General features: G+C 46.1%; 1 protein-coding gene across 1 annotated transcript; it reads right to left on the bottom strand.

The window, feature by feature from the left end:
- Positions 1-15,332: 15,332 nt before the first annotated feature.
- LOC143962438 (uncharacterized) lies at positions 15,333-92,059 on the bottom strand. The gene is made up of 4 exons (XM_077471712.1): positions 90,442-92,059; positions 81,024-81,110; positions 18,549-18,702; positions 15,333-18,431 (listed from the first exon to the last, which is right to left on the bottom strand). Exons 1-4 carry the CDS (start codon positions 92,041-92,043, stop codon positions 16,801-16,803), a joined length of 3,474 nt encoding a protein of 1,157 aa, XP_077327838.1. The 5' UTR covers positions 92,044-92,059; the 3' UTR covers positions 15,333-16,800.
- Positions 92,060-119,763: the final 27,704 nt, after the last annotated feature.

The following is a 119,763-nucleotide window of genomic DNA, read 5'->3' as shown; positions in this document are numbered from 1 at the left end:
GTGGGAACATGTCAGCACGTGCAGTCTCTATTCCTGTCTGCAGGTTGGGCTAGGTTCTAGCAGCAATGCAGAAGTGGAAGGAAGCTGTAAGAAACGTAGTTACTCTGTGACTTCCTGCCATCATGGGGGGGGGGGGGGGGGGGGCAGCTGTCTAATTTGACACTGGTACACTAACTGACCAGCATGGCCATCTTGGGTGAGGGCGGTGTCTATTTAAGACACTGGCTCCTTGATTTGGCGTGCATTTCTGCAAATGGTCAGTGTAGGGACAGGTTCCTCGTCTGTCTGGGAGAGTGTTTAGAGGTAGGGAAAGGTTTCAGAAGAGTAGGAACAGTGCAGGGAGTACGTCAACCTCCATCCAGGAAGCCTCCCATGTGAATGTGGACCAGTCAGGCTGCATTCCTGCTCCACAATGCAAAAGCTGCCGGCAACATCCAAAGTAACTGATCACTGCTACAATTTTCCATAAGTGGCTCCAGATTGTTTACCCGCTGGGCATAGTTATACTATGTTGGAACTTTCTATAATACACAGTTCATGCTACGTCAGTCTTTGTGTGATCACTGCTTGCCAACACACAATGCTGCACCCTGTTCAGACTTGGCGGTAGTTGGCAGGATATGCCTCTTTTTGTAGCTGGTGCTGACGCAGGAGTGGGGCCACTATAGCACCACTAGGAGTATGTAGGCAGGTGCCTAGAAGAGGAATGTTATGTGTCAGTAAATTAGCTAATCTGCCCAGGTTGGGGAAGTGATAAGCTGTGGAATGGGGGTTCCCGGGCTTTTTCAGGTCCTGCCTTCTGTCCTGGTGCATATATAAACAGGGGGAAGGAAAGGCTCAGGGAGAGCCTGCTCATGGGACTGTTGAAGAAGGGCTCTGACTGCTTCTCCAGCTCCTGTTCCAGGACACCTCTCCATATTCGTGTCAGAAGAGTCTCCCTCCCAGCTCCCGAGCTCCTCCGCCGAGGCCTATAGGTGGGGGTGGGCCTCCTGCTGCAGTCTAACACTCCATTGTTCAATTCACCCAGCCAAAAACTCCCTTCCAGTGGGCTGGACCTGAGTTTATGTAGGAGACCTGCCCCCTGCCAATCCTAGTTGGGGATTGGTCAGGGCTCCTCACATGAGCTCCCTGTCACTCTAATTCCCAGCCCTGCCCCTTTTCCAACATTTTTAATGGAAGCAGGGGAGGCGCCCAAAAACTGAAAGACAGGTAGTCACACCCACTGCTACACTAACCACTCCCTGCCCTCCAGATCAAAACAAACAGGCCTAGCATGCAGCATAGGCCTGTTTGAATTTACCTGCCTGACAGCTATCACCCAAAACACCTTACCTCTAGCACCTACCTATGGTAGAGGGTGCTACATCAGGTATGGATGAGAGAGGAGGGGGAGCATTGGTGAGAGAGCTGGAGGGGGGCATTGCTGCAAAAGCTGGGGGGGCATTAGTAAGAGAGGGGGTATTGGGGAGAGAGCTGGAGGAGGTCATTGCTCAGAGAGCTGGAGGGCATAGGTGAGAGAGCTGGAGGAGATCATTGCTCAGAGAGCTGGGGGGGGGGGGCATTGGTGAGAGAGCTAGGGAGCATTGGTGAGAGAGCATGGGGGCATTGGTGAGAGCTGGGGGGCTGTCAGAAACCATGAAACCGAAGTACAATCACATCACACTTGTTTATTAATAAAAATAAAAAGGTAAATAGAAAAAAGCGTAGTCAAGCATAGCCAGAGTCCTGTAGCCAGATCGGGTAGTCAGCCAGTCCAAAGTTCATTAACCAGATCGCGTAATCAGCCAGGCCGGAAGTCAGGGATCCAGGGAGAGCAACCGCAAGCAGGATAAGAAGCCAGGTGGGATGTCAGCAAGCCAGTCTTGAAACAAACAGCAGGAGATGGTTCCTTGTGATGTGACCAACGCGAAGGCAAATGGAAAAGTGAGCAGGAAGGCTTTAAATAGGCTGGTCAGACGAGCATCATCGGGAACAGCTGGTACTGTGGAAAGAGAAGAGAGCTGGCAATTAGCCGACAGCTGAGCGCCCAGCCCAGAGGAGGAAGGGCTAAGCCAGCCCTGACAGTACCCCCCCCCCCCCCCCTTAATGACCCCTCTTGCTCGGAGAGCCACCGGGCTTGAGGGGAAATGGTCTATGGAACTTGCGGAGGAGGACGGGGGCATGTACGTCAGAGGATGAAACCCAGGAGCGTTCCTCCGGACCGTACTCCTTCCAATGCACCAGGTACTGTATGCTCCCACGGAATCTACGGGAGTCAACAATGGATTGTACCTCATACTCCTCGTGGTTCTCAACCAGAATAGGGTGAGGACGTGGCACCGAGGTGGTAAATCAGTTACAGACCAATGGTTTCAATAAGGAGACATGAAACACATTAGAGATGGGCATACTAGGAGGAAGGTCTAACGCGTAAGCTACTGGGTTAATCCTGCGAAGGATACGGAACGGCCCAATAAACCGAGGTGCAAACTTCAGTGAGGGAACATGAAGCTGGAGGTTGCAAGATGACAGCCAGAACCTGTCCCCAACCTGGTAGGAAAGTGCAGGCAGGCGTCTGCGGTCAGTATGGAGTCTGTACCTATTATTTGAATGATGCAAAACCTCCTGGACTTGTATCCAAGTGGAACGAAGACCACGGAGATGCTCCTCTAACGCAGGAATACCCTGCGGAAAAAACGAGTCAGGCAACATGGAAGGTTGGAAACCATAATTCGCCATAAATGGAGACAATTGGAAGGTAGAATTCAAGGTACTATTATGAGCAAACTCTGCCCAAGGTAATAGGTCAGACCAGTTGTTATGATGATCAGAAATATAGCAACGTAGGAATTGCTCCAAAGACTGATTGGCTCGTTCTGCGGCCCCATTAGACTGTGGGTGATACGCAGAAGAGAATGCAAGCTGGATTCCCAACTGTGCACAAAAGGCTCGCCAGAACCGGGAAACAAACTGACTGCCCCTATCCGAGACAATCACCTTGGGTAGCCCATGTAAGCGAAAGATCTCCCAAGCAAAAATGGAAGCCAGTTCCTTAGAGGTGGGCAACTTCTTAAGTGGAATACAATAACACATCTTTGAGAACCGGTCAACCACCATAAGGATAACAGTGTTGCCTTGGGAGTTGGGCAATTCCACAATGAAATCCATAGACAGGTGAGTCCAGGGCCTCTCTCCATTGGGTATGGTTTGTAGGAGGCCCACTGGAAGGTGTTGTGGAGTCTTACTCTGAGCACACACGGGACAGGCAGCTACAAAGGCAGTAACATCAGCCCATAGACTAGGCCACCAGAATTGTTGGGAGATGGCCCAAGTGAGTTGATTCTTCCCAGGATGGCCAGCTGCCTTGGGAGAATGGTAAGTCTGGAGCACTGCAGTATGGAGACTCTCTGGGACAAAGCAGCGGTCACAAGGTTTATCAGGAGGAGCATGGACCGGAGCAGCAAGAATTTTGTCACCCAAAGGAGAAGTAAGACTGGTGCGAACTGTAGCCAAGATACGATCAGGAGGAATCATAGGAACCGGAACCGACTGACTTGGAAGTAGAGGAAAATTGTCGTGACAAGGCATCAGCCCTTAAATTCTTAGTACCGGATAAGAATGAGACAATGTAATTAAAGCTCGACAAGAAAAGAGCCCATTGCGTCCTTCTGGGAGAGAGTCGCTTAGCCTCAGACAAGAATGTAAGATTCTTATGGTCAGTAAGAATAAGAAATAGCACAGTGGTACCTTCAAGGAGATGTCTCCATTCTTTCAGGGCTAAAATGATCGCCAACAGCTCTCTGTCACCAATCTCATAAGTGCATTCAGCAGGTAACAATTTCTTGGAAAAGTAGCCACACGGATGCATAGCGCTCTCAGAGTTAGGGCGTTGAGACAGAAGGGCACCAACTCCCGTCTCAGAGGCATCAACTTCTAGGATAAAAGGCAATGTAGGATCAGGATGTGCCAACACAGGAGCATAAACAAAGGCAGCCTTGAGAGTCTCAAAGACCTTAATGGACTCCGGAGACAAACTCTGTGGGTTACAATCCTTTCTGGTCATATGAGTCAGAGGCTTGACCAGAGATGAGAAGTTACAAATAAACTTCCGATAGTAGTTGGCAAAGCCCAGGAAACGCTGCAGAGGACGTAACCCCACGGGTCGAGGCCACTGTAGGACTGCCGAAAGTTGCTCTGGGTCCATTGAAAAACCAGCAGTGGAAATGACATAGCCCAGGAATGTAACCTGTTCAAGATGGAACTTGCACTTCTCCAGTTTACAATAGAGATTGTTCTCTCTTTGTTTCTGAAGCACACGACAGACATCTGTGTGGTGGCTCTCCAGGGACTTGGAAAATATGAGGATATCATCGAGATAAACCACCACACACAACTGCAACAAATCTCAGAGGACATCGTTAATAAATTCCTGGAAAACTGCCGGGGCATTACAAAGGCCAAAAGGCATTACCGGGTATTCATAATGGCCTGTTCTGGTATTAAACGCAGTTTTCCACTCGTCGCCCTCCTTAATGCTCACGAGATTGTATGCCCCTCTCAAGTCAAGCTTTGTGAAAACCGTTGCTCCCCTGAGGCGGTCAAATAACTCTGTAATCAATGAAATCGGGTAGGTATTCTTAATCGTGACACGATTGAGACCCCTATAATCTATACAAGGTCTTAGTTTACCGCTCTTCTTTTTCACAAAGAAGAAACCAGCACCAGCAGGAGAAGAGGATTTGCAGATAAAACCTCGAGAAAGTGCGTCAGCAACATACTCCTCCATGACCTTATCCTCCGAAACTGACAAAGGGTAAACCCAGCCATGAAGAGGTATGGCACCAGGTTGAAGGTCAATTGCGCAAAGACGGGTGTGGAGGCAAAATACCGGCTTGACCTTTATCAAAGACATCGCCAAAATCACGGTACTCCTCCGGCAGGGAGGGGAGTGAAGAGGTGCACAGGACCTTTGTCTCACTGCATTGGGGTGACCAGGAGAGAACCTCAGCATGGAGCCAATCAAAAGAGGGGTTGTGCCTCTGTAACCAAGGATAACCAATAACCAGTGGAAACCTGGGTAAGGAAATAACTTGGAATTGGATTATCTCATGGTGAAGAGCCCCTATGGCCATGGACAATGGAACCGTCTCATGAGACACATGGGCAAGCTGTAAAGGTCTCCCGTCGAGCCTCAATGACAAGTGGAGTGTCACGCAGCTGCAGCGGAATCGAGTGCTGCGAAACAAATGCAGCATTAATGAACAGGCCTGCAACCTGTATCTCGATGGACGACTGAGCCCAAGAAAGGGTGACCAAAACCAGGGGCTTATCCTTCTGGATAACTGGGGACGAAACAACGCCACCTAAGGTCTGTCCATGACAGGACCTCAAGGTTCAGGCATTCCCTGGACGGGTAGGACAAGACTTCAAAAAGTGACCTTCCTGGCCACAATAAAGGCACAATCTCTCCCTCCTCCTAAAGGCTCTTTCATTCGCAGAGAGAAGGGTGAAGCCCAGGTGCATGGGTTCATCTTCACTGACCAACTCGGTACCAGGAGGCATGGGAGGTGAGGGAGGCATGAGTGGGACTACAAAGCTCGGAGGCAAACGTACAGGAGGCTTCCGCAAGCGCTCCTCAAGAGAAAGTCTTTCTCTGAGTCTGGAGTCAATGAGGATGGCAAACGAGATCAAGCTCTCCAGCTCAGTGGGTATATCTCTGGCTGCTATCTCATGCTTGATGGAATCCAAGAGACCATGAGAAAAAACAGCCATGAGGGCCTCATTGTTCCAAGCAACCTCTGCTGCAGGAACATCAAAAACCCTTTTAAAGTAGGCCACAAACTGAGGGTAACTCAAGACAACAGGTTTTTGCGTCTCCCATAGAGGGTTAGCCCAGGCCAAGGCTCTCTCAGAAAGCAAAGATATCACGAAACCTACTTTGCTTCTGTCCGTGGGAAACGCCTGGGGCAGCATTTCGAAGTATATCCCAACCTGATTGAGAAACCCTCTGCATTGAACTGGATCACCCCCAAATTGCTGGGGAAGCGGAGCAGAACCAGACATACCTCTAATAGAGGTAATACCCAAGGCGGTGCCTGCACAGAGACTGGCGCAGCAGCAGGGATGGCCTGCGACTTAGGTTGTACCGGAGCAGCCACCGTGGGGGATTCCAGGTGAGCCGTGTGATTCAGGAGCTTTTGTAATGCCAAGGCAAACTGATCCATGCGGTGATCTTGCTCATCCAATCGGGAAAAAATATTACCAACAAGTGGATTGACTGTATCTTCTGAAATCATGGCCTTTGCGTACTGTCAGAAACCATGAATCAGACTGAGACAGAAGTACAATTAAATCACACTAGTTTATTAATAAAAATGTAAATAGAAAAAGCGTAGTCAAGCATAGCCAGAGTCCAGTAACCAGATCGGGTAGTCAGCCAGTTCAAAGTTCAATAACCGGATCGGGTAATCAGCCAGGCCTGACGTCAGGGATCCAAGTAGAGCAACTGCAAGCAGGATAAGGAGCCAGGAGGGATGCAGCAGGCCAGTCTTGAAACAAACCGCAGGAGATGGTTCCTTGTGATGTGACCAATGCGAAGGCAGAGATGAAATGAGCTGGGAGGCTTTAAGTAGGCAGGTCAGACGAGCATCATCGGAAACAGCTAGTAACTGTGGAGAGAGAAGAGAGCTGGCAATTAGCCGACAGCTGAGCGGCCAGCCCAGAGAAGGAAGGGCTAAGCCAGCCCTGACAGAGATCTAATGATGAAGGAAGTAATTTTTTAGTTTTAGGCCAATCCAGAAAACGAAGCATCTACTGTATCTATGTTTCACGTCTAGGGGTTCTCAGGGTTGCTACCCAACAACTTGAATGCTGACACAAATAAAGTCCTTTTGAAAGGTTTAATTTTGCAGTAATAACATCCAATAACACAGTCTCTCATGGGAACAGAGGGCACGGGTGAAGAACTCAGGCACCTTGAACTGCAGATCTAACAAAGTCTCTAATTCCACCCAGAGAGTAGCCACTCGCAGCTGGGTACTTCAAGGCTGAACAGATCTCTAGCCAGAGATCATGGCAGTCAGCATGTTGACTCAAAACTTGAAACAATCCTATGAAGGTGTACAAGTTGTAACAGGAACCTTTTTCTTCAGTACCTGGAATGTTCTCTGTCTCCTTAATAGTACTGGAAAAAGCATGGATTCAGCAATGTCCTTCCCAACTCAGTAACCAGGCACTTCTCAGGATGCCACTTGTCGGCCTTCCTCCGAAGAGTCCTCCCCCGGTCACTTCCACGAGCTGTGGTGCCCCTCCAAGCCGAGAGCACACCCGGACACTTTGAATCCTCCCTTAGTTACTGCGCCTTGGACCAGCCGGTTCCAAGACTCGGGAACAGACGGATCCCTGCCCCAGACCAGATGGGTCTATTAGGGGCATCTAACAGGAACATGTTGCAGGATGTCGGACACCCCGTGACCGGGACCCCTCGCGAGGCTACCCCAGTCCTGGAACAGACCACACAGGCCTCACAAACTCCTCTCCTGAACACGTGACCCACACATCTTAAGTACCCCTTCCAGGCTCCCCAGCGGGGCCCGGCACTCCCACTGATTGGTTCAGAGATGGTTGATACTCAAAACGTCCAACCAGGCCTGGTTCTGGCCTGCCATGTGCACCTCCCTGTTCACATGACCAGGCAGAACTTCTAACATAGCCCAGCCAGACTGATGTCAAGGCCTACCTACATAATTAACCCTCAGAACCCCTACCGTTCTGAGGCAAAAACTACATTTTCATCTGTATGACACTTTGTCCAAAATGTCATCCGCTACATTTAGAAGAGGAACAAGAGGAGGAAGATGGTATGGAGGACCCAAAAAAAGGAAAACTTAACGAATAACCTCAGTAAGTCCACCCTCTCAGCTAATGAGTTGTCATTGTTAAACAAAAGATTCAAATTTGATCCTCAAATAAAACAAAACAAGCTCCAGACATATATCGATATACATATGTTTATAAGACAGGTATCACTGACAGGTAATACTTCATTCATAATCCCATTATTAGGAATGTAAATACTCCAGTATATAAAAATTCTAACTTAAAGTTCTTGTTTTAACTTTGGATAATAAAACATTTTTTTTTCTGCCAGTAATTCCCTTATACAGCCTACTTCCTGTTTCTTGTCTGGTCATTAGCCTAGGCTTATGACATCATGCCCGGCTCTTTCTCTCTCACTCTGCCAGGAAGGAAAGGGGGGTGAGTCATAAGAGGTCCAATGAGAGCGGCAGAGCTGGAGGTGTGCCTCTGTGTAAATCCAGGAAGTGAACAGGCAGCAGCTGCAGCTGCGCACAGTTAAAATGGCTGCAACCAGACTCAGTGGAGGGAGATTTCTGCAGCATATTTGGCAAGTGCAGAATTGCATTATATATAAAATAATATGCAAAGTGGTTGGAGGGAAGCTTCAGGTAAAGATGTTTTTATTACAAATTGTGTGAGCAGACTGCAGTTCATCTTTAAGTGGAAAGAAAAAAAAACAGTCCCCTTTAAGTTCAGAGATCTTTTGTGTGCTTGAAATATAAAACACCATTGTTCTGTGTTCTCAAACGTGACCGTGACACCAACCTCTGAAGATCATCCACTCACCAGAGCCAAATGACTCCGATGGCCAACATGGGTCACAAAGGCTGTGCTGTCTATTATAGCAGGAATCTCCAAACTACGACTCTCCAGCTGATTGGGCGGACTACACATCCCATGAGGCATTGTAAAACTCTGACATTCACAGACATGACTAGGCATGATGGGAATTGTAGTTCCTGAACAACTGGAAGGCCGTAGTTTGACCCCTGTATTATAGGATTGTTTAACCGCTTCAGCCCCGGAAGAATTTACCCCCTTCCTGACCAGAGCACTTTTTGCGATTCGGCACTGCTTCGCTTTAACAATTGTGTGGTCTTGCGACATGGCTCCCAAACAAAACTGACGTCCTTTTTTTCCCCCACAAATAGAGCTTTCTTTTGGTGGTATTTGATCACCCCTGCGTTTTTTATTTTTTACGCTATAAAAAAAAAAAAAAAAAAAAAGAGCAACAATTTTGAAAAAAACACATAATTTTTTTACTTTTTGCTATAATAATTATCCCCCAAAAATATATAAGTTTAGGCCGATGCGTATTCTTCTACATATGTTTGTTAAAAAAATAATTGCAATAAGCAATTATTGATCGGTTTGCGCAAAAGTTTACAAAATAGGGGATAGTTGTATGGCATTTTTATGGATTTTTTTTAAATGGCGGTGATCAGCGATTTTTATCAAGACTGCGACATTATGGCGGACACATGGGACATTTTTGACACATTTTTGGGACCGTTGTCATTTATACAGCAATCAGTGCTATACAAATTCCTGTGTAAACGACACTGGCAGTGAAGGGGTTAACCACTAGGTGGCAGTTGTAAGGATTAAGGTATATGTTGAAACAAAATGGTTGACCTTATGTCTTACTAAATACATATATTTTTCTATCCTTCTCTGTAAAATAAGGACTCGTCATTTTTAGTCACGTACGCATAAGGAGAGGCCGCATCAGCCCTAAAAAGCAGTCTACGCCCAGAAGATTGTCTTATCAGCTGATAACACCCGGAGAATTGTCTTTTCTTTGTAAATGTTGTTTTTTTTACACTGCTGATGTTTGCTCTTTTCTGTCTATAAAAGATGTAATAAAGAAGCCTCAGAGCCAGAGTCAGTCAGAGACAGTCAGAGTTAACGACGGACTTCTGAGCAGAAATACTGAATAAAACCTCCGTGTCTCTTTGCTTGGATAAGAACTCTAACTAACAATTGGGAAACGGTAACATAACCTGACAAATAGGTGACTTGTTGAGGTCACACCTAACACAGTGTAGGGGTTAAGTGTGTCCTAGGGGCGTGTTTCTAACTGTGGGGGGGAGGGGCTGTGTGTGACACATCCCTGATCTCTGTTCCGATCACAGGGAGCAGAGATCAGTGACACTGTCACTAGGCAGAGCGAGGAGATGCTTGTTTACATTAGCATCTCCCCGTTCTTCCTCTCCATCAGGTGATTGAGGGTATCCCCACGGCGATCGAGTCTGCGGGACCTGCGACCCAACTCACGGAGCTTCCCAGGGGGCGCGCACCGCCGGCTGCCTCTTAAAGGGCAATGTACTGGTACGCGATTCTGCCTGTACAAGTCCTTCTGCTGCAGTATATCTGCGTGAGGCAGTCGGGAAGCAGCTATATAGGATTTGTCATTTTGAGGACAGCTGGTGGTTGCAATTGCAGTTCGGTTCCTCACAGGAATGAAACAGGAAGTCTTGCCTTTGTTAATAAAGTTTCTTATTCAACAACATAAAGTTTTTACCTCAGAAGCCATTTTAGTTCTGATGCAAACAAGTGAAGGTCTTCAAATGTTCCTCTAGATACACAAATGGCTGGAAGTCTATTTATTATTTCCCAGAGTTTATTTTACACTTGGACTGCACTGTTATGTGTTTGATATGTGACTGAAATATAAACCTTCTGTATAGTAATATTTAACGCTGTACTTATATGCAAAGTGTCACATGTAATACATATTGTAATTCTAAGGCTACTTTCACACTGGGGCGGTGTGGTCGTTAGCGGTAAAGCGCCGCTTTACCGCTGTTTAACCACTTCAATACACGGCACTTATACACCTTCCTGCACAGACCAATTATGAGGTTTCAGCGCTGTCGCACTTTGAATGACAATTGCGCGGTCATGCTACACTGTACCCAAACTAAATTTTTATCATTTTGTTCCCACAAATAGAGCTTTCTTTTGGTGGTATTTGATCGACTCTGCGATTTTTATTTTCTGCTAAACAAATAAAAAAAGACCGAAAATCTTGAGAAAAAAAAACATGTTTTTTTTTTGTTTCAGTTACAAAACTTTGTAAATAAGTAAGTTTTCTCCTTCACTGATGGGCACTGACGGGGCTGCAGTGATGGGCACCGATGAGGTGGCACCAATGAAGTGACACTGATATGCGACACAGATAGACACTGATAGGTGGCACAAATAGGCACTGATAGGTGGCACGGATTGTCATGGATAGGTGGCACGGATTGGCATGGATAGGTGGCACAAATGGGCATGGATAGGCGGCACGGATGGGAATGGATAGGCGGCACGGATGGGCAGCACGGATGGGCATGGATAGGCAGCTAGGATGGGCACTGATAGGCGGCTAGGATGGGCACTGATAGGCGGCATGGATGGGCACTGATTGGCATTCATTATGGGCACTGGCTGGCATCCCTGGTGGTCTAGGGGGGCATACCTGGTGCTCGGCATCCCCTGGTGGTCTGGTGGCGTCCCTGGTGGTCCAGTGTGGACATCCTCGGGGGGGCTGTGCTGATAATCGTTCAGCACAGACCCCCCCTGTCAGAGGAGCAGCCGATCGGCTCTCCTCTACTCGCGTCTGACAGACACGAGTGAGGAAAAGCCGATCACCGGCTCTTCCTATTTACAGTGTGATCAGCCGTGATTGGACACGGCTGATCACATGGTAAAGAGTCTCCATCGGAGACTCTTTACCAAGATCGTAGTTGTGGGGTGTCAGACTGAAACCCCGCAACAACGATCGCCGCGATGCGCGCCCCCGGGGGTGCGCAGCGGCTTAATATCCTGATCACATCATATGACGTCTGGTCAGGATATTAAAACCACTTTGCCACCATCATTTTGCTATATGGCGGGCGGCAAGTGGTTAAGCAACACTTTTCGGCTGGTAGCGGGGCATTTTTTACCCACAAGAAAGGGTTAAAAACGCCCGTGTTGTGGCGCCTCCGAAAATGGCTTTCGGGCACTTCGGCAGCACTGCCCATTCATCCCAATGGTCAGGGGTAAGGATGAGCTCCAGAGTGTTCGCATGCTGCATGTGCAGAGCCCACCAGGAAGTCGGCGCAGTGCTGCGATAATCACAGGCAGTGAGACATTGCCCCGATGCGCGGCTGCATAAATCAGGCAATGTCTCACTGCCTGTGATTAGTGCAGCGCTGCGCCGACTTCCTGGCGGGCTCTGCACGTGGAGCATGCGAACACGCCTGAGCTCATCCCTACTCAGGGGTGGTTTGGGAAAGCTGTATACACCGCTCCCAACCCGACCCAAAGAAGCTGCTTGCAGGACTTTTTTTTTTCCCGTCCTGCAAGTGCACCGCCCCAGTTGTGAAAGCACTCACCTCTCACACTGGGGGGGAGGGGGGGGGCACGAGAGGCAGTTTTCAGACGTTATTTATAAAATAGCGCCTAAAATGCCTGAAAACTGCCTCAGTGTGATAGGGTATCTAAATTTCTCTGATTATAGTGCAGTTTACATACAGAACTATTGATAGAAGTAAATTCAGTTTTGGAATAAAACACAACGCTATTTCTGTCTGAAGTGTTAACTGGCTGTCAGCTAAGGGATAGTAGGACGGCACAAAGACTTTAAGTGTGACCCTCTGATGTCTTCCATCTTGTACACGGGAACCATCATCCACCTGTAACTCCTCTCCAAGCCTCCAAATTGGAGGTCATCCACATCCGAGCATAAAAGAACCAAAAGATAATCTCATTGTGCAACCTCTTTATTTAAAAAAAAAAAAAAGCCATCTCCTTGTATTGAAATCCTTATATAGTACACTCACATCTATGGTGCCCGGGACCGGTGTTTCTTCAGATTAGATGGCCGTCAGAATTTGTAACGGAAGTGACAATCCATCACCACCATCTTGCTACACCCCGCACTCGTCCACAGTGAGAAGTCGGAAAGCGGACATCTTTGTACACACACCAAAGTGTTGCATTTCACACTTATTTTTAACAGTAAACTGAACTTGTATAGTGAAATACAGTATTTAAATATCCGTCAGACTGTTTAGATGTTGATTTTTCGAGGAATTGGTGAGCACCTTATCAACTATAAATATCATGTATTTTGCATCAAATTATATTTTAATTGTCAATGTGTATATGAAGTATGTACTGATATTGTTCTAATTAAATTTTTGCATATTTTATACATAATATAGATGAATATTATTGCTGAAATGCATAGCCCTGATGAAGCAGCCTCACGAAACATGTCAGCTAACATTGCATTCTGAAGCATTTGAGTTCTCAGTACTACTTGTTTTTTATGTATACTTTGGATATGGTTTTTACATAATATGAATTTAAGTATATTTTTTATGTAGTGCCGGTACTGCTAATGAGTACGCGCTATGTCTGTATTTAGTTTTTGCCCAAAACTATAGTCAGACACTATAGCTAGCTACTGTGTGCTTCACCTATAGCAGCCCCCTTTCCCTTAAGACAAGCAGGCCTACCGGTATTTGATTGCCCCCAGGACTTATACACAATGCTATAGTGTCTGGCCACCATTCCAAGGCAGATGCGTACTGAGCAAAGCAAACAGGTACTTGCAGTTTAGCAGACAGATAGCGTGGTTCTAAGACAGTTCGGGTAAAGGCAGGCTGAGTTCAGGGGATAGTCCAATATCCAATCCGGGTCATACACAGGGAAGTCTAACAGCAAAGCAGGGCAGACAAATGGGAGGCTTGATCAGAACAATGCAGGTCTCTGTCTCTATCACCAGTGAGCAATAAAGTGTTTGGTTTGCTTATATCAGGTGGCTGACCAGATCAATCAGCTAACAGGTGAACACAGACGGGGGAAGCAACAGCCAACTCCTGGATGCTGGAATGAGGAACAGGGGCACTATGTGATCATGACATACTGGCACTCAGTACATCCAACGTTCGTTTGCGAGGAGCACCGCTGGTCCGATGTCTGGAACCAGTGTGTGGTCTAAAGTGGTGCTTGTCTGTAGATGAATTGTGGTTTCCTCGGGAATACTCCTCCCAAAGGTGGTCTCTCCTTAATATTGGCCAGTGTTTCTTGATGCTTTTTATAAGTAGTTTATATTGACAATTAAGATACAGGCCATATCAAATGATTTTTTAACCATTTCTTCCAACAAGAGGGCGCTGTCTAAACTACCCACTCAATCTCACACTTGTTCTAACTCCTATTTTTGTTATCCCAATTAATACTTGAGATTGTGCCATATAGTCAAACATAAGGTCGTAATTTGGCTTGATGGCTATAAATTGGATGTTAGGTATGGCCTTTTTCCACTTAGGATTATAGCAGCTTAAAGTGCAAGTTCACCTTTACAGAAAAATCTGTAAGGTGAACTTACCCCGGACCCTCTCCTCACCCCACCCCCAGCCCTGCTGACCTGGAGTACGGCAATCTCCAGTTCTGAGCCCTGCTATAGCCCTGTCACGGGTCCAGGGCTTAGAAATCCCCTCTGCTTTCATTCTTCCCCTTCTGATGATAATATTTACTGTAGGAAGACATTCCCCTTTCCTGTCTCAGGAATTCGGGAGGAGAACACACAGAGTACATGGAGCTCCTGATGTTATATCTCAGCTCTTATACAGACACGAACACTGGAGGAACACCGGGGACCCCACACATTACAGGATGGAGACAAACCAAGTTATAATCCGGGCCGGTGGGGACAATGTACTACCGATGGTCTCTCTTCATCCAACAATGTCCTCCATATATGAATCAGACTTGGAGGGAATGTAACGTTGTTGTACAGATGTTCTTTGTTCAATTATAATGTTTAGGACTATAAATTATTGCTTTATAACATGTTTTTATTTCTTTTTATTTAGACCAATAAGAAATATTGTGATATGGTAACTATTTATATTTGCCCAGTGCAGCCAGCAGGTGGCATCGATGAGTCAATTCTCCAACTGCCCCATTTTCCTCTGTCATGTGAAGATTGTAATTTGATTTCCTGCTATTCAGACCACAGATGGAGGAGTCAGAGGAAGGACACCCCCCCTTTCACACTGGGTCAGGAGTTGCGTGGGTGGTAAAGCGCCGCTATTTTTAGTGGCGCTTTAACGTCGGAGTTGCGGCGCTATTCGGCTGCTAGCGGGCTGGTTTTACCACCCGCTAGCGGCTGCGAAAGGGTTAAAAACCACCACAAAATGTTGTGGTGCCCCATTGATTTCAATGGGCAGGAGCGGTATACACGCCGCTCCTAAGATGCTGCTAGCAGGACTTTTTTTACCATCCTGCTAGCGCACCGCTCCAGTGTGAAAGCCCTCAGGGACTTCACACTGGAAACACAGCAGCGGCTGTTTTAGGTCGCTTTGCAGGTGCTATTTTAGTGCAATAGCGCCTGCAAAACGACCCAGTGTGAAAGGGGTCTTAGAGGGAGACAGTCCACAAGTGACCAGCTAGTGCCGGGCTGTCTTATTGGAAAGCCCAGAATTCTCTGTAACACAACGTCATGGAAGAGATCTGTATTAAATGTTTATTTCTAATATGAAAATTTCATACAAGTAATAAGAAAAGTGACATAAAAGATCAGTTTATAAATTTGTAAATATTCCCCAAAAATTAATAAAACAACCAAAAGTCATTATAGATTATCATTTGGAATTTTGTATTCGGGTAAAATGAAAATAAACAAAGCAGCAAGAAATTCCCCGACTGTGACTTCCATTACACCTGTACTGAGGGGAATATGGAGGGGCCATTGCTGGATGTCTTCTGAAAATGCTATTCTCCTGGCTGCCTGGGGACTCAGTATTTGGGGACACTGACCTGGAACAATCATGCCGATCAGGAAATCAGAGTTAAGTCAGAACTCCGAGTCTGAATACTTGTTCCGGGTTACTGACATAGAAAGTACAGAAGCCATTGGATCAGAATGACAGCCAGGGAACTAGTATTCTTTAGAAGTAGTTATCAATGGCGGCCACCATACTTCCTCCATACAGATTCCTATAATACAATTGTGTAGGATGCAGACAGGTTAGTGTGTGATGATATATTAGCAGTATGTATCTCCTTTTTCTGTCCTGTACATCCTGGGGAAGGTGAGAGCTCTTATACCGCTCCTCTTCCTCTGCCCCTCCCCCAACCCTTCACCCCTCTCCCCTCCTCTGATCTCCATGAGTCCTCCCAGTACAGACGGAGCTCATCACCCCCCCACCATCTACCAAACCTCACTTCTGTCCTTCCCAGTCCCCTCCCCCCACATGGGGTCATGTGACCTCTCCCAGATGTAGAGGTGACCATATCCTATCCCATCACAATGACTGCACTGCATTCTCTGTACTGATGGATCCTCTCCACCCTCTTTGTCTGATCATGGCTGGACATAGCGCCACCATGAGGAGGAGGGGCAGAACATCTGGGAAAGGGGCGAGGAAGGGAAATTGCTGATATAATATGGGAACTTCCTGTTTGAAAAATTAAAGTAGAACTAAAGGCAAAACTTTTTGTTCATTTTGGAGAGAGTAAGGGGGAGGGTTATAACAACTATTAGTATTTGATTACTATCTGTTTTCCATTGGAGGGATTTCCCTTCACTTCCTCTTCAATAACCAAAACAAGAAGTGACAGGAAATCTCTCCAAAGTGAGGAAATCCCAGGTTGTCACCAGAACTAGTGTCCCCATTGGAAGATTTCCCCTCTATTCAAGTTCTGGTAACAACTCAGAATTTGGGATTTTCTTTCACTTTGGTTGATAACATTCAACAGGACAAATAGAGAGGGGTGCTCTCTCTAAATGGGATTCAGACAGCAATAAAAAATGGACAGAAGCTCTAATCCCTCTCCATGATAGATGGATCACATCCCCCTTGCTAGGGATGTACCAATGCCTTTTTTGTATTGGTGAGTACCGATACTTTTGGTCAAGTACTCGCTGATAACAAGAACCGATAATTTGTGGCGAGTGCTCAGGCTTCCTTCCCCTTCTCATTCCCCCCCACACATCTTTATATAACCTTTATATACATATATCCCTGCATGGAGGGGCTCAGTGAAGGTGGTGGTGAAGGTGTGGAGATGTCGGATCGGGTCACACAGACCATAAAAGGAGATCCGTCCGGCCTCATAATCCAGATATATCCTGACTCTGTTACTGAAGATATTGGGGGGTAAGGGGATCGTATCACTGTCATGTATCACCACATACTGGTCATTATACCTCCACAAACCCCAGGACTTGTTATTATATCCAATCCCTGAATGATCTCCTCTCCTGTCTATACTGGGGTAACACATCCCGACTCTCCACCAATCTGATCTCCTGACATCCACTTCCCAGTAATGTCTCCCTGAGGAGAAACTCCGACTGCTCAACACCTGAGAATAATCCTGAAATCTCTCTGGTGTTTCTGGACGATTCTGGTTTCTACCTGACCTGGATACAATTTTCTTGTCATCTGATATATGGAGATTATTATTAGCTGTATTTACATCCAGTAATATGTCTGCAGCTCCCTGTATATAGAAGTCTACATTTACCTCTGTTATTATATCAGATAATGTGTGTAATGTGAGGGATATCCCAGCCACATCCAGACCCCCTCCATCATGGAGGAGCTCCTCATGTCTCTCTCTGTCCTCATTATCTCCATCCTCAGTATCACACAAGTCACCTGTGTCTGATTCCTGTAAGACAGTCAGTGGATCCGTCATGGTACACAGCTCCTCAATGTGACGCAACTTCCTGGACAGCTCCTCCTTCTTTATTTCCAGATCCCGGGTGGAAATGGAGATCCGCTCTGCCCTCCCGGAGATTTCCCTCAGGAATCTCTTCTCCAGGTCTTCCAGACGTCTCCTGAGACCTCTAAACAGGGCAGTGACTTTCTCGGTGTCACCAGCTGCTTTTTCTTTTACTTTCCTCCTGTGTTCCTGTAGACTCTGGACTCTTTCCTCCATCTTCTCGCTCTTTTTTAGAAGTTTCTGCAGAACATTCCTCAGTGTCTCCTTCTTCTTCTCAGAAGCCTCATCCAGTGACTCCATCTCGTGTCTTTTATGTCCTCCAATCATACAACAAGACACACAGATACAGGTCTCATCCTCAATGCAGTAATACTCCAGGATCTTCTTATGGATGGAGCATTTCCTGCTCTCCATGGACAAGGTGGGGTCACATAAGACGTGTTCTGGAGACTTTTTGTGGACCCTCAGGTGTTTATCACACAGAGAAACCTCACAGAGCAGACAGGATCTAACAGCGGGTACAGGAGAGTCCACACAGTGAGTACAGAAGACCCCGGACTCCTCTTGATCTTGCTGAGCAGACAGGAAATTCTCCACTATGTTATGTAGTGTTATATTCCTTTGTAGTGCAGGCCAATCCTGGAACGTCTGTCTGCATTCGGGACAGGAATATCCTCCAGACCCCTCTTGTGTATCCAGCACACGATCAATACAGACCCGGCAGAAGTTGTGTCCACATCTCAGGTTTACAGGATCTGTATAAATGTTCAGACAGATGGAACATTCCAACTCAGCTCTCAGGTTAACAGACGCCATCGCTGACAGCAGAAGAGAGAAATGAAACTGAAAATCTCTGACACCGGAGAAGAATGCAGTTGGGAGGGGTCACATCCTCCCACACAGGGTGAGGCTGGGCTGTGATTTGTACTTTATTCATAGGATTCGTTATATGGAGGGACACAAATATTGGAAGAATCTCCTCCATAATAACGTACCTGTCTCTTTGGTCACTTTGGTGAAAATTAGGGCCGGTGTCAACAAACATTTGTTCAGAATTGATTTTCCCCATAGTGAATAGGAATGCAAAAACAGATTACAACTGTCAGAGATTAAAGCAATAAAACTGCTACTAAGCTGTTCCTTGTAGTCCTACAGACCAGCAAGTAAGCCGATATGTTACTTGTAGTTCCACAGTCATAACATGCAAAGCTGTTTTGTTTATTGCAGTTCCAGAAACAGGCGCTCTGTTCTGACCTTGTCCCTGCACAGGACTGAGTACTATAGATGTTGGCTGGCCTCACCTGCTGAATACTATAATCAGATCACAGCTAGTCCCTGCTAAGCTTGGCTACCCGTCATCCTAAAAATTGTGTATAAAGTGAGCGCTATAAACAAATGAGAACAATACAGCAGCTAGCTGTTATGGCTAATTTGCTTAGCTCACTTATATACTTACCTATACATTAAAATAAGTGAATAAAAACCTTTTATCTATATGAATCAAACCATGACATTAAGAACGAATGATACATGTGCGAAAAGGATAACAATCTAATTTATTTAAACATACTATAGTACGGAAAAGAAACGTTACAGAGTACCTCATATAATGTGGAGGATACAACCTTAAAAACAACGATGTTACCAAATATTGCTATAATGGTCATACACATCCTTTCACAAGATTAATATTATATTAAGGCAAAGTCCTATGGTAGACAGGGTTACAGAAAAGAAAATAGACATAATAATAATACAGAAAAAAGGTTACAAAGGATTAGTTCTGAGAAGTTTGCCAGTCTGGGTTTTCAAATGGGAGACAGGTGAAAAAAAACAGCTCTGTCTTCCATACAAGAAATCGCATTCACCCAAAACGTTAAATTTCCTCACACGGGGCACCATCTGTTATGTCTAATTTGCCTAGCTCACTTATATACTTACCTATACATAAAATAAGTGATTAAAAACCTTTTATCTATATGAATCAAACCATGACATTAAGAACGAATGATACATGTGCGAAAAGGATAACAATCTAATTTATTTAAACATACTATAGTACGTAAAAGAAACGTTACAGAGTACCCCATATAATGTGGAGGATACAACCTTAAAAACAACAATGTTACCAAATATTGCTATAATGGTCATACACATCCTTTCACAAGATTAATATTATATTAAGGCAAAGTCCCATGGTAGACAAGGTTACAGAAAAGAAAAGAGACATAATAATAATACAGACACAGTATCTAGTTTTTCCCTACGTTACCATTTTTGCAAAAGGGGGGCCCAGTGGGATGAAGAGAGATAAGTAAAATACGCTACACAGGAATCTTACGTGTCCAGTCCATCAGAGTTTAAGAGAGAGAGCGATTTAGCATCTCTAGGGACTAGATTTATGTGTTTAGAAAACCTCATGCCTACCAATCAGAACTCAGGGTCACCTCATTGGTTCAAAGTTGCCTCCAATTCTGATTGGTTATAATTTCATCCCAGTTAAGCATCAAACGTCCAATGCCTTTATGTCTATATAAGTTGAGCAACTTCCTTTGATCTCTGACCCTGCCAGTTCCGACATAAGACCTGTTTAATTACCTCTTGATTTACAACCGTCAGCCCTCTTTGATACAACATAAATTAGCATTTCAAGGACTTGTGGCACAGGAAGAGGCACTATATTTGAAATGGCCATCTCTTTGAACAATAGGGTAACTTAGTTACTATGCAGACAGCAGACCAACATGTTTGTGTGTTTGAGATACCAAGAATAGTAAATATTCTAGTATACATGTTACATATATATATATATATATATATATATATTGTAATGGACGCCGTGGCTGGGTCCTGGAAGGACTCTATATTTCCCCTCTGTTTGGGTTGTGCTCTCTTTAAGGGAATACAATTGATTAACCCACCTGTTAAGGCAGTGTCTTTAAAAAGCAAGACAGGAAGTTGTAGGAGGGTGGTGGTGGAGTGTGAGCAGCTTGCTGCTGGCTGAAGAGTGGTTTGCCCTGTGGGAGACTGTAGTCCGTGTAAGGGACTGGGAAAGGCTGACAACCTTGAGAGTCAGGAAGACTAAGGAAGTCGGTGAGTCCAGGGGGCTGGGAAGAGTTGACAAATCTGTTGGGAGCAAGCAGAGGAACTGTTGACAATTGAGAGCCAGGTGGCTTGGTATGTTCATTTGTGTGCTGAATGAATTTAAACCCCTGCATGGGATTACTGGATGAACTAAATATTTTGTTTTCTTATAATAAACGTGGGCTACCAGGCCCTTAACCATAAAACGCCTGCCTGATGTAGACTAAAACGTGCATCTACCAATTGTGCTTAATCACCCGAACATTACAAGTGGTGCTCGAATGCGGGCATGTAGAAGGTGGAATCCGGGTCCTTGCTCCATGGTGAGTCGCATCAGGAACTACTGCTAGCTGTGTGTGGCAGCCAGGCGAACAGCATTGCGTATACGTTTATTTGATGGACTGTGTTGCATGCGGGTTGTGTACCTGTGAAGGAAGAATCAAACCTCAGATTTTTTTTTTTTTCCTTTCTCTGCTGAGAACTGTTACAAGCTGCTGTGTGCATGTGATTGCAAGGATGGGACGGTCAAAGCAAAAAAAGGAAGCAATCCTTGCTAAAGCCAGGGAGCGGCTATTGTGGCTAGAGGGTATTTCACCACATGCCCCAGCCACACCAGAGAATTTGTCTGAGTCTGACATCGCTGTGATCTGGGGTAAATTGATCATGTCACCCCGAGTTAAAGGAGAAGTGAAAGAGGATGTTGTTCCTGGCAGCCTGAGCCCAAAGGTGCCACAGCATGACGCAAGGAGGCCTCTGCGCTGCATTAGTTGTAGTGAGTGGGGGCATGCTGTTGCCCATTGCCCCTTGTCACAGGAATGTTTGTGGAATAACCAAGCTGGATGGGAGGTTGATGAATTCTGGAGCTCATCTACTAATGATTGTGATCAGCTGTGTCCTCAGAAGTGGTATCCAATGGCAACGAGTGAGAGCCAGTCATGGAGGAGATGCCAAGAAGTGAGCTCAGCATGGTCTGAGAAGATGTCTCCACCTTGTAGGACCAGTAAAAAGGGGCCAGTGACATGTGAGACAGCGAATGAATGGTTCAAGCGGAATCGCAAAGAGTCGGGTGCACTGCAAGGGGCTGAGATCTTGGCCTCTGACTATATGCAACCCATGCTGCCTACAGAGGAGGTGGGAGACTTCCTTGTAAGATTTGAAAAAGTTGCTGTAAAGAGAAAATGGCCTAGGGACCGGTGGCCAAAACTGCTGCAAACCTTATTGCGGATAGAGTTCCGGTCGGTTTACCATTTGATGGATGGGGGCCAGGATGACTATCGCAAGTTTAAAGAGGAAATCCTTCTTAGAGGAGAGTTCCATCGTATCATGGGCCGCCAGCAATGCTCCAGGATGGGAGAAGTGTCGCCGGAAGTCCTAGGAATTGGAAATCCAGAGAAACGTAAGGTTTTCTGTCATGGCCACTTAGGCCAAGGGGTCAGTCCAGAAAGGAGAGTATATCAGCCTGAATCCTGCATGAGGTATAGCCAACCAGCTTTGGAGCGCAAGTCTGCAGTTACCCCTAGCAACAAGGATCTTGTGTTACCTACAGGGGGCGTCAGTGGGTCCAGAAAGGCTGCAGTTTTGCTCCCTGGCCACATGGGGGAGTCAGCCTGTGGAGACACCACACCAGTGAGACAACGCACTCAAGTGAAGGCTATGACACCAGCTGCAGGAACTGGTAAGACTGTTTCAGTTTATGATGCTGAATCCAGTGAAGTGGGAGTATGTCCAGTGAGGAGATCCGCAGTACAAATGGACATAGACTTTCTGCATTGTGCTACCCAGAGCAGTGGGGAGGCGCAGCATAAAGCCCAACTAGACGCAGGGCTAAAGACTGAAAAGGACATGGGGACTCTGCATATGCCTGCTATGATCCAGCAGATGGCTGGAAAAATTGAGCTAGGGGTGACCAAAACAGTGCTGGTACCATGTTCCCTAGTGACAGCTGCTGCAGGGTTGCCCAGGGAAACTTCCAAGGAGCTTGCAGTGTTGGAGCAGAGAGTTTCCCAGGTCAGCTATGGAGCTGCCCAAATAGGCAAAAGTGCCCCTTTACAGAGAGCAGGTGCTGTGAAGAGTCGCTCAGAGGTTATGGTGGCTCATAAACAAACCACAAAAACAGCAGTTGTGTCTACATGTAATGAGAATGCTAATGATCGTACTAACAAAAGTGATACTATTGCTAAACGTGATGAGTGTAATGACATTGAAACATGTATTTCTTGTAATGTCATATCTGAGAGTGAGGTTGGTAATGTGTTCACTACCAGTGATGAGAGTAGGAGATCTCCCATGACAGGCAGAGGCACAGGATTGTCCATGGAAGTCTCATGGGGTCTCCATGTGTTGGAGTCAGAGGCTGCCCAGGATGGCTCTGGTGCTATGCTGGTGGAACAAGGGGGGACTAATTCACACAGTGAGAGAGTGTGGGCGCAGCCCCACAACCCTACGTGTAGCCCAGTGGGCAAGGGGTTAATTCAGCCTGCAAAAGCTGAGTATACAAAGCTGGATGTGTCTGTAGTGCCACCAGAAAAAGGTGTTCAGAATGGTGTGCTGCACCAAGTTTTAGGTGACGAAGCATCACCCCAATGCAACGTTGATAAAAGTATGGTGTTACAAAATGATGTATATAGAAGTGAGGAATGTGCAGTTAAAGCTAATGAATCCCAGGTTTTTGTGCGGCCTTCTACAGCAGGTGATGCAATGCTGTGGAACACCCATGAGGGAACCACAATGGACTGGGACAGCTGGGCCAAACAATTGTTAGCCATGCTGGATAAGGCTAGCTTAAGTAACAAGGGTGTGGACACAACTGCTATGCCAGACAGGGGGATCGCCGACCCGCAGGTGGTTGAGGGCGTCTTGGTCCCTGCAAAGGTTGCTGCCCTCCACTTTGAAGAAACAGTTCAGGGCACTGGCATCGCAGATGTGTTGTCCACAGCCCCACAGCTAAATGATATTGAGTATCAAAGTGATAGTGTGACTTGTAATGACCTGCAGAGGCTCACCAACACTGGTGCAGAAGGGATAAGTGTGAGACATGTGTCTGACAGCTCTCCAGGGGAGAAACAAGCTGTGATGAGTACCTCCAAGGAGGATGAGGTCTCTTCAAATGTCTCACCCTCTCAACCTGCAGTCACTGAGCCCCTCCATGTCTTGGACAGGGTAGAAGACCCTAGAAAGTTCTGGTGTTTAGACATGGGATGTTTAGAGATGACAGAAACTTTACTAGAAATGCTAGAGTTGGTAAAGATGAACTTACTGTATACTTGGGTATCTCCGCCGCAGTTGGACCAGGTGGTGCTGCGTAGCACCAATGGGTGGAGCCAAGTGGTACAGGCAGTGCTGGGAAACCTTGACCAACAGTGGAATTGGTGGGACCAATGGTTACCCATTTGGCACAGGATCTCCAGATTCTCTGTGAGCGTACTTCGAGTTATTGATTGGTATGGAAGGCACGCGAGAGAACTGCTTGAGATATCAGAGGTCTCTCCGTCTGATGTGATGACTAGAAACATCTCTGCTGGTGTGGTCCGAGGTGCGGCGGAGCAGTGGTCAGTAGAGGGCGCAGATACTGCCTTACCCGCTAGGCCTCATGAGAAGGAACGGCCCAGAATGGACTTAGCAGTAGCAGAGATGCTTTCTGTCACTGGCCCAGGGGTACAAGTTAAGGTGCCCGGAGATACTATGGGAGAAAGTGTTAATGTTGGTTGCCATAACAATGTAATGTGTACACCTGGAAAAAATGGTTTATGCTTAGGTCAGGGTAGTTTGTTAGAACAGGTACCCATGGAGTGTTGGACAACGGGTGAGGTGGAGCTGTGCTATGGTTCCGTCGGATGTAGTCCCTCCTTGGGTCTTCTTCTAACAAACACTGATTTGGAAAGCACTGATGATACGGAAAGCTGTGATCTGTTAAGAGTTCGTTCTGCAAACAATGATTTGGTTGCCATGGGTAACAAGAGAAACTGTTTTGAACCTGAAATACAGATGGTGAAGGGTAAAATGGGTATTTGTAAGTTGAAAGGAGGGCTCAAGGAAGGCAGAGTTCCCCCAAGAAAAGTGAATAAGCCCAGGGACCCCAAAAGAAGAGGAAGGCTGAGTATAGGACAATATAGGAACCTGTTAAGATCCTGGGGGGAATGTTCCTGGAAGCGCACCCGGAAAAAAGGTTGGGCCTACGTGGCTGACAGCCAGCACAGAGGTGTCCCAACCATCATGATGGGTGCTGGTGTTCCTCCCTCCGGATCGAAACACAGGGGGGGGGATATGTAATGGACGCCGTGGCTGGGTCCTGGAAGGACTCTATATTTCCCCTCTGTTTGGGTTGTGCTCTCTTTAAGGGAATACAATTGATTAACCCACCTGTTAAGGCAGTGTCTTTAAAAAGCAAGACAGGAAGTTGTAGGAGGGTGGTGGTGGAGTGTGAGCAGCTTGCTGCTGGCTGAAGAGTGGTTTGCCCTGTGGGAGACTGTAGTCCGTGTAAGGGACTGGGAAAGGCTGACAACCTTGAGAGTCAGGAAGACTAAGGAAGTCGGTGAGTCCAGGGGGCTGGGAAGAGTTGACAAATCTGTTGGGAGCAAGCAGAGGAACTGTTGACAATTGAGAGCCAGGTGGCTTGGTATGTTCATTTGTGTGCTGAATGAATTTAAACCCCTGCGTGGGATTACTGGATGAACTAAATATTTTGTTTTCTTATAATAAACGTGGGCTACCAGGCCCTTAACCATAAAACGCCTGCCTGATGTAGACTAAAACGTGCATCTACCAATTGTGCTTAATCACCCGAACATTACAAGTGGTGCTCGAATGCGGGCATGTAGAAGGTGGAATCCGGGTCCTTGCTCCATGGTGAGTCGCATCAGGAACTACTGCTAGCTGTGTGTGGCAGCCAGGCGAACAGCATTGCGTATACATTTATTTGATGGACTGTGTTGCATGCGGGTTGTGTACCTGTGAAGGAAGAATCAAACCTCAGATTTTTTTTTTTTTCCTTTCTCTGCTGAGAACTGTTACAAGCTGCTGTGTGCATGTGATTGCAAGGATGGGACGGTCAAAGCAAAAAAAGGAAGCAATCCTTGCTAAAGCCAGGGAGCGGCTATTGTGGCTAGAGGGTATTTCACCACATGCCCCAGCCACACCAGAGAATTTGTCTGAGTCTGACATCGCTGTGATCTGGGGTAAATTGATCATGTCACCCCGAGTTAAAGGAGAAGTGAAAGAGGATGTTGTTCCTGGCAGCCTGAGCCCAAAGGTGCCACAGCATGACGCAAGGAGGCCTCTGCGCTGCATTAGTTGTAGTGAGTGGGGGCATGCTGTTGCCCATTGCCCCTTGTCACAGGAATGTTTGTGGAATAACCAAGCTGGATGGGAGGTTGATGAATTCTGGAGCTCATCTACTAATGATTGTGATCAGCTGTGTCCTCAGAAGTGGTATCCAATGGCAACGAGTGAGAGCCAGTCATGGAGGAGATGCCAAGAAGTGAGCTCAGCATGGTCTGAGAAGATGTCTCCACCTTGTAGGACCAGTAAAAAGGGGCCAGTGACATGTGAGACAGCGAATGAATGGTTCAAGCGGAATCGCAAAGAGTCGGGTGCACTGCAAGGGGCTGAGATCTTGGCCTCTGACTATATGCAACCCATGCTGCCTACAGAGGAGGTGGGAGACTTCCTTGTAAGATTTGAAAAAGTTGCTGTAAAGAGAAAATGGCCTAGGGACCGGTGGCCAAAACTGCTGCAAACCTTATTGCGGATAGAGTTCCGGTCGGTTTACCATTTGATGGATGGGGGCCAGGATGACTATCGCAAGTTTAAAGAGGAAATCCTTCTTAGAGGAGAGTTCCATCGTATCATGGGCCGCCAGCAATGCTCCAGGATGGGAGAAGTGTCGCCGGAAGTCCTAGGAATTGGAAATCCAGAGAAACGTAAGGTTTTCTGTCATGGCCACTTAGGCCAAGGGGTCAGTCCAGAAAGGAGAGTATATCAGCCTGAATCCTGCATGAGGTATAGCCAACCAGCTTTGGAGCGCAAGTCTGCAGTTACCCCTAGCAACAAGGATCTTGTGTTACCTACAGGGGGCGTCAGTGGGTCCAGAAAGGCTGCAGTTTTGCTCCCTGGCCACATGGGGGAGTCAGCCTGTGGAGACACCACACCAGTGAGACAACGCACTCAAGTGAAGGCTATGACACCAGCTGCAGGAACTGGTAAGACTGTTTCAGTTTATGATGCTGAATCCAGTGAAGTGGGAGTATGTCCAGTGAGGAGATCCGCAGTACAAATGGACATAGACTTTCTGCATTGTGCTACCCAGAGCAGTGGGGAGGCGCAGCATAAAGCCCAACTAGATGCAGGGCTAAAGACTGAAAAGGACATGGGGACTCTGCATATGCCTGCTATGATCCAGCAGATGGCTGGAAAAATTGAGCTAGGGGTGACCAAAACAGTGCTGGTACCATGTTCCCTAGTGACAGCTGCTGCAGGGTTGCCCAGGGAAACTTCCAAGGAGCTTGCAGTGTTGGAGCAGAGAGTTTCCCAGGTCAGCTATGGAGCTGCCCAAATAGGCAAAAGTGCCCCTTTACAGAGAGCAGGTGCTGTGAAGAGTCGCTCAGAGGTTATGGTGGCTCATAAACAAACCACAAAAACAGCAGTTGTGTCTACATGTAATGAGAATGCTAATGATCGTACTAACAAAAGTGATACTATTGCTAAACGTGATGAGTGTAATGACATTGAAACATGTATTTCTTGTAATGTCATATCTGAGAGTGAGGTTGGTAATGTGTTCACTACCAGTGATGAGAGTAGGAGATCTCCCATGACAGGCAGAGGCACAGGATTGTCCATGGAAGTCTCATGGGGTCTCCATGTGTTGGAGTCAGAGGCTGCACAGGATGGCTCTGGTGCTATGCTGGTGGAACAAGGGGGGACTAATTCACACAGTGAGAGAGTGTGGGCGTAGCCCAGTGGGCAAGGGGTTAATTCAGCCTGCAAAAGCTGAGTATACAAAGCTGGATGTGTCTGTAGTGCCACCAGAAAAAGGTGTTCAGAATGGTGTGCTGCACCAAGTTTTAGGTGACGAAGCATCACCCCAATGCAACGTTGATAAAAGTATGGTGTTACAAAATGATGTATATAGAAGTGAGGAATGTGCAGTTAAAGCTAATGAATCCCAGGTTTTTGTGCGGCCTTCTACAGCAGGTGATGCAATGCTGTGGAACACCCATGAGGGAACCACAATGGACTGGGACAGCTGGGCCAAACAATTGTTAGCCATGCTGGATAAGGCTAGCTTAAGTAACAAGGGTGTGGACACAACTGCTATGCCAGACAGGGGGATCGCCGACCCGCAGGTGGTTGAGGGCGTCTTGGTCCCTGCAAAGGTTGCTGCCCTCCACTTTGAAGAAACAGTTCAGGGCACTGGCATCGCAGATGTGTTGTCCACAGCCCCACAGCTAAATGATATTGAGTATCAAAGTGATAGTGTGACTTGTAATGACCTGCAGAGGCTCACCAACACTGGTGCAGAAGGGATAAGTGTGAGACATGTGTCTGACAGCTCTCCAGGGGAGAAACAAGCTGTGATGAGTACCTCCAAGGAGGATGAGGTCTCTTCAAATGTCTCACCCTCTCAACCTGCAGTCACTGAGCCCCTCCATGTCTTGGACAGGGTAGAAGACCCTAGAAAGTTCTGGTGTTTAGACATGGGATGTTTAGAGATGACAGAAACTTTACTAGAAATGCTAGAGTTGGTAAAGATGAACTTACTGTATACTTGGGTATCTCCGCCGCAGTTGGACCAGGTGGTGCTGCGTAGCACCAATGGGTGGAGCCAAGTGGTACAGGCAGTGCTGGGAAACCTTGACCAACAGTGGAATTGGTGGGACCAATGGTTACCCATTTGGCACAGGATCTCCAGATTCTCTGTGAGCGTACTTCGAGTTATTGATTGGTATGGAAGGCACGCGAGAGAACTGCTTGAGATATCAGAGGTCTCTCCGTCTGATGTGATGACTAGAAACATCTCTGCTGGTGTGGTCCGAGGTGCGGCGGAGCAGTGGTCAGTAGAGGGCGCAGATACTGCCTTACCCGCTAGGCCTCATGAGAAGGAACGGCCCAGAATGGACTTAGCAGTAGCAGAGATGCTTTCTGTCACTGGCCCAGGGGTACAAGTTAAGGTGCCCGGAGATACTATGGGAGAAAGTGTTAATGTTGGTTGCCATAACAATGTAATGTGTACACCTGGAAAAAATGGTTTATGCTTAGGTCAGGGTAGTTTGTTAGAACAGGTACCCATGGAGTGTTGGACAACGGGTGAGGTGGAGCTGTGCTATGGTTCCGTCGGATGTAGTCCCTCCTTGGGTCTTCTTCTAACAAACACTGATTTGGAAAGCACTGATGATACGGAAAGCTGTGATCTGTTAAGAGTTCGTTCTGCAAACAATGATTTGGTTGCCATGGGTAACAAGAGAAACTGTTTTGAACCTGAAATACAGATGGTGAAGGGTAAAATGGGTATTTGTAAGTTGAAAGGAGGGCTCAAGGAAGGCAGAGTTCCCCCAAGAAAAGTGAATAAGCCCAGGGACCCCAAAAGAAGAGGAAGGCTGAGTATAGGACAATATAGGAACCTGTTAAGATCCTGGGGGGAATGTTCCTGGAAGCGCACCCGGAAAAAAGGTTGGGCCTACGTGGCTGACAGCCAGCACAGAGGTGTCCCAACCATCATGATGGGTGCTGGTGTTCCTCCCTCCGGATCGAAACAAAGGGGGGGGATATGTAATGGACGCCGTGGCTGGGTCCTGGAAGGACTCTATATTTCCCCTCTGTTTGGGTTGTGCTCTCTTTAAGGGAATACAATTGATTAACCCACCTGTTAAGGCAGTGTCTTTAAAAAGCAAGACAGGAAGTTGTAGGAGGGTGGTGGAGTGTGAGCAGCTTGCTGCTGGCTGAAGAGTGGTTTGCCCTGTGGGAGACTGTAGTCCGTGTAAGGGACTGGGAAAGGCTGACAACCTTGAGAGTCAGGAAGACTAAGGAAGTCGGTGAGTCCAGGGGGCTGGGAAGAGTTGACAAATCTGTTGGGAGCAAGCAGAGGAACTGTTGACAATTGAGAGCCAGGTGGCTTGGTATGTTCATTTGTGTGCTGAATGAATTTAAACCCCTGCGTGGGATTACTGGATGAACTAAATATTTTGTTTTCTTATAATAAACGTGGGCTACCAGGCCCTTAACCATAAAACGCCTGCCTGATGTAGACTAAAACGTGCATCTACCAATTGTGCTTAATCACCCGAACATTACAATATATATATGCCCAGAACGGGGCATAGTAAGTTAATTAGAAAGTCCTCACAATGGCTCCATTGGAGCTCCTTGCTATAAATATTATATTTCAAAATCTCCACCACATAGCACATAAAGGCGAACATACAACTCCCATATAGCATATAAACTATATTGGTGTAGCGCTATATCATATATTAATTAATAAACAAAAATAGTGAAATAGTCCAAATAAATTAAAAAACAATATATAGTCCCAAAATAGATATATATAGGAAATAATGTCCAATATGTGCTCTGATTGTATAAATACAGCTCAATTATGCACTCACCAGAAGTGTGTGAATATAAAGCCTTAAGCCAAAATATCAATACCCCACTTAGTGTTGTAAAACCAGATCCACCATCCGTGAGATTTAAAGCAGAACTCCAGAATAAGGATGAGCCGAACACCCCCGGTTCGGTTCGCACCAGAACCTGCGAACAGACCTAAACTTCGTGTGAACTTTAGAACCCTATTAAAGTCTATGGGACTCGAACGTTCAAAATGTCCTAAAAAGTGTTTGGGGACCTGGATCCTTCCCCAGGTGACATGTATCAATGCAAAAAAAAGTTTTAAAAATGGCCGTTTTTCCGGGAGCAGTGATTTTAATAATGATTAAAGTGAAACAATAAAAGTGTAATATTCCTTTAAATTTCGTACCTGGGGGATGTCTATAGTATGCCTGTGAAGGGGCGCATGTTTCTCATCAACATGGGGACATGGTGCTTTGGGGGGGACCCCAAAGCATCCTCCCAATGTTGAGGGCATGTGGCCTGGTATGGTTCAGGAGGGGTGGCCGCTCTCTCGCCCCCCCTCTTTTCCTGTGGCCTTCTAGGTTGCGTGCTCAGATAAAGGGTCTGGTATGGATATTTAGGGGGAACCCCACGTCATTTTTTTTTATTTGACGCAGGGTTCCCCTTAATATCCATACCAGACCTGAAGGACCTGGTAATTGAATTTGGGGGAACCCTACGCTTTTTTAACTTTTTTATATCAATGACTTTCAATGAGTGTTCTCTGTATTACGGGAGCGACAATGCATTATAGCCGCCAGTGATTTTAAATGACTTTTTTTTTCCTGCAGAAATGACACTTTGTGCAGGGACAGTTCTAAGCATGGGAAACATGCACCCCTTCACAGGTATACTATACACACCCCCCAGGTACAAAATTTAAAGGAATATTACACTTTTATTGTTTCACTTTAAGCATTATTAAAATCCCTGCTCCCGAAAAAAACTGCAATTTTTAAAACTTTTTTTTGCATTGATCCATGTCCCCTGGGGCAGGACCCAGGTCCCCAAACACTTTTTAGCACAGTAACTTGCATATTAGCCTTTTAAATTAGCACTTTAGATTTCTCCCATAGACTTGTACAGGGTGTTCCGTGGCTTTTCGAATTTGCCGTGAACATCCCAAATTGTTTACTGTTCGCCGAACAGGCGAACAGGCAATGTTCGAGTCAAACATGAGTTCGACTCGAACATGGAGCTCATCCCTACTCCGGAATTTTTCAAAAATCCCCCCCCCCACACACACACACACAAAAAAAAACAGTTATTACATTTGTGAAATTTCTTACCATTTAAGAGAAATGTCTGATTGAATTTTCAGGAAGTCAGCTCTGTGATTCAAAAAATGCAGCCTGTATTCTGGCAGGGAGGATCTTTTAGAACAGAGATTATTATTATTATACAGGATTTATTTTGCGGCAACAGTTTGCGCAGCGCTTTACAACTATAGGGTAGACAGTAAAAATACAATACACTTTAATACAGTAGGAATCAGAGGGCCCTGCTCCTTAGAGCTTACAATCTAAGAGGGAAGGTCAAGAGATACAATAGGGAATAACTGTGGGCGATGTGCTGATTGAGAAGATAAATGTACAGTTGTTAGGTGGCGGCCAGATAAGCTTCTCTGAAGAGATGAGTTTTCAGGGATCGTCTGAAAGTGGATAAAGTAGGAGAAAATCTGACATATTGGGGTAGAGCATTCCAGAGGATGGGAGAGGCTCTGGAGAAGTCCTGAAGGAGAGCATGGGATGAGATGACAAGGGAGTTTGAGAGCAGGAGGTATTGGGTGGATCGAAGAGAACGATTAGGTTGGTATTTTGAGACTAGGTTAGTAATGTAGCTGGGGGCCAGGTTGTGGATGGCTTTGTAAGTTATAGTTAGTATCTTGAATTTAATTTGGTGGCTGAGTGGCAGCCAATGGAGGGATTGGCAGAGGGGTATAGCAGACGCTGATCGGTTTGTGAGGTGGATGAGTCTGACAGCAGCAATCGTGATGGACTGAAGTGAGGATAGCCTATTTAGAGGTAAGCCAATGAGGAGGGCGTTGCAGTAGTTGAGGCGGGAGATGACCAGGGGATGGATTAGAAGCTGTGTGTTGACATTGGTTAGGAAGGGGTGTATCTTGGAGATGTTGTGGAGGTTGAAGTGGCAAATTTTGGATAACGATAGGATTTGGGGCCGAAAGGTTAGTTCAGAGTCCAGGATTACACCTAGGACCTTGGTGTGGGGGGACAAGTTGATAGTTGAGCTGTTGATATTGACAGAGAAATCAGGGGAAGCTTCACCTGAAGGAGGAAATATCATGAGCTCGGTTTTGGATAGGTTGAGTTTGAGGAAGTGATGTGACATATGTCTGCTAGTAAGTTGGTAATGCGTGAGGAGACAGATGGAGAGAGCTGGGGGTGGAGAGATAGATTTAGGTGTCATCAGAATAGAGATGATATTTAAATCCATGGGAGGCAATCAACTGACCCAGGGAGGTGGTGTAGATTGAGAAAAGGAGAGGTCCAAGAACAGAACCTTGGGGGACCCCAACAGAGAAAGGAAGAGGAGAGGAGGAAGTAGAGTTGTAAGTGACACAGAAGGAGCGGTGGGATAGGTAGGATGAGAATCAGCGAAGAGTACAGTCGCGGAGACCAAGGAGTGGAGATTATTGAGGAGGAGGGGGTGGTCCCCTGTGTCAAAGGCAGCAGAGAGATCCAGGAGGAGTACAGAATAGTGTCCACTGGTTTTAGCCGTTAGTAGGTCATTTGAGAGTTTTAGGAGAGCAGTTTCTGTGGAGTGTTGAGGGTGAAATCCAGGCTGAAGGGGATCAAGAAGTTTATTCATTGTCAGGTGGTTGCTTAGTCGGTTGTAGACCAGTCTTTCAATAAGTGGTTAGATGAGTGTTAGATAAATGTTTAGCAACCTCATTAATAGTAACAGGGTTGAATGAGGGAAGTAATGATTGTATCTGTGGACATGAGGTGTTGCATGGGGGGAGGTTTTTGCGCATTGGAGATCTCCTCATGAATTATATTAATCTTAGTTTTGAAGTGATTGGCGATCTCCTGGGCAGTGAGTGAGTTAGAGGGTGGAGGCAGTGGAGGACAGAGTAGAGTGTTGAAAGTAGAGAAGAGTTGGACTGGATGAGAAGGTGTGAATGGTAGTGTGAAGGCAGGAATAGTATTTTAGGAGGGCAGATTTATATTGTGTGAAGTCTTCCTGGAACTCTTATGCCTGAATTAGAGTAGTTTTGAATGCCTTGCTTTTAAATGTAAATCGCCTTCCCCTGTGCTGTTTATTCTTGTCTATCGACCACCGAAATTGAATTAATCTTTTATTGCTGGGATGTCAAACCTTTTAACAACTTTTTGTACATCTTCTGCAAATGTTATCATTTTAGGTGATATGAATATTCATGTTGATACCCGTTTATGCCATCCCGCAGCTGAATTCCTTCAGCTGCTAGATTGTTTTAATCTAAAACAACTCGTTGATGTCCCCACACATATTAGGGGGCATACTTTGGATTTAGTCATTACAAATTCTGCTCCCCTTACTAACTTGCAGGTGGTATGACCTAGGTGTGCCAGACCATAAGGTTATTTCTATGGATCTAACATCTTCATCCAGCTTTTACAAGCCTAAGCGTTACATTTGTTTTAGAAATTTAAAAAATATAAATCCTGAACTTCTGGCAACAGACTTTCAGCATCTTTCTACGTATATTTACTCTGTTGATGATGCAGTGGCTTATTATAATAGCCAACTTAGCGTTCTGTTGGACCTTCATGCCCCACTTAAGACAAGAACTGTTACCTTCACTCGCTCAGCTCCGTGGTTTACAGATGAGCTTCGTAAGATGAAGGCAGTGGGGCGGGTCCTTGAGCGGCGCTTTCGAGCCCCTGGCCTCACTGTTCACAAGCAAATTTATTGGAATCATCAATATTTATATGCAAAGTTCCTTAGGGAGGCAAGGTCACAGTTTAATTCTAATGTTATACGAAATAGTCCAGGAATAGAGATGGACGAACTTCCGACGGGACATTTCGCGAACGCGACCGAAAGTTCGCGAACCACAAAGTTAGCGACAGGCCCCATTGACTTCAATGGCAGGCGAACTTTAAAAACCTACAGGTCATATTTCCAGCCACAAAATAATTACTAGCTGTGCACACATAGTCCCACCACATGGCCACTGACATAACACATGTATGAAGTGAGTCTGGGATCGACAACTACAAGCATTCTTTTTTTATATGTGAAATTTTGACAATTTAGGACTCAGGAGCGCATGGAGGCAATGGAGGAGAGGGAAGGTCAGGGTAGGCTATGACGAGGGTGCAGGAGATTATCACCAGCACTGTGATATAGAGCACTGACACCAGCACCGTGATAGAGTGCACTGACACCAGCACCGTGATATAGAGCAATGACACCAGCACCGTGATATAGAGCAATGACACCAGCACCGTGATAGAGTGCACTGACACCAGCACCGTGATATAGAGCACTGACACCAGCACCGTGATATAGAGCACTGACACCAGCACCGTGATATAGAGCACTGACACCAGCACCGTGATATAGAGCACTGACACCAGCACCGTGATATAGAGCACTGACACCAGCACCGTGATATAGAGCACTGACACCAGCACCGTGATAGAGTGCACTGACACCAGCACTGTGATATATAGAGCACTAACACCAGCACCGTGATATAGAGCACTGACACCAGCACCGTGATATAGAGTTGAGCCACTTTGGCTCAAGTCTGTTGCTCCTGCCCTACCCCTACCACCCCTGCGGAAGGGCCTGCCTCTTCCTCTGCCTGTCATTTTTTTAAATGACCCTGTGACAAAAGTCTCTAGAGAAGTGCAGTATGTATGTGGAAGAAGGTATATAACACCCCGCTTCAATCTGCTGTTTTTGGGGGCCACTGGTCTATCACACCAGTTATAATACTTTTTTTTTATTGCGTTTGTCGCTCTTTGTAGTATCACTGCAGAACCGCTCAGCAGTCACAATGCTGCACAGTGGAAATGCACTATACTATGCTTTCTATATGTGCAAGTATTTTATACGTGTATTACATACAGTATACTATATACTGCACACCAAATAGTACACCTATACCAGTCCTTACAAGGACCTTTGTGGACCAAGTAGCTAGTGATTTGCAGACTGTACCTCAGTCCCTACACTGATAAAGGACTGCTGCAGAATAGGGCAGCAATCTGCAGCAGTGCACCACAACCCTCCAAATAGTACACCTATACACCTATACCAGTCCTTACAAGGACCTTTGTGGACCAAGTAGCTAGTTATTTGCAGACTGTACCTCAGTCCCTACACTGATAAAGGACTGCTGCAGAATAGGACAGCAATCTGCAGCAGTGCACCACAACCCTATATATTTTACACCTATACCAGTCCTTACAAGGACCTTTGTGGACCAAGTAGCTAGTGATTTGCAGACTGTACCTCAGTCCCTATACTGGTAAAGGACTTCTGCAGAATAGGGCAATAATCTGCACCAGTGCACCACAACCCTATATATTTTACACCTATACCAGTCCTTACAAGGACCTTTGTGGACCAAGTAGCTAGTGATTTGCAGACTGTACCTCAGTCCCAACACTGATAAAGGACTGCTGCAGAATAGGGCAGTAGTCAAGTATAATATTCTTTCTATATTTGGAAGAAAGTATATTATACGTGTACAACCCTATATACTGTGCACCTATACCAGTCCTTAAAAGGACCTTTGTGGACCTAATAGTAATAGCTAGTGATTAAACTGACTGTCCCTGCTGCACACAGCGTCCTGTCCCTCCCTGTACTGACAAAAGACAGGCTGCTGCAATCATCAGCACAGCAGTGTACTCAACCCTATATACTGTACTACACCTATACCATACCAGTCCTTAAAAGGACTTTTGTGGACCTAATAGCTAGCGATTTGTGTCACTACAGTCTCTCCCTGCTCCACACAGCGTCCTGTCCCTACACTGAAATAAGACAGAATGTAAAATGGCCGCCAGACCAGGTCTATTTATAAGGTAGGGGGAATGTCCAATTGTCCATGTGCTGAAATGTCTCAATTGGCTGTCCTGTACCCCGTGATGGATGTGTCATCATGGGTCAAAGTTCTTTCACACTGTAAACACATATGTACACTGGGCGAACAGCGGCAATAGTCCGCCGATCGGGCAAATCGCGAACACGCAAAATTCACTGTGAAAACGACCGCCGGGCGACTAGTTCGGCCATCCCTATCCAGGAAATTCAAATCAGCTTTTTTCAACCATAAATCAACTGCTTAAGCCTAACTGTCTGCCACTCACTGTAAATTCAGAAGAGCGGTGCAATAAATTTATGGATTTCTTTAGATCCAAAATTGACCACATTCGTTCTACTTTGTCTGGTCCTCCCTTTCAAATTGTCCCTCCAATTTGCATTGTGTCCCAACCATTAAATTGTCTCCCAGGGGTGTCATTGGAAGAGGTGCAAATCATTGTTAGGAAGATGAAATCCTCCACCTGTTCCTTGGACCCTATTCCAACTCCACTGGTAAAAACTCATATTTCAGTTTTAAGTCCCCTGATTACTGCTATTATAAATCATTCTCTCCAAACTGGTCAGTTTTAAAAAGTGCTATTATTAGACCTCTGCTTAAAAAATCCACCCTTGATCCGGAAGTCCTTTCTAATTATAGGCCCATTTCTAACCTTCCCTTTATATCAAAAGTACTTGAGAAAGCCATTGCAAGTTATCTTCAGGATCATCTTAAGCGTAACAACCTTTTTGAAAAATTCCAATCAGGCTTTCGTTTTGCTCATAGTACGGAGACTGCTCTTGTTAGAGTTACAAATTACCTTCTTATGTCATCTGATGCCGGCTCTCCTTCTTTCCTTATCCTATTGGGTTTGTCGGCTGCTTTCGACACTGTCGATCATGGCATTCTTTTAAATCGGCTCCATTATAATGCTGGACTAAATGACTTGGCCCTTAGCTGGTTTGAATCATATCTTACAAATAGGACTGAACAAATTTCACTGGGTCACTTTAAATCCAAGCCGCATATGGTTACTTGCGGTGTCCCCCAGGGGTCAGTTCTTGGCCCAATTTTGTTCATTCTCTATCTAATTCCTCTGGGCCAAATTATCAGCCGTTATAACGTCTCATTTCACTGTTATGCTGATGATATACAGCTATACGTAAAAGCAGCAGCAGAAACACCGTCTGTGCAGTCACCCCTTTCAGTACTCACCGCCTGTCTAGAGGAGATAAAGGTATGGATGGAACAAAATGTTTTGCAATTGAATAGTTCCAAAACTGAAGTTATCATGATTGGTACGACTCATCAGATTAAATCATCATTGATAACCAGGTAGGTGGTGATAAGAGTGGGAGAGGATTGTTAGAAAGGTTACATGGAGTACACAGATAGGAGAAGACAAGGTCAAGGGTATTGCCGTTGGAGTGAGTAGGAGCCTGTATCCATCGCTTCAGGTCAATCGATGAGATTAGTCTGAGAAGTTTAGAAGTAATAGTAGTGTTAATGTTCACAGGGATGTTGAAGTCACCGAGAATAATTGTGGGGATTTCAGAAGAGAGAGAAGTAGGCTAGGCAGGAAGAGAAGTCTTCGAGGAAAGCTGATACTGGTCCAGGGGGCCGGTAGATGACAGCAATTCTTAGAGAAATGGGAGAGAATAGACTAATGCAATGCACCTCAAAAGAGGAGAGTGTCAGAAAGGGAGGTGGGTAAAGTACCTGATAGGTGCTGCATGAGGCTAGAAGAAGGAAAAATCTCGCCCTGGGACTTTACATGAGGTGGGCGCCACTAAGCCAATAAAATTAACAACAGTAATTACTGTATATATTTATTAGTAAAAGTAATACATGCATTAATATCATCAGAGAAAGCCAATTCATACAGAGTACATACAAATAGGTAGAATAAAAATAATAATAGTAATAATGGTACATTTGTGTATGAATAATCACATAGCATACAAACATCAGGTGTACCTGACACGTTTTGCGAGTCCCAGCTCGTTCTTCAGGGGTAGATGTGTATGAATTGTACCTAAGGTGATTGGGTATACGGCATGATATTGGTATTTTAAGGCAGAGGGTAAAAGGGGCCTAATACGTAAAGCCCCCATTCTTACCGCTACACACAGCTGAACCAATGGGTGTGCAGCCTCCAAACAGCGGTAGCAGGTGTCTTGCCAGGAAGCTGAGGAGGCAGAGCCAGAAGGAACCCCACACAAGGTAGATTGGAGGGAAAGCATTGCATGGATGGAAAATGTGTATCCCTATTGGTCTCATTATGTCCAAGGTAAGTATTGATTGTACATCACTTCCTGTCTATAGAGGTGGAATTGTTCTTCTTGTCAGAGAGCAGAGGATCTTGGATCCTGTAGTCAGGGCTGGACTGGGAAAAAAATTCATACTAGTACCATAGCATTATTATATCAGCCAGTCAGCATAACGTCATTATTTTCTTGTTTGTGAAAGTGAAAACCATGTATTTTAAAGCACATTCGAAGAGTATATTATAGAGAAGACAGATATGAAAGCATATAGGGATATATACATATACTGTGTATATATATATATATGTATTGATTGTAAACATAAAGGTGTATGTCAGATAATTTGGAGTAGTAGGTAAAATAAAAGAGTACTGACATAGACAAAGCTATATGTAAATATAGGACCTTATAGGATATAGCACCAGACATTTCTCTTTTTTTCTATATTGAATCCGGCTGGAAGACACCCATACAGCCCAAAACTGCTCTGCTGCACCAGACCTTTCTCTTTTTTCTATATTGAATCCGGGTGGAAGACACCCATACAGCCCAAAACTGCTCTGCTGCACCAGACCTTTCTCTTTTTTCTATATTGAATCCGGGTGGAAGACACCCATACAGCCCAAAACTGGTCTGCTGCACCAGACCTTTCTCTTTTTTTCTACATGAGGCTAGAAGGATTCCCATTCCACCTCCCTTCCATCCACTTGTTCTGGGGGAGTGAGTCCAGCGAAGGCCACCATGGGAGAGGGAAGCAGGAGACGTAGTATCTGATACATGAAGCCAGGTTTCAGTAATGGCAAGTAGGTTAAAGGAATTTGTGATAAAGAGGTTGTGGAGGTTGGTGAGCTTGTTACAGACAGAGTGTGCGTCCAAAGGGCGACAGGAGAAGGGGGGCTGGTTTGGGAAAGAAGAGGAATAGAGACCAGGTTCTGTGGGTTGTGGCTGCTGCAAGAGGGTGTAAGGGGATGGGAGCATTGGGCAAAGACAGATGATGGTGGCCCAGGGTTTGGGGATATGTCACCAGAGGTTAGGAGAAGCAGGAGGGTGAGGGAGGTAATGTGGGAATGTGATTTATATGAAGGGGCATGTCTCAGAGTACTGGAGGTTTTATCAGTATATGGATGTAGAATGAGCAAGAGTTGGTAGGGGTGGAAAAGAGGGGTGAAGGTAAGAGAGTTTGAGGAGAGAGGACACAAGTGTCAGAAGAAGTGGTTGAGAGTGCACGTTACAGAGTGGAAGGAGAGCTTAATAGAGAGACAGTCTGTTAGGTGCTTTCCAGTGCAATTTGCTATATATGTTGGCTTCGTGCAATCGCTAAAGTGCAGAGATTGAAGTGCATATTACTTGTAGAAAGAATCACTTAGCCCTTGTACACACGGTCGGAGATTCCGACGGAATGTGTCCTATCGGACCGTTTTGCCGGATAATCTGACTGTGTGTGGTCTCCATCGGACTGTTTCCTTCGGAGTATCCGACGGACCAAGTTTTCCAACTTGTCCGTAAAATTTTCCGACAACATGCTCCGATCGGACATACTCCGATCATGTGTAGCCTACTCCGACAAAGTGCCACGCGTGCTCAGATCAAATTCCTAGACCAAAGCTATTGGCTACTAGCCTAAACGTAGTCCCGTCGTAACAAAATAACGTCATCACGTTATGTACAATCGGATTTTCCGTCAACTTTTTCCGACCGTGTGTATGCAACAGTTTCGGACAAAATCCGTCGGACAAAATCCAACGGATTTGGTTGTCAGAATGTCCGACCGTGTGTACAAGGGCTTAGAGATAAAAGCCCCTGCAATGTGCTCCGCCAGAAATGTGCTGACCCCTTAAGTATACTCAAATTTATACTGTTATAAGGGTGGGGTGGAAGTTCGTTAATTAACCGCTTCAGCTCTGGAAGATTTTACCCCCTTCCTGACCAGAGCACTTTTTGCAATTGGGCACTGTGTCGCTTTAACTGACAATTGCGCGGTCGTGCGACATGGCTCCCAAACAAAATTGACGTCCTTTTTTTCCCACAAATAGAGCTTTTTGGTGGTATTTGATCACCCCTGCGGTTTTTATTTTTTGCGCTATAAACAAAAAAAGAGCGACAATTTTGAAAAAAAAACACATTATTTTTTACATTTTGCTATAATAAAAATCCCCCAAAAATATATAAAAAAAACGTTTTTTCCCCTCACTTTAAGCTTCACGGGGGTCCAGGCGCACATCCTGCCGGTGGCACGTACGCGATTGCACGGGGGCAAATTTAAAGGGACGTACTTGTACACCCATTTGCCTTTCTGTGCCATTCTGACAACGTACATTGGCATGCGCCGGTCGGGAACCGGTTAATCATGAGTGAATATAAGAATGCCTAAAAATCAAAGTGGACCTTTTGCTTCTAATGTCAGAATAGCAAGAGGCCAGGGGCCAAGATAAGATCAACACATAAAACTTAGGTAATACAGTCAGGCCCATAAATATTGGGACATTGACACAATTCTAATCTTTTTGGCTCTATACACCACCACAATGGATTTGAAATGAAACGAACAAGATGAGCTTTAATTGCAGAGTTTCAGCTTTGAGGGTATTTACATCCAAATCAGGTCAACAGTGTAGGAATTACAACAGTTTGTATATGTGCCTACCTTTTTTTAAGGAACCAATTGTAATGGGACAATTGGCTGCTCAGCTGTTCCATGGCCAGGTGTGTGTTATCCCCTCATTATCCCATTTACAAGGAGCAGATAACAGGTCCAGAGTTCATTTCAATGTGCATTTGGAATCTGTTGCTGTCAACTCTCAATATGAGATCCAAAGAGCTGTCACTATCAGTATAGCAAGCCATCATTAGGCTGAAAAAAACAAAAAAACTCATCAGAGAGATAGCAAAAACATTAGGTGTGGCAAAATCAACTGTTTAGAACATCTTTAAAAAGAAAAAATGCAGCGGTGAGCTCAGCAACACCAAAAGACCCAGAAGACCATGGAAAACAACTGTAGTGGATGACTGAAGAATTCTTTCCTTGGCGAAGAAAACAATCTTCGGGACAGTTGGCCAGATCAAGTACACTCTCCAGGAGGTAGGTGTATGTGTGTCAAAGTCAAGAATCAAGAGAAGACTTCACCAGAGTGAATACAGAGGGTTCACCACAAGATGTAAACCATTGGTGAGCCTCAAAAACAGGAAGGCCAGATTAGAGTTTGCCAAACAACATCTAAAAAAGCCTTCACAGTTCTGGAATAACATCCTATGGACAGATGAGACCAAGATCAGCTTGTACCAAAGTGATGGGAAGAGCAGAGTATGGAGAAGGAAAGGAACTGCTCATGATCCAAAGCATACCACCTCATCAGTGAAGCATGGTGGTGGTAGTGTCATGGCGTGGGCATGTATGGCTGCCAATGGAACTGGTTCTCTTGTATTTATTGATGATGTGACTACTGACAAAAGCAGCAGGATGAATTTTGAAGTGTTTCGGACAATATTATCTTCTCATATTCAGCAAAATGCTTCAGAACTCATTGGACGGCGCTTTACAGTGCAGATGGACAATGACCCGAACCATACTGCAGGCGATCCCTAAAAAACATATCTTATCAGGGAAGCCTATCACACCTCCACCTAATCTTTTATCACTTCCAGCATCTTATTCCTCACAGTTACAACCTTTTGTACCACCTGCCCCACCCTATTAGATTGTAAGCTCTTATGAGCAGGGCCCTCTTAATTCTCTTGTATTGTATTGTAACTGTATTGTCTCTCTTTTATAATGCAAAACTAATGAGCCTGAGATGTGACATACTGGATGTTGACAACATCTGTTTTACTTCTATCATATGTGTATGTAGTCCGGTGATAACTACTGTAGAATGAATAGAGGGCACAGTGCCAAAATAAACCACAGACTATTCGTTTCCTCCTAATGCCTGGGATCTGGACTGTTACTGTACATCACTTCCTGTCTATAGAGGTGGAATTGTTCTTCTTGTCAGAGAGCAGAGGATCTTGGATCCTGTAGTCAGGGCTGGACTGGGAATAAAAACCAGGCCTGGAAAAAAAATTCATACTAGTACCATAGCATTATTATATCAGCCAGTCAGCATAACGTCATTATTTTCTTGTTTGTGAAAGTGAAAACCATGTATTTTAAAGCACATTCGAAGAGTATATTATAGAGAAGACAGATATGAAAGCATATAGGGATATATACATATACTGTATATATATATATATATATATATATATATATATATATATATATATATGAATTCCAGTTAAAAGTGGTAAAAGTGTTCAATTATCAAGGGGGACACCAGGTACTCTGGAACGTGGGGGGGGGATGGACTCTGTTGACCAGAGACCACCTTCCGCAGAGTGAAAACACCAAAGTAAGGGGGGTAGGTTACTGATATAAGGAGGAAACCTTTATATCAGTGCCCCCTTACATTATTGTATTCACTCCCCCCCTTACATCAGTGACCCCCCTCAGACTGGCCTAGTGACGCTGTCACTGACATCCTCTTAGGTGCACCATGCAGGGCTCAGTCAGTCGGCTCCAGCTTGGTTGGCTCTGGTTTTATCCTATAGTCTCCTCTACACAGTCCACACACCTAACTGTAGTCTCTCTGCAAACCCTCCCTGTATTCTAGAGCCCCTTTTGAACTATGAATCCCAGAAGAGCTGAATCAACAAGGGAATGTGGGGAAGCCTATAAATTAGACTTTATCTGGAAGGCTCGTTCTCTTGGTCCAGGGACATCAGAGAGGACGGTTAGATGCTGTTGTTCTACACATACACTCGGCGACCCAGCCTGTGCTAGTGGCAGACTAAGTGCAAGGTAAGGGCAGAATCAGAGGACAAACATCATCCAGTGGCTCCTACGGGGATACGGGGTAGTGTTACATGTAGGAGAGAAATGTTTGTTGAAAAGTCAACCTACATATCGGGATTGTAAAAATATTTGCTGTAATAGAAAGCTTTTATTTGGACACTTACCTCCAGACTAGGGATGAGCCGAACACCCCCCCGGTTCAGTTCGCATCAGAACTTTCGAACGGACCGCAAATTCGTACGAACTTTAGAACCCCATTGAAGTCTATGGGTCTCGAACGCTTGAAATAAAAAGTGCTAATTTTAATAGCTAATATACAAGATACTGTCCTAAAAAGGGTTTGGGGACCTGGCTCCTGCCCCAGGGGACATGGGTCAATGACTAAAATGTTTTTAAAAATGGCCGTTTTGGTGGGAGCACTGATTTTAATGACGATTAAAGTGAAAAAAAAGTGAAATATTCCTTTAAATATCGTGCCTGGGGGGTGTCTATAGTATACCTGTGAAGTGCCACGTGTTTCCCGTGTTTAGAACAGTCCCTGCACAAAATGACATTTAACGGAAAAAAAGTCATTTAAAACTGCTTGCGTTTTTAATGTTATATCTGGTTCCGGCAATATGGATGAAAATCATTGGGAAAAATGGCATGGGTAGCCCCCCCTGCCCATTACCAGCCCATTTGGGTCTTGTACGGATATTAAGGGGAACACCGTACCCATATTAAAAAAAGGAAAGACGTGTGGCCCCCAGGCCCTATATACTCAGAACAGCAGTATACAGGCGGTGCAAACAAGACAGGGACTGTGTAGATTTGTTGTGTTAAGTTGAATCTGTTTATAATTTTGAACTGGTACATTTTTAAAGTGTAGCTCCAGTCAAAAAATCTATTTTTAAGCTTTTTGGAAAACATAGGGAAGGGTTATCACCCCTGTATAATTTGTTTTGCCGTCCGTCTTTTTTCATCTCACTTCCTGTTGTTTCCTTCCGTTTGCAAGTAGGAGACATTTGTAAGTTGGATGTTTGAAAGTAGGGGCCTGCCCTATATGCTTTGCAGAAATGGCGGAACAAGGTGTTGGTGTTGCCACAACATTGTAAGCCCTCAAAGTGACTCTTGGTGGGCGCTGGAGCGCCCTGCTGTGAAGGATTATATCAAGAATTATAATTACATGCCATTGTTGAACAGTGGTAGAAAAATTTTGCCTTTGGTGGTTGTGGTGCTGGTGCCACAACACTATAAGTCCTCACAGTTACTCTCGGTGGTCACAGGAACGGGCCCTGCTGTGAAATATTATATCAAGAATTGTAATTACATGCCCCTGTTAAACGGGGCCTGAAAAATTGGACCTTAGGCACTGGTGCTACGACACTGCAACCTCTCTCATATACTCTAGTTGTAGTGCAGGAATGAGCCCGGCTGCAAAGCATTGCATCAAAAATTGTAATTAAACGCCCCCGGTTAAATGGGGGCTGAAAAATTGGGCCTTAGGCACTGGTGCTGGTGCCACCACACTGCAACCTCTCCCATATACTCTAGTTGTAGTGCAGGAATGAGCCCTGCTGCAAAGCATTGCATCAAAAATTGTAATTAAATGCCCCTGTTAAACAGGGGCTGAAAAAATGGGCCTTAGGCACTGGTGCCACGACACTGCAACCTTTCCTATATACTCTAGTTGTGGTGCAGGAATGAGCCCTGCTGCAAAGCATTGCATCAAAAATTGTAATTAAACAGTGTATAGTGCGGTCAGGGCATGCAGACAACACGCACAATCTCCTACAACTGACTGAAAGCTCTATTACAGAAGAGCAATATAGCTAGCTATATAGGTGGATATAATGGTGAATACTGCGGTCAGGGCACGCAGACAACACCCACAAACTCCTGCAGATTGCTAAAAGCTCAATTACAGAAGAGCAAGAACACTAAATCGGTCGATAACGATCGGTGTATACTGTGTTGAAGGTACACAGAACACCCACTAACTCCTACAGACGCCAACACACTACACAAGGCCGCCGCGCTGGTGGCCTTATATAGTGTGGGGCTTGTACTACACAGCCTGAGCTATGATTGGCCACAGGCATCCTGCCTGTGGCCAATCATGGCTCTCCTCGCTGCCGGCACTGTGATTGGCCAAGCATGCGGGTCACAGTGCATGCTTGGCCAATCATGAGCCAGCAATGCACTGCGATGGCGCAGTGCATTGTGGGCCGTGAGCGCCACGTGAATTTGGCAAGAACGCCCCATAACGTTCGGTATTCGCCGAACGTGCGAACAGCCGATGTTCCAGTCGAATGTACGTTCGACTCAAACACGAACCTCATCCCTACTCCAGACCATCTCTCTTCATTTATGGATATCATCTGTAAAAATCGCAATCACTATATTACACTATTCTCATCCACATCCTTCCCTTAGAACGCCTCAGATAACTTTGTATCTTTCCCATGTACAATGATTACGCCATAAACCAAGTTGTAGGTCATACTGAGTTCTGTAGATGTATAGTAAAGTCTTATCCTCATATACAGAAGATACTCTTTATGGTGGTACTGTATACATGGATCCAGCTCTAATGGAAACTCATATTAATCAGGGATTCAATGGGGTTGATTTACTAAATCCGGCCATAGATGGTGCACTTTTCTTTCCTGTCACAGCCATCCTTGCCGGGAGAACACACAGGGGTTGGTTTACCAAACGGGAGAGTGCAAAATCTGGTGCAGCTGTGCATGGTAGCCAACCAGCTTCTAACTTCAACTTGTTTAATTAGGCCACTTTTACACTGAGGCCTTTTTCAGGCATTTTAGCACTATAAATATTGCCTGTAAAGCGCAGGAAAAAGTGCCTCTCATGCCACCCCAGTGTAAAAGCAACAGTACTTTCACACTGGGGGGGTGCACTGGCAGGATGGGAAAAAAAGTCCTGCAAGCAGCATCTTTGGGGCATTTTGGAAAATCTGTATACAGCGCTCCCAAACCACCCCTGACCATTGGAATTAATGGGCAGCGATTCCTAAGCCCCATAAAAAGTGTGTCGGAAACACAGGTGTTTTTAACCCCTTCTTGGGGGTTAAAAATGCCTCGCTAGCGTCCAAACATCACTGCTTAAACAAAGCACCGCTAACGAGCCACGCTTTACCGCTGACGTCCACACTGTCCCAGTGTGAAAGTTCCCTTAAGCCGCGTACACACGGGCGGACTGTATGGCCTACTTAGTCCGTCGAAACACATTTCAGCGGACAGTCCGCTCGTGTGTGGGCTTCAGCTGACTTTTTCAGCGTGCAGTCTGGCGTACTAAGTATTTCGGATTTTTCGAAATACTGTCCTTGTGAATTTGTCCTTTAGGGACCAGAATGTCAAAATAAAATGGTGTGTGACCTTTGGTGTTATGTCAGTATTTATCTTGCAATGTCAATATAACTTTTCTTTCATTAGATAACATTACCCAACCTTGGTTGGAGTCAGTCATTGCAAAACAGGCTCAGATCTGCTGCCAATGGATAGATCCCTCCTTGGTGTTAAGGATCGGTGACTGAAACACACTCACTTTTATTAATCTCCCTCCTGACCCGTGTGACAATGTACACCACTGGGGTCCCTCAGAAAGGACACCGGAGGACGGACATGACAGAACCTGGACTGGTGACTGGACCGGTGAGGTCAGACATGTCATATCTAAATGGAACAGGCTGAGCTGAGTGTACTAAATCTTCAGTGGGTCCATGTTACATCTACTGAGGACCACACCGACCTCATTCCAAAAATGAGAAGAGCACTTTGGCACTCTAATCTCTGTTAAATTATACTTGTAGCGCCGACTGAAGAGCACGCGCTATATGTTTTTTGAAAATGTAGTGTTACCCTTAAACTGCACTTTGGTTTGGGTTTGATTACTCAAAATTTTGACATCAGTCTGACTGGACTGAAGGGTGTTTTGCCTGGCCATAGGGGGCACTGTCACTTCTGGCAGGTATGGAAACACAGTCTAGTTGGGTGCTTTAAGGTTACTTTCTCTTGGAACCAGCCCAGTGGGAGTGTCACTCTTGCAGTGCCTTCTGGGAGGGGGTACTTAAGATGCGGAGGTCACGTGTTTCGGGGTTCCGGTCCAGAAGTATGTTCTGACTGCATGGTCCTGGTCCTTCTGACCACCCCCCGGGACTTCCATGGCCTGGGGTGCGGATCCACCTGAATTTACGTCTCGGGACTGGCTAGCCCGAGGCGAGGAAACTGAAAGAAGCATTCGGAGGTGGTCCAGTGCCATCTCAGTTAGTGGAGAGGCCCAGCAACTGTGAAGTTAACCAGGGGAGGACTCTTTGGGAGAAGGCCACACAAAGGTTGGCTTCTCAACAAGAGCCTGGACAAACTGAAGGACCCAAGTGAATCCAATCTCGTGTGGTATCGCCGGACCGGCTGCAAGATACTGGTACCACACGAGTGTTCTACAAGTTTTCAAGTTTCCTTTACATGTTCTATAACAAAGTCTGTGGCAGAGACTTGTTCCTAACTCAAGCACGCTGTTGGCTGCTAGGCCTGGTGAGAGAAGAACTATCCAATTAGGGTGAGGATTCAGCTGCGAATGGCTATTCTCCGGATTTATTCAAAGTAAGAGAGTTATTCTTCATACTGACTTTGATACTAAGAATACCTGGACTTTTCACCTAAACCCTCTGATCCTATGTTGAGAGACTGTATTACTAATGCTGCGTACACTAGATCAGACTATCCAGCGGACTTAGTCTGTTGGACAAACCGCCGGACTTTCCCAACGAGCAGACCAGCCCACACACGATCTGAATTTTCCAGCGGACTAGGGCGGGAGTCCGCCGTACTTTTGAAATGAACGGACTTGCCCACACACGGAGCAAAGTCCGTTCATTTTGAACATGGCTCCAGGTAGCCGGGACTAGCGAAGAAAGTCAATGTCGCTGCCTTTAGCGGTGAGATTGACACGTCGCTGGCCCTGTTACCTGGTATGAACTTAAAGGGGAAGCCCTACGCCGAAAAAACGACGTGGGGGTCCTCCCCTAAGTCCATATAAGAAACTTATCCGAGCACGCAGCCCGGCCGGTCAGGAAAGGGGGTGGGGACGAGTGAGCGCCCCCCCCTCCTGAGCTGTACCAGGCCGTGTGTCCTCAACATGGGGGGTGCTTTGTATCTTTTACCCATGTTGATGAGGACAAGGGCCTCTTCCCGACAACCCTGGCTGTTGGTTGTCAGGGTCTGCGGGCGGGGGGCTTATCGGAATTCCAGCCCTCTACCCTATGTGAATGAGTATGGGATATGATGTACCCCTACCCATTCACCTGGGGAAAAAGTGTACATAAAAAACCACAACACAGGTTTTTAAAGTACTTTATTAGACAGCTCCGGGGGTCTTTTTCCGTCTTCGGGGGTCTTCTCGCCAGGCTCCTCCTTTATCTTCTATTCTCTTACTAGTGGTGGAGCTTTCGTCACCGCCACCGTCCGGGGGGTCTTCTTCCAACTTCGGGGGTCTTCTTCCGACTTTGGGGGTCTTGTCCCGCTCTTCGGTTCTTCTTGCCGGGCCTCCACTTTCTTCTTCCAGCTCTTTTACTAGCGTTGGCCTGGTCTTCTGTCACTGTCGCCGCCTTCTTCTTCTTCTCTTCTTCCGATGTTGACACAACACTCTCTCCGGCCGTAATGCTGGGGACACTTTGCGCAGCGACTTATATAGGGATAAGGGGCGGGGTCACAGGGTGACCACGCCCTTTATGATGTCACAGCAGTCCCAGCATCCTCCAGGACTGTGACATCATAAAGGGTGGGGTCACTGAGCAACGTGTCCCCAGCATTACGGCCGGAGAGATCGTGGTGTCAACATTGGAAGAAGAGAAGAAGAAGAAGGAAGAAGAAGGTGGCGACAACGACAGTGACAGAAGACTGGGCCCTTATTAAAGGGGGCTCCTGGATTCTGATAAGCCCCCCGTCCGCAGACCCTGACAACCAACGGCCAGGGCTGTCGGGAAGAGGCCCTTGTCCTCATCAACATGGGGACAAGGTGCTTTGGGATGGGGGGGCTGCAGGGCCCCCCTCCCCCAAAGCACCCCTTCATGTTGAGGGCACGTGGTCTGGTACGGCTCAGGAGGGGGCCTGACCAGCCGGGCTGCGTGCTTAGATAAGGGCCTGCTATGGACTTTGGGGGGACCCCCGCTTTTTTTTTGGCGTAGGGGTTCCCCTTTAAATCCACACCAGGTGACAGGGCTAGCGAGGTGTCAATCTCGCTGATGGAGGCGGCTACATTGACTTCCTTCGCTAGTTCCGTCTACCTGGAGTCATGTTCAAAATTAACAGACTTTACTCTGTGTGTGGGCAAGTCCGTTCATTTGAAAAGTCTGGTCGTGTGTGGGCAGAAAGTCCGGTGGACCTCCGCTGCAAAGTCCGGCGGGTTGTCCACTGGATAGTCTGATCGTGTGTACGCGGCATTACTGATTGGGATTGTATAAAAATTTACTGCAATAGAAAGCTTTTATTTGGACACTTACCTCCAGACCATCTCACTTCATTTATGGATATCATCTGTAAAAATCACAATCCCTATTACACTGTCCTCATCTACATCCTTCCCTTAGAACGGCTCAGATAACTTTGTATCTTTCCCATGTACAATGATTACCCCATAGACCAAGTTGTAGGTCATACTGAGATCTGTAGATGTATAGTAAAGTCTTATCCTCATATACAGAAGATACTCTTTATGGTGGTACTGTATACATGGATCCAGCTCTAATGGAAACTCATATTAATCAGGGATTCAATGGGGTTGATTTACTAAATCCAGCCATAGATGGTGCAATTTTCTTTCCTGTCACAGCGATCGAGCTGTGCATGGCAGCCATCCAACCAGCTTCTAACTTTAATTAGACCACTTTTACAAGGAGGCAGTTTTCAGGTGTTTTAGCGCTATAAATAGCGCCTTTAAAGCGCCGGAAAACTGCCTCTCATGCTACCCCAGTGTAAAAGCCAGAGTACAACAAAATCCCACCAGACCTCGCAAAGATCTACAAGATTAATTTCCCCCCTCTACTGGCTAAAGTAAAGACGCTACTAGACACTTGGCATAAAGGTCTTCACTCGTGGTTCGGGAGATGTAATTTACTGAAAATGAGTATACTACCAACATTTTTATACCTCTTCCAGGCACTCCCGATTAGGTTTCCCCCCATATACTTTAAGCAAGTTCAGGCTATCTTTACTCGTTTTATTTGGGCGCATAAAAGACCACGCACCCCCAGATCACAACTCTCTTTGCCCAAACAATATGAAGGCCTTGCGTTGCCTGACATCAAAAAATATTACCAAGCAGCGCATTTGAGTAGGGTGATAGATTGGGTTCGGCATCAGGATCTGAAACTATGGGCACAAATTGAACAACAACAGACTGCCTTTCCTCTAGGGCAGTGATTCTCAACCAGGGTTCAGTGGAACCCTAGGGTTCCTCCAGCGGTTGCTAGGGGTTCCTTCAGCATTGAGCAATTTCTGCCTCTCAGATAAGTTCCCACTGTTCCCAAGATCCCATTGATCTTTTTAGCCACCTGTAAGGGGGTAATTCTTCCCAATGACAACAAGTGTAAGGACCAGTGGCGGCTGGTGAAGTTTTAGGATGGGGGGGCGCAAGACCCCGCCCATCCATGGTTGGCCCCTCCCACTTCTCATAAGCCACACCCAGAATTTGTAGAATGATATTGGCGTGTATCCAGAATTTCATTGTCCTGCAAATACAGTAGCTGTGTACATAGACATACTGTACTAACATTATCTATGTATCCAGAAATACAGGGTTATGTATAGGCATACCTGTGTATAACTGTGTATAGGCGTATCATTGCCCCAGAATTGCAGAGAGCTGTATAGAAACTGTATATATTAAAACAGTAGTGTAACACTGTAGCTGTGTATTCAGAATTACTGAGTTCTAAATGTATAGGTGTAACATTATTCAGGATTACAGACTTCTGGATAGACACATCTGTGTGTATATGTGTGTACCACTACCCAGGATTGCAGAGTGCTGTATAGATATATACTGTGTATTTATAGGTATACCATTATTCAGGATAGCAGACTTCTGTATAGCTATGTATAGATGTGATATTATCCAAGTTTTGCAGACTCACATGGATACTATAAATAGATATATATACAGCACTCTGCAATCCTGGATAATGGTACATATATATAACTCTGAAATATCGGATTATGTTACACCTATACATATAGATATCAATACAGCACTCTGCAATCCTGGATAATAGTACACCTATACATATAGATATCAATACAGCACTCTGCAATCCATGTGAGTCTGCACAGTCAGTGGGCTCCGCAGTTCGATGAAGGATGTGATGGCAGCCACCAGAAGCAGCAGCACATCATACTGTAGCCAGGAGCTATAAGAAATAGTGCTGGTAAAACTCATAGCTAGAGGGGAGAAGGTCACTTTGTTGGAAACAGCACAGCCGAGCAACCATGCTTATGTCAGCACAAACACAACACATGGAACAGCTGTAATGGATCCATGACTGAGCAGGGAAACCAATACAAAGTAAGCAGGTAAAGTAACACCAAACCACTCCAACACCTGCACAGGGAGAAGCCACATTTCAACAGTCTGCACTTCTCATCATCACAAAAACCAACTCGTGCACAAATAACGAATGTGCTTTGTAAAGCCTGACCCTGCTGAGAACACACACACACCAGTATTTTGCCCACAGGCCTATTTCAGAACTGCAGAGGAAAGATTTTCCCCTTCAGAGTTCCCAATCACACCCTAAAAAGTCTCCGCTGATACCCAGCTGTGGCTAGGATGAGCTCATGGTGAAGCCATATCAGGAGGTCCTGGTGCTGAAGATGCCATGAGATGTAAGAGGCTGGGGAGAATTCAAACAGTAGAATGAGCTATTGAATTACTGGCCAGATCAGTAAGACCCAAAACACAACTCTGCTATAGAGGACAAAGCTATCATAATCTAATACTCCAGGTAAAACACAGAAGCTGCCTTTGTGGACAAAGAAAAGTCCTAGCTGCAAGGGGGTCCCTTGTGAATACAGGCCTCGGAATAATACTCTGAGCCCTTGGGGATCCCGCACCACTTGTTCTCTCATGGGGCTATCCTCATACTTTGGCAAGTCCTGAGTTAAGTCCCAGGTCTTATCTGTTGCAGCACGATCCTGATTGCAGGTCCACATCAAGCATAATGCCCATCATGACTGTATTATGAACAATTACTACTTTACTTTTTTTTTTTAACCATTTCCTCCTTTCGTGAATCCCAGCACTCTTGATCGCCAGGCATTATATGAATGAAAGTTTTAAAAATAACACACACACACTCTCTCACACACCTTACCTGACTGTGTGCTCTCCGCAGCCGCTCCTCACACCGCTCTACTCCTCTTACTTCCTGTTTCCTCTCTCAGGTGAGATGGGAGAGAGAAGACAGGAAGTGACATCTGAGTCAACTCAGATGTCAATCAACCTGCCCGCCCGGCCGTAGTAACACATACTACAGCGCCGGGCGGAAGCTACTCAGCGCTTCAGAAAGCGCCCTGAGGCGGGCTAAACGCCCGCAAATGAAGCGCCACGCCTGCAATCTCATGATTGCATTGGCGTGGCGTTTCCCGGCGTGCAGTGTGACCGGCGCTCGAGCACTTCCTTAAAGAACTTTTTTTTTTTTTTAAAGGGCCAGTTTTAAAACTTTTTTTTTTTTTACATTTTTTTTTTTTTTTTTTTTTTTTTACCACACAGGGGGGGCGGCGCCCGGGCGCCCCCTATGGACGGGCCGCCACTGGTAAGGACCATTCTTCCCAATGACCAAAAGTGTAAGGACCATTCTTCCCAATGACCATCACACTAACGTATCATGAATTGTAGATTTCACATTTTTAGCAGGGGTTCCCCGAGACCGGAGAACTATTTCAAGGGTTCCTCTGTGTTGAAAAGGTTGAGAAAGGCTGCTCTAGGGAATGCACTCTGGTGTAGCGACTCCCTACACCAGGAAATTAAATCACACCCCCTGATAGGAAACACGGTACGACAGGCACATCAAGCTGTGCTACAGACACCCCTAACAACTAAAACGTGGCCCTTAACCCCAGTACTGGGCAATCCCAGATTCCCCCCGTGATCTCATTGGCGCGATTTCAATTGCTCATAAACTCTGGCTGCATGAGGGCCTCACAATTTGTAGTGCGGGATAGGTGGCCATCTATCTCGGAACGAATGGACCCTATGGGCTCTTTCTGTCTCTTGTTTTGGAATGCGGCACAGATCCATCATTACTTCCATACTATACCAAACCCCCAAACCTACAGTAGACCCCTGACTACGCTTGAGGAGTACTGCTCAGAGACTGAACCACTCCCACAAGTCCTCTCCAAAATGTATACACTCTTAAATACACCCCACCAGCAACCCACTTTGCCATGTATTGCAAAGTGGGAGAAAGACCTGTGCTGCACTTTCACTGAAACACAGAGGCAGAGCATGGTTAGCTTCTCCCTCAAGTCCTCGATATGTACTAAAATCCAAGAAACCAACTATAAAATCTTGACAAGGTGGTATCTAACGCCCAGTCGCTTACATATAATTTTCCCAGACACGTCAGAACTGTGTTGGCACTGTAGGGAGTACAGGGGGACTATGTTGCATGTGTTCTGGTCCTGTGACAAATTAAAAGACTTCTGGACAACAGTTTGTGTCATATCCCAAAAATTCACAGACTTCCAGATTCCAAATAACCCGGCCTTTTTTCTACTTCACGTATCATCTATACCTCCCAGGCACTATAAAAGGTCCATTCTTATGCCGCGTACACACGAGTGAATTGTCCGGCATACTTAGTCCGGCAAACAATCCGGCGGATAGTCCGGTCGGACTTTCTACCAAACGGACTTGGCCACACACGGACACACAGAAAGTCCGGCGTTTGCTAGCGCGATGACGTACAGCACGTACGACGGGACTAGAAAAAGGAAGTTCGATCAGAACAGAGAAGGGAGAAATCTCAACTCAGAATTCAGTGATTATAGATACTTTTAGATCATACTATGCAAAACTGTACAGATCGCAGGGGATGAGGGGAGACGAGGAGATGGAAAAGTTTTTTGGAAATATTAAAGTCCCTTCCCTTACCGAGGAGGAGAGAGAGACAATGGAAGCCCCATTAACATTAGAAGAAATTCAATCTGCAGTGACAGCAATGGCTAACCAGAAGTCTCCAGGACCAGACGGTCTTCCATTGGAAACCTATAAATACTATGGGAAAGTACTGCTTCCAGAGTTTCTCAGAGTGTTAAATAGGGTAAAGGAGGAAGGGAGATTGCCTACCTCGATGACGGAGGCAACGATAATCGTTCTGCACAAGGAGGGGAAGGATCCGTTGGAAACTAAATCTTACCGACCTATCTCACTTTTGTGCACGGACGCAAAAATACTAGCTAAGGTACTGGCGGCCAGACTGAATAAAATTATTTCTAGATTAATACATCCTGATCAGACAGGATTTATCCCCGGTAGATCAACTAGCATGAATATTAGAAGACTATACCTTAATTTACAGATACCAACGGAAAACATAGGGAAAAGGGCAATTATGGCTTTGGATGTAGTCAAAGCCTTTGATAGTCTTGAATGGAGATACATCTGGCGAGTTCTGAGAGAATTTGGCTTTGGCTCCTCATTCATTGAATGGATAAAAATCTTATACAATGGTCCTAGCGCTAGAATTAGGGTTAACAACGAGTATTCAGATAAGATATTATTAGAAAGAGGTACAAGACAGGGGTGCCCTTTGTCACCCCTGATCTTTGCCCTTGCAATGGAACCATTAGCCATTGCAATAAGATCTAATGCTGATATGGAAGGCTTTAAAAGAAAAGCGAGGGAAGAAAAGATCGCGCTATACGCCGATGATATTCTCCTCTATCTGGGGGACGTGGAGAAGTCAACCAGGCAGGGGATGAAAGTCCTCGGGGATTTTAGCAGCTTCTCGGGATTAACAATAAATTGGGAAAAATCATCTCTGATGCCTGTAGATACACTGGAGAGTCAAACTATATCGACAATCCCGCAGTTAGAAGTAGTGGAGAAAATAAAATATTTAGGAATATACATACAAAGTGATGCAAAAAGGTATATAAGTGATAATATCGCCCCCTTACTAGTTAAATTTAAAAATAAAATCGAAATCTGGAAGAAACTCCCTCTTTCGGTTGCAGGGAGATGCAATCTTATCAAAATGCTATGGATGCCACAGTTATTGTATCTGTTGCATAATGTGCCGTTATGGATAGATATAAAGTGGTTTAAAAAAATAGAAACACTATTTAGAGAACTCATATGGAGCGGAGGTACCTCAAGAATAGGCCTACAAATTCTGCAATTACCGACAAGGAAAGGAGGAATGGCAGTACCTCACCCAAGAAGCTACTTTTTAGCTGCACAATTGCAACATCTGGGGACGAGCAATGAGTTTAGTGGAGATATAAATAGGAAGTTAATGATTACTGGGACACCTCATAAAACCATAGTAGAGGCCTTGGAGGCAAACTCATTTCCCTATAGAACGCCCACAATAAAACTCGCTCTAAAAGTATGGAAGGCAGTAAAAGCGATAAAGGGTCTAGAAGGGATGACCAAAGAAACCCCATTATGGAATAATCTGAACCTACAGGAAATGGGAATGATAGAGAGGCAGAAAGATTGGGAAAGTAGGGGGATTGACAGACTGGCCCAGTTGTATGAAGGAAGTATAATAAAAACATTTAATACACTGAGAATGGAATATGATCTACCAAAACACTCATTTTATAAATATTTACAAATCAGACACGCATTATCGAAACAATTTGGTACATCGGGGCCAGTGTGGAGCAAATCCCCCATCTATAATAGATTAAAATCTGAAGATAGTGCAAAAGGGTTTATAGCAGAAATGTATCCATATATTTGTGAAGGGAGCATAGAAACTCCAGATAAACTTAAAAGTAAAATAAAATGGGAGGAGGAAGTAGGAACATTCTCAGATGAGCAGTGGATGAGGATACTGGAGGGAGGACACTTGATATCTGTCTCACCAGCCCAGAGGGTGTCACATCTAATGCTGCTACATAGAGCCTATTATACACCGAAGAGGCTATACAGGTTTAGGCGAAGGGAAGATGATGGCTGCCCGAGATGTCAGGCGACAGGGGATCTGATGCACATGTTCTGGAGGTGCCCTAAACTGTTCCGTTACTGGTCAGAAGTTATTGCTGACTTGAATGAAACATTTGGAGTGTCGGTTGATGGGAACCCCAGAATGTGCCTATTGGGCCTGAATGAAGGAATAGGAGGGCCGGCCTGTATAAATAAAGCAGTAATGAGATGTATGTTCCAGGCAAGGAAGCTAATAGCGCAAAGGTGGCAGGCAAAAAACCCCCCATCGGTAGCGGAGTGGAGACAACTAATAACAGAGACGATCTGGAAGGAAAAAGTAGTATATGTAAGGAGAGGGAATTTTAGGGAATTTAATAAAATGTGGAAACCATGGTTAGACAAGTTGGGTTACACAGTATAAAGAACTGGAGAGAATGACGTTTGGAGGGAAGAAGGAGAGAGAGAATATGTGGTATAGGTGATAAGAAGTTAGTGGTATAGAGAGTAACACGGTCATAGTTTGGGTATGAGGGGCCCACTGCTTCTTCCTGTTATGTACGTGAGGGGGGGGGGGGAGGGGGAGGGAAATGTTAATGTGGAAAACGGAGTGTTTAACTGTATAAAGTTTATGAATGGAAAAATTATTATGGAAAATAAATAAAGATTATATAAATTAAAAAAAAAAAGAAAAAGGAAGTTCAATAGCTAGTAGCCAATAGCTTCCTTTTCGTACTTGCTTCTGAGCATGCGTCATTCTTAGTCCGCCGGACTAGCATACTGACGAACGTATTGTCCGCTGAAACCCAAGTCCGGTGGAAAGATTGGACTGCAAAAATACTTTCTAAGTCCGCTGGACTTTACGCTGGAAAAGTCCGCTGAAGCCCACACGCGATCAAATTGTCCGGTGAAATGCGTTTCGGCGGACTAAGTACGACGGACAATTTGATCGTGTACACGGCATTAGACATCTGACGAACGCAGCTAAATCATGCATCCCCGTGATCTGGAGGAAAGAATGCCCAACGACCACAGTAATGTGGCTGCGAACAATAGAGGATATAAATAAAATGGAGGACCTAATAATGATTGCACAAGACAAACATGATAGATATGCTGAAACTTGGACTCTCTGGAATATGTTCATACACTCAGAGGAGGGTAAATCTCTTTTACGGGGAGACACGCCGTGACGATCTGCACTGCCCTTTCTTGGTTTATAGAGAAACAAGATTACACGCTGCTCCCCCTATCCCCCCTGCTTTACCACCCCCCATCTGCTCCCCTCCTTCTTTCTCTCTTTTTGCTCCTCCTCTCTCTTCCTCTCTCCTTCCTTCTATCCCTAGTTTTCTTTATCTTTTCTCGACATGTAGGCCGTTGCCCCCCCCCCCCCCCCCCGACTCATTCACACAACTTCTGAAGTGAATACACATGGGGAGACTGGAAATGTAAACTACCTGCTGTCTGAGGCCGCGTACACACGCGGACTGTTCGCCCAACTTTGTCCGTCAAACAGTTTCGGCAAACAGTCTGCTCAAACTTAGCATGGACGGACATGGCCACACACGACGGACGAACAGTTTGCTGAAACCGTGCACGATGACGTGAACGGCACGTACGACGGGACGAAAAATACGACGTCCTATACACTGCATTATAGCTTTCGGCGTGAAAATCCTTTCTGAGCATGCGCGCAACTTTGTTTGACGAACAAGCCTACACACGAGCGGACTGTTCGCTGAAACAAGGTTTCAGCGGACAGTTTTTCGGAAATTCCGAAAAACCTTGTCCGTCCAACTGTCCGCTGAAACTGTCCGCTGAAAGCCCACACACGAGCGGACTGTCCGCCCAAACACTGTTCAGCGGACAAAGTTGGGCGAACAGTCCGCCCGTGTGTACGCGGCCTTAGTCCTTGTACACACGGTTGGAGATTCCGACGGAATGTGTCCGATCGGACCGTTTTGTCGGATAATCCGACTGTGTGTGGTCTTCATCGGACTGATTCCGTCGGATACTCCGACGGACCAAGTTTTCCAACTTGTCGGTAAAATTTCCCGACAACATGATCCGATCGGACCTTGTCCAATCATGTGTAGAGAATTCCGATCGGACAAAGTGCCACGCATGCTCAGATCAAATTCCTACACCAAAGCTATTGGCTACTAGCCTGAACGTAGTCCCGTCATAATGAAATAACGTCATCACGTTCTGCACGATCGGATTTTCCGACAACTTTGTCCGACCGTGTGTATACAACAGTTTCGGACAAAATCCGACGGATTTGGTTGTCGGAATGTCCGAACGTGTGTACAAGGGCTTAGGCAACTAGAGGAGAGTAATAACACTTCAATATGACAGCAGGGGGATACCTGTATATGTTATGTATGAAACTCCCGAACAAATGTGAAATTGACTAGAAAGAAGTTACTTTTTATTATGTCTTATAGTTGGGAGGCTGCGACCTCCGCTATTCTCTGTTATTACTGTATCTACTATATTTATTTATTTATTGCAGGATGGGAAAAAAAGTCCTGCAAGCAGCATCTTTGGGTCAGTTTGGAAACGCTGTATACAGAGCACCCAAACTGCCCCTGCCCATTGGAATGAATGGGCAGCACTTTCGGAAGCAGATAAAAAGCATTTAGGAAGCGCCACAACATGGCCAAACATCACTGCTTAAACATCGGTAAAGCACTGCTAAAATGAGCGGCGCTCTACTGCTGATGCCTACACTGCCACAATGTGAAAGTACCCTAATCTATTTCTAAAGTCCGCCAGATTTTTAGACAGCAAAGGTCAGACGGAAAAAATCCGTCTGACAAATCAATCGTGTGTGGGCTCCATCGGACCTTTGCTGTCCAAAAATCTGACGGACTTTAGAAATAGAACATGTTTCAAATTTTTGGCCCAGAACTCCACCGGATCCAGTTTCTATTGAGAAATCCGTTCGTGTGTATGCTACTCCGACGGACAAAAACCGACGCTAGGGCAGCTATTGGCTACTGGCTATGAATTTCCTTATTCTAGTCCAGTCGTACGTCATCACGTTCGAATCTGTTGGACTTTGGTTTGATTGTGTGTGGCCAAGTCGGTTCATTCGGAAAGTCCATTGGAACTCAGCCGAAAGTCCGTGGGGAAGACCGTCGGACTTAATCCGTCGAAAAGTCCGGTCGTGTGTACGCGGCATTAGACTTTGACAAAAAAAACTGAAAGCTGATTGATTTCTATGCAGAGCTGCACCAGACTTTGCATGCTCCAGTTTTAATAAATCAACCTCACAATGATTATTGCTGCTGGCTTTAGCCACTGGCAAGAATTTCATGTAAAATCTGACAGGCTGGTTGTACCCAAGTCGATTGATCAACTTGGGTACAATCAGTCTGCCCATGCATGGTTTTAATTTTGGCCAGTGGCTGGTGAACTGGCTGAGATTTGAACCGTCTATGCCCGAATTAAAACTGGAGAGTGCAAAATCAGGTGCAGCTCTGCACAGCAACCAATCGGCTTACATTTTTTTTTGTCAAAGCTTAAAGTGTTCATAAACCCATAACAGTAAAATCAGCCTGTATATGCAGTAAAGCATGCTTGTTATACTCACTGTGGAACCTAAGGGGTTAATCCTCTGCATTGTGTAAAAAGGCTGCTTGATCCTGTATACACAGATCCTCCTCTTCTTCCACTGACTCCAGAACAGGTCCGGAAAAGACAGAGCCTTTGGAATCAGGCTGCACATGCTCAGTTTCGTGTGTATTGCTAGAGAGTTTTTTTTTTCTTGGGAGAGTGCATGTGATCAGCACAGAGCCAATCGGCACTGTCCAGACAGAGGGTCAGGGGTCCTGGAACCCGATAGGACAGCTCATTGCAGTATGAAAACTCCTCCTACAAACTTTACTAAGAACTGATAGAATTCACAAGACTGCTATATACTGCTGATGAGAAAGGGTGTTTAGCAGTTTATATTTACTAAAATAATTGCATCTCCATTTTCTGTGTACTGTGGGAGACCAGATATAGTGAATGTAGGGTTTCGTAAGGCCCCTATCACATTGGGGCAGTTTTCAGGCGCTACAGCGCTAAAAACAGCGCCTGTGTAGCGCCTGAAAAAAACGGCCCCTTTCACTCCAGTGTGAAAGCCGGGGGGGGGGGGGGGCTTTCACACTGGAGCGGTGCGCTAGCAGGACGTTGAAAAAAGTCCTGCTAGCCGCATCTTTGGAGCGGTGAAAGGAGCGGTGTATTCACCGCTCCTAAGCCGCTCCTACCCATTTAAATCAATGGGGCAGCGAGGCTATACCGCCGGCAAAGCGCCGCTGCAACGGCGCTTTGCGGGCGGTTTTAACCGTTTTTCGGCCGCTAGCGGGGGTTAAAACCACCCCACTAGCGGCCGCAGACCGCCGCTAAAAACGACGGTAAAGCGCTGCTAAAAATAGCAGTGCTATACTGCCGACGCCCCCCCCACCGCCCCAGTGTGAAAGGGGCCTAACACTTTACTGAACAAGCTGAAGTTAGAAGCTGATTGGCTACCATTCTCAACTGCACCAGATTTTGCACTCTTCAGTTTTAGTAAATCAACCCCATTACATCCCTTGTGAATTTGTCCTTTAGGGACCAGAATGTCAAAATAAAATGGTGTGTGACCTTTGGTGTTATGTCAGTATTTATCTTGCAATGTCAATATAACTTTTGTTTCATTAGATAACATTACCCAACCTTGGTTGGAGTCAGTCATTGCAAAACAGGCTCAGATCTCCTGCCAATGGATGGATCCCTCCTTGGTATTAGAGATCGGTGACTGAAACACACTCATTTTTATTAATCTCCCTCCTGATCCCTGTGACAATGTACACCACTGGGGTCCCTCAGAAAGGACACCGGAGGACGGACATGACAGAACCTGGACTGGTGACTGGAACGGTGAGGTCAGACATGTCATATCTAAATGGAACAGGCTGAGCTGAGTGGAATAAATCTTCAGTGGGTCCATGTTAGATCTACTGAGGGCCACACCGACCTCATTCCAGACAATGAGAAGAGCACTTTGGCACTCCAATCTCTGTTACCAGACCAGCTAGTGCTGGGCTGTCTAATTGGAAAGCCCAGAATTCTCTGTAACACAATGCCATGGAAGAGATCTGTATTAAATGTTTATTTTTAAAATGAAAAGTGAAAATTAGGTAAATGTGAGTACCCACAGCTAGCTGTAACAACTAAGTGATATAAGAAGAAAAAAAAAACAGTCCTTTAAATTTAATCACATCAACATGATACTCCTTAAAGCCGATCTTCAGTCATTTTTTAATCTTTCCATCTTCTGCCCTTCTTGTTGTTTTAACTTTGGATAATAAAGCATTTTTTTTCTGCCAGTAAATCCCTTATACAGCCCACTTCCTGTTTCTTGTCTGGTCATTAGCCTAGGCTTATGCCATCATGCCCAGCTCTCTCGGTTTCATGAGAGTTTGCCAGGAAGGGGGATGAGTCATAAGAGGTCCAATGAGAGCTGTAGGTGTGCCTCTGTGTGTCTGTGTAAATCCAGGAAGTGAACAGGCAGCAGCTTCAGCTGCCCACAGTTAAAATGGCTGCAGCCAGACTCAGTGGATGGAGATTTCTGCAGCATATTTGGCAAGTACAGATTATATACAGTATATATAAACTAATATGCAAAGTGGTTGGAGGGAAGCTTCAGGTAAATATGTTTTTATTACAAATTATGTGAGCAGACTGCAGTTCCTTTTTAAGTGGAAAGAAAAAAAAATAGTCCCCTTTAAGTTCAGAGATCTTCTGTGTGCTTGAAATATAAAACACCATTGTTCTGTGTTCTCAAACGTGACCGTGACACCAACCTCTGAAGATCATCCACTCACCAGAGCCAAATGACTCCGATGGCCAACATGGGTCACAAAGGCTGTGCTGTCTATTATAGCAGGAATCTCCAAACTACGGCTCTCCAGCTGATTGCGGGACTACACATCCCATGAGGCATTGTAACACTCTTACATTCACAGACATGACTAGGCATGATGGGAATTGTAGTTCCTGAACAACTGGAGGGCCGTAGTTTGAAGACCTCTGTATTATAGGATAGTCTATATAGAATTGTCATTTTGAGGACTCCTGGTGGTCGCCTGTTGCAATTGCAGTTCAGTTCCTCACAGAATAATAAATTTAAGTTGTTAATAAAGTTTATTTTTCAACAACATAAAGTTTTTACCTCAGAAACCATTTAGTTCTGATGCAGACAAGTGAAGGTCTTCAAAATGTTCCTCTAGATACACAAATGGCTGTAAGTCTATTTATTATTTCCCAAAGTTCATCTTACACTTGGACTGCACTGTTATGTGTTTGTTATGTGATTGAAATATAAACCTTCTGTATAGTAATATTTAACGCTGTACTTATTTGCAAAGTGTCACATGTAATACATATTGTAATTCTAAGCCTACTTTCACACTGGGGCGGTGTGGTCGTTAGCGGTAAAGCGCCGCTTAGCGACTAGAAAATTACTTAGAACCCCCAAATATATATGTGTGTGTGTATATATATATATATATATATATAAGAAAAATATTTTTTTTTTTCAGATAACCTAGAGAATAAAATGGCGGTCGTTGCAATACTTTTATGCCACACCGTATTTGCGCAGCGGTCAGACGACTTAGCGGCCTGACAAGTCGTGTTCCGTTCTGTACAATGGAACCGTTCCAATAGGAGCGACTCATGTTGCTCCGACTTAGAAAAAGGTTCCTCTACTACTTTGGGGGCGACTTGCATTGACTTCTGTACAGAAGTCGTTTTGCAAGTCACCGCTGCTGTCGTGTGCAGGTCGCCTGAGGCAGTTGCGCTGCAAGTCGTGCTGCCCCAGTGTGAACAGGCTCTTACATATGCGGGCGCAACTTAGTTCATAGTTAGTTAGTAAGGTTGAATAAAGACACCAGTCCATCCAGTTCAACCTGAGTGTCTACAATCCTGATCCCTGTACATTACACACTCACATTGGTCCCTACCCTCAAGGAGCCCACAATCCACGGTCCCCATTCATATACTAGGGCCAATTTACCTACCTGCATGTCTTTGGTATGTGGGAGGAAACCGGAGTCCCTGGTGTAAACCCACGCAGGCACAGGGAGAACATGCAAACTCCAGGCAGGTAGAGTCGTGGTTGGGATTCGAACCAGCGACCCTTCTTACTGCTAGGTGAGAGTGCTAACCACTATACCACTGTGCTGCCCTTAGGTATGCGTTTGCTTCTGCGTGCAAGCTCAGTAGGACGGGGCGCTTTAAATTATTTATTTTACTTTTTTTATTTTTATACTATCTATTTTTAACCACTTGCCTACCGGACACTTACACCCCCTTCCTGCCCAGGCCATTTTTCAGCTTTCAGCGCTGTCGCGCTTTGAATGACAATTGCGCGGTCATGCTACACTGTACCCAAACACATTTTTTTATCATTTGCTTGACACAAATAGAGCTTTCTTTTGGTGGTATTTAATCACTGCTTGTTTTTTTTGTTTTTGTTTTTTACAAAAAAAAAAAAATTTAGAATTTTTACTTTTTTCTGTCAGTAAATCTTGTAACTAAGTAATTGTTTGCCTTCACTGATGTGTGCTGATGAGGCGGCACTGGTGGGCATTGATGAGGCGGCACTGATGAGGAGGCACTAATATGCCGTTCTTATGGGCAATGATAGGTGACACTGATATGCGGCACTGATGGGCACTGTTAGGTGACACTGGGCACTGATGGGCGACACTGATGGGCATTGATGCGCAGCACTGATAGGCGGCAATGATTGCGAGCACTGACTGGCTTCACTAATGGACACTGATTGCTGGCATTTGTGGGCAGTATATGGTGACACTGTTTTACTATACTGTAATCAGTGCCCTGATTACATTTCTACTTGCCCCCCCTGTGTGGAGATGCTGCTTATCAGCTCTCCTTGCCACACACTCTGTCATTGTGAGATGAGGAGAGCCAATTACTGGCGCTTCCTTGTTTACATGTGACCGGCTGTGATTGGACACAGCAGATCACATGGTTAAATAACCATCTTTACAGAGACGTTTTGGGACGCGGTCATATGACATCGTCCCAGAATGAGAGCCGCCCCGCCGTCATTTGACTGTGAACGGGCGGCAACCCGTTAAAGCGGGAGTTAACCCAGTTTTTAAAAAAAAACACCTACATTCCTGGCATGCCGGAAATGCTAACGTTCACATTGGTTGTGCTCTCAACCAAACTTTCAAACCATCCAATGGCTAGTGTCAAACTGATCACATGTGCCGCATTATGGCAGTTGAAGAATTATTAGAGGCCAAGATGGCAGCTTCCTTGACCGAAAACGATAGAAGGGTTTACTTCCACTTTAACCACTTAACCACTTTCAGACCGGACCATTTTGCTGGTAAATGACCAGAGGTCTTTTTACACTTTGGCACTGCGCTGCTTTAACTGGTAATTGCGCGGTCATGCAATGTTGTACCCAAACAAAATTTGCGTCCTTTTCTTCCCACAAATAGAGCTTTCTTTTGATGGTATTTGATTGCCTCTGCGATTTTTATTTTTTGCGATATAAACGTAAAAAGACCGCAAATTTTGAAAAAAAATGATATTTTCTACTTTTTGTTATTAGAAAAATCCAATAAACTCAATTTTAGTCATACATTTAGGCCAAAATGTATTCAGCCACATGTCTTTGGTAAAAAAAAAGTCAATAATTGTATATTTATTGGTTTGCGCAAAAGTTGTCACATCTACAAACTAAGGTACGTTTTCTGGAATTTACGCAGCTTTTAGTTTACGACTGCCTATCTCATTTCTTGAGGTGCTAAAATGGCAGGGCAGTACAAAACCCCCCCAAATGACCCCATTTTGGAAAGTAGACCCCCTAAGGAAATTGATAAGAGGCATGTTGAGCCCATTGAATATTTTATTTTTTTGCCTCAAGCGATTGAATAATGACAAAAAAAAAAATTTTTTTTTTTTTTTTACACAAAGTTGTCACTAAATGATATATTGCTCATGCATGCCATGGGCATATGTGAAATGACACCCCAAAATAAATTCTGCTGCTTCTCCTGAGTACGGGGATACCACATATGTGGGACTTTTTGGGAGCCTAGCCGCGTACGGGGCCCCGAAAACCAAGCACCGCCTTCAGGCTTTCTAAGGGCGTAATTTTTTGATTTCACTCCTCACTACCTATTACAGTTTTGAAGGCCATAAAATGCCAAGATGGCACAAAACCCCCACAAATGACCCCATTTTAGAAAGTAGACACCCCAAGCTATTTGCTGAGAGGCATGTTGAGTCCATGGAATATTTTATATTTTGCCACAAGTTGCGGGAAAATTACAAACTTTTTTTTTTTTTTTCCACAAAGTTGTCACTAAATGATATATTGCTCACGCATGCCATGGGCATATGTGAAATGACACCCCAAAATAAATTCTGCTGCTTCTCCTGAGTATGGGGATACCACATATGTGGGACTTTTTGGGAGCCTAGCCGCGTACGGGGCCCCGAAAACCAAGCACCGCCTTCAGGCTTTCTAAGGGCGTTACAGTTTTGAAGGCCATAAAATGCCAAGATGGCACAAACCCCCCCCAAATGACCCCATTTTGGAAAGTAGACACCCCTAAATTTAGGGGTACACTAGTGAGACTAGGTAATAAATGGCGGGTGCCCTGAAACTATAAAAAAATAACTAACCAACCAGCGTCACCTGTAACAGTTATATGGTGATCACTGGTGAAAGGGTTAACTAGGGGGCAATTAGGGGGCTTTATGCGGTAGTATATGGGGGTCCCTGGCGCTATAAAAAGCTGCAGCGAACCTAAATACCTACCTGCCTAACTAGCGTCACCTGTGACACTAATACAGCGATCAGAAAAACGATCGCTTATTAGGCTGGGTTCACACTGGAGCGATGCGGGAACGCCACGAATGCGCGGCGGGTTCCCGCATCGCATGCCTCCCGGCGGCAGTTCACACTGCCCTATGCGAACTGCTGGGAGTGTCAGTGAAATGTTACTGACACCCCCAGATCAGTTCGCATATCGCAGTGCGATCTGCAAACTCGGATCGCATGGTGTGAACACCCATGCGATCCGATTCTGCTGCGGGCCAAAAAAAGGGTCCCGTGCGAATTTGCGGCGGGTGCGGCGAATGGCTGAACTCGAATCGCACAGAGATCGGATGTGATTTGCACTGCAGTGCGGTGCGAATCACATCCGTTCTCATAAACCGCTGCAATGTGAACCCAGCCTTAGTGACACTGGCGACGGGGGGTGATCACGGGGTTAAACCTTTATTGGGGGGGTTAGGGGGGTACCTTAGAACTAAAGGGGGCTAACCCTAACTGCCCTAACAGTTATTAGTCACAAATGACACCCGCCGGGTGATCAGGGGGTTAAACCTTTATTAGGTAATAAATGGCGGGTGCCCTGAAACTATAAAAAAATAACTAACCAACCAGCGTCACCTGTAACAGTTATATGGTGATCACTGGTGAAAGGGTTAACTAGGGGGCAATCAGGGGGCTTTATGCGGTAGTATATGGGGGTCCCTGGCGCTATAAAAAGCTGCGGCGAACCTAAATACCTACCTGCCTAACTAGCGTCACCTGTGACACTAATACGGCGATCAGAAAAATGATCGCTTATTAGGCTGGGTTCACACTGGAGCGATGCGGAAACGCCGCGAATCCGCGGCGGGTTCCCGCATCGCATGCCTCCCGGCGGCAGTTCACACTGCCCTATGCGAACTGCTGGGAGTGTCAGTGAAATGTTACTGACACCCCCAGATCAGTTCGCATATCGCAGTGCGATCTGCAAACTCGGATCGCATGGTGTGAACACCCATGCGATCCGATTCTGCTGCGGGCCAAAAAAAGGGTCCCGTGCGAATTTGCGGCGGGTGCGGCGGGTGCGGCGGGTGTGGCGGGTGCGGCGGGTGCGGCGAATGGCTGAACTCGAATCGCACAGAGATCGGATGTGATTTGCACTGCAGTGCGGTGCGAATCACATTCGTTCTCATAAACCGCTGCAATGTGAACCCAGCCTTAGTGACACTGGCGACGGGGGGTGATCACGGGGTTAAACCTTTATTGGGGGGGTTAGGGGGGTACATTAGAACTAAAGGGGGCTAACTCTAACTGCCCTAACAGTTATTACAGTCACAAATGACACCAATGCAAAAAAAAAAAAAAAAATGACATTGGTGTCACTGTGACTGGGGGGCAGGGGTAATTGGGGGGGTGATCGGGGGGTAAAGGGGGGGTGTGAGTGTGCCTGGCATGTTCTACTGTGTGTGTGAGTGTTGGTGCAACTTAGGCCGCGTACACACGGGCGGACTGTTCGCCCAACCTTGTCCGCTGAACAGTGTTTGGGCGGACAGTCCGCTCGTGTGTGGGCTTTCAGCGGACAGTTTCAGCGGACAGTTGGACGGACAAAGTCTTTCGGAAATTCCGAAAAACTGTCCGCTGAAACTGTGTTTGAGCGAACAGTCCGCCCGTGTGTGGGCTTGTCCGCTGTACTTTCGAAATGAGCGGACTGTTCCCGCTCGGAAAGTCCGCCCATTTCGAGCGCGTGTACAGGTAGGCGGGGCCCGCGAAGGAGACGTCGCGGGCTCCGCCGCCTGGAATGGGCTTAAAGGGGAACCCCAACGCCGAAAAAAATCGGCGTGGGGGTTCCCCCCAAGTCCACACCAGACCCTTGTCCGAGCACGCTACCCGGCCGGCCAGGAAAGGGGGGCGAGCGAGCGCGCCCCCCCTCCTGAGCCGTACCAGGCCGCGTGCCCTCAACATGGGGGGGTGCCTTGGGGAAGGGGGGGGCCGCGCGGCCCCCCCACCCCAAAGCACCTTGTCCCCATGTTGATGAGGACAAGGGCCTCTTCCCGACAACCCTGGCCGTTGGTTGTCGGGGTCTGCGGGCGGGGGGCTTATCGGAATCCGGGAGCTCCCTTTAAGAAGGGGGCCCCCGGATACCGGCCCCCCACCCTATGTGAATGAGTATGGGGTACAATGTACCCCTACCCATTCACCTGTGAAATAAAGTACAAATAAAAACACAACACATGGGAAAAAAATATTTTATTGCACAGCCGGGGGGCTTCCGTCTTCGGGGGTCTTCTCGCCGGACTCCTCCGCTATGTGTGTGTAGCTCTTTTGCTAGCGGAGGAGTCCGGCTTTCTTCCTCCCCGCCGCCGGCCTCTTCTCCCGACTTCGGGGGTCTTGTCCCCCTCTTCGGTTCTTCTGCCGGGCCACCGCGCCTTCTTGTAGCTCTTTTACAGGCGGTGGCCCGGTCTTCTGTCGCCGCTGTCGTCGCCGCCGCCGCCGCCGCCTTCCGTTCTTGTTCTTCTTCTTCTTCTTCTTCTTCTTCTTCTTCTTCTCCTGGAGATGTTGACTCGACGATCTCTCCGGCCGGAATGCCAGAGCCGCGCTGTGCGGTCACTTATATAGTGACAATGGGGCGGGGTCACATGGTATATGTCACATGGGTTGGTCACATGGTGACCCCGCCCCCTTACGATGTCATAGTCCCCATGTGACATCAACCCATGTGACCAACCCATGTGACATATACCATGTGACCCCGCCCCATTGTCACTATATAAGTGACAGCGCAGGGCGGCTCTGGCATTCCGGCCGGAGGGAGCGACGTGTCAACATCTCCTGGAGAAGAACAAGAACAAGAAGAACACGAACGGAAGTCGGCGGCGACAGAAGACCGGGCCACCGCCTGTAAAAGAGCTACAAGAAGGCGCGGTGGCCCGGCAGAAGAACCGAAGGCGGCGACAGAAGAACGGAAGGCGGCGACAGAAGACCGGGCCACCGGACCAGGCGCGGTGGCCCGGCAGAAGAACCGAAGAGGGGGACAAGACCCCCGAAGTCGGGAGAAGAGGCCGGCGGCGGGGAGGAAGAAAGCCGGACTCCTCCGCTAGCAAAAGAGCTACACACACATAGCGGAGGAGTCCGGCGAGAAGACCCCCGAAGACGGAAGACCCCCGGCTGTGCAATAAAATATTTTTTTCCCCTGTGTTGTGTTTTTATTTGTACTTTATTTCACAGGTGAATGGGTAGGGGTACATTGTACCCCATACTCATTCACATAGGGTGGGGGGCCGGTATCCGGGGGCCCCCTTCTTAAAGGGGGCTCCCGGATTCCGATAAGCCCCCCGCCCGCAGACCCCGACAACCAACGGCCAGGGTTGTCGGGAAGAGGCCCTTGTCCTCATCAACATGGGGACAAGGTGCTTTGGGGTGGGGGGGCCGCGCGGCCCCCCCCTTCCCCAAGGCACCCCCCCATGTTGAGGGCACGCGGCCTGGTACGGCTCAGGAGGGGGGGCGCGCTCGCTCGCCCCCCTTTCCTGGCCGGCCGGGTAGCGTGCTCGGACAAGGGTCTGGTGTGGACTTGGGGGGAACCCCCACGCCGATTTTTTTCGGCGTTGGGTTCCCCTTTAAGCCCATTCCAGGCGGCGGAGCCCGCGACGTCTCCTTCGCGGGCCCCGCCTACCTGTACACGCGCTCGAAATGGGCGGACTTGCCTCCGCCTTACGTGGGCGAGTCCGTTCATTTCAAAAGTTGAGCGAACTGTTTGCCCAACCTTGTTCGTCAAACAGTCCGCTCGTGTGTGGGCAAGTCCGCTCATGCAAATTTTGAGCGGACTGTTTGCCCAAACTGTTTGACGAACAAGGTTGGGCAAACAGTCCGCGCGTGTGTACGCGGCCTTAGGCCGCGTACACACGCGCGGACTGTTTGCCCAACCTTGTTCGTCAAACAGTTTGGGCAAACAGTCCGCTCAAAATTAGCATGAGCGGACTTGCCCACACACGAGCGGACTGTTTGACGAACAAGGTTGGGCAAACAGTTCGCTCAACTTTTGAAATGAACGGACTCGCCCACGTAAGGCGGAGACAAGTCCGCCCATTTCGAGCGCGTGTACAGGTAGGCGGGGCCCGCGAAGGAGACGTCGCGGGCTCCGCCGCCTGGAATGGGCTTAAAGGGGAACCCCAACGCCGAAAAAAATCGGCGTGGGGGTCCCCCCCAAGTCCACACCAGACCCTTGTCCGAGCACGCTACCCGGCCGGCCAGGAAAGGGGGGCGAGCGAGCGCGCCCCCCCTCCTGAGCCGTACCAGGCCGCGTGCCCTCAACATGGGGGGTGCCTTGGGGAAGGGGGGGCCGCGCGGCCCCCCCACCCCAAAGCACCTTGTCCCCATGTTGATGAGGACAAGGGCCTCTTCCCGACAACCCTGGCCGTTGGTTGTCGGGGTCTGCGGGCGGGGGGCTTATCGGAATCCGGGAGCCCCCTTTAAGAAGGGGGCCCCCGGATACCGGCCCCCCACCCTATGTGAATGAGTATGGGGTACAATGTACCCCTACCCATTCACCTGTGAAATAAAGTAAATAAAAACACAACACAGGGGAAAAAAATATTTTATTGCACAGCCGGGGGTCTTCCGTCTTCGGGGGTCTTCTCGCCGGACTCCTCCGCTATGTGTGTGTAGCTCTTTTGCCAGCGGAGGAGTCCGGCTTTCTTCCTCCCCGCCGCCGGCCTCTTCTCCCGACTTCGGGGGTCTTGTCCCCCTCTTCGGTTCTTCTGCCGGGCCACCGCGCCTGGTCCGGTGGCCCGGTCTTCTGTCGCCGTCTTCCGTTCTTCGGTCGCCGCCTTCGGTTCTTCTGCCGGGCCACCGCGCCTTCTTGTAGCTCTTTTACAGGCGGTGGCCCGGTCTTCTGTCGCCGCTGTCGCCGCTGGTGGCCCGGTCTTCCGTTCGTGTTCTTCTTCTTGTTCTTCTCCAGGAGATGTTGACACGTCGCTCCCTCCGGCCGGAATGCCAGAGCCGCCCTGCGCTGTCACTTTTATAGTGACAATGGGCGGGGTCACATGGTATATGTCACATGGGTTGGTCACATGGGTTGATGTCACATGGGGACTATGACATCGTAAGGGGGCGGGGTCACCATGTGACCAACCCATGTGACATATACCATGTGACCCCGCCCCATTGTCACTATAAAAGTGACAGCGCAGGGCGGCTCTGGCATTCCGGCCGGAGGGAGCGACGTGTCAACATCTCCTGGAGAAGAACAAGAAGAAGAACACGAACGGAAGACCGGGCCACCAGCGGCGACAGCGGCGACAGAAGACCGGGCCACCGCCTGTAAAAGAGCTACAAGAAGGCGCGGTGGCCCGGCAGAAGAACCGAAGGCGGCGACCGAAGAACGGAAGACGGCGACAGAAGACCGGGCCACCGGACCAGGCGCGGTGGCCCGGCAGAAGAACCGAAGAGGGGGACAAGACCCCCGAAGTCGGGAGAAGAGGCCGGCGGCGGGGAGGAAGAAAGCCGGACTCCTCCGCTGGCAAAAGAGCTACACACACATAGCGGAGGAGTCCGGCGAGAAGACCCCCGAAGACGGAAGACCCCCGGCTGTGCAATAAAATATTTTTTTCCCCTGTGTTGTGTTTTTATTTACTTTATTTCACAGGTGAATGGGTAGGGGTACATTGTACCCCATACTCATTCACATAGGGTGGGGGGCCGGTATCCGGGGGCCCCCTTCTTAAAGGGGGCTCCCGGATTCCGATAAGCCCCCCGCCCGCAGACCCCGACAACCAACGGCCAGGGTTGTCGGGAAGAGGCCCTTGTCCTCATCAACATGGGGACAAGGTGCTTTGGGGTGGGGGGGCCGCGCGGCCCCCCCTTCCCCAAGGCACCCCCCATGTTGAGGGCACGCGGCCTGGTACGGCTCAGGAGGGGGGGCGCGCTCGCTCGCCCCCCTTTCCTGGCCGGCCGGGTAGCGTGCTCGGACAAGGGTCTGGTGTGGACTTGGGGGGGACCCCCACGCCGATTTTTTTCGGCGTTGGGGTTCCCCTTTAAGCCCATTCCAGGCGGCGGAGCCCGCGACGTCTCCTTCGCGGGCCCCGCCTACCTGTACACGCGCTCGAAATGGGCGGACTTTCCGAGCGGGAACAGTCTGCTCATTTCGAAAGTACAGCGGACAGGCCCACACACGGGCGGACTGTTCGCTCAAACACAGTTTCAGCGGACAGTTTTTCGGAATTTCCGAAAGACTTTGTCCGTCCAACTGTCCGCTGAAACTGTCCGCTGAAAGCCCACACACGAGCGGACTGTCCGCCCAAACACTGTTCAGCGGACAAGGTTGGGCGAACAGTCCGCCCGTGTGTACGCGGCCTTACTGATCCGCTCTCCTCCGTGTCGGAACGAAAAATACCGACACGGAGGAGAGAATACATCACTTCCTCTCCTGTGTTTACATTACAGGAGAGGAAGTGATGTCACCGGGGATTTCTATTCGTCGGGAGCGATCGCGAGGGGGTGCCCATGAATGAATGGCCGTCCCCTCGTCCGGGATCGCTCCCGAACGAATACCGACCACCACAGGCACCGGGCGGGGGCCCGATCGGGCCCCCGACCCGCGGGAGGCAAGGGACGTACATGTATGTCCTTATGCCTGCCCGTGCCATTGTACCGACGTACATCGGCGTGCGGCGGTCGGCAACTGGTTAAGGACCGCCACATGGAGATGTACGTCGGCACAATGGCACTGACAGGCACAAGCACGTACATGTACGTGCTTGCCTTCCAGCGGGTGGGGGTCTGATAGGACCCCCTCTTGCTGGGTGCGGCGGTCCGTTTCGCTTCAGGAGTGATCCGGGATGAGGGGATGGCTGTTCGCCATCCCCTCTCGATCGCTCCTGGTGAATGAGAAGCTTCCCCCGCCTGTGTAGTGTAAACACAGGCAGGGAGGAAGTGATGTCACTTCTCGGGCGGTCTTTTTGACCGGACTGCGAGGAGAGCAGAGATATTAAGTGCACCAACACTACACTGACACGTAGGTACACATAGGCACACAAATCACCCCCCCCCCCCCCCCGATCGAACCCCCCCCCCCCCCAGTCACAGTGTCACTGATTGCAGTGATCATTTATTTACTGATCACTGCATTTAGTGTCAGTTGTGACAGTAAAAACTGTCAGGGCAGTTAGTGTTACGTCCGGGGTAGCCCCCTACCCCCCCAATAAAGGTTTAACCCCCTTGATTGCCCCTAGAGTTAACCCTTTCACCCCCTTTTGCCAGTGTCACTAAGCGATCGTTTTTCTTATCGCTGCATTAGTGTCACTGGTGCCGCTAGGTAGCTAGTTATTTTTTTAGGTTCACCACCAGGTTTTTATAGCATTAGGTACCCCCATATACTACCCAATAAAGGTTTTTACCCTCCTGATTGCCCCTAGAGTTAACCCTTTCACCAGCGATCACCGTATAAGTGTCACTGGTGATGCTGGATAGCCAGTTAGTTATTTCGTTATTTAGGTTCCCCATCAGGTTTTTATATAGCATCCATGACCCCCATATACTACCTAATAAAGGTTTTAACCCCCTGATTGCCCCCAGGTAACCCTTTCACCCCCTTTTGCCAGTGTCACTAAGCGATCGTTTTTCTGATCGCTGAATTGGTGTCACTGGTGCCGCTAGGTAGCTAGTTATTTTTTATGTTCACCACCAGGTTTTTATAGTGTTAGGTACCCCCATATACTACCCAATAAAGATTTTAACCCCCTGATTTCCCCTAGAGTTAACCCTTTCACCAGCGATCACCGTATAAGTGTCACTAGTGACGCTGGTTAGCCAGTTAGTTATTTAGGTTCCCTGTCAGGTTTTTATAGTGTCAGGAACCCCCATATACTACCTAATAAAGATTTTAACCCCCTGATAGCCTCTAGTTAATCCTTTCACCAGTGATCACCGTATAAGTGTTACGGGTGACTCTGGTTAGTTAGTTTGCTTTTTATAGCATCAGGGCACCCACCATTTATTACCCAATAAAGGTTTAACCCCCTGATCACCCGGCGGGTGATATCGATTAGGTTTTAGGATCAGATAGGGTCTGCGTCGCCCCAGGCAGCGCTAGGTTAGTGCCAGTACTGCTAACACCCACGTGCAAAGCATAAACCTCCCGTAGTGGTATCGAATCTGAACAGATCAATATCTGATCTGATCAGATCTATACTAGCGTCCCCAGCAGCTTAGGGTTCCAAAAAAACGAATTTTTAGCGGGATCAGCCCAGATACCTGCTAGCACCTGCGTTTTGCCCCTCCGCCCATGTGACGGACTGGGGTTTATATGGTCACAAAACAGACACCCCAAAGCAAAGTACATATTCATTTTTTTTTTTTATATTTCTAAACATCTCCCTTCTATTCTATTAATAACCAGTAGATGGCAGAGAAGGTACACAAACAGAGTCTATATAAGGCCACACACCATGTGACTGGAAATTAAACTACTTCCAGCCATAAAGTCAGTGGTCATATCTCATGCTGTTTGTGTGATTCTTTGCAGGTATGTACTCTAAATTGTTCCTAATCTGTATTAACCTGTGATAGAAAGATTCCTAAATATCTTGAGCAGATGCAGAAAAAGTCTCAGCAGATTTTATGCTATAGTTTTGCTGTAATTAGAAGTTTAGAACAGCATGTGGGAGAAACAAGTGAAAAGTGCATAAGAACATGAAAATACTGCATTAGTCAGAACAAATGTCTATGATAAACACTAAACCTTTCTAAATAGGTATATTTAAACCTGATTTATTGGAAATTGCATAGATTTATAAAAGCACATGTTTTCTGTTATTTAATATAGAAAAAAACCTATTGTATGTAAAGCTTATGTATTGCATCATACAGACATGCAATGTGCACCATCTAGTGGTTAAAAAAGAGTACTACCATGATAATATTTGTATTAAAGCAATACATTGCTAGTATGATTATTGCACACTTAAAGTGTACCAGAGAGATAAAGATAATTATCTATAACACTGAATAACAGGGATATATATGTTATTAAAATATAGTAATGTTCATTGTTGTAACTACGTTTTAAAATACTTTAGTTAAAATCTGTATTATATATATTGTTAATGGTTATAAACATGTGACTATAAAAATGTAAAAGATGTATTGTTATGTAAAAATTAAACTACTTCCAGCCATAAAGTCAGTGGTCATATCTCATGCTGTTTGTGTGATTCTTTGCAGTCCACGCCAAGCTGATCACCTTATCTCATCGCGTCTACAATCATCGGCTCTCTTAATTCACATTTTGAGGCCGGTAACACCCAGCCCACCCAAGTGCAGTATCGATCGATCACTGTCACTTACAAAACACTAAGGCCCCTTTCACACTGGAGTGAAAGGGGTCGGTTTTTTCAGGTACTACACAGGCGCTATTTTTAGCTATTTTTAGCGCTGTAACGCCTGAAACCACCCCAGTGTGAAAGGGGCCTAAACACATAACTGCAGCGTTCGCAGAGTCAGGCCTGATCCCTGCGATCGCTAACAGTTTTTTTTTGTAACGTTTTATATTTAAATCCTGAAGGCGGTGCTTGGTTTTCGGGGTCCCGTAGGCGACTAGGCTCCCAAAAAGTCCCCCACATGTGGTATCCCCGTACTCAGGAGAAGCAGCAGAATTTATTTTGGGGTGTAATTTCACTTATGCCCATAGCATGTGTGAGCAATATATCATTTAGTGACAACTTTGTGCAAAAAAAAAAAGTTTGTAATATTCCCGCAACTTGTGGCAAAATATAAAATATTTCATTGACTCAACATGCCTCTCAGTAAATAGCTTGGGGTGTCTACTTTCCAAAATGGGGTCATTTGGGGGGGGGGGTTGTGTTATGTTGGCATTTTATGGCCTTCGAAGCTGTGATAGGTAGTGAGGAGTGAAATCAAAAATTTGCACGCTTAGAAATCCTGAAGGCAGTGATTGGTTTTTGGGGTGCCGTACCCCCATACTCAGAAGAAGCAGCAGAATATATTTTGGGGTGCAATTCCACATATAACTATGGCATGTGTGACCAATATATCATTTAGTGACAACTTTTTGTAAACTTTTTTTTTTTTGTCATTATTCAATCACTTGAACAAAAAAAAATATTCAATGGGCTCAACATGCCCCTCAGCAATTTCCTTGGGGTGTCTACTTTCCAAAATGGGGTCATTTGGGGGGGGGGGGGTTGTACTGCCCTGCCATTTTAGCACCTCAAGAAATGAGATAGGCAGTCATACACTAAAAGCTGTGTAAATTCCAGAAAATGTACTCTAGTTTGTAGACGCTATAACTTTTGCGCAAACCAATAAATATACGCTTATTGACATTTTTTTTTACCAAAGACATGTGGCTGAATACATTTTGGCCTAAATGTATAACTAAAATTTAGTTTATTCGATTTTTCTTATAACAAAAAGTAGAAAATATCTTTTTTTTTCAAAATATTCGGACTTTTTCCTTTTATATCGTAAAAAATAAAAATCGCAGAGGCAATCAAATACCATCAAAAGAAAGCTCTATTTGTGGGAAGAAAAGGACGCAAATTTTGTTTGGGTACAACATTGCATGACCGCACAATTACCAGTTAAAGCAGTGCAGTGCGAAATTGTAAAAAGACCTCTGGTCCTTAGGCTGACAATTGGTCCGGGGCTTATGTGGTTAAGAACATTTTTTGGGTCACTTTTATTCCTATTACAAGGAATGTAAACATCTCTTGTAATAGAAAAAAGCATGACAGGACCTTCTAAATATGAGATCAAAAAGACCTCAGATCTCACATTTACACAAAAATGCAATAAAAAAATAAAAATAAACCGTTACCAGTGCATACTAGCACATTATGCTATTGTCTTGCATGGTTTATTTTTTTTTCAGTGGTTTACAACTGCTTTAAGGGGTTGGTGTCATGGTCGGGTTTGAGAGCACGGAATGGTGTTTTATATTTGAAGCTCGAGCACACAGACAATATCTGAACTTAAAGGGGAATCTTTTTTTCTTTCCACTTAAAATGATACTAAAGTCTCGTTTTATTTTATCTATAAAAATAACAAACATGTCATACTTACCTGCTCTGTGTAATGGTTTTGCACAGAGCAGCCCAAGTTCTCCTCCTTTCTCGGGTCCCTTGCCGGTGTCCTATCATATACGGTCCCCCATCGGATAGTGTCCGCTGTGTACTGCGCATGCGCAGTACACAGCACACACAGATTCCGAAAATAGCCGAAGATGAACGGCCGTGAGTCCAGGTTCTAGCTCCAGCATCCAAGTGGACATAGAGTTGAAATATAAAAGAGCCGAGCGCAGCGAGGCCGAGCCCGAAGAGTGGCAAGCGAAGCGAGCCCGCGAGGGCCCCTCTAATTTTCCCAGCCCTATGTCCGCTTGGATGATGGGGCTACCACCTCGACTCACAGAGCAGGCGCCGTTCATCTTCGGAGATTTTCGGAAGCTTCTTCTCCTCCGTACTGCGCAAGCACTGTGCATGCGCAGTACGGGGTAGACGCTATATGATGGCCGGACTGAATATGCCAGAACACCAGCATTCCTGGCTCCTCCCTCCTGCCGATTGCCCCCACATCAAGCAGCTTGCTATGGGGGCGCCTAAGCTGGGCCACAGCTTTGTGTCTCCATTCATACACAGAGCTGCTGTTTGGCCCTACCCCTCTCTCCTGATTGGCTAGCTTACTTTGTCTGACAGCAGCGGGAGCCAATGGCACTGCTGCTGTGTCTCAGCCAATGAGTAGGGAGAGTTCCATCAGCTCCTGGTTGGAACCACTTCTGTGGATTGCCCTCCACAGCATTGATATCCTGGTGTTAATATATATATTTGTTCATTGGCCTACATCGTATTGCCTATCCTCTATATCAGGGGTCTCCAAACCTTTTACGCTGAGGGCCACACTGTGTGTTTTACAGATATTCGAGGGCCTGAAAAAAAAAGTTTTTTATAAATGAATCCTTAGCCATAGAATAGAGTAGAAATTCAAAAAAGGCTGCCATCAACGGGGCTGGACTGTGAACCTGTATTCCTCCACCCACACCTAAATGCCAGAGTCTCGGGACTTACACTGCACACCCCTTCAATGCCTGTCAGAAGGCAGAGCAAGCCCCGCAACTCGAGCAGAGTCAGCGTCCCCGCAGTGAGTCTGATGACTAAAGCTGCGGGCCAGACAAAACGTCCCAGTGGGCCGGATGTGGCCCACGGCCCATACTTTGGAGAGCCCTGCTTCATATCATCATGATATCATCATCATATTCTCCATGTATTTCATCCTTTCCTCGCAAACTGTTGTATTCCCTTAATTTAAAACGCATGAACCTAGAATTATGCAATCAGTTGTGGCTATCTTATGGCATGGTTTTTCCACAGATATACACAAAAAATTTTAATCTGGGCTTTCTCCTGCAGAAGTGGGCATTGCCTCATGAAACGCGTAGAGAGTTTACAGCCTTCATGAATCGAAAATGAAATTTTCCTGTAAACATGGATGATATGTTATATATACCGTATATACTCGAGTATAGGCCGACCCGAGTATAAGCCGAGGCCCCCAATTTACCCCCAAAAAACTGGGAAACCTATTGACTCGTGTATAAGCCGAGGGTGAGATATGCCTGTCCATCCCTGTGTGTGTGTCCATCCATCCATCCATCCCTGTGTGTGTGTCCATCCATCCATCCATCCATCCCTGTGTGTGTGTGTCCATCCATCCATCCATCCCTGTGTGTGTGTCCGTCCATCCATCCATCCATCCCTGTGTGTGTGTCCGTCCATCCATCCATCCCTGTGTGTGTGTCCATCCATGTGTGTGTGTCCATCCATGTGTGTGTGTGTGTGTGTGTGTGTGTGTGTGTGTGTGTGTGTGTGTGAGGCCTCGTGTGTCCAGCCTACCTGTGTCCCCAGCCTCCGTCCGGTCCCGAGCCTCCGTCCGGTCCCGTCCCGTCCCGAGCCGAGCCTCCGTCCGGTCCGGTCCCGTCCCGTCCCGAGACTCCGTCTGGTCCCGTCCCGTCCCGAGCCGAGCCTCCGTCCGGTCCCGTCCCAGGATCACCGCTCTTCGTCGGCGCCCATTTTCCTGTTCAAATGCCGCGCCTCCCTGTCTGTGATAGGCGGAACACAATTTCCCAGCAGTCTGTGTTCCGCCTATCACGGCCATCCTTTCATCCTCGTCCGTAGTACGAGGATGAGCGGATGTCCGTGATAGGCGGAACACAGGCTGCTGGGAAATTCAGTGTTCCGCCTATCACAGGCGAAGGCGGAGCCGGAGGCGCGGCTTTTGAATTAGAATAGAATGGCCGCTGTCTGTCTGCTCGACACGCTGATCGAGCAGGCAGACAGCGATGACTCGAGTATAAGCCGAGGGGGGCACTTTCAGCCTCAAAAAAGAGGCTGAAAATCTCGGCTTATACTCGAGTATATACGGTACATGTCTAATTTGTGTACTGAAGATATTCCCTAAAATCAAATTATATGTGTTTTTTTATGTATTTTGTAAAACTTTTGATATCTTTTTAACATTTTGTTGGACCATTTTATCCAGAACCACTCCTAAAAGTCCCATGGGAACATCTTCTTTTGGCTTTTCCTGTATATTGGGGACTGAGTGCTGCTGTGGTTTGATTTAAATATTTTTTATTAGCAATTTTTCATACAAAACAATAATAGTTGTGCAGGACAGTGTGTATGTAAAATCACAGCAACAAAGTCTACTATATCTTCAACAGGTAGAGAAAATGAGAGAAGTGGATAAACTTTAACCTAACTGAAAGGCACTACGTGCAATCTTTTGGGTGAACAGGATTATCAAAGTGGTCTAGTATGGATCTCTATTGATGAGATCTGATGCAGATCTCATCAATAGAGCTAGAGCTAGTGGCTCTTGATCTAAAACCACCCTGTTTATGAATCACTAACTGGGGGCAATGAGTATCAACTGATGGATAGTCACTGGTCCTCCCCAGGAGTTCCACGCGTCCCACCCCTCTGGGTTCACACTGTGGAAGCGCGTGTCAACCCTAGGGCGCCCACGACCAAACTCTTCCTAGGTGAAGCTACCTGCCCTCTGATGAACTGTCAGGAGCCTCTGCCCACCAAATTAAGTGTGAGTTTGAAGGAGATTCAATTGTTATTGAGGGGATTTCACATGGTTTAGACCCTGATAGCCTGTCCACAACTTATTGCCATTTCCGCAACAAAGAAAACAGTGGATATGCCGTAATCGTAAAATATTAATGGGAGCAGAGTGTCACAGGTAGGAGGAAGGAAAAAGGTGTGAAAAAAGAAAGGGTGAGGAGTAGGAAAGGGAAAGAGTCAACATAGTGTAAGTGCTTTCATTGGTCCCTGTGGTACTCCGGGAAGAATAGAAGTATTACAGAACATTGCCCAAGGTTCACAAGTTTCGGTGAATTTTACTATTTGGTCATTAAGTTTCGCAACTATTTGTTCCTGTGCCATGATCCAAGAGACTTTTCTCCTGAACCCCCTGAAGAAGACTGTGGGTTTTTTCCAGGCTTTGGCAATAGTAATTTTGGCTCCCAATAAAATGAAGTAGACCTGAAGTGGAGTGTGTATGCGAGAATTTAGCTAGACCTGGGATACACCTATTTAGTAGTGAAATGTTAGGGTCAGGGGTTACTGTTACCTCAGTGATTGAGCTGATGGTACGGAACACTTTCTGCGAGGGCAGGACCACCATGTATGGATCATCGTACCCTTCAGCTTGCGTCCTCTGTATCAAAATGGAGATGATCCCGGAAAGATTACCGCCAGTCTTGCGGGGACATAGTACCACCTAGTCAAAACTTTGAGACTAGCTTCAATAAGGGAGATGTTGAGAATACCTTTGTGTTAAGTATCAGATAAGACCAGAACTGTGTGGACTGCAACAGAGGAAACCCAAACGTGTATAAGTGAAATATGATTTATTAAAGAAAGTGAATAATATAAATACAACCACACAGTGCAATAAACCAACCAACAAAGACCCCCAAACAACAACAGACAGATATGTACAATAAATGGGAAATGCTAGGACCGTAAACGATAGGCAGGCCAGGGTCATACACAGAGGATCAGCAAATAAACAAGGGCAGTCCAGAATCAGAGTCACAAGTCAGGCCAAGGTCATACACGGGGAGATCAGCAAATGGGGTAAGGAACACAGGACAGGGAGAGGATGGACGGATCAGACTGCAGGACAGGGATAATGGTAACAGGTGGGACAGGGTAGGGACCAGGACAGGGAAACAGGATCAGAACCACGGGTCACAGGTTCAGGGCACAGGAATAGGTACAGAATCAGGATCGCAAGCAGCAGGTCAGGGCACAAGGAACAATACCAAGGCGGGGTGTGTGTGCACCTGCCGGGTATTTATGATGGCTGCTGTCAGTCATGTGACGCCTGACTGCAGAAGGCAATACCTGCTCCATACTGCCAGGATCCCTCCGCTGGTGGACACCAGTACTGCGGACCAAAGATGACATAATTCCAGCAGGAGACACCTGCTGGTGGATCGCAGTACTGCATGCCAAATGATTGATATTACCAGCGGAGGGAACCTTTCCTGACACTTTGTATGCTCGTTTGGATGTGCAGAACGAATCCTGAGCAGTCCAAGAGCTGCCCGTCTCATCCACCCAGGCCCGAGCATAGGTAGGCTTGTCTGAGTCCGCCATCAATGCTGTATAGATCAAGGAGATCCCCCCCCCATCTTCCGTGTTATAACACCACTGTTCGTAGGGAGTTATTGTGGGGGATTCCTTTTTGTTGGACCAAAGTGTGTGAAGGAAATGGGAAATTTGGGAGAATCTAAATAATTCTGAGTCCGGCAAATCCAATTTCTTCTTACAATGTGATGGGGTAAGAGGGTCCCCCGGGGAGAGAAAGTGACTGATCCTGTAGAGGCCTTTAGCCATCCACCATTGGAACACTTTAAAGAGGAAGTAAACCCTTCCAAACAACTTGGACCTATAGGTAAGCCTAGATTAAGGCTTACCTGTAGGTCCAAGCAATATCTCCTAAACCTATATGGTTTAGGAGATATTTGCCCGAAAATGGGCACCGCTGTCTACGGCGCATGCGCCGTAGACAGCGGCGCGCAGGCGCACTAAATGCGGCAAATCCAAGGATGGATTTGCCTAATTTGTCGACTCCCGTGCGCATGCGCGGGAGTGACGTCATCGCGGCTTCGCCGTATGGCAGCGGCGGAGCTGCGAGACGCGACTCCCGTGCGCATGCGCGGGAGTGACGTCATCGCGGCAGCGCCGCTGTGATTCGTCGGAGCTGCGAGACGCCACCAGCAACATGGATGCGGCGGACTACAGGGGACAGCGCGACTTCGCTGGCTCCTGTGTCAGGTAAGTGACACATAATGAGCTACTATGCGATGCATAGTAGTCCATTATGCTTTACCTTTGCAGGGAAAAAAAGAGGAAGTAAACCCATCAGGGTTTACTTCCTCTTTAATATTCATCCCTGGTGAGAAATCAGCGTTATGGAACAAATGGGCTAATGGCTTCATTTGTGAAGTAAGGGTGTGCTGTGAATAAAGCTTGGAGCAAAGAGCCACCGAGTGGAAGAGAGTAGGGGATAGGATGGCTGGCCTAATTTTAGAGTTGCATCCAAGAAGAAAGTCTATGGTGTTCAAAGGAGCGGGTTGCCTTTCCATCGACAGCCATTCAGGCTTCGGACCCCTAGAATAAGTCACTGAAATTTGAGCGAGTTGTGCTGCCTGGAAATATCCCCAAAAATTTAGCAGACCTTGCCTTCCCTGAGATTTCAGGCGAAAAACAATCTTGGAAGGACACCTATATCCTTTGTTACCCCATACAAAGCAAACAATCAATGATTGAAATTTACTAAGGGTTTGTTTCTAGGAATTGGGAGAGAGCAAAATAAATATAAGAGACTGGGGAGAAGTGTCATCTTTACTGCGTGAATTCTGCCCAGCCAGGATAGACCACACTTTGCCCACCTCTCCATATCACCCCTGCATTTGTGTAATATAGGAGGGTGATTAGCTCTAAAAATGTTATTAATCTCAGGGGTTAGTTTAATCCCTAAGTATGTGTAGCGCCGGCTCCTGAAGAGCATGCGCTATGTGTTTTGTCATTTAACCTTACCCTTGAACCGCAGTTTGGTTTTGGGTTCAATTATTCTAAATTTAGACCTCAGCATCAGTCTAGCTGGTCTGCCTGGTGTTTTGCCTGATCATAGGTGGCGCTGTCATCATGGCAGGGTCTAGAACGCAGTCTAGCTGGGTGCATTAAGCTTATTCTCTCTCGGAACCAGCCCAGTGGGAGTGTCACTCTTGCTGTGCCTTCTGGGAGAGGGTACTTAAAGTGGGGTGCCCCCTAAAAAAAATTTTTTTAAAGTCAGCAGCTACAAATAGTGCAGCTGTTGACTTTTAATAATTGGACACTTACCTGTCCCAGGGTCCAGCGATGCGGGGGAACGAAGCCCCCCCTCATTCCCCGCTCCGCCTGCAGCGCCGGAATTCTTACTGTGGGCACACAGGCACACAGAAGCCACAGCCGGGTACCCACTGGTCCCAGATGACTGTGCGGTACGAGGGGAAGTGATGTCACCAGCCCAGGCATTGAAGAAGGCAGACTACGATGGACCCCCTAGCAACAGGCATTTAGAGGTAAGTAAAAACATTTTTTTTTGCAATTATTTTATTTTATTTCTTATGAATTTTGAGCTATTTTTTTTGGTGGCAACACCACTTTAAGGTGCGGATGTCACGTGTTTCGGGGTTCCGGTCCAGAAGTGTTGTCTGACTGTTTGTTTGGTCCTGGTCCTCCTGACCAGCCCGCAGGACTGCCATGGCCTGGGGTGCGGATCCACCCAACTTCAATCCTCGAGGTAAGGAAACTGAAGAAAGGATTCGGAGGGGGTCCGATGCCGTCTCGGTTGGTGGAGAGGCTCAGCAACTGTGAGGGTTTCCAGGAGAGGACTCTTCGGGAGAAGGCCACACAAGGGTTGGCTTCTCAACAAGAGCCTGGACAAGTTGGAAGACCCCAAGTGAATCCAATCTCGTGCGGTATCGCCGGACCCGCTGAAAGACACTGGTGCCATATGAGGGTTCTACGAGTTGTTTACAACCTTTCAGTTTTACTAGAGTATTCTACACCAAGTCTGTGGCAGAGACTTGCTGTGATTTAAAAACACCTGGTTGGCTGCTAGGCCTGGTGAGAGAAGGACTATCCAATAAGGGTGAGGATCCAGCTGTGAGTGGATATTCTCTGGATTTCCTGATATGAGAGATGTGTTTCTCCATACTGACTTAGCACTAAGAGTACCTGGACTTTTCCTACCTAAACCCTCTAACCCTACGTTGAGAGACTGTGTTCGTTAACTATTTCTTTTGCAAATAAAAATCCCTTTGAGAGGATCTGGTGTCAGTCTCTGCAGTTCTTGGGCCATCTACCTTGGGAAACCCCTAGACACGCACGAGGTGAAGAAGGTAACGGTAAGCCCAGTTAAATCAGCCGCTCCTTTGGGAGTCAGTGCTACATATGGAATAGCCGTGGCAGCCCATCAGAAGTCAAAGTTGTTAGCTAGTTGTTGGACCAAGTCTCGGGGGAGTGTTATATTTAATGCTATTGATTTAGTCATATTGACCCTCAGGCCCGAGACCTCACTAAAGATCCTTAATATCTTATGCAGCATAGGGGTAGAGGTAAGAGGGGAGGTGATGTAGCTGCTGTGGTTTGATCTTAGGCAGGCATTTTTTTTCTCATGCCTACAAATCCTGGTGGTCAAACACTAAGCCCAATTCTTGGCCTAACCTGCTCAAACCTATAAATCTGTAGATTAACAGTGTTATTGAAAATACTGTATATGCATTTGAGTCACATAGAATGCATTAAGCTTAAAAAAAACCTTCTGCCTTTAGAATCACTTAGCCCTTGTACACACGGTCGGAGATTCCGACGGAATGTGTCCTATCGGACCGTTTTGTTGGATATTTCGACTGTGTGTGGTCTCCATCGGACTGTTTCCGTCTGAATATCCGACGGACCAACTTTTCCAACTTGCCGGTAAAATTTTCTGACAAAATGCTCCGATCGGACATACTCCGATCATGTGTAGCCTACTCCGACGGACCAAGTGCCACGCATGCTCAGATCAAATTCCTAGACCTAAGCTATTGGCTACTAGCCTGAACGTAGTCCCGTCGTAACGAAATAACGTCATCACGTTATGTACAATCGGATTTTCCGACAACTTTGTCCAACCGTGTGTATGCAACAGTTTCGGCCAAAATCCATCGGACAAAATCCAACGGATTTGGTTGTCAGAATGTCTGACCGTGTGTACAAGGGCTTAGAGGAGTTTAATCTTGATGTGATCTCATTTAAAGGACTGCTTTATTTTCGATTTGCTTTGTGCTTAGTAACACAGGTTGGGTATTTTTGTCTTAAATTTAATAACATAATAATTTTATAAGGCTATAGTTGGTTTTGTGTATGCACTTTTATTGGTTTTACTGCAGCACGTTATACGTATATTTTTACATTTATTTATCAATTTTATGGAATTAGGATATTGCCATAGAGCTGTTTATTGTATGTTATAATATTCTAAACTCTGTCAATCGACCATTCATTTCAACAACACTATTCCCATAAGATTATATGTGCATTTAATATATTTTTATTCATGTTATCCACCAGTAAAATCCTCCCTTGTGTAGACATCCAAAAGTCATGAGACTGCTGCACGGTGCCGCCATTTTGGAAGTGATCTCGGCAGCTCCAACAGACTCAACTTGCAGTCTATAGTATTCCTCTTCTCTCCTCCCCCCGGTATCTACATAAAACATTTCCTGAAGTGTTCAGCTATAATAGGACATATGGAAGGTTAACAATATGGGGCCTCATACAATTGAAATCTTTTATGACACCAAAGGCCTCATAGAAGGAGCGAGAGGAATGTTTGTAGACCAAACTTACACCATTGGTCCAGTCTGCAGAACCAACAACCTGTTCATGTTTAAAACATTTTACAAATAGAAAACCCTTGTATCCTTGGAAGTTTTAGCATTGGGAGACTTCTGATGATATTTCCTGTAGGAAGACATTCCCCTTTCCCGTCTCAGGAATTCGGGAGGTGAACACACAGAGTACATGGAGCTCCTGATGTTATATCTCAGCTCTTATACAGACACTAACACTGGAAGAACACCAAGGACTCCACTTACAACAGGATGGAGACAAACCAAATTATAATCCGGGCCGGTGGGCACAATGTACTATCCATGGGCTCTATTCATCCAACAATGTCCTCCATATATATATATATATATCAGACTTGGATGGAATGTAGTGTTGTACAGATGTTCTTTCTTCAATTATAATGTTTAGGACTATAAATTATTGCTTTATAACATGTTTTTATTTCTTTTTATTTAAACCAATAAGAAATATTATGATATGGTAATTATTTATATTTGCCCAGTGCAGCCAGCAGGTGGCACTGATGAGTCAATTCTCCAACTAGTCCATTATTCTCTGTCCTGTGAAGATTGTAATTTGATTTTCTGCTATTCAGACCACAGATGGAGGAGTTGGAGGAAGGACACCCCCTCTACTGGTCTCTGTCCCCCCCTTGTCTCTGTATGGGGGGAACAATTAGAGGGAGACAGTCCACAAGTGACCAGCTAGTGCCGGGCTTCTTATTGGAAAGCCCAGAATTCTCTGTAACATAATGTCATGGAAGAGATCTGTATTAAATGTTTATTTCTAATATGAAAATTTCATACAAGTAATCAGAAAAGTTACATAAAATATCAGATTATAAATTTGTAAATATTCCACAAAAATGAATAAAACAACCAAAAGGCATTATGGATTATCATTCAGCAGTTTGTATTCGGGTAAAATGAAAATAAAGAATGCAACAAGAAATTCTCTGGCTGTGACTTCCATTACGCCTGTACTGAGGGGAATATGGAGGGGCCATTGCTGGATGCTTTCTGAAAATGCTATTTTCCTGGCTGTCTGGGGACACTGACCTGGAACAGTCATGCAGATCAGGAAATCTGAGTTAAGTCAGAACTCCGAGTCTGAATACTTGTTCCGGGTTACTGACATAGAAAGTACAGAAGCCACTGGATCAGAATGACAGCCAGGGAACTAGTATTCTTTAGAAGCAGTTATCAGTGGTGGCCACCATACTTCTTCCATACAGATTCCTATAATACAATTGTGTAGGATGCAGATAGGTTAGTGTGTGATGATATATCAGCAGTAAATGTCTCCTTTTTATGTCCTGTACATCCTCGGGAAAGTGAGAGCTCTGTGCTGCTCTGTACACACACAACGGGTTATACCGTCTTCTCCTCTTCCTCTGCTCCTCCCCCAACCTGCTCTATTGTCACCCTTCACCCCTCTCCTCTCCCCTGATCTCCATAAATCCTCCCAGTACAGACGGAGCTCATCACCCCCCACCATCTACCAGACCTCACTCTGTACTTCCCAGTCCCCTCCCCCCACATGGGATCATGTGACCTCTCCTAGACGTAGAGGTGACCACATCCTATCCCATCACAATGACCACACTGCATCTCTGTACTGATGAATCATCTCCACCCTCTGTGTCTGCTCATGGCTGGACATAGTGCCACCATGAGGAGGAGGGGCAGAATATCGGGGGAAGGGAAATTGCTGATAAAATATGGGAACTTCCTGATTGGAAAATTAAAGTAGAACTAAAGGCAACATTTTTTTGTTCATTTTGGAGAAAGTAGTATTTTATTACCATCGGTTTTCCACTGGGGAGACTTCCCTTCACTTCTCCAATAACCAAAACAGAAAGTGACCGGAAATCCCTCCAAAATGAGAAAATCCCTGGTTGTCTCCAGAACTAGTGTCCCCATTGGAAGATTTCCCCTCTATTCCAGTTCTGGTAACAACTCGGAATTTGGGATTTTATTTCACTTTGGGTGATAACATTTACCAGGACAAATAGAGAGGGGGGCTCTCTCTAAATGGGATGGAGACAGCAATAAAAAACCTGACAGAGGCTCTATTCCCTCTCCACGATAGATAGGTAGATAGATCACATCCCCCTTGCTAGGGATGCACCAATGTATTTTTTTATCGGCAAGTACCGATAATTTCGGTCAAGTACTCGCTGAGAACAAGAACCGATAATTTGTGGTGAGTTTTGTATCTATGGAAAATGAATGGGTGCAAATCACACTGCAAAGAATCGCATGCAATTTGAACTGGAATGCAGTGCGATTTCTGTCCAAATTGCATGCGGTTTCCCCACCGCTCCTGTGTGTACCCAAGCTTGTCAGAATTCGGAGAGTAGTGGTTAATGATTCTTACTCTGAATGGTCTAAGGTTATCAGTGGTGTACCCCAAGGTTCAGTGTTGGGACCCTTACTTTTTAATATATTTATAAATGATATTGGGTCTGGGATCAAAAGTAATATTTCCATCTTTGCAGATGACACCAAGCTATGCAGTGGAATAACCTCCTTACAGGATGTCTCCAATTTAAAAGCCGACCTCAACGCTCTGTCTAATTGGGCAACTATGTGGCAGATGAGGTTTAATGTTGAGAAATGTAAAGTTTTGCACTTGAGGGCTAAGAATATTCATGCATCATACATTTTAGGGGGAGTACAACTGGGGGGATCCATAGAGGAGAAGGATCTGGGGGTTTTGGTAGATCATAACCTGAATAATAACATGCAATGCCAAGCCGCGGTTTCCAAAGCGAGCAAAGTCCATTCTTGTATTAAGAGAGGTATGGACTCCAGAGAGAAAGATATAATTTTGCCTCCCCCCCCCGTACAAATCATTAGTAAGACCTCATCTGGAATATGCAGTTCAGTTTTGGGCTCCAGTTCTCAAAAAGGATATCGGGGAACTGGAGAAAGTGCAGAGAAGGGCAACCAAACTGATAAGAGGCATGGAGGAGCTCAGCTATGAGCAAAGATTAGAGTAACTGAATTTATTCACTCTTGATAAGCGGAGATTAAGGGGGGATATGATCACCATGTACAGATATATAAGGGGTCCATATAGTGAACTTGGTGTTGAGTTATTCACTTTAAGGTCATCACAGAGGACAAGGGGGCACTCTTTATGTCTAGAGGAAAAGCGATTTCATCTGCAAATACGGAAAGGTTTCTTCAAAGTAAGAGCTGCGAAAATGTGGAATAGACTCCCTGCAGAGGTGGTTCTGGCCAGCTCAGTAGATTGCTATAAGAAAGGCCTGGATTATTTCCTAAATGTACATAATATAACTGGGTACTAACATTTATAGGTAAAGTTGATCCGGGGAAAATCCGATTTCCTTCTCGGGGGGATCAGGAGCGATTTTTTTTTTTTCCCCTCCTGTAGCAAATTGGATCATGCTCTGCTGGGGTTTATCTCCTTCCTCTGGAGAACCTGTGGGTGTGGAGTTGGGTATATGGGATTGTATGATATTGTTGTGTTTTTTTTTGTTTTTTTTGTTTGTTTTTTTGTGGTTGGACTGGATGGACTTGTGTCTTTTTTTCAACCTGACTAACTATGTAACTATATGTGATAGTGATTTCAGCCTGGGTTCACACAGGAGCAGTGTGGCAAACTGCATGCGATTTGCACAGGAATCACACCACATTATTGCAGTGTGATTTGCACCCATTCATTGTGTATGGACGCAAATTGCACCACAAACTGTTGTTACTGGTGCATCCCCACCCCCCTCACTATAATTAGAGATATTCCAGCCAATCACAGTGATCTGAGAGGGAGCGATGGAGAAGTCTAATAGAAATATATTTATCATAGAAAACCCTGCGGGACTATTAACATTTAATAGGTGCTCTATCCCTCTAAAACTATGAAACTAAATAAGTATAAAAAAAATTACAATCATCATAGTAAAAATAAAAACTGAATACCATTGCTTTAGAACTCAGAGCAAGAAATAAGTGCACATCCCTTTAAGTATGAAGCCATATGAATGGAAGTTCATTAGTGAAGTCAAAACAATTGTTTATCCAAGTAATGTGATGTGTCAAAATCCCTCCACTCCAGTGCCAACCTCATTGTATTACACCCACCGAGTGCTCAGGACTCCTTCCCCTTCTCATTCCCCCACATATCTTTATACAACCTCTCCTTACAAATATCCCAGCATGGAGGGGCTCAGTGAAGGTGGTGGTGTAGGTGTGGAGGTGTCGAATCGGGACACACAGATCATAAAAGGAGATCCGTCCAACCTCATAATCCAGATATATCCTGACTCTGTTACTGGAGATATTGGGGCATAAGAGGATCCATTTCCTGTCATGTATCACCAAATTCTGATCACCATCCCTGTACAAACCCCAGGACTTCTTATTTTTTCCAATCCCTGACTGCCCTCCTCTCCTGTCTATACTGGGGTAACACATCCCGACTATCCACCAATCTGATCCCCCGACATCCACTTCCCAGTAATGTCTCCCTGAGGAGAAACTCCGACTGCTCAACACCTGAGACCAATACTGAAATCTCTCTGGTGTTTCTGGACGATTCTGATTTCTATCTGACCAGGATACTGTTTTCCTGTCATCTGATATATGTAGTTTATTATAAGCTGTGTTTACATCCAGTAATATGTCTGCAGCTCCCTGTATATAGGAGGATACATTTACCCCTCTTATTATATCAGATAATGTGTGTAATGTGTGTGATATCCCAGCCACATCCAGACCCCCTCCATCATGGAGGAGTTCCTCATGTCTCTCTCTGTCCTCATTATCTCCATCCTCAGTATCACACAAGTCACCTGTGTCTGATTCCTGTAAGACAGTCAGTGGATCCGTCATGTTACGCAGCTCCTCAATGTGACGCAACTTCCTGGACAGCTCCTCCTTCTTTATTTCCAGATCCCGGATGAAGATGGAGATCCGCTCTGCCCTCCCAGAGATTTCCCTCAGGACTCTCTTCTCCAGGTCTTCCAGATGTCTCCTGAGATCTCTAAACAGGGCAGTGACTCTCTTGGTGTCACCAGCTTCTTTTTCTTCTACTTTCCTCCTGTGTTCCTGCAGACTCTGGACTCTTTCCTCTGTCTCCTCTCTCTTTGTCAGAAGTTTCTGCAGAACATTCCTCAGTGTCTCCTTCTTCTTCTCAGAAGCCTCATCCAGTGACTCCATCTCATGTCCTTTATGTCCTCCAATCACACACAACATACAGGCACATGAATTATCCTCAGTGCAGTAATACTCCAGGATCTTCTTATGGACGGAGCATTTCCTGCTCTCCATGGACAAGGTGGGGTCACATAAGACATGTTCTGGGGACTTTTTGTGGACTCTCAGGTGTTTATCACACAGAGAAACCTCACAGAGCAGACAGGATCTAACAGCAGGTACAGGAGAGTCCACACAGTAAGTACAGAAGACCCCGGACTCCTCCTGATGTGGCTGAGCAGACAGGAAATTCTCCACTATGTTACGCAGTGTTATGTTCCTGTGCAGTGTAGGCCGATCCGGAAACTTCTCTCTGCAGTCAGGACAGGAATATCCTCCATACCCCTCCTGTGTATCCAGCACACGATGAATACAGACCCGGCAGAAGTTGTGTCCACATCTGAGCATTATAGGATCTGTATAAATGTTCAGACAGAGGGAACATTCCAACTCATCTCTCAGGTTAGCAGACGCCATCGCTGACAGCAGAAGAGAGAAATGAAACTGAAAATCTCTGATACCGGAAAAGAAAGCAGTTGGGAGGGGTCACATTCTCTTACACAGGGCAAGGCTGGGCTGTGACTTGTACTTTTTTCATAGGATGTCTTTTATGGAGGGACACCAATATTGGAAAAATCTCCTCCATAACAATGTGCCTGTCTCTTTGGTCACTCTGGTGAAAATTAGGACCGGTGTCAACAAACATTTGTTCAGAATTAATTTTCTCCCCATACAAGTGAATAGGAATGCAAAAACAGATTACAACGGTCACAGATTAAAGCAATAAAACTGCTACTAAGCTGTTCCTTGTAGTCCTACAGACCAGCAAGTAAGCCGATATGTTACTTGTAGTTCCACAGTCATAACATGCAAAGCTGTTTTGTTTATTGCAGTTCCAGAAACAGGCGCTCTGTTCTGACCTTGTTCCTGCACAGGACTGAGTACTATAGATGCCGGCCGGCCTCACCTGCTGAATAATATAATCAGATCACAGCTATCCCCTGCTAAGCTTGGCTATCTGTTATCCAAAAATTGTATATAAAGTGAGTGCTATAAACAAACGAGAAAAATACAGCTGCTAGCACATAAAGGCGAGTATACAACTCCCATATAGCATATAAAACTCTGTAGGTGCAGCGCTATATCATATATTTATGTAGCACTAACCCCCGAAGGAGCTGCTGGTTTTATTTGGGCTTACCGTTACCTCACCTGCTTGCCTCTTCGTCTTAGGGGTCCCCTTAGAAAGTAGCCCAAATGATGATGAATCCGACACTTAGTCCTTTTTTTATTTATTTAGGAATAACACAAAAACAGTCCTTCAGTAGAGGGTTAGAGGATAGAGGGGGGGGGGGGGGTTCAGGCAGCAAGTAATTGCAGGTTAGAGGTATTAGTCAGATCCAGAGGACAAACGGCTCCACAGACTTGATCCAGCAATCACCAGATAGGCCCCTCTCACTTGACCTAGCAGCCGATGAGATGCTCAACAAAGTCTCTGCCACAGACTTGTCAATTGAACTTGAACTTAGAAATCTTGAGAGTTTTAGGAAGAACTACCATACAGTACTAGATTCTTTCAGCTGACCCAGCGATACTGAATGGGTATTGATCCGGGTTGCGTCCTCCAACTGAGTTTCTAGGCTTCTCCAGAGGTACCAGCCTTGCACTCGGTCCTCCACCGGAAAAGTCCTCCCCTGGATCCGCCAGTTTTCTTGTCTTCTCCCCGCAGGCGAGACAGCACAGGACCACCCCTGAATCAGTAGACCCCAAGACATTTCTGGGGCTACACTCTCAGTTGCTAAGCCTCGGGCCAGCCGGCCTCGAGGCGCAGGAACATGCGACACAAACCCCAGGCCAGGAGGGCCATGAGGTCGGCATAGCGGACCCGGAAAAGGGAACCCACCAAAATGGTGTCGGTACCTTAAATACCCTCTCCCAGAATGCACTGCAGGGAGACCACTCCCACTGAGCTGTTTCCGATTCAATGCATCCAGTCTGCTGCATTTCCACACTTACTTGCGGTGACAGCAACACCTACGGTCAGATGGGAGTCAGTGCAACCCAGCTGGTCTGGTACAGAAACCAAAACTTTAAAGCCCCGTTCAGATTGTCTGCTGAGTTTTTCCTGCAGATTTACCAAAACCATATAATATGAGGTCAAACCTTAGGAGTTTCAATGTGTATGCAATCAGCCAGGCCCTTCTACTACATGGTTTTGGTAAATCTGAAGGAAAAACTCAGCAGACAATCTGATAGTGTGTACGGGGCTTTAGAGAGAATTAGAGCCAAACTACAGCTTCAGACAACTAAGTTTCAAAAAAATAATAGCGTCTGCCCATCAGGAGCAGGGCGCTACATTAATTAAGAAACAAAAATAGTGAAATAGTCCAAATAAATTAAAAAACGTGATATAGTCCCAAAATAGGTGTGTGTGTGTATATATAGGAAAAAAATGTCCAATATGTGCTCTTATTGTCTAAATACAGCTCAATTATGCACTCACCAGAAGTGTGTGAATATTAAGCCTTAAGCCAAAATATCAATACTCCGCTTAGTGTTGTAAAACCAGATCCTTAAAGCAGAACTCTGGGATTTAAAAAAAAATCCCCCATTAGTACCCCCCGTTAAGATTAAGAGACATTGAGAGAAATGTCTGATTGAATTTTCAGGAAGTCAGCTCTGCGATTCAAAAAAATGCAGCCTGTATTCTGGCAGAGAGGATCTCTTAGAACAGGGATTACATCATATCCTCTTCTTTCTCTCTATCTGTAATCAGACTACATTTCCCATGAATCCTTGGAATTGCAATGAATGTGGGAGGTACACGAGGCTTGTACATGTAAATGTGAACTCGCCCACTTCAACATAAATCACACCCCTCATTCTGCAGCCAGAAAGCCATACCTAACACACGGTATGATAGGTTACAGCCTCATAAATGCAAAGCATTTTAATATTAATGCATATTAATATTATATAAATGTAATGCATTTAATAAATACATTTAAATTAATAAATGTAATGCATTTAATATAATTGCAAACCAGTGCCGTATGTCAGGGACCAACAATGCTGCCTATCAGAGACCATTAGTGCAGCTTATCGGTGTCCACCAGTGCTGCATGTCAGGGACCACCAGTGCCGCATGAAGGTCAGAAATCATTGGGATGACAGAGTGGGGGATATCTCACTGTGACAGGAATTATATTGTATGTGAAACCACTGTGTGTCACCACCCTAAACTCTGCACACTGTATGTAATGCATTCCTGGTATTTAATGCCCCTTTAAGACCCTCCTACTGTTCGTGAAATTTGACTGACCATACCCACTATTTGATGTGATTTGGAGGGTGCGTGTGGGTGGAAGGGTTTTGGGGAGTTGTGGTTGAGTTCCAGCACCTATTGTTTGAGAAAAAAAGCCCTGGTTGGTGAAGGTAGGAGATCAGAAACAATGAAATGAGTTCTACTTTAAGATTGCCACCTCATCCCGGTAAAACCGAACACATGGTAATTACACAGGTTCTGTGGCTGATTAAGGTGGTAATTAAACTCATTTAGTGCCTTATCTGCATTAAATTAGCCTCAGAACCTGTGTAATTCATGTAGCACCCTGGTGTTTAGGCAGGGTTGCTAAAAAAATGTGTTTGTCAGGTATTAATCATCCTGGCTGATTGTTAGAAGATCCACTGATTCCTAACTCTGTATTGCCGCACCTTTTCTCTTCTGTCACTAGCTGGCATTTGCTGGTGGCATTAGATTGACAAGGGTGTAGCAAGGTCAGACAACAGATGGATGGGGGGGTCTCAGCCAATTGGCAGGGATTTTCTTTAGTCCCTTGGACTGCTGGGAATAGCCTATTTGTTTGTTGAGAGTCAGGTGATTGGAGTTCTGTGCCACCTGGATGGCTGTCTGGGTGGACGTGTGTTATGCTGCCCCGGGCTCCTAAGCTGGAAGCCTGAGGCCTATTCCGGGGACATCTGGCTGCTAGGCTGTCTGAGGGCCTATCCAGAAGATGGAGAAACCGCACAGGGTTGGGACTGCAGGATTGGAGTCCAACGGAGAGTAACAGCTATATATGTATAGGCCACTAACCACTGATGCCCCAATTTACAATGGTACCCTCATTTTTAATGTTCCTTTGTGTGATTCCGATCTTGCATCCTCCACTCCGAGATCATTCATACGGTCATTACATCGACCGCGCGTTATGGCTTTATATACACTGCGCATGCGTGAAACTCCGCCCCTGTTCTTCTTTCTAGTGTATTACCCGCCTCTTCTCTTTCAGGGCAGTGAGAGAGCAAATGGCGGTGACACAGCAGGTGTGTGCTGAGAGCAGCAACGAGGAAAGCCCGGAGCAAGAAACGTCCATATCCAGAAGGAGATATAAGGCCTCAAATATATGTTTTGAAGAAATGTTGGAGATGGTTTACATCTTATTGAGGGCCGACTATGATGTAAATCATGGACCTTACAGAAACCCGTATGTCAGAAAGGTCAAGATCATAGCTAAAGTTGTGAGAAGTCTGCACAGGAATTTTGGGGTACGACGATCCAAGGATCAGTTGAGAAAATGCTTGTCAGACCTTAAATTGAGAGAGGAAGATCAGTATAGAAAATTCAGGAAAGTGCTGCGAAAAAGTAAGTATTTGTCCTGTGTTCCTATTATTATTACTTTCGGGTTAGTCCCTGTTCTTTTCTTTACTGTTGCACAGTTTAAAATGGCAAGTTTTATGTTTGTGGACACAGGAATAGTTTGTGGGACATTAACATTGTTTGACCACTAATACTTAGTTTTTGGGAGATGCAGGTTTACTAAATTTGTTCAGGCCTATTTTGATTCAAATACGTTCATTAGATTGTTGTCTAGATGAGTTTGAAACTATAATGAAATGTCAACTTTATTCAGTGTCAGGAGAGAACACTCAGCAGCTGTTTACACATCTGTGTAGGACACAGTGTGTTGTGTGTTGCAGACCCACAGCACAACATAATAGTTAGCTGAAGAAGAGTTTCACCTCATGGAGCAAATAAGTTATGTTTGCACTATTGAAGAAATTGTCCAAATTTAAAAGGCCATTTAAAAAACCTAGGAGACAGATAAGAAACACAAACAGTAATAATTCAAATGAAAGATGAGTTTAGTTTTTTTTAGTATACATCAGCCATTTTGCTGTAAAGCCACTGCCCCTCTACCCACAAAGTACTCCAGATATTTTTGGCGGACTTCTCTGGCAGTTTGGGAGAGCAACCCAGCACAGCCACTTTCCAGAGCCATCAGCACTGTGGATTCAGCTGGGCTGGACACAGCAAAGTCCACCTCACTCGAAACTGAGGCCAGATAGCTGCCTGCATTCTTCCTTAAATAATTACGAAGAATGCAGCAGCACAACACCACATGATTAAGTTTGTATTCTGCCAGGTTCTTCACCTTAAGAAAAAGCCGGAACCGAGTCTACGTGGTGCCAACTCTTTGGGAACAAGACAGCCGATAGTTGAAAATCCTCTGCTCTGGGGTCAGGTTCCTCATGGTAAATGGCCTGATGAAATGTTCCCCAGAGCAAAGGCCTTATCTGCAACAAACAGGAAGTTGAGGCCCTCCACATTCTCCTCAGGAGGTGGCAAATGCAAGGTGCCATTTTGTAGCTGATGGTAGAATTCTGTCTGGGCTATCGCTGCTCCATCCGAGTTGCGGCTGTTCTTCCCAACGTCAAGGTAGAGAAATTTATGATTGGCCGACACCACCGCTAACATCACTTTACTACAAAAGCCCTTATAATTAAAATAATAAGAGCCCAAGTTGGGTGGTGGGACAACCCACACATGCTTCCCATCAATAGCACCATCACAGTTGGGAAAATCCGCCTGATGGTGGAAATGGGAAGCCACAGTCTGCCATTCCTGTGGGTTTGAAGGAAACTGTGGAGTCAAACGAGAAAAAACAATTAGTACTTTTGCACATAACGTTGCAAGCAGATTAGACACAAACATTCTTGGCCAACATTAGTATAACATTTATTGAAATATAGTATTCAAAGACAAAAGTATAAGGTCAACTTATCAGATTCCTCACCCCCTCTGGTGGCCCATTCTAAAAAAAAATTATGGTGGGGGATGGGTAGATGTTTTGGTCAGGTAACCCTCTCACTTCCATTAGAGTCGAATGCTTTAATAATGTGTGTTACTTTGGCCAGCCCCTTTTTACTTACACAACCCGCCGGACAGGTAAGAAGTGTCATAATCAAAAAATATGGATCCACACTGTCAAAATTGAAGCACATTTTTACATTCTGAAATTTCCTATCAAGATAATAGGAGACAAAAACTTATAACAGTAAGATTTGAAAGTATTCAGGTATGCCCTTGCACTACATGCTTTGGTGAAATCATCCATAAATATGACCACAAAAGAGGTATAGTGTGTATGGGTTTGGCAAAGTCAGCAGACAGAGTATTGGTATTGGTTAACTTAGCATTTGGGGGGTTCCAGATAAGTTTGGGCCCCAAAAAATAGCCTCTTGCACTCTGCCTGAATTTGAGGACAACAATAACATTTGTACACATTTTAGGGGGTGTTTAGGGTAAGCACAAAAATGTAGCTGACGAAATACATTAAGTTACTAGGCTATGTGTGTATGGGCCCAGGATAGCATGCTGGGGAGGTTAGCGAAGGCAAACATGCATGAAGGTCAAAAAAGGAGCATTAAAAGCTTACAGACTGCATGAGGACAAAGAGGACATGTACAGCATATTACAATAATGGTAATTATGGAATGCAGAAATTAATACAATACATTAGCAAACATTAAATACATAGAATGTGATGGTAAAGACTAAAACTTACCCTAATATAGTCCTTCTGCAGGACTTGTATGAGGGCAGAAAAGGTCTCTGGAATAATGATTCCCAGAGCCTGGGGGGAGATCCCAGAGGTAAACTTGAGGTCCTGGAGTCTTCTCCCCATTGCCAAGTACAGCAAGGTGGCGACAAGCCTTTGTTCGGGAGTGATAGCTTGCTGCATGCATGTGTCCTGCTTGCTAATATTGGGGGTCAGCAATGCCAATAGACGGTGAAAGCAGGGGTCCATCATCTGGAAATAATTCCTGAAATCATCAGGATTATGCTCCTGGAGCTCCCTCAGCAAAAGGTCAAGAATTAGTCACAATTAAGCAACCAATTCTTGGTCCAAGAACTCCTCCTCCCCCCTGTTCCTGGACTGGACTTGGGTAAAAGCAATAACTACAAGCCCAACAATAGCACAATCTCTAATGGGTGAGAATGCCAAACGGCCATTCAGAAACTAACTGAAAAGAACGCATTGAAAATCAGAAAGGACCTGACAAGCACGCACTGAAAATCAGAAGCGAGCTAAATGAAGGCACTGAAAAACAGAAATGACCTGACGAGCATGCACTGCAAAAACAAGAACGAATTGACAAGCACAACCTGAAAAACAGAAACGAACTGACCAGCACGAGGCTGAAAAGCATGAATCAACACTCACCAAATTTCTACTAACACGAGATTATTAGAAGGAGCCCAAAGGGTGGCGCATGACTAGTGAACTTTCTTTTTATCAGCTCGTAGTATGTCTAGTACGTCACTATGTTCGTAATTGTTCCAGGCAGTCTGATACTCGTAGTAGTACTCCCGGAGAACATTCTGGGTCCCATAACAGACGGCGGTCCTGGCACTCAAAATATTTCCTCAGCAAAAGATGAACTCTTCCTTTCAGCGTTTCGACACAGACATGCGGTGCCACGTGCAGCAAGTAAATAGAGAAGACTCCTCCTACTGGCTCCTCTGGTCACGTAAATCGCTGGCTTTTCTTGACTCCACCCACAGCTCACGCACCAAGTAATAACCCAAAATTAACCCCTTGTGAAGCAAGTATGACGTCTAGTACGTCACTATGTTCGTAATTGTTGGCCAACATTTGTGTGGCCGTGTGTATGCAAGACAAGTTTGGCCCAGCACCCTTCGGACATAGTTCCACGGTTTTTGTTGGCGAACAATCAGATCGTGTGTACAAGGCATTAGTCGGTAGGGTTTTATCAGGTTGAGATTAGGACTCTGTACAGGCCAATCAAGTTCCTCCATGCCAAACTCGCCCATCCATGTATTTATAGACCTGTGCACTGGTCCAAATCATTTGGTGGAAGGGGGATTATGGTGTGGAGTTGTTTTTCAGTTGATGGGCCTGGCCCCTTGGTTTCAGTGAAGGGAACTCTTATGCATCAGCATACCAATACATTTTGGACAATCTCGTGCTCCCAACTTTGTGGGAACAGTTTGGGGATGGCCCCTTCCTGTTCCAACATGACTGCGCACCAGTGCACAAAGCAAGGTCCATAAAGACATGGATGAGCGAGTTTGGAGTGGAGGAACTTGACTGTTGATGTACATGTAGCGCCGGTACTCCAGAAGAGTATGAGCTATGTCTGTAAATTTAGTTTTTTTCCCAAGACTATAGTTGAGTCTTGGGGTTAATTGTTCTAAATTGTGGTTTTGGCATCAGTTTGGCTGGGCTGTACTAATGTTCTGCCTGGTCATAGGTGTAGGTAGCACCTTTGACAGGCATTGGAACACAGTCTGGTTGGACGCAGTGGGTACCAATCTCTCGGAGCCAATCAGTGGGTGTGTTGTCTCGCTGTGTATTCCCGGGAGAGGGTACTTAAGGTGCTGAAGTCACGTGGTTCTGGGTTCCGGTCCAGAAGTATGTTCTGACTCCATGGTCCTGATCCTCCTGACCAGCCCCGGGGGCCCTCATGGCCTGGGGTGCGGATCCATCCTTTTACGAGTCTCGGAACTGGCTAGTCCGAGGCACAGTAACTGTAAGGAGGATTCTAAAGTGGTCCGGTGCCAACTTGGGTTTTGCAGAGGCTCAGCAACACATCATGCAACCAGTGGAGGACTCTTCGGAAGAGGGCCACGCATGAGGCTGGCTGCTCGGTAAGAGCCTGGATGCTGAGCTGTATGGACACTAATTGAATCCACATTTCTTATGGTATCGCCGGACCGGCTGCAAGATACTGATACCATAAGAAGGTTCCTATTTTCATCCTTCGGTTACAACTAAGTTCCTGTGAGAGACTTTCTGTTTTCATCTAAAAGTTTGCAACCAAGTCTGTGACAGAGACTTTGCTGTTTTGAGTTTGAGTCATTTGTCGGCTGCTAAGTCCATAAACCAGGATTTATCCGACAGTGGAAATCCTTTTGTGAGTGGCTATTGCCTGGATTACCTAGAGAGAGAGACATTAATTAAGTGTCACCAGTTTCAAAGTGCCTGAGCTTCCATACCTATACCCTCTATTCCCAACTGAGAGACTGTGTTTCTGTTCAACGTTTTAAGCAAATAAAAATTCCTAAAGGAATTCCAGTGTTGGTCTCTGCAGTTATTGGGCTATTAACCTCGGGAACCCCTAGACAAGAACAACGAGTTACAAGGCGGAGGAGGTAAATGGTAAGCCCAAGAAAACCAGACGCTCCTTCGGGGGTCAGTGCTACATACATGTCTGGGCTTGACCTTTATTTTCATATCTTAGAAGTAGGCATGCTCAGTCTCACAAACTAAATAAAAAAATCTGATTACGTAAATTTCAGGAAACTGAAACATAATTTCTTTGTAAAATGAAACTGTTATCTCCTGTAATTTATTTGCACTTCAGGAAATCGAAACTACTCACAACTTGCATAAAACAATTCTACTTTTAAGCAGTGAGGCATAAATGTTTATAAAACATGCATTCTAATTTCTCTAGCAGACGAACATGTAAACACTGTTAAAGTCTATGGGAAACGGACATGAAAAATCAAAAGTGGTAATTTTAAAGGCTTATATGCAAGTTATTGTCATAAAAAAGTGTTTGTGGACCCAGGTCCTGCCCCAGGGGGACATGTATGTCAGGAGCAGTGATTTTCTTTCAAAAAGTTTTTATTATCATTTCACAGACAGATTACACAGTACATTGTTAAAAGGGTTTAGGTATAACAAAGTATGCAAAACAATGAAACAAACAACTTGCGACATCATACTCAATAACGCGGTACAGACAAGCAAATGTGTATGTCGCTTAAGGCTGTACGGAGAGTATTTGCTGAAACTTATAGTCAACAGAAATGAGACACTCCGGTTGTATCAGAGTCAGCTGGTTCAGTTACACTCTTCCTTTAAATTAGTTGTAAACAAAGAAATGATGATACTGCATGTACAGAAAATTTCCACGTGGAGAGAGGGGAAAAGAAGGAAAGCACAACTAGAAGAAAACAGAAATAAGGGCAGGAGAATAGAATGAAGGGAAAGGAGAGGTGAAGAATAGGAGGAAAGAAAAGGAGGAGGGTCGGTCAACCGGTCCGCGCAGCCCCAGGCCTTCACAAGCTGAAGACCATCCCAATTCTGCAGGTAATTTAGGGTTCAAATAAATAGGGGTCGAAATCCGGGGGTAGGAAGTATTGTATCCAGGGTTGCCAAATTTTGTAGAATTGGGGCATACGATCGAGGCGTTTCGCCTCTGATTTGGAGTGAATCATGGCCCTTGTAACCCTATTCTTCATTTCTGCCACCGGGAGTGTGGGGGTTTTCCAGGCCTTGGCAATAGTTTGTTTAGCTGCTGTGGTAAGTTGCAGAAACAAAGCCAATTGACTACGAGTGTAGTTATGGGGAGTCAAGTTGAGAAGAGCCAACGAAGGGTCTGGTGAAATAGAATGCCCTGCAAGGGTCGATGCAATCTGGAAGGCAGTTATCCAAAAACGCTGTGCTACTGGACAAGACCACCATATGTGGAAATGTGTGCCCGCTGTGTTACAGCCCCTGAAGCATGTAGCGGGATATCCCGGAACAAATTTGGCTATCCTGGCTGGGACCAAGTACCAGCGCATGAGGACTTTATAATTAGCCTCAGAGGCTATAACATTCTGCGTTGCTCTATTTGTGTTGGTCCAGATTGTGTTCCATGCATCTACTTCGAGGTCTAAATCAAGGTCTATAGTCCAGCCACTTGTATAGGATGGGAGAGATGTAGGGGGGGAGGTGAAATGAGTGTACAATTGGGAGATAATGCCCGGAGCGTGTGGGTCTGTTTCGCATATTTGCTCGTAAAATGAATTACTATCTTGTGGATTAGTAGGTTTAGGCATTGAGTTGAGGAAATGGGCGATCTGTAGGTAACGAAAACATTCGCCATTGGGTATGTGTGATTGGGCCTGGAGTGTAGGGAAAGACCTAACTTTGCCATTGTGCATAAGGGTGCCGATTCGGTCAAGCCCTGCCCTAGACCAAGCCGTAAACAATCCAGGCTCAGAAAAGGCAGGGATAAATGATGGGTGGCCGATAATAGAGAGTAATGGTAGATGACGGGATTTAAGCCGGAAAGATTTATGAGTCTCGTCCCAGATTCTGAGGGAATGGGCTGTGACCGGATTGCTAAGCCTGTTTCTCTGCGTAGGGGAGAGCCGCAGGAGATTAGATATGCTTATCGGGGAGACGTCTATAGCCTCGAGGCTGACCCATAGCGGTATCTCCGTTTTAGCATGGTATAGAGTGAGTTGTGCAATCTGAGCTGCACAGTAATAGTATCTAAAATTTGGTACTCCAAGTCCACCAAATGACTTGTGGCGGTACATAGTGGCTTTAGTGATTCTAGGCCTAATTGTTCCCCAAATGTATTTGAATACTTTACCTTGTACCAGGCGATGAAAATATAGTGGGACTCGAATCGGGAGGACTCGGTATAGATATAATAATTTAGGTAACAGTGTCATCTTGACTGCCACTATGCGACCCAACCCAGCGGCTGCCAAGAGGAAAGGAGACTAGTCAGCTTCCTAAGTAACGGGAGATAGTTATATTGGAACAAATGCAACGGGTCTTTCGTAATGTGGACACCAAGATATGGGATAGAGGATGAGGACCATAGGAAAGGGAAATTGCTGCGAAGAAGATTAAGCTCATCACTCGGCAGAGATACGTCTAAGGCTCTAGATTTAGCCTGGTTGCAGCCAAGGGTTCGATAGCTAATGCGAACAACAAGGGGGAGAGGGGACATCCTTGTCTCGTTCCTCGCTGTATAGGGAAGCCCTCTGACTTAAAGCCGGCGTAGCGTACATAAGCACAAGGTTGGGTGTATAGGGCTCCTATCCATTTGAGAAAGTGAGGACCAAATCCCCAATATTGAAGTATATATTGTAGATAGGGCCAAGACACTGTATCAAATGCCTTGCGTATATCCAGTGAGAGCAAATGCATAGGAATCTTACGAGTTTTAGCAATATGCTGCAGCAAAATGACCCTCCGGACATTATCACTGGCTTGTCTCTTAGGAATGAACCCAACCTGATCCTTATGTATCAGTTTCCCTATTACTGGATTAAGTCGTAGAGCTAGGACCTTGGCCAGAATTTTGACGTCAACATTAAGTAATGATATCGGTCTAAAGTTGGACCATAAAGTTGAATCAGTGTTCGGTTTAGGAATCATCGAAATGATAGCCGTTAACGCATCTCTGCCGAAGGAGTGTTGCTGGAGAAGAGAATTAAAAGATTTAGTTAGAAGGGGGAGAGGGTGTGGGCAAATTTTTTGTAGTAGGATGCCGGTAAACCGTCTGGGCCGGGCCTTTTATTAGGTTTGAGGGACTTAATAGCTGCAAGGATTTCTACATTGGATATAGGAGCTTCTATTGTTGAACGGTCAGTGTTTGAAAGGTTAGGGAGAGATAGCGGGTGGAGAAGGGAATTCGCCTGGGCGCTAGAGAAGGGTACACCAGGTTCATATAGCTTAGACAGTCGAGTACTAAACTCTGTTAAGATTTTCACAGGGTTAGTGGTCATGCCACCTTGTGCCAGCCGAAGCTTAATAGGTTTAAAGGACCTATCAGGTTGCCGTAGGCGCAGTGCCAAAAAGGTGCTAGGCTTGTTCGCCTTTGTATAAAGTGTATGCGCCGATTTGTGAATAGACTTATCTGCCTCTTCAGCAAGCACAAGATCCAGGGCTAACTTGGCCTTATCTAGAGCAAGTCTATTAGTCTCAGTGGGGTCAGACTGAAAGAGAAGAAAGGAACGCTGGTGGTCCTCCTCTAGCTGTTGTAGATGGGCCTGTCTGAATCTCTTAAGGTGAGAGGATACCGAAATGCATGTACCTCAGATAACTGGTTTATGGGCTTCCCAGAGAAGGGTAGGAGATGAAGGGTAGGAGATATTCCCGGGGTGTCATTAAAAGAAATATAATCGTTTAAGGCCGTCTGAATGTCTAGACAATAAGATGGGTTAGAAAGCTGAATTTCATTCAGAGACCATGTTCTATCTGTGTTCTGTGGGATTATTGACGAAAATGTCGTAATCACCGCGCTATGGTCAGACCAGGATATCGGGTGTATGCGGGAGTGCAACAGAGTGGGCGCGGCAGTTAGCGGGATGAAGATGTGGTCAATCCTCGAGAAGGATTTATGCGGGTTTGAGTAAAAAGTATAGTTCTTCTTAAGGGGGTTGCATTCGCGCCATGTATCGAGGAGTGTCGCGCGAGCAAGTTGCTTGCTTAGCCTTTTAGAGAGAGAAAAATTTTCTGATGTGTATGGGGACTTATCTAGGTGTGGATGCAGGACTAAGTTGGAATCGCCGCATACGTACAGCGCTCCTCTAGCATGTGTCTGAATTATCTGTAGTAGATGTGAGAAAAAAGGGTTAGGGTTAGTATTGGGGGCGTAGTACGACACAAAGGTAACTTCCGTGTCCTGTATATGCCCTGAAACTAATAGGTAGCGGCCTTCTGGATCTCTTACTTCCGATGAGAAAGAGAATAGAAGGGAATGGTGAAATGCTAAAAGGACTCCTCTATGCTTCGTGGAGGAGGAGGCTGTGTAAACTTGGGGAAATTTGGCATTGAAAAATTTAGGTGTGGTATGGGCCGCAAAATGCGTTTCTTGTAGAGCGACTACTTGGGCTTTCAAGGAGATAAAGGTTCCAAAGGCCTTGACTCGTTTGTTGGGGGAATTGAGTCCCTTCACATTAAGTGATAAAATGCTCAGGGGGGCCATGAAGTTTGGTAGGAAGAGGCAAACTTTTGCCTACCCAGGGCCGCACGGACCGATCGACCATAAGAGTGAAAAGGGAACGATAGAAAAAGACATGAAAGAAGAAGGGATAGAGTAGAGAACAGAGAATAGAAAAGGTGAAAGGAGAAAAAGAGCGTTGCATGGGGTGGTATGAACCGAACCCAGCAACTAGGGGGAACGACAATCAACCTGCCGACTCACCAGTCAACAGGGGGTCGCACCATCAGGAGGGGGAGCAGTGACAATTCACCGCTGCGAACCGGTAAAGTAAACACAAACATTTGCAAGTATAGAACATTGTCGATAACAGAATACGATTCAAACATAAGGTGAGCTGAAAAAATCCAGGGGTATGGACTGTGAAACATAGAGATTATCAAGTAATATCATGTCTTTTAACCTTGTTATTGCTCTGCTGAGAATTGAGGAGCTGTAACAGCTCAAATAACAGGGCGGGAAGGAGGGGACGGGGAACAGGGAGAGAAAGATGGGGGGGGGGAAGAACAGGGGGAGGAGGGGAACAAGGTAAGGTAAAGGGGGGAACCCAGGAGGATATGTGTAAGCACAGATAATAGAAGCATCGTGCGACACTTCCAGGCTAAGAGTAGTTAAAAATAAACAAATAAACAAATAACTCGCGAGGAGATGATCAGGCCTACGAGTCAGTGACTCGTCAATCCTGGCCAGATCATCGGCCCGCGAGAAAATATCTAGGATGGTCAGAAGGTATATCCATTTCCGGTCTTTACAGGTTTAGCGAGTATTGAGGCGAAACAGTATAAAAGGAAACAATGTGGGCATCGAAACAGGAGAGCCCGGTATAGTATGTCTAAGTTAACATCATTAACAAATGAGCCCTGGGAGGGAGAGAAAAAAAAAAATTAGGGGGGGGGGGGAAGGGGGGGGGGGCAAATGGCTTGAGGGGTAAAAATGTGGTTAAAGTACTTTGGAGAAAGTGGTAGCGTCTTGGTAAATTTAGTCTCGGTTTCCAGCCGGGATCAGTAAAGGCGTGTAGGCCTGCGTTCAAATAGCGTGGGTCTCGTGGTGAGTTCAGGCTACGGCATCAAAAAATTTGGAGAGACAAAAAAGAAACTAATAACTAAACAAAAGGGGATCAGCGAGGTATGAATACCTTTGGGCTAGGGTAGCTCAATCTAGATGAGGGTTTGGGGGTGCCTCGCCGAGACACAGATAAGCCAGAGAGATCCTGCCGATTCCTCCTCGGGGTAGCCATGTTAGGATAGGGTGCTGCTCGTGCCGGGGTTCGAGGCACCAGATCTCCCTGTGGAGGGGGTGGGGCTGACGGAGCCAGTTGGAGGCTCTCTAAGAGGGCTTGAAGAGTTGCTGGCGTAGAACAGGTGTGTTGCTGTCCCTGGTATGAGAAGTAAAGAGCAAATGGGAACCGCCATGCATATTTAATTTGATACTGTTGGAGGATTAGCAGCTGTGGCTTCATAGCACGTCTCTTCGCAATTGTCAGTGGGGCTAGATCCGTGAATAGCTGGTAGGAATGGCCCTGGAATTGAAGGTTGTTCTTTTCACGAGCTATAGACATAAGCTGCTCCTTCGTTCGGAAGAAATGTAGTTTAACAATGATATCTCGAGGTGGTCCGTCCGCTTAGCGTCTAGTGAGTGCTCTATGAATACGATCGAATTCTAATCGTTCCATCGGAATAGAAGGGGATAGCTCTTGAAACAAAGCCGTCGTAAAGGACTGGAGATCATCGACTGATTCAGGAATACCTCTCAAACGAAGGTTCGACCGACGCGAACGGTTCTCTGTATCTTCCAGTCGGGTCAGCAGAGCAGCGTTTTCCTCTCGGAGAGCCTCCTGTTCTTGTGCCAGTTCACGTAAATTGAGCTCGGTGTCATCGGCCCTGGTTTCCAAGTCCGCCGTACGTTGGCCCAGCTCACGAATTTCTCGGGAAAGTCTATCGGTTATCTGATCTGAAGTTGTTTTCAACGCTTTCTTGAGCATTAAGTCCATATGTGCCAGAAAGTCAGCCTGAGACATGCCAGGAACCGGTAGCGTCAGGGAGGCCAGTGATTCAGGCCTTTCATCTTCCTCCTCGCTACTGCTATCATGGTCTCGGGGAAGGCTTTGTTGTTGCGCTGCAGCAAGGGCCTTCGCCGCCATTTTAGTGGAGGCACGCGCCAAGGCCGCTTTAATGGGTTTCTGTTTCTGTTTCCCTCGCTGGCCCGTAAGAACCATCTCGGGTGAGGGGCAGTGGGATGCCCGAGGATCAGGGCAGGTGCGGGAATCGTTTGCGGCGAAATATAGCGATATATGCCCCGGTTCAGCAGCGGTGAGTGCGGAGCTCTAACGACTTGCGTCCGCCATGCTGAGCTCCGCGCATGCGCCCCCCCAGGAGCAGTGATTTTAATAATGCTCAAAGTGAAAAATTAAAAATGAAGTATTCCTTTAACCACTTCCGGACCACCGCATGCCGATATACGTCCTAACTTTGAAGAGGTGCCCTTCTGCCGCTTACCGGAGGCGAACAGAAGATGGCCCTCACCTGTCTTCATACCATTGCAGGGTGGAAGCAACATCAAAATGCCACTTCCACCCATAGCTCTTAAAGAGACATTTTTTTTTTTTCAAATGACAATTTTTTTTTAATTGCCATTTAGTGTAAATATGATATCTGAGGTCTTTTTGACCTCAGATCTCATATTTAAGAGGTCCTGTCGTGCTTTTTTCTATTACAAGGGATGTTTACATTCCTTGTAATAGGAATAAAATTAACACGATTTTTTTTTTTAAGAAAAGTGTTAAAATAAGAGCCCATTCACACAGGGGCAACTCCTGATCCGACTTCAGGTCGCCCCTAGTCGCCTCAGGTCGCCTCAGGTCGGACAACATTTAAAAAGCAATGTAAGTGAATGAGAGCCGTCTTAATGCACACTACTGAAGTCGCTCCGACTTCAGAAAAGGTTCCTGTACTACTTCTATCCGACTTGTAGGCGACCGGTACCCATTGATTTCAATGGAGATCGCCTCCAAGTTGGATCTCCGTTTATACGGAGGCGACTTTGACAGAATTATCAGCTCTCAAGAAGGAACTCCACGGCAAATTTCTGAAAAAAATTTGGCGTGGGTTCCCCCTCCGAGAGCATACCAGGCCCTTAGGTCTGGTATGGATTCCAAGGGGAACCCCCTACGCCGAAAAAACGGCGTGGGGGTCCCCCCCAGATCCACACCAGACCCTTATCCGAGCACGCTACCCGGCCGGCCAGGAAAGGGGGTGGGGACGAGCGGGCGCCCCCCCCCCTCCTGAGCCGTACCAGGCCGCGTGCCCTCAACATGGGGGGGTGCCTTGGGGGAGGGGGGGCGTGCGGCCCCCCCACCCCAAAGCACCTTGTCCCCATGTCGATGAGGACAAGGGCCTCTTCCCGACAACCCTGGCCGTTGGTTGTCGGGGTCTGCGGGCGGGGGGCTTATCGGAATCCGGGAGCCCCCTTTAATAAGGGGGCCCCCGGATACCGGCCCCCCACCCTATGTGAATGAGTATGGGATACAATGTACCCCTACCCATTCACCTGTGGAAAAAAAAGTACAAAAAAAAAACACAACACAGGGAAAAAATATTTTATTGCACAGCTCCGGGGGTCTTCCGTCTTCGGGGGTCTTCTCGCCGGACTCCTCCGCTATCTTCTTGTAGCTCTTTTACTAGCGGAGGAGTCCGGCTTTCTTCCTCCCCGCCGCCGGCCTCGGGGGTCTTGTCCCCCTCTTCGGTTCTTCTGCCGGGCCACCGCGCCTTCTTATAGCTCTTTTACAGGCGGTGGCCCGGTCTTCTGTCGTCGCCGCCGCCGCAATGGGGCGGTGTCACATGGGTTGATGTCACATGGGTTGGTCACATGGGTTGATGTCACATGGTAAGGGGGCGGGGTCACCATGTGACATCAACCCATGTGACCAACCCATGTGACATCAACCCATGTGACACCGCCCCATTGTCCCTATATAAGTGGCAGCGCAGGGCGGCTCTGGCATTCCGGCCGGAGAGAGCGTCGTGTCAACATCTCCTGGAGAAGAAGAAGAAGAACGGAAGGCGGCGGCGGCGACGACAGAAGACCGGGCCACCGCCTGTAAAAGAGCTATAAGAAGGCGCGGTGGCCCAGCAGAAGAACCGAAGAGGGGGACAAGACCCCCGAAGTCGGGAGAAGAGGCCGGCGGCGGGGAGGAAGAAAGCCGGACTCCTCCGCTAGTAAAAGAGCTACAAGAAGATAGCGGAGGAGTCCGGCGAGAAGACCCCCGAAGACGGAAGACCCCCGGAGCTGTGCAATAAAATATTTTTTCCCTGTGTTGTGTTTTTTTTTGTACTTTTTTCCACAGGTGAATGGGTAGGGGTACATTGTACCCCATACTCATTCACACAGGGTGGGGGGCCGGTATCCGGGGGCCCCCTTATTAAAGGGGGCTCCCGGATTCCGATAAGCCCCCCGCCCGCAGACCCCGACAACCAACGGCCAGGGTTGTTGGGAAGAGGCCCTTGTCCTCATCGACATGGGGACAAGGTGCTTTGGGGTGGGGGGGCCGCACGCCCCCCCTCCCCCAAGGCACCCCCCCATGTTGAGGGCACGCGGCCTGGTACGGCTCAGGAGGGGGGGGGCCGCCCGCTCGTCCCCACCCCCTTTCCTGGCCGGCCGGGTAGCGTGCTCGGATAAGGGTCTGGTGTGGATCTGGGGGGGACCCCCACGCCGTTTTTTCGGCGTAGGGGGTTCCCCTTGGAATCCATACCAGACCTAAGGGCCTGGTATGCTCTCGGAGGGGGAACCCACGCCAAATTTTTTTCAGAAATTTGCCGTGGAGTTCCCCCTTGAGCTCATTCTCTGCTTGGCCTCGGCAAAAGTCGCCTGGCCTGGGGCGACTTGTAAGTCGTCCCAAGTCGGGCTTGAAGTCATCACAAGTCGTTTTGAAGTCGTCCCAAGTCGCGCTGTGATCTTAACTCAAGTCGTGTCCAAGTTGCCTGACTCAAGTCGCCTACAAGTCGTGTTGCCCCTGTGTGAATGGGCTCTAAGAAATAAAAGGTAAAATATATAAGAAAGAATAAATTTAAAGACGCCACCGCCCCACTGAGCTTGTGTGCAGAAGCGAATGCATACGTGAGTAGCGCCCGCATATGAAAACGACCCATGTGAGCTATTGCTGCGATCAGTAGAGCAAGGGCAATAATTCTAGCCCTAGATCTCCTCTGTAACTCAAAACATGCAACCTGTAGAATTTTATAAACGTTGCCTATGGAGATTTTTAAGGGTAAAAGTTTGTCACCATTCCACGAGCAGGCGCAATTTTGAAGTGTGACATGTTGGGTATCAATTTACTCGGCATAACATTATCTTTCACAATGTAAAAACAATTGGACTAACTTTAATCCTGTCTTATTTTTTAATTAAAAAAAGTGTATTTTTTCCAAAAAAAGTGCACTTGTAAGACCGCTGCACAAATACAGTGTGACAGAAAGTATTGCAATGACTGCCATTTTATTCTCTAGGGTGTTAGAAAGAAAAAGTATCATGTTTGGGGGTTCTAAGTAATTTTCTAGCAAAAAACTATTTTAACTTACTTTAACAGCAAATCTCAGAAAGAGGCTTGGTCTTTATGTGGTTAAATATCATGCCTGAGGGTTGTCTATAGTATGCCTGTGAAGTGGCGCAGTTTTCCCGTGTTTAGAACAATACCACAGCAAAATGAAATTTCTAAAGGGGAAAAAAAGCCATTTAAAACTGGTCGTGGCTAAAAGTGGACATCTCCCTGGTAAGATAGGACTTCCAGAAGCTCAGGGACAGAGTCACTGACACAGAGACCCATCTGAGCAATGTAGAGGACTCCCTCCCCCCCGATTACAAAACACCTCCGACAGCATGTAACTACAAGTCAATCAACTATTACATACGCAGGACGAAATGGAGAACAAGCTGCGCTGGTGTAACTTATGCTTTATCGGGCTGCCAAAGGAGGTAGAGGGAGCGGTCCCCCGCCCATTTTTCTGGAGCAGTTGCTGTGCGACACATACGGTAAGGAGGCATTTTCCCATACATTTGTTGTAGACAGAGCCCACAGTATGTCTGGGAGACCACCACCAGTTGGGGCACCGCCCCGCATGTTTATAGCAAAATTCCTCAACTACAGAGACAGAGACACCATCCTTTGTCTAAGCAGAGAGAAGGGGAATATCCCATTTGGCAATAAAATGATCGCCATCTTCCCAGATTTTTCTGCTAACGTGCAGCGCAGACGCAAACATTTTACAAAAGCCAAGAGTCAACACCGCATCAAGCACATTAAATATGCAATGTTCTTTCCGACACGCCTGAGAGTGGAAAGAGGCGACAGAGTATACGTTTTTGAGTATCCAGACGCAGCCATCTCCTGGCTTGAACAGCAGGACGCTTACAGCTAAGTATCCCTATAACCTTCCCTTCATGATCTATTACTCACTAACTGCCTCTTCTTTACTTCTAAGGCTCCTAAGCATTGGGGCGTACACCCTCTTTACAGACATCCCAACCTGCAAAAACGGATTGCGGGGTGGGTGGGTGTGGCTTAAACCATGCTACATATTGGGCGTGGCTTAAAAGGGTGTGGTTTAATAGAGTCTGAGATGTTAAATAGAGAATATAAAGTGCGGAGTACATGGCAGTGGGTAGTATGTGCATGTGAGGAGTGTGGAGTATACAGCGGTGAGTAGTATGTGCAGGATGGTATCAGTAGGTCAGTGGACGGTGTCCGTAGTTCTTTATTTTATTATTTTTTTACAATTGTATTTTTTAAAATATTTTACAATTTACTTTTTTTTATTTTTTGTTTTTCACAAGGATTGGGGTTGGGGGGGAGTTGTGTCAGTAGTTTTTTTTTTTTATTATTTTCTTTTTTTTTTTTACAATTTTGTTTTATTATGTTAAATTGTATACTCACCTTTCTGTAATTTTCCTTTCCTGGCGCATCTTCATCGCAGCACACACTGGGTTGTGACTTCGCCCCCCACAACCTGACAGGATTGGTTAACTATTTGAAGGAGAAGCACCCCACTTCATTCTCTGTAGCTACCAGATAAAAAATAAAAAGGGTGGGATGCTGTGTGCTGCCATGAAGATGCGTCAGGAAAGGAAAATTACGGAAAATACAATTTTCCATTTTTATGACGCATCATGGCAGCACACACTGGGAAATAACTCATCAGTCGGGTGCAAGTGGAAAGGTTGTATTTTATCATAAAGCTGTAGAATTGGCCCGGATTATGGTTCTTCCGAAATCTACTGTAGATAACTGGGCCAAATCCACCCTATAGTGGGACATGAATGTATGCCTGGAAAACCAGGTCGCTGCCCTGCAGATTGTTGCCACCGAAATCCTACAATATTCTGCTCATGAGGCTGCCACTGCCCTTGTTGAGTGAGCTCTAATGCCCCCAGGTACCGGAAGATTTTTAATGTTGTAGGTTTTCTTGATGGTTTTGACCAGCCATGATGTGATCATGCGAGATAACGCCATGTGACCTTTCCTGTTTCCATGAGGAATCGCTAATAGATTATCCGTAGTTCTGAAGGAAGCTGTAGCTGTCAGGAAGTAGATAATAGTGGACTTTATATCCAAGGCGTGTGGTTGTCCCTGTTCGTTAAAAAAGGACGGAAGATTGATTTCCTGATTGTAATGAAAGGATGACACCACTTTTGGAGTGAGATGGTCTGAAAGTTTCAGTACAGATGGTGATGAGAAATTTTAATTTTAGAGTCCGACAGTGAGATAGAGTCAGCTGGATGAAGCCTCACACTGGAAATGTTGGTCTTCTTGGAGGCCTGATTTTTATACATGCCTTCATAAATTGGACCAGAAGGGGATGAGAGGCCCATCTGTAACACGTTTTTGCAGACAGAGCTGAGATTTGCACCTTAAGGGTACGTAAGCTTAGTCCTCTGGTTATGCCTGCTTGCAGAAAATCTAGTACCTGTGGTGCCTCTGGAGATAGTGGATCCCAGCTGTTCTGCTGAGCCATTGATTCAAATCTTTCCCATATTCTATCGTGGTGACATTAGTCGTGCATTTTCTAGTTTGGAGTAAAGTTGAAACAACCTCTTGGGAACAGCCTTGCTCGAAGAACCTATTCCTCTCAAGCTCCATGCCATTATGTGCAGTCTCTCTGGAGCCGGATGAAAGAACTATCCATGGTAAAGTAGATCCCGAGACATCAGGAGTGGTAGGGGAATCCTCTAGGCTAAGCTGGAGTGAACCAAGGCCTCCTGGGCCAAAAGGGGATCACTGCAATGCCTGAGGCAGAAGACCTCCTGAGTCTGGAGAGGAATCTTGCAATTAGTGGAGTCGGTGGGAATATGTACCCTAGTCAAATGTTCCATGGGTGAAGAAGACAGTCTAATCCCTCGGCTGAAGGGTATGTTGCTCTTGGCAGGAATCTCTACCAGTTGGTGTTCGAAGGAGTCATGGCCAGATCTATATCTGGAGTTCCTCAAGTTTCAGTCAGGAGACTGAAGACTTGATGTTTCAGAGACTATTCGTTGTTCGACAGAAACTCCCTGCTCAAACAATCGGCCAGTAGGTTATGTGCTGCTGGAACATACACATGCATCCACCATCGAATTGATTGTTTTACATTCCTGCAATTGTAAATTGCCTGGAACACTGATTGTTCCATTCCACTGAGTGAGGAATGAAGTCTGCATTGTCCTCATATGCCACTGTGCCCATTGAATCATTGTCAAAGTGGCAGACATGGAACCTAGTATGCTCAGACAGACTCTGTCCGGAAGGGATGTCTCTGTTATTAGCCTCTTTATTGTCCTGATTAAGGGAGCTTGCTTTGCCTGAGGTAGACCCTAGAAAGGTCATGATTTGTGTGTGCTGGAGATTGCTTTTTCCCCAGTTGATTAGCCACCCGAAGTTCTGAAGAGTGGTGATTAGTACCCTACGATGATGAATCAATGCTTCTCTGCTGTCTGCAATTAGAAGAATTTCATCTAGATAGTGATGCAGTCTTAGGCCTTTCCTCCTTAGAAATGCAATTACAGGCAGTAGAGTCTTGGTAAAGGTCCTGGGTGCAGGAGATACCAAATGGGAGGCACTGAAATTGGAAATGTTGGTTGTTGATTGAAAACCGAAGATATTTGTGAAAAGCGGGATGAATGGGTATGTGTAGGTAAGCGTCTCATAAATCTACGGATAGCATCCAGTCTCCTAAGTTTATTGCTAACACTATTATTAACTGAAGGCTCTGCATTTTGAAAGCTTTGATTTGGATTTTTTTGTTGAGGCTTTATAGATCCAGCACGGGGCGCAGATCCCCTGTCTTCTTCTTTACCAGGAATAGAGGGGAATAATACCCTTTCCCTCTTTGGGGTGTTGGAATTTCTAAGATTGCCCCTTCTGCTCTAACTCCACCACATATTTGAGAAGTACCCTTCTCTTGTCTGGTGATGACGGTAATCTGGTTGACTGAAAGTGATTTCTGGGTAGGTTGTTTATGAAACTCCATTTGTGCCCATGCTTTATCGTGGCCAGTGTCCATGTGTCTTCTATGTGTTCCATCCAGACCTGTCGGAATTCCTTAAACCTGGCTTCCACTCTCACAGGAATGACGGGCGTACCCTCAAAAAGATTTCTGGTGTTCCCCTGTTGGGGTGGTATTAGACATTGGGAGCCGTAAAAATGATGACTGTGGGTTCCTCCAAGTTCTCTTAAACTTTCTTCCTGGCCTATATGTTTTTTGCCTCTCTGTACCTCTCTGAAAGGTTATGTCTAAAAGGACCCTTCTGAGGTTTGGGCTTCCTGTCGGAAGGGATTAGTCCTAATTTCCCTCTAGTCACTTTGGAGATTGCCGAGTCCAATTTTGAGCCGAAGAGGTTAACTCTATCATAGTGAATTTTGCACAAATTGGTTTTTGATGCTGCATCCGCCACCCATGGTTTGAGCCACAGTGCTCTCCTTGCCATGACTGATGCCAGCATAGCTCTTGCAGAAGACCTGATAATATCCACTAAGGCTTCCGCAACAAAATCGCCTGTTAGCTTCAGCTCTTGAAGAGAGCTCATTATTTTCTCCTGGACAGCCCCTTCACAAATAGACTTTTCTATATTGGCAGACCATCCTGAAATCGCTCTACCGACTGCGGCTGCTGCGACAGCTGGCCTACAGGCACCTCCTGCAGTGCAATATGCTTTCTTCAGATCTAGGCCAATCTTATGGTGCAGAATATCCCAAAAGGTTACTGCATCCTCTACTGGCAGAGTAACATGTCTGGCGAGACGCATTAAAGAGGCATCTACAACAGGTGGGTGAACCAGTGGGTTAACATTGGGTTACTTCAGAGGATAAAGCTTCACCAGTCTATTATTAAGATTGGACCTCTCATCTAATCTTTCCCATTCATCTTTAATGATGTCTTCCAATTCCTCCATAAAAGGGAAGGATTCTGGTTCCTTCTTCAGGTTGAGAAAGTATTTTCTGACCTTGTGAAGAACCTCTTTAGTCTATTCCCATCCTATGGCCTCCTTTACTGATCTTACAAAAGGTTAGACCAAAGTAAAGTCGAAACCTGAAAAGATCTGTCTCTTTATCCTCCGAAGATCACGCTGGATCAACCGAAGGGTTGGGAGCTATGGAAGATGTGCTTGGGCCTGCCCTGTCAGTTTCAGGGGCTGATGTCTCCTCTCTAAAATAGGTTCCCGCACAGACTCCCCAATGAGCTCCGTTACCTCCCTTACATGTGACTCCTTTTCCCTGGTTGCTTCATTAAAGCATGTGCGGCAGGCTAGTTTGTCTTGCAAAGCTGGAGCGCCGCATTCCCAGCAGGCATTTGCTTTGGGGCGGGTATGATATCTCCTTTTGTGACAGGGCGATGGTAACCTTCTGTGGCTGCGACGTGAGTGGCGATGGCGACATGAGGACCTTGAGCGGCTTCTCCTATGGCTTGAAGCATGGATTGAGTGACCTTGATGCCTGGAATTTTCCGATCTTGACCTGCCAGAAAATCGCAGCGTTCGTGGTCATGCTCTCTTTTTCCTCTTCACTACTTACCCATTAAAGAGTGGCTCCTCTTATGATCAGTGTGCAGGAAAGGTATCTAAGAAGAAGGATGAAGATAGTACAGACGAGCAGTCAATATCAGCAATAATAAGCAGTAAGGTACAGAGTAGGCACATACCTGAGACTGAGGGCAGCAAGGATAACGAATAACCTGAGCAAAATGTAGTTTGTAAGCCATCAGCACTCACTGACCGCAATACAGGAAATGACGCGATCGCACATGCACGGAAGCGGTCCGCCGTCACCCATGCCATCTCAGAGAAGGGCAGGAGGACCAGCCGAGTTACCTCACTTCCACCAGTGCATGCGCAGAATGCCTGGAAAGGACATGGCCACCATGTTAGAGAGGTCTCTGCCTCTCAGAGAACTACAGTGACCAGCATGGCCTGGAAAGAGAAAAATAAGAAATAAATCTGACAGTACCTGGTGCAGAAAATAAAGGTAGGAGGCCACTGCGATAAATAAGCTTCTTTAAAGCGTGTAAAAAAATACCAGAAGGTATGCCCCCGAGACCACCAGATTGGGGTTCTCTCCGTAAAGGCTCCTTTTAGAGACTGCACAGGAGAGACCTCCAACCAGGAGAGGCTTAACCTGGAGGGGTGATTGTGGTAAGAGGTGTGAAGTCCATCTCAAGAATGTCAGGTGAGGATAAAAAAGAAAGAATATAGTGGGGTGCTTCTCCTTCAAATTTATAGTTAACCAATCTTGTCAGGTTGTAAGGGTGGAGTTACAACCCAGTGTGTGCTACCATAATGCATCAGGAAATATTTTTTTCACAAGGCTTCTGGGGAAGGGGTGGGGAGTATGTAGCGGTGATGGTGTCAGTAGGGCAGTGGATGGTGTCAGTAGTTTTTAATTTTACATATTGTTTTTTTTACAATTTAATTTTTTATTTATTTTTGTTGCTTTTGGGGGGAGGGGTTGGGGCAGTGGACAGTGTTAGTAGGGCAAGGGAGCGGCATCGGTAGTTTTTTATTTTATATATTATTTTATAATAATGTTTTTTTATCATTTTTCATTTCATCGTTTCATTTTTTTTTTTTTATATTTTTTGCATTCTATTAAAATCAACCCTGTTGAGGGGGGTTTTGGTGAGACATCAGGGGACTAAACAGACCCCTGACATCTCCTCTTTGAGACAGGGAAAGGGACTGAGGACATTGATTCCCCAATCCCTTTCTCAGTATTGAAGATGAATGGATAGAAGACAGCGGCTCCTGTCTATTCATAAACTGAGCAAACACAGAGGTTACTCTGCTCAGTTTTCACAGGACACAGGAGCGATCTCGCTCACTGTGTCCAATTCAGGAATGGCAGGGGCCGGTAAATGACCGGTCCCTTCCTCCACTCTCCATCCTGACAGATACCCACAGCTTGCGGGAGAGGAGAGGAGGGAAGCCAGCTGCACTTGTGGGAGTCCGGGAGCCACCCCTGAAATGTGGGAGGCTCCTGCACCTCCCGGGAGACTTGGGATGTCTGTCTTTTATATCCCTTTTCTTTGACTCTACACTGCTGAATCTACTCTTGCACCAGCCTCCCCCCTAGAAAACATGCCTGTGATGCCATGCTATCCATCATGACTTAATATCATGTGATGGGGGGGGGGGGGGAGAAAGGATCCTGCTTTACCTCTGAACTTTAGCCTCATTGAACTGTACTTGAATGGAGTGTTATTGATGCTCACATAAAAACCGCCCCTAGAGGCCGCTGTTGCTCAACTTTTGAGATAATCCTCACAATTTAACGGGCTATAAGGAAGAAATTGGAACCCTCCAGTTATTTCAGGGACAGACCATCTTTTTATTATCCTCTATATGCTATTTGTCTTGTTTGAAGCTCCACACCAAATCACAGCAGAGCTCACTTCTTTCAGCGAGCATAGTCCTTTGCTATGCAACCACTTGATTACTGGGCACTTAAACCCCCCCTCCTGCCCAGACCAATTTTCAGCGTTCGGTGCTCTCACAATTTGAATGACAATTACTCAGTCATGCAATGCTGTATCCAAATAATTTTTTTGTCCTTTTTTCATACAAATAGAGCTTTCTTTTGCTGGTATTTGATTACCCAGTTTTTAATTTTTTGCGCTATAAATGAAAAAAGACTGACAATTTGGAAAAAAAAATTTCTTAATTTCTGTGATAAAATGTGGCAAATTAATAATTTTTCTTCGTAAATTTTGACCACAATTTATACTGCTACATATTTTTGGTAAAAAAATAACCCAAATTAGTGGATATTATGTGGCCTGTGTGAAAGTTAGAGAGTCTACAAGCTGTGATGCAAATCATAAAAAAATTGATCACATCTGATGTACTGGTGGCTTTTCTTGAGACCCTAACAAGCCAGGAAAGTACAAATGCCCACCCAAATGACCCCTTTTTGGAAAGTAGACAGACCAAGGTATTTAGTAAGAGGCATGGGGAGTTATTTAAAGTCGTCATTTTTTTCCACAATTCTTTGCAAAATGCAGATTTATTTTTAATTTTTATTTTTTTTCACAAAGTTGTCATTGTAATAGCTTATTTCTCTCACATGGCATGTGTATACCACAAATGACGCCCCAAAATACATTCTGCTACTCTTCCTCCTGAGCATTACGATACCACATGTGTGAGACTTTTTCACTGCCTGGCCACATACAGAGGTCCAACATGATGGGGACAAGGGCCTCATCCCTACAACCCTTGCCCGGTGGTTGTGGGGGTCTGCGGAGGGGTAGCTTATCAGAATTTGGAAGCCCCCTTTAACAAGGGGTCCCCTATGTGAATTGGTAATGGGTACATCGTGCCCCTGGATGATGCAATTTTGTTGCGAAAAGCGTAGGGATGAGCGTCACGCTAAACATCACCTTGTGTTCAGTGTCCAGGCAGGACGGGTTTGTCCATGTTCGTCCGGCCGGCGCGACGGACTTAAGGCTTTGAAACTTCAATTACATTGTAAGTGTTATTTTATATTCTTAAGTTCCTTTGAATAAAGGGTTTTTACACTATTGGAGCCCTATTTTCTTTTCCATGGTGCACGTTTTGAGCCTTCCAAATATGTGAGAGGTATCCCATGAAAAACGCATCCAGCTATTCGTACATGGAAAGGGTGGTGTAAGGCGAACA

Source organism: Lithobates pipiens, unplaced genomic scaffold (genome assembly GCF_037356315.1).
Source record: "Lithobates pipiens isolate NorthernLeopardFrog02 unplaced genomic scaffold, aLitPip1_a1.2 Scaffold_8, whole genome shotgun sequence".
Classification (NCBI taxonomy): Eukaryota; Metazoa; Chordata; class Amphibia; order Anura; family Ranidae; genus Lithobates; species Lithobates pipiens.
The sequence above is the reverse complement of the archived record's forward strand: the minus strand, read 5'-3'. Positions and strand labels throughout refer to the sequence as shown.

Excerpts from the sequence above, each read along its gene's own strand:
- LOC143962438 (XM_077471712.1), bottom strand. The coding sequence starts at position 92,043 with ATGGCGTCTGCTAACCTGAGAGATGAGTTGGAATGTTCCCTCTGTCTG. Across the intron at positions 18,703-81,023 it reads CCATCAGCTCAATCACTGAG|GACTACAAGGAACAGCTTAG; the intron begins GTAACAGTAACC and ends GCTGGTCTGTAG. Across the intron at positions 18,432-18,548 it reads CAAAGTGACCAAAGAGACAG|CAACTGCATTCTTCTCCGGT; the intron begins GTACGTTATTAT and ends TGTGACCCCTCC.